A 144179-nucleotide genomic window follows, 5' to 3' on the forward strand; every position below is an offset into this window, starting at 1 on the left:
AATCAGAAATTGCCACACCTTGTGCAGCGTGATAATATATTCACCAATTATCAAGGGGTGCCCACATCTTTGTGTGGGATTCAGCAGCACACAAGGATACTTTTCAAACAACTTTTTTTTAAATATAAAGTCTTGAATAAAAGACTTGAATTTATATAGTGCTTTTCTAACACACACCAGATGTGTCAAAGTGCTTTCTAACCCATGAAATACTTACTGAAATTACCAGCAAGTGTGGTGGAGATGCTGGCTTTGGACTGGGGTGGGTACAGTAAGAAATCTCACAACACCAGGTTAAAGTCCAACAGGTTTATTTGGTAGCACGAGCTTTCGGAACATTGCTCTTCCATCAGGTGAGCAGCGCTCCGAAAGCTCGTGCTACCTGTTGGACTTTAACCTGGTGTTGAGACACTTCTTGTAAACGTGGCACAGAACTGGAACATTGAATCTCAAGCTGTCAATGGAACATTGAGATGGTACAACAGTAAACTGCGCTTGTTGAAATTTAGATTTGAAATCATAGATCAGAAGTTCATTCATTATCACAGCATGGTTCGGCAGTATATAAGCCCATTCTTCCCCATCTCAACAGTCATAAGTAGTCCCTGCACCTGAAAGGTAGTCTTGCACTCCCACAAAGATGCTGGTTTTGGCAATTCCACTGCATTTGTACCAAGTTCTTCCCAGGCACATCTTGAGTGCCAATTTCCTTGGGAATTCCAGTCGACTTTGCAGGAACTTGTCCAACCAAGACAAAATGAGGCATTTAGCCCCACATTCGCTGAGAGGAGAGTTGAGGCAGGAGATGGAGAGAGTTTTATCACTTTTCAAGAGAAGATGGGCGGAAAAAAACAGAGAAAGCCGTCACGACGCTACTCTGTCGCTCTTTCGAGTCACAGGCCACGGATCACACCACCTATGTGCAGATCTGAAGTACCTGCTGGGTTTACTGCTACTTGAAAAATGGGGAGAAATCAGTACAAAAAAATTGACGTTAAAATTTTGGCTGTGCTTAGAGAGTTCTATTAGCACCAGGGGAAGAAAGGGAGGAAATGTTTGATACGCAAATCCAGTATCCTGGTTTGAAAGTTTCTCTAAGCCATCAACAAGAACCTCATCTAAACAAGAACTTGCTCCAATTTGTCATCATTTCCTTTTATGTCCCTATTATTTTGTTGAGCAAAAGATTGAAAGAATTAATCTCTCCATTTTCTCCAAGACCTCTCCAATCATTCTTGTTCAGTTTTGTTTTGATCCTGTAATTCTACTCCAAGCTCCCTCCTGGGTAAACACATTAGTACCCAATCTGACACCACTGGAGCTACTGTACCCAAGTACCTGGGTTAGCTTTGACCATCATTAGTTAAACCCTGATTGCCCATTCTAACTGCTCCCAGTCACTCCACACATCACAAACAACAATCCACTTTTGAACAATTAAACATGTCAAGAAGCAGAAACAATGTGCTTTCTTACACGCAGCACTTCTTCATGTCTTCAGGATTTCCAAAGTGCTTTGTAACTCAGAGATCCCTTCTTAACCCCAATGTCACACAGCACAGTCTCGTAACACAGCAAGTGGACGCGTTTCTCGTGGTGTAGGCTGAGAGATGAATGCTGACTAAACAACAGGGTAAACCTCCTGCTCAAACAGTGCTTTGGCATCTTTTACACTCACATGAATAGAACCTTGGCATAGTGTCAAGGGGGAGACAGCATCCCCAACAATGCACCCTCTCAAAACTGCATCAGTCCTGATTATAATGAGCCACTTTGGAGACCTGAATTCTCAACTTTTCTGACTCAAGGCGAATGGCTTACCAACTGAGTCCAAGCTGACACTTTAAAAAGATCTTTGCAACTCTTTGTAACCAGTTCAATTTTTTCAGCGTGCTCCAGGTAGTGAGGCCGGTGGTTTGAAGCGGTTTTATACCTATAGATCTCAATTCAACCCACACCTTTTTTTGGGGAGAACTACCTCTTGGATCGACAAAATAGATGGAACAGAATTACATTAACACACCTGTATTATTCAATGATCTTTTCCTTTAGGATCAATGGTGAAAACTACCTGAACCTTGGTGTGATATTTGATCCCGGAGATCAAATACCTATGCCATGGCTAACACCAGCCATTCTTGCTTCTGGAACATTGTCTGGCTCTGCCGCTGAAACCCTTATTCACGACTTTTTGTTACCTCCAAATCTGACCACTCCAATGAACTTGCTGGCCTCCCACAACCATAAGCTTCGAAGTCATCCTAAACTACTGTCTGCCTCTTGATTCGCTCCAAGTCCTGTTTATTGTCACCCCTGGGCTCACTGACCTCCACTGGCAACCAGTTCAGCAATACTTTAAGATTCTCAACCTTGTTTTCCTAAACATCTATGGCCTTACCCGCTGTTCTGCAACCTCCTCTAGCACCACAACGCTCAGATTCTCTGTGCTTGTCCCAGTTTGATTTGAGCATCTCCAATTTGGAAATTGCTCCATAATTGATACCAAGCTACCCCAGAGCCACAACGGTTTCCTCCAAAACCTCTCAGCCATTCTTTCTTCCTTTAATATCCACCTTCAAGCTTCTCCGACCAAGCCAACTGCCCTGATACCTCAAGAGGCTCCCTGTCAAAACAAAGCGCTCGTGCGAAGGGCTTTGAGAGGTTTTAACCCAAGCACAAGTAGAAATAATTGCTTTATTAGCACCTCCTGTCCTTGGCCCTCTTAATTTTCTACTCAACGAGATTCACTGGCCACTGCTCCAAAGTAATTCTTGTTGCCCACCAGCACGGCTATGTGGCGAGTAGTCTGCAAAACCTGACCAAAGGGAATTCCAATTTTATTTCACTTTCTCCTGTCGGGCGCCAAAATATGCAGAGAGCATCCATTAAGAACAGGCAGTCTCGCTGTTGCACACAGTTTATTCAACAATATGGTAAATAAGAAAAATCAATTGTAGCAGTCTATACAGTGATCCAAAGTTCATATTTATAAGTAATTATCAATAAATTGCATGATTTACACGTTTCTGGATAGGTTTTTTCTTTTTTCTGCTTGCCCATTTTTCAAGTTTTACACAGAAGTCTGAAAGAGGAAAAACCAAGGGATGTGTTCAATAAAATCAGTCACGCAGTCTTTTTAAAGAATCCTTCGATAGTTGCACCAAAAAAAAATAAAATAGAAAGTAAAATGTTCACCATTAAATTGAAAAAAAAACCCCACAATATTCTACATCCGCAGGACGTTTTGGCAGCTGCCAGTTTGTGCAATAGTCTTTCGTTCTACCTGTACAAATTATTAATACTTCGAAATTTCTGCTCAAACCCTTGTATAGAAATGGAAAAAAAATTAAGGGAAGAAGGGGGATACACAAGGAGGTATCGCAATCCTTTGCTGTCAAAAAAACGATGTATATTGTAGCACAGGCTGCTTTTTCTCTTCTGTGAAATGCTTTGCGTTAATGAACAAATGCTTACAAGATTCTCTGAAGTTAGAAAATAAAAATATGAATTCAACTCTCCTTCGCTTAAAAAATGTGGGTATGGGCTATCTGCAATTGAAATAACAGAACAGGAAAACAAAAAAGGGGACTGGCTGTTCACCAGTCATAACAAAAAATATATTCTTTGTATAATATCATCCCTCAGTTTATTTTCTCAATAAATTGCAGTTCACTGAATTCTGGGAAAATAGTCCTCCCTAGAAATTTCAAAATTTTTTTTTCAGTACAAAAAACCCTAAGGAAAGACGAAAAATGAGAATTTGCTCCCAAAATGCTACAAGATGTCTAGTGTATTGTGATTAATGTTTGTGCCTGTTAAGTCCGGGTTGTCAGAACCCATGCCAAGGTCATTGGCAGCACCGTGTAAGCCTGCCATTCCAGGGTTAGCAAGTTGAGAAAGCATTGCACTCTGGTCCGGAGCAGCAAAGTGTCCTTGATCCATGGGATTTCCCTGGGCAGCTACCATTCCCGGATGTGGGGAGTTAGTCTGTGGCGAGACGTGATGCGGAGACGGTTGGGGTTGCATCCTGGGCGACGGGCTGGAATGAGGTGGCTGGGACTGCGGGCGCGGTGAAGGCACAGGCTGCGGCGACCGCACCTGGTTGCTGAGGGAGGATGGGTGCTGGCCCTGGAGGTGAGGTGACTGGGCCTGGCCAGGGAGCATGTGTTGCTGCGGACTCATGGAGTTGGACTGGGCTGGAGAACCCATCTGCTGCTGGAGGATTCGCTGCTGGAGAGCCTGAAGACTGGAACTTCCCTCTGCTCCCATTCCGGCTTGAGGAAGCTGGCTCATCTGCCCCATTGGTTGACCCACTTGGCCCATGGCTCCTTGCTGCATGGACATATGATGCTGCATCCTCTGTTGTTGCTGCTGTTGCTGCATTGGATAACCGGATCCTTGAGGTTGCTGAAACTGGTTAGCCATTCCAGCAGCTATACTCGGGTTTGACTGCTGCTGCTGCTGCTGTTTCTGCAAGAGCTGGCGTCGCATCAACATCTCCCTAAACTGGGTGTTCATGGCGGTGTGGCTCATGTTCATGGGCTGCCCCTGTGCATTTAACCCACCCATGCTTTGTTGCTGCTGCTGTTGTTGCTGAGGCATGTTGGGCCGTTGAACTCCAGGCTGCATGGGGCTCATGTTCTGCATGCCTGGGCTGCCGTGCATGCCCTGCTGCCCCTGAAGGCCTGGCTGAGACTGCATCCCTGGCTGCGGTTGCATTCCAGGCTGACCCTGGCCTCCTTGATACCTGGCTGCCCTTTGCTTGATGAAAGCAGCCATGAGCTGGGGGTTGGAGCGGAGGATAGCTAGCACTTGCTGCTGCTGCATAGGGGAGCTGGGAGACCTGAGTGTCCGCAATAAATCCTGCAGGGCTCCTTGGGGAATTGTACCTCTGTTGGGTTGAGGCACTCCTGATGAAACTTGGCACATGGGTGGTGGTGGTTGGGGTTGCATGTTAATTTGCAGAGCTTGCTGGTTCATCTGCATGACTGGCCTTTGCATTCCCTGTGGATGCTGCTGAGTCTGCGCCATTCCAGCTTGTCCCCACTGTGCCTGCTGCATGCCAGCTGCTCCCATTCCCTGCTCCGTGTGAGTGGGGGCTCTCTGCGACGGCTGTGGGTTCATGTTCATTCCAGGCATTTGATTCATGGGCGATATGTGAGGATTCATGACGCCAGGCCGCTGGAACGATTGCTGCTGTGCCATCAGTCGCTGGGCATCAGCTGCTCTCTGAATCTGCATGGCTATTTCCACTGCAGCTGGTGGTGGCGGCTGAGCAGGAGGTGCAGCTTGGGCAGCAGATACCACCTGTCCAGTTGGCTTGCCTTGTGGTATCGAGGCCTGTGGTTGACTTCTTGCCATATTGCTGTAAGAAGGCATGTTGGTTGGCGGTGGTGGCTGGGGCTGAGGCTGGGGCTGGGGCTGGGGTTGCGGCTGTGGTTGAGCTGGGGGTTGAGGTTGGGGAGTCTGTGGGGTGCTCGGTTGTTGCCCTGTTGGAGTAGTGGGCGCAGTACTGCTTGGAGATGGCAGGCTTTGCTGTGCTACACCACTGCGCTGCATCGTGGCCATCCTCCTGCGTATCATCTGGGCTTGTTGTAGACGGTGCTGTATCTGCTGCTGACGAAGCTTGTGCTTGATGTTGAGACAGAACGGTACAGGACACTTAGTTTCCTGGCAGTGCTTAGCATGGTAGCAACAAAGCGCAATGAGCTGCTTGCATATTGGGCAGCCACCATTGGTCTTGCGTTTGCACCCCTTGGTGTGCTGGACTACTCTCTTCATCTTCTGGCAGGAAGGCAGAGAACAGTTGGCATTGCGACACTGGCAAGCATGGACCAATGACTGAATGCAGCGCTGGATGCTGAGGCGCCGTGAATCTCCCGTGCTAGCTTCTGACCCTTGTGCGTTACTCTCATCATCCAGACCAAGGCCGAGTTTCTCCATCTTGTGCTCATGTCCCTTAGTGTTAAAGCAGTTGACACAGAGGTCATAATCCTAGGAAAAACAAAGACAGAACAAATTAGTTCCCCAACGCTTACCTCAATAAAGCGATTCATTCTCAAAATATAATCTGAACACTTTATAAATGTATACAACAGGGTTTGAAAGGGTTAAAATAGAAAAACAGGTTGCAAGAACTTGGTTTCTCTGAGATTTGAAGTGTTGGATGGTGATCTAATTAAAGTGATTCCACACTGGAGATAGAGAAACTATTTTCTGTAGAAATCTTAAACTTTAAAAATAGAGCTAGGCCACTCAGGAGTGAAATTGGGAAGCATTTTTCCACATGGAGATTGACAGATAATTAGAACATGTTATTAAGGGTATAGAGCTACGGTTCAGAACAGCCATGTTCAAATTGGCTGCAGCACAGGCTTGAGGCTTAAGTCTACCTGTGGAGTTTCTGGGCTCCTAGTTGGCTCAAGTTGGCAAATGCATAGCCAACTGAATCAATCAGATCAACCAGTTCAATCTCTAGTCTACTTGAGTTAACTAACCAAACAAGTACAATTCAGTAAATGAGGTGCTCATAGACCCCGTTATTACTCTTTCACCTATGACAAACAAGTTTGTACTCAGAGTCCTTTATATTTGAATGGAAAATGATTTAGTACATAATTGTATTGCTCTGGAATTACAAGCTTTAGACTAGCACGCACCTCACAGACAGTGCAGTGCCACCTGGTCTCCACATGATGCTTGCACTCATTGCATGTATATACAAAGCGATCCTGGCCCTGATTGTGAAGTTCCACCAGCATGCACATGGTTGACCACTTGGCCCGTCTCAGTGATGAGAATTCCATGTGTTTGTCCCTTGCCAGTGTGAGAAAGGCATCACGTCCATCCATCAGGTCACACGCAATCAGCGGGTCAGGATCCAGGATGGTTGGCAGTGAGTTCGAGTTAGGACCGGCAATCAGACGGATCACGAAAAACACCTGCAAAAACAAGATCCAAAACAATTAAAATTAAATCAAATACAATTCACAAGACTTCAAATCTGATCATTTCTCCAAACACCCAAATACAAATCTTCATTTCCCAATTCTTTCAAAATCTATCTTGTGACATTCCCCGATTAATAAAGAACAAAGAACAAAATCAGCCCGGGAAACAGGCCCTTCGGCCCAACGAGCCTGCGCCACCATCTCAACACCACCAGTCCACCTCTCTACCCATGACCCCTATCTAATGTTTTATGGCCATCCAGATTGAGGGAAACTGATTTAGGGACAATTTATTCCTGCCAATCAGCCTAACAGCACATCTGTGGGGTGTGGGAGGAAACTGGAGCACCCGGAGAAAACCCACGCAAGCACGGGGAGAATGCGCAAACTCCCACAGGCACCGGCCCAAATCCATGTGTCTGCACAGCAATCAGCGATAATCACTGAGCTGTCGTGTTGCCCAGTATCTGGTCCAGTTTAGGCACACACTAACGACATGAAGCACTAGGCCAATCTCGAATAGAACTCCCCTTCTTGTCCAAAAGATGTGCAGGTTAGATGGATTAGCCACGGTAAACTTGTGGGGTTACAGGGATAGTGCCTGGGCCTTGGGGTGCTTTACTAGAGGGTTAGTACAGACTCCATGGGCCGAATGGCCTCCCCTCCTGCACCGTAGGGACTCTACGAATTCTACTGATCAATACAGAGCAGCTACAATTTAAATTCCTGCGCAGCTGATTAAAGTCCAATGACTTAGGCAGTGATAAGTCACAAAGTACAATTCTGAATGTGCAGGCAGCACAAGGCTATTCAGCATGCACCAGCCTAAACAAGGAATGCCAGCCAAATATTAATTGCAGAGGGCATCAGCCTCATGTCTGCCCTCACCAAGCAACAAAAAAGTACACATCAACTGATCAGAGATGAAAATCCTGGGACAATTGCAAGACCTGCCCCACTGGAGGTCAGCTAACACAGTACAGATCTGAGATCAAACCTCTTCCTTCCTTGCCCATATGGCTCAGTACTGCCCCAGATCCTGCATTTACAAATTACATTCTGCTTCAATAAAACTAATAAACTTTGGATTTATTTTATGACAAAGCGTTCAAAAATATTACAAATTAATATTTGGAGGAATGAGAAACATTCTTAAACTGCTATGACTGTGACACTACATTCGGCAGCCTCTCCTTTCCTTCTCTATGAAGGATATGTTTTGTCTGTATAGTGTGCAAGAAACAATACTTTTCACTGTATACTAATACACGCGACAATAATAAATCATATCAAAAATAATGCAACACATGCCAGAGCCTCAGTCTGTGGTGGGATACTTATTTGCTCACAATTTCTCTGCTGAGTTTGAGTGTGCTGCCATGATTAGATATTTAGCAGAGCTAGGGAGGTGGGGGGGGAGCGGAGGAGAAAGGGTAGAAGAGACTCAATTCTTTACTCAATGGCTGGTTTCGAAACAGCAATTTGAGGGGGGAGGGGTGGAGTGGAATTAACAGTAATTACTCGGAACAGAAGACAGAGAGAGTTGTACCTCCTTGTGCTTTTCCATGGTGGCATAAAGTTTCTGTGAGAGGTCATTGGACACGTTGGGCATCCCCGGTTTCTTCTTGTTACCTCGGCTCAGGCTGCTCTTATTCTTACTTGTTTTCTTGTTGTTCTTTTTCTTTGCGTTTTTGCTGTCCCCCTTCTTCCCCTGAAAAGGATGTGTAAATTTAACAGTTACAACAATACTTCACGTAACTTACTCTCAAAAAGTTACATCAAACCCAGTTCCACCACGACAATACACCCCTCTACCTGAAAGGAGCTAAACACTGGGGAGCTCAGGAGGGAACTGCAACTCTTCAAACAACTGACAGATCAGCTGATTTTCCAGCTAGGCTCTTGCACTCACATCACTGTTGTTAAATTCAGGAAATCCTGGTTAAGTCAGTACATTTGAGGTGTATGCCATGAATTGCTAACAGCTGTTACTACGGCTGGATGTCGTGGGGGAGGGGGAGAAGAATGCAGCAAAGTGCTGGTGCTTTTAAAAGAAGAGGGCAATTCAATTATTTTCGCTGCACCATTACACAGTGACACCTCCATTTTGGAAAACATCATGGGAAAAGAGAGTCATCACAATTAGTGAGGCTTTAGTGAATAAACGTGTTACTTTCACATTCCCAACACAAGGGAGGGCACACCCCAAGCGTTTTGTTTCATGTTACTGTGACTTGAAGTTCATTGTTACAAGAAAAATTACAAATTAAACATTTTTATACAGATTCCTCTTATTTTACTTTAATACATCCAGGCTCAGAAATCATAAGAAAATTAGCATTTTAGATAGATATGGGGGGGGATTTCTTCCTGTTATAAATGGGCCTAATCAGTAATTGTACAATATAGCACAGTGAATTCAGGCTTAAGGTACTCAAGGCATCCTTTCTCAGTATACAAGTATCGAGTGCAAGCTGTGTTTAAGACGGATAGGCCTCTCTCCAATTTGGGCAGGAGTGTGTGGAGGAGGGGTGGGGGAGGGGACAGCTCTGAACACATCCTCTATGGGTTTAAGCACAGTAGATTCAGGGTTGGATGGAAGGCAGAGTCAGTGATTTTAATGTGTTTATCAGCTTGTTCTTAAGTTTTGATAATTGTTTGTTAGAATTTATCAGGGTGTGGGTTACATACTCCAAGTCTTGGGGGACCCAGCTGAAGGGGAGCAGGGGCTGTCTGATTCAGCAGTGCTTACAGATGAAAAGGAATGCTTCCCTAGTCCCTCAAGCAAAGACACTATGATCCCTTTTAAAAAAAAGCATTAAAACCCTCACTCTCACCTAGCATCACCATCAACATGTCCTCCTCCCCCAACCCTGTCTAATGTCCTGGGACTATTCCCAGCTGCTGCCTTGTACAACTTACCCACTGTTGCGACCCAGATGGTGGCTGGGCAGGAGCTAGGGTAAAATAATTCTACTGAAGTCCTGCTGGGCACTTGCAAGTTTCCCAGCTGCTAACTCAACACCATACACTTGGTTCACAACGTTGCCAGCAATCTTTTGTACCACAATTTAAGATTACATTCACGTAGCAGTCACAACATTTTGTTCAAAAAAATTGGTAAAACAATTCTACCCAAACATAGTTACTGAATTTGACACTAGTAATTATGTCAAAACAATAGAATATCCAAAATGATTGACATTTAGAGGAACGGAACCGTGTATACCATTCCAGTATAAAAAAGATCCACTGTGGGGAATTCTGCTTTTCAATGGCTATCCATGGAGTATTGAATGTTCTTTTATGAGCTACTGACTTTATGGTTCTCTGGTTCTAACCATCTCATGAATTCTACTGAGTTTAAAGCCTGTTCACTGCACTGCAATTACAGGATTTAGGAAAATAAATATAACATTCTTCCTCAGACTGGCACCACACACCAAGTAGGTAGAACTAGCACAATGCAAGTTAGTAGTGTAAGAGAGAAGTGGACCCATGCTGGAGATGTAACAGAGAATTCAAACCTGTGGGAGCTAAGATGATGCATCCTTGCTCTCCCTTACATTGTGCGTTTTTGGTTTCACCATCAGCCCCGGCTGAGCTAGTCTGAATTGTTTTACTCATTTTGCAGTGTAGAATGCTAATATTAAGCTGCTGCCTTCCTCCAATGTTTCCAGGTTCAACGGTTGCTCCTTACCATCAGATCGCTTTGTAAAGTGCTCATAATACTTAAAATATCTGTTAGTGATTTTAATGTATGCACAATGAGCACTTTAGAAAGTTAGCAGCCAGCCACACTGGTAACTGAGCCCAGATAGTAGAAAATGAAAAGAATGAGGAGTAGGAGAAATTGAAGAGAGAACGAGAGAGAAAAGATCAAACTGGTGAGGCAAAGGAAGGGAAAAAGAATAGGGGTGGAGGACAGAAAAAAACGGTGAGACATAGATCAGGTAGAAAAGATAACATTGTGAACATGGTTAAATGTAACTGAAAAAGCACCAACTTGATATTGTTCAATTTCTTTAATACTCTATTATCAGAGTGACTAACAGTGAAAGAAGACTGGATGGGACAGAGGGACAATGGTGACCAGCTACAGACTATGGAGATAGGAGCATATTGGGCAAAGAAGCAAGCATGAGAGAGCATAAGAATGGGAAATAGAAAAAAAGCACACAGCGATAAAAAAAACCAGCTAATGAATACCACATATCCTTCAATTCAAAATAGGCTCAAAAACTTTAAGATCTCTCGCATTTTGATTGTAGGTACAAGAGATGAAAAGAGAAAGGAGGACAGAAAAGCAGACGGAGAATCAGAACTCAATGATAAAAAGTATTTCTGAAAGTGTTAGAACTGTAGATGAGAAAAGTAGATTTTAGGGATTTTGATGTAATGGTAAATGGACCAATGTTTGGCCGATCATAAATACAGTGTTATTCACATACACGGAGCTGATACCAAACATACATACAATACGTGAATTGAAGATCTATGATCACTGAAGATCTAGGATGCACAGTCAGGACAATCACAAAGAATAAAAGTGTACTATTGGACTTTATTTAGAAGAGTGTCCAGTTTTGGTCTGCTCAAGGTGAATGTTATGGAGGGCTCATATTGGATTTAGATTTTCAAAATAATGGAAGGATTAGGTTCAATTCATGTAGATAGGTTGTTAGCTCAATAGCATTGGTAGGGCCCAATCACAAAACAGTTTGCCCTTATAACTAATGGCACAGGAGCACCAACGGAGGATTAGTAAAATAAAAAGCAGACAAAAAATTTTGACATTAACTGGCAACCTAAAAACAATAAACCAGGAGTTAAAAAACAGCCTCAAGCCCAAAATTAACAAATTGTTTGAAAAGCACGACACCTCCTTTGAGAGGGATTACTTGAATAATTATCTTGTGTAGAGAGCAGCATTGCTTTTTTTGTATAAAGCATGAACTTTAAGGAAAAGTTTGCCCCGATCAACAATCTTTTTCATTCAATTAATCCATCTACCTGCCCTTTCCCCATACGATGTAGAGATGCCGGCATTGGACTGGGGTAAACACAGTAAGAAGTCTCACAACACCACGTTAGAGTCCAACCAGCTTACCTGATAGTAATCACACAAGCTTTCGGAAACGGTGTTCCTTTGTCAGGTGTGTGGAAGGTTCTGATCAGAAAAGGGCATATAAAGTCACACACAGTTTACAGAATACTGATTAGCAAGTCAGCTGTAAAAACAAGTTTTAAAGATGCAGATAATGAGTGGATGTTGTATTAGCATAGCTTAAAGAGATGAGTATTGTCTCCAGACAGTACAGTAAGTGAGGTTTTGCAAAACCAGGCAAGTCATGGGGTTTACAGATAGTGTGACATGAACCCAAGATCCCAGTTGAGGCCGTGCTCACGTGTACGGAACTTGGCTATCAGTCTCTGCTCAGCGAACAGTTGGCAAACACTTCAGCAGTCATGGGCATTCAGTCTCTGATCTTCGGGTAAGCGTTCTCCAAGGCGCCCTTCATGACACACGACAGCGCGGAGTCACTAAGCAGAGACTGATAGCCAAGTTCCGCACACATAAGCACAGCATCAACTGGGATCTTGGGTTCATGTCGCACTATCTGTAACCCCCATGACTTGCCTGGGCTTGTAAAATCTCACTTGCTGTCCTGTCTGGAGACAATACACATCTCTTTAACCTATGCTAATGCTATCTCCACTCACATCATCTGCATCTTTAAGACTTGAACAGCAGGTTAGCTGTAAAGACTCGCATTCTAATCAGTATTCTGTAAACTGTGTGTGACTTTATATGCCCTTCTCTGATCAGAACCTTCCACACACCTGACGAAGGAAAACCATTTCCGAAAGCTTGTGTGATTACTATCAAATAAACTGGCTGGACTCTAACCTGGTGTTCAGACTTCTTACTGTCTTTCCCCATATTCACAGGCATTTCTCTTAACAGAAAGAAGTAGAATAGTCTCTTGAACTCAATTCTTCTCACTAAGTAACTAACTTAGTTTGGTCCCTTTTTGCTCTAAAACAATAAGCTAAAGGTTGGCCTTAACTCAAATGAATCACTTGATATTGCAGATCATCTTTCTTCCTTACCTCTGTGCTCTATCAAAAGATTAGGAAGTTTGGGTTAGGTCAGGCAAAGAACAAATGTATTTGAAATAAACTCCTTGGTGCCACTATTTTTTAAAAATTTATTAGTTACAAGTAGACTTACATTAACACTGCAATGAAAATTGCCTAGTCGTCACACTCTGGTGCCTATTTGGGTACACTGAGGGAGAATTTAATATAGCCAATGCACTGAACCAGCACATTTTTCGACTGTGGGAGGAAACTGGAGCACTCAGAGGAAACCCACACAGATATGGGGAGAATGTGCAAACTCTACACAGACAGTGACCCAAGGCCAGAATGGAACCTGGGTCCCTGGAGTTGAGAGTCAGCAGTGCTAACCACTGTGCCACTGCGCCATCCACCAATGCCAAATAGGAAAATAACATAAGAACATAAGAAATAGGAGCAGGAGTAGGCCATCCAGCCCTTCGAGCCTGCCCTGCCATTCAATAAGATCATGGCTGATCTGTCGTGGCTCAGTTCCACTTTCCCGCCCTCTCCCCATAACCCTTAATCCCCTCTCCTATCAAAAACCCATCAACCCGCGTCTTAAAAATATTTAGCGAGGCAGCCTCCACCACTTCAATGGGCAGAGAATTCCAGAGATTCACCACCCTTTGAGTGAAGAAGTTCCTCCTCAACTCCGTTCTAAACCGCCCCCCTTTTATCTTGAGGCTGTGCCCCCTAGTCCTATTGTCTTTTTTGAGCGGGAAGAGTCTTTCCACCTCTATCCTATCCATCCCATTCATCATCTTATACGTCTCAATGAGATCTCCTCTCATTCTTCTAAACTCTAACGAGTACAAGCCCAGTTTATTCAGCCTCTCCTCATAGCTCAACCCCCTCAACTCCGGTATCAGCCTAGTAAACCTCCTCTGCACTCCCTCCAAGGCCAAAATATCTTTGCGCAGGTGCGGCGCCCAAAAATGCACACAGTACTCCAGTTGCGGCCTCACCAATGCCCTATACACCTGCAGCAAGACCTCCCTACTTTTATATTCAATCCCCTTCGCTATGAAGGCCAGCATCCCATTCGCCTTCCTGACCACCTGCTGCACCTGCAAGCTGGGTTTTTGCGACTCATGCACAAGGACCCCGAGGTCCCTCTGCACCGTCGCCTGCAGCAGTTTTTCGCCCCGTAAGTAATAGTCCTTCCTACCATTCTTCCTACCAAAGTGGACCACCTCACACTTGCCAACATTAAATTCCATTTGCCATTTCCTGGCCCATTCGTGATGTTGACAGTGAGAGCCTAAAATAGAAAATGCTCCATTCCTCTGCATTAACATTCCTCTCCTTAGTGACAAAAAAATTCAAACCACATTAAAGCTACCTGCCATTGTGTATATATAGATATACTTTATAACCCAATTAGTGCACAGAGGAAACAAGGTGTGAAGAAAATCAAACTTGACATTACTTGAGCTCTTGATTAACAAGTATTGTTTTAGGCATGCAGGCTTGGTGCATCATTCATAAAAAAAGATTAGCAGGTAGAGGGAAGACAAATCTAACACAGCAGAAGTGCCATCACGTCTTTGAGCAAGTGAACAGGAAAAGCCAGAAGTTTCCCAAATTAATTTGGTGTCACCATATTCAGTGATTATTCTATGGTTGACTCACTCTTTAAATCCAGTGTACTAAATGGCAGACATTTCTGGATTGGAGGATAGGTGAATTCAGTCCAATTTCTAAAACGTAAAGGAATTTTCCAATTTGCAAACAGAACACTGAATCTGTAGGGGCCTCTTCATCTTGGTATTTCTGTTCTAATAGGGAGCACACAGCCCAAAGATACGGCCATATCTGATGACTTACATCAGTGCTCTCACTGGATGTGTTGTTCTCCTCCCTCTTACGCTCCTCTTCTTCCTGTTCCAGCTCTTTGATGCTTTCCTCCAACACGTTCGGCCAGAAGTCACCTTCAAAATACGGCAACTCCTTTGCGCTAGTCAGCCTATCCTCTGTTGCTTGCTTAAATATATCCTGGAAGGGAGAAGCACACATTATGGATGCAATGATCATTCAGTATACTGCTCAATAAGACTGCTAGCTATTCTGTGATGTGGATAAGGATGCAAACCATATCATAATAATGGCTAGTAAAACAGCACCATCATCACCATATACTTTGCATCTGTTCCATTTTTAAAATGTCGCAAGTCAAGCTTTGAGGAACAACATCCATTTCACCCAAAGTATCTTCAGCTACAAACAGTTCCTGTATTCAGATGAGGAAGTAATTACTTTGTAATTTAGTCTGTACAGCAAGTATCTAGTTCAATAAGCTCTTTCTTAAAAGGGTATTAATTCCATGATTAAGTGTGCCAATTGTCAAGTAAAATAGTGATGACATGTAAATATCAGAAATCCAATAAACTGAAATATTTTCTACTGTATAAATACTGGAAAATGCAGGCTGCTTAAAGGCAGAGACAGTTTGGTTGTATTAATGGAACTAGTGCTTTCAATATGATGATGAGCCGAGCAACACTGCAAACAGATGTCAACCTAAAGCAAGCAGGTAACAATGGGGAATAGTACACAAAAATGTGAATAAACTGTTAGAGGTTCAGAGGGGGAGACAAGGTTTGAACTTTGCACTTACATTATAAAAGGTAGACTTACAAAATGAAGGTAATTGAGTTTAAATTCTGTGGTTAGCTCAGGTAAGGGAAGATCAAAGGGGATAACTGTACATCAGAGCATTCAACCTACGCAAGGGTAGCTGTTTGAAATGTCAGCCAACTGTAGAAATAGCTGCTCTTAACTTCCAGAAAGCTGTGTCTGTGAAGAAAGTTTACTTTAAAAAAGCTGCTGTTTTGTTCTAGTTCAGCAGCGACCTCAAAGGGATATAACTGCCTGGTGCGGTAACTGTTACTGAATTCAGCCCATGTACATCAAGGGGTTGTTAACCATGTAGAAACCGTTGCACTGCAAGTTTGGTCTTAACTATATATAGCAAATATAACTACGATGGAGTGCAGCAGAGTATAACATGACCTACATGTAATGTGAACAGCATTCATAAAACAAAAATATTGTAGGAGTTTGTAGTGTTCTCATTACTGGACTGAAGCACTTCAGTGCATTTTGATCTCTGCAGAAAATGTGAACATTATGACAATTTGAAATTTTTAAAACTGTTATCTCAGCTACTTTAAGTATATTTTTGTAAAAATACTAATTGGATTCGTTAAACTTTTAAAAAACCTACAAGATGCTGTGCAAGATTGGGTTCACCCTTCCCTATTTCTCCTCCAGCACAACGCCCTTGGAACTATTTTGTCCTTTGACTCCAGTATCTTATGCATTGCCCAATTTCTTGCACACCAGTGTAACTGACATAAACCATCAAAGCTTCACTGTGTGGAATTGCCTCTTTGGTTTGGGCGCCGCACCTGCGCAAGGATATTTTGGCCCTGGAGGGAGTGCAGAGGAGGTTTACTAGGCTGATACCGGAGTTGAGGGGATTGAGCTATGAGGAGAGGCTGAATAAACTAGGCTTGTACTCGTTAGAGTTTAGAAGAATGAGGGGAGATCTCATTGAGACGTATAAGATGATGAATGGGATGGATAGGATAGAGGTGGAGAGACTCTTCCCGCTCAAAAAAGACAGTAGGACTAGGGGGCACAGCCTCAAGATAAAGGGGAGGCGGTTTAGAACGGAGTTGAGGAGGAACTTCTTCACTCAAAGGGTGGTGAATCTCTGGAATTCTCTGCCCGTTGAAGTGGTGGAGGCTGCCTCGCTAAATATTTTTAAGAAGCAGGTTGATGGGTTCTTGATAAGAGAGGGGATTAAGGGTTATGGGGAGAGGGCGGGAAAGTGGAACTGAGCCACGACAGATCAGCCATGATCTTATTGAATGGCGGGGCAGGCTCGAAGGGCTAGATGGCCTACTCCTGCTCCTATTTCTTATGTTCTTAATCACGGCTTTGTCCACCCCTCCTATAACTTCTGCATTGCTTTGGAGTCTATTTTCTTTCCCCTTGACTCTGTGGAATCATGGGGTATTTTTGTACTTTGAAGGAGCTCCTTTATAAATGCAAGTTATAATTGGAGTGGTATGTATTTCAATGGGACCACTGCATTTTAACATTACAATAATGAAGGCCATGCACAGTACCTTATAATCATGAATGATTCGCTCTGAAACTGCCTTGTCCAACATTTTCTTGTACCACTCCTGTAGCCTTTTGGGCTTGGGGATTTTCTGGTCCAGCGGATGGCAGTGAAAAATGTAATCATCACCTTCACTTGGTGGACAGGCCCAAATATGCCCCGCTGTGTATCTAGGATGGAAATTTAAAGTCAACTCAGTCTTTATGGCAGATGCGTACAAGAATACAAGCTGAGGTCATAGGATGGAAACTTTGCTAACAGAGATAGGCCTAAAAAGACACACGCTTCTAAAGGTGCTCTTTCAACAGTTTTAGAAATTGACCCTTGGTCACTCCCTCTTTCAGGGAAACAACCATGAGGTGCATAATTTTATCCTGCAAAATGGACCCATTAGATGTTGAGTCAAGAAAAAAGTCATTAGTTGTATTTACTCAATATATACTGTCAAAAGCTTCCTATCCCATTTCCATGCACAACACATTAGTTTGCATAACAAAAATCAGAACATAGTAAAAATGATTAAGATGCAAGGTTAGCTGTGCTTGGATCTGAAGAATGCTGCACCTAACATCACAGAGGGAGATTTTAGTACACAGATTACGGCAGTCTTTCCAAAATGCACACTTACCCTAATTTTCGTACGTATTCTAAATATCCAATCAGGATTTCATGATAGACGGATGTTCTCAGACATCGAGGGCGGAAGAAATGTACGCTGTCGAGGTATGATATGTACACACGTCTGAAAAGGAAAAGGAATTATGTTAAACGCAGCAAAAAAACATTCAACCTTAAAGTTACAGCACCCTCCCTGCCTGGGATTCACAGCTTGACATTCATAACCATAAACAAAACGAATCCCAATTTAAGTCCATGATTGATCTATAACCACACCAAGAGAAAAAACAACAGTCATTCAAAAAGCACACTACAGATTAGGTACAGACAATGGAAATATGATTCAGCTCAATGACCAACAGGTAAACATTCACTTGTACTCTAAACACCCAAAGTAATCTTGCTTCTCTGAAAAAGGCACTGACACCTTCTAACGATATAGTGTGGCTACGAATAAAAAAAATCAGAAACCATTTGAACAACACTAGGCAGCAGGGTGGCACAGTGATTTGCACTGCTGTCACACAACACCTGGGACCTGGGTTCAATTCCAGCCCAAGTCACTGTCCGTGTGGAGCCTGCACATTCTCCCCGTGTCCACGTGGGTTTCCTCTGGGTACTCAAGTTTCCTCCCACAGTTCAAAGATGTGCAGTTAGGTTGTTTGGCCATGCTGAATTGACCCGAGCCTGGTGGGATTGTGATCACTGCAGACCCAATGGGCCGAATGGCCGCCTTCTATTCTGTAGGGATTCTATGAACACAAGCAAAGCATGTCCATCTTTTTTTCAAGGATCATCCTGATCCATTGCCTCTTTCAAGGCATTGAATTTTCTCCTGAACGTATCCAAGCCCTCTGCATCAAAGGCTTCTCTCAGTAATTTAGTCTACAAATGGATTTGATTCACCCCAGCTGATTAATTTACAAACCTTTGCTTCGGTTGCTATTATGAAAAACTTGCATGCATCAATTTGCTTGAAAATCTTGAAAAACTTAGTCAAACTTCCAGAATTTCCCCCCCAAACTAAACAAACTCATTTCTTAACCTTTCCTCTAACTTAAATTCTTGATGTCTGTCAGGACTTGTACCATTGCCCAGTACCTTGGATGGGATCTGACAAGTCACTTTTCACTATACAAAGTATCTGCTGTAGACTGTGTTATATGCCAAGTAACAAATCATCGGACTCACCTCTGATTGGGCGGAGGACAATCTGAACCGTACTCCTGCACATGCATGCCGAAGAAACACACATCCACACCATCAATCTCTTCAAAGGCAAACAGAGCTTTTGTTCGATAAGGAAATGATTCGGCCATCTCTCCATTATCAACAAACCTATAAGGGTCAAGAATGATTTATTGGACTTCTCAAGCTTTTGGCATGGAATACATCCTCGCAGATGTAATACGTAACAAAGTGAACTTAGCTACATTTGGTTCAACATTTACAAATGTGACATTTGTAAGTGTTAAACCAATTTGCAAGGCAAACTTTGAGTCTATCAAAAGGCCAGAATGCCCTGTACCATCATCATGCAGTTCCCCATCTTTGTACCTGGATGTCCATCAGAACCTACATTAAGCACTATAGTTCCCAGCGATAGTTGAAACCGGTGGTAGAAGTTGTGTTAGGCATACACAAGGACAATGTAACTACATTATCTTTAAGTATTAAATCTTTCAGTAGTCTGAATATAAGTATTACTGACATGACTAAAAGGTGAGACTGGTGAAGTCCAGTTAACTCTCATCAGAAATAGGAGCAGGAGTAGGCCATCCAGCCCTTCGAGCCTGCCCCCATGCATTCAAACCAGAGTTAAGCATAACACTACCAAGTCCTGGTTTTATTCTCTCTCTCATTAAATATAAGGCATATTTATGAATATGAATAAATAGCAAACAAAAACACCCTTGTATTTTAAGAATCGTTTTTTTAAAAATCCAACAATTTGTCACTGTCAAGAAGTTCTGAATTAACGGAATTCTCCTGATATTGGAGATGGTGAATAATTTAACTAATTTTGCTTTCAGTCACAACAGTCATGTCATGGACCAGCTATAATGCACATTCGCCTTGCGTTCTATGTAGTTTATGGGTGCACTGTGATTCATAGAACTCTACTGCAGATTCTCAGACAACTATTTCAAATCTTTGACAAAAGCATTGGCAAAGGGTCATCTAGACTCGAAGCATCAGCTCTTTTCTCTCCTTATAGATGCTGCCAGACATGCTGAGATTTTCCAATGTTTTCTCTTTTAGTTTCAGATTCCAGCAGCTGCAGTAATTTGTTTTTAACCATTTCAAATCTACATGGCAAAGTACTTTCTCAGTTATTTAACCAGCTAGCAAGCAAAATAAGCAAATTAAAATGCAGTTTCAAATGTACGCCAGCATCCAGTTCTACTTCACCACCACTGCTAAATTGTTAGTATGCTTGTCCAACATCTAGTTCTAGATGAGCAGAAATCTTCTCCAAGTACTAGGAAGAATGAAGCCAATATCTTCAGTTCCAAAGCCACCCATTTCACACCTGCCCCCTCTTCCGTCAGTTTCTAAAACTAAACCAGACCATTTACAACCTTGATAAGTTTCTGACTTCATATCGGTGCCATCACTGATTGCCTCTAGCTACCTCTACAACAGTGTCCAATTTCACCTGTCTCCACTCATTCCAGCTTCCATTACATCTAGATTTGACTACTCTAACAACTTTTGGCTAGCATCTCTCATTCTACCCTCTAAAAATAAGGTCAAAGTCTACTTCTTTGGCCCGTCACAATGTTCATTCCCTCGCCATCAAGTTCTCTGTGCACTCTCTCAGAAGACTGGTTACAACTTGTGAGCTATTTAACCATCTCATTAAGGCACACAGGGACGGGGCCAAGCTTAGATGCAGTGACTGCAGGGTCAAATAGCTTCCCAATACCATGGCAAGCTCAGACATTTGCGACCTATAAGTTGCACACGATGGACCATCGCCAAGAAAAGATAATCTAATCAATGACAATCTCCTACCCTTGATATTCAACGCATTATCATTGCATCATCTGCCATCAATATCCTTGAATGAATAAAAAAACTTGATAAAATAGCTCAGCGCGGCCACCAGGATGATAAAAAACAAACTGGGATTTGTTTAGAATTATTATAAAACCCTATAGCGCAGGAGAAGGCCATCTGGCCCACCAAGAATGTACCAACAAGATTTCTGAATGAACCTTGCTAACGACACCACCGTAGTGGGTTGTATCTCAAATGATGACAAGAAGGCGTACAGGGAAGAGACAGAGAATCTGATGAACAACAAAAATATTTCTCAATATCAACAAATTGAAGATAGACAGATAGACATCAACTTCAGGAAGCATAGTGAAGAACATGCCCTTGTCTACATCAATGGAGATGAAGTAGAAATGGTTGGATTAAGTTTTTAGATGTCCACATCACCAACAACCTGCCCTGGCCCCCCCCCATGCTGACACTATAGTTAAGAAAACCCACCAACACTCCACTTTCTCAGAAGGCTAAGGAAACTTGGCACATCAGCTGTGACACACCAACTTTTACAGTATTCTTTCTGGTTGTATCACAGCTTGGTATGGCTCCTGCTGTGCCCAAGATCACAAAAAACTACAAAAGGTCGTGAACGTAGCCCAACCCATCACGCAAACCAGCCTCCCATCCATTGACTGTTTACATTTCCCGCTGCCTTGGCAAAGCAGCCAACATAATCAAAGACCTCACGCATCCAGGGCATTCTCTCCTCCACCTTCTTCCTTCAGGAAAAAGATACAAAAGTCTGAGGTCATGTACCAATCAACTCTAGAACAGCTTCTTCCCTGCTGCCATCAGGCTTTTGAATGGATCTATGTAACACTACATTCTGCACTCTCTCCTTTCCTTTTTTATGAATGGTATGCTTTGTCTGTATAGCGTGCAAGAAACAATACTAATACATGCGACATTAATAAATCAAGTGTAACTAAATCCTCTATCCACGCCACCCTCCTCTCTTCTTTAATATCCACGCTCTCTGATATCCTCTTGTATCCTTCCTTCAGATCTGCATCAATTTTCTCCTTTCTGCTTTTCTGTTAAAGTCTCCATGAACGCAAGCTGCTGTTGCTGTATGTATATATCCAACATCCACCTCCTACCTATTTTATAACTTTGGACATTCAAATTTATGTAAAAAGGAAAACAGCATTTCTCACCTAGTCTTCATCCCTGGCTTGACTTCCACAGTTTTATCTGAACTGTGCACCACCCGAACAGTGCACTCGCCAGCCTCCGGATGACTCTGTCTGCGGAGGAAGTCGTTAATACGAGTTTCCAGGTAAACACCTAGCTTAGTGGTTGGTAACCCTGGGAAAAAAGTTTTAATAAAATCAATTGCTACATTTTAATACTAGAATCATAAAATCCTACAGTGCAGAAGGAGGCCACTCATCCCTTTGAATCTGCGCCAACCACAATCCCACCCAGGCCCTATCCCCACAACCATGCATTTAACACCTAGCTAGTCCCTACAGTAGCATGGCCAATCCACCTAACCCACACATATTTGAACTGTGGGAGAAAACCTGACCACCCAGAGGAAATCCACACAGACACAGGAGAACATGCAAACTCCACAGTCACCCAAACCAGGAATTGAACCCAGGTCCCTGGAGTTGTGAAGCAGCAGTGCTAACCCACTGTGCCACCCTACATTTCCTTCAAGAAAGGCTTTCAGATATGCTTTTGTCCTACTGTGGGGTCTGTTCCACAGTAAATCAGAGGTACAATTACAAATGAGATGCAGTAAGGGTGGTCACTATTCATTCTACAATTCTTTCTAACCCTCTCTGCTCTGCTTCTGATCAGCATGTCTCACTTCTAGCAAGACGATTTCAAGAACTGTTAATAATAAGCAGCACCACAAACCTGCTATTGCTAGTGGTTTAGGAAGGAGATTAGTTTTACTAGGCCACCCTTGACTTGTTTAGCAGGTGAAATTGGTTTGCTGATGAATCACGTAGACCAACAGGAATCATGTAAAATAATTAATATGTGCAAACTGCTTACTCATCCAGGCAGCAACAGGAGCAATACAACTGACGTCAATATTCTCAAGTTTTAGAGAAGCAAAGAGGGGAGAGCAAAAAAGAAAATTACCCACTGTAACTACCTCATTGATATCCAGGGACCACAGAAGTTGCAAATGAATATAGGGGTGAGTAAACTCAGTTGCAAGAACTGTGCTCGATACCAGCTATGATAGATTCAAGCACTGGGCGATTAACCAAAGCGCTGCCGATCACCCACAGAACTACATCTCTTTTTGGAGAATTAAGATTAAAAAGTGGGATTTCTAAAGAGGAGAAATTATTAATTTACATTGAGAACACAACTCGAGTACTTACTTTTTGCACAGAATTTATTTTCTTTTCTCGTTTTCCCAGTTTTCTTCAAACAGGGATCACAAACGAAACTGCAAGAGGTAAAAGAAAACAATTACCAGTGCTTTGAAGTAGAAATGGACAGTATAATTACACGTACAGCAAATTTAATTTTTTGACTATGCTCCATGAATAATAGTTGTAAGTCATTAATTTTCACAAAGCGACATTCCATTGAAAACATGCACAATATTGGTAAATATTAAACAGGTTCTTCTGACATTTAATTTTTCATAACCTGTTAGGAACCAAATTCAGTACGAGTTTCTGTAGGTTAATTAACCGAACATAATTTGCAGTAATCCTTAATTCTGGACCTTCTTTAAAAACAGAAGGTGGGCCTGGAAATTGGATGGAAACCTGTTTTACAGGGCTTTGCAACCATCACTAAAAGCATCAAAATCTGTCAAAGGTGATTTGCTTGAGGCATCTTGCCAACAAGGCAAGGAGCAACTTCAGAGAATTGCAGAGCATCTCAACACTTGCCATTTCAGTCTGGTTTTATGAACCAAGCATTTCATTCAGCAGTTCAAAGCTCACGGGTAGTGTTCCAGCCGAGGAACTGCAATATGCTGGGCAAACTGGTCCAAGACATCCTTACAAAATGTGTTTCACAACACAAGATAACCAATTTTCAGGAATACTGCAATTATTCTGGTGTGGAGATGCCTGCGTTGGACTGGGGTGGGCACAGTAAGAAGTCTCTCAACACCAGGTTTATTTGATAGCACGAGCTTGATGATGGGGCAGCACTCTGAAAGCTCGTGCTACCAAATAAACCTGTTGGACTTTAACCTAGTGTTGTAAGACTTCTTACTGTTATTATCTAGGAACCCTAGCACCCCCACCAAAAACTCATTTCCTTCCCCTTCATCTTTTTAATCCGTATGTTCCACTAAGTATAAATAAATCATCTTTTTAAAGCAGTTTGCGAAGTCGGGCCACAATTTTGCTACTGAACCTTGATACCTTAACTGGCCTGTCAACTGACACAGTATCAGTCTATTGTCTGTGGAAGGCATCATAACTCAGGCTGAACTCATGTTCATCAGGAGACCACATGCATTATCCCTTCAGGCAAAGATTATGAATAACAACAGGTAGGAATCCTTCTGAAATTTCTCCTCCCTAACCTGGGCCACTGAAGCACCTGTGCTGCTGACCTAGTTGAGGGGGGAGTTCAGCATAACCAGGGATTCAAGCAGGTTACACAGTATCCTGCACAATTTACAGAAGAGCCCTTCACCCACAATTTCAAAGGCAATGATCTTTTTACTCACAGAATAGCTTACCTCTTAATCCCTATGCTACACGGGCAGATAATTTTGCATGTTCATATTCAACTTATTACTTCTTTGTGCAATGAGACTTACCCTGAGGGCCAAATAAGTTCGTGGTGAAGGACACAGATTTGATGCATTTTCCGACCACATTCAGTACATTCAACAAATCTACAAGGAAGAGAAAAAGTTATCAACAAGTGAAGAGGGCTACAGTGCATAGCTCTGTCATCCTGGGTTAAGTCAATGGTATTACAATTGCACAGCTTTTAAGAACATAAGAAATAGGAAATTTTCCTGCACTAGGCTTTTTCCTGCCTACTTCATGCTGGTGTATGCCATGACTACCCATTAAACACTTTAAAACAAGTTCAATTGAAGCTATTAAAAGTTAATAAAACAGAATTTCTTTAAACATTTTCTACTACAAAGAACTCACTTTGTCACGCACAGTTACCAAAGATTGTTTAGTGATTAAAAACAATTGAAGATCCGTTATGTATAATAAAAAGCCAGTCTGGAACCTGAGATCCCAATAAGAAATGGTTTTAATATTAATAACTGTAATGGTACAACTTAGTATAGCTTTTGCCTGCTACCTGGAGTTGGGTAGTCTCAGTTTTCTGTAAGATATTTTGTAAAGGCAGCAATTATCAGGAAATCATTGATAAATATTACTCCCAATCTGATGGAATTTTGAGCACCTATGATCCATCACTCTAACTCTCAGCCAAGCAATTCTAGAAATCAGGAGTAGAACAAATGGTCACTGTGGCCATCTACAGCAGTTTGGAATGCATTTGCAGCTGCCAAACTACACAAAGTTCCTTATTTTAGCTGCACTTGGCAGGGCTGACCTCCTCTAAGACTAGCTCAACAGGTGCATTAGCAGAAACAAAATTGTACGCCTGCCTTGGTCAAATAGAGGAAAGAAAGTAAAAGGGGGAAGTACAAATCATTACAGACAGAATGGCATCACAATCACAAGGATTACAGAGACCCCAGAAGGTGCTCTTGTACCATTGTCAAGGTAGTATAGAATAGCTATGTCTTTGCCAAGGTCACGTGCAGGTGTATCCCGAGAACAAATAAACTCGGAGCAGCACTTACACTTCAGGGTCCAGTGTATCATTCTTCTTCTTTGAGAACTGTTCCTTAGAAATAGTCCTAAAATAAATGACAGCACACAGTTGTAGTAAAAAGTGAGACATAGTAACCAAACGTAGATCCGTTTTGTGATCAGTGTTAAACAACAAAAAGTTAAAACTTTCAAGTCATCTACAAAAAACATGCCTAATTGTGTGACACAGTAGCTATGACAGGCAGTCATCAAGTTATGTTAGCGGAATAGATCCTTCAATTGCCATGTTCAATTATCATACAATAATTGACTGCAGAGTGGTAACCATTTTAAACTGACATTTTCTGCAAATTCTGGAATACCCTCACCCCTCCCTTAACACAATAATGGACCAAAACCCTGTTTCTTGCTATGTTAAATTCAATTCTTTTCAGTATCGTGGTTACGTTTTCTGCAATTCCACCTAACACCAACATCTAAGCCCCGGGGGTCTGCTGAATATATAATTTATTCTACCATCCCCGAAAACCTACACTTTCACAGATTAAAAATTGAACTATTGCCCATTTTAAAATCCCTGGAATAAAGTCTGATGGTGCACTCACGTTTGAGGCTGTGAAGGGTCATCACCCAGAGAGACAGTTTCTCCCTGGATTTCATTGAAACATTTCTCACAGAAGTGATACCTGTTTAAAAGAGGAAAGATATTTGAGTAAAATTTTACATCTCCAACAAGTGAGCAGAAGTCAAAAACCAGCTAGGGCAAGAGGATTAAAAAATGTTTTTCAAATGGTTATGTTTCCTTTAAAGCACTGTAACAACTCAATGAATGGAAAAGTTTGAGAAACAGCAATAGAAAACAAGGGACAGGACAGATTAAGTTTATTTATTAATGTCACAAATAGGCTTACATTAACAAGGCAATGAAGTTACGGTGAAAATCCCCTAGTCGCCACACTCTGGCACATGTCCAGGTACACTGAGGGAAAATTTAACATGGCCAATGTACCTAACCAGCACTATCTTTTGGACTGCAGGAGGAAACCAGAACACCTAGACGAAACCCACACTGACACGGGGAGAAGATGCAGACTCGGCACAGACAGTGACCCAAGCGGGGAATCAAACCTTTCCTTGGTGACGTGAGGCAGCAGCTCTAACAACTGTGCCACCAATTAACCGTCAATTCTACTGAATGAGTTTTAAAGAAAGAGCAAATATGATCAAACCAAATGGCCATAGTTTTTCATAATTGTCCATAATTGTAGGCCGATTATCCAGTTCAGGAAATGTCCATTGTATAGTCTAAAACAATCTGATTATTAATTAAAATATATAATTGATGTACGTTTGGTCAAGAAGGCACTTTGACCCATTGATCTTATCCATCCAGAAAAGTAATCTTTGTGTGTTCAGTTAAATAATTGGACAGGACTACTGCTTAACATTTCACCCAAAGGACAGCATCTCTTGACACTGCAGCACTGATCCAGAAATACATTTGTGCACCAGCCTAGATTGTCCTCATATCAAATGGGGTTTGGCCACAATATTTTATGGCATGCAGTGATCTTTATTGTTTATACAGAGAAGTGTATAAATAAACTTGGGTGTCAAACTTGCATTTATACAGTACATACTACATACATGCAAGCAACAATCCTGTTTGTTAAACAAACAGTGCAACACTGCTCCATTAATTCATACAAACCTATTTTGAAAATTCCTCAATTATCTATTCGACGTACGTCAGATTACTGGAGCCTCCTCTTGTCAAAGGCAGGTATAGAAAATAAAAAACTTATTGTTGCCACCTTCAGCTGGCTTCGGAAAAGGATATGCAAGGACCAGGATTTCATATCTGTAACTAAGGTGATGGTTTACGGAGCAGCAGTGATTCCCACGCTCCTACATGTTTCATAGATTTGGGCAACTCACAGCACTGGAGAACTACCAGTGATGCCTTCACAAAATCCTCCAAATCTGGGAACAAGAAAGGAGGTCCAACAACAGCGAGCTAACTTGCACAGCATCAAGGCGCTAATCTCTTAAATCTGTTCATTCATATGCCTGACACCAGGTTCTCAAAGCAATTCTGCTTGGAACTTAGTCACGGCAAGACAGTGTGAAAGGGGACAACAGAACCGCTTTAAAAATGTCCTCACAGAATCCACGAAGAGGTCAAATATCCATACCAATTCATGGGAGTCCCTCACTTGTGACCAGCCAAAATGGAGAAGGTTCATTCAGGAAGGAACTGAAGGCATCTCAGCACAGTGGCACTTCTGCCTCACATCACCAGGGACCCAGGTTCAGTTCTGGCCTTAAGTGACTGATGCTTTGTTTCCCCATTTCTGCGTGGGTTTCCTCTGGGTGCTCCGGTTTCCTCCCACAGTCCAAAGATTTGCTGATTAGGTGGATTGGCCAATGATAAAATTGTGCCTTAGTGTTCCAAGATGTGCAAGTTAGATGGATTAGCCATGGTAAATGTGTGGGGTTATGGGGACAGGGTGGGGGAGAGGGCCTGGGTAAGATACTTTGATAGAGTCAGTGCACTCAAATGAATCGAACGCACTGTAGGGAGTCCATGACACGGACAGACCTTGTCGAAAATGTGCAAAGATAAAAGCGAGGGATTTGACGGAGGAGCACAAACTTCCAAAGAACCCATCTACCCAACCCTTCAACACCACCTGCCCCACACCAGGCAGAGTCTGCAGATCATGCATTGGATTTACCAGCCATCTCCAAACCCACCAAACTGGAGTAGAAGCCAAGCATCCTCGATCCTGAAAGGCTGCACAAAGAGAAGATCCTGAGATGACCTGACTTGTCTAGGGATTTAATTTTTACTGAATTGCTTCAACTTTCCCTGTTAATTGTTATGATGGCATCATAGACAACCACAAAATACTCAAAAAGAAACATATGCAGTTAATTTCCTCAAATAAATAGAACTTACAACAAGCATCATAGAACCTGGAGCAACTTGATCACTAGTACAGGTTACAAAGATTAACACTGGGCCAAGTGGCTTGCTTCTACGGCATATATCCAAACAGTACATGCTGCAGACAGAACTTGCTGGTATTTATGCTCATGAGCCTCCTCCTATCTTTTCTCATCTAAAGTTACAGTTGCAACCAACCATTTCCTTCTCCCTCATATGAAGGTCTAGTTTTCCCTCAAACGCACCTATACGTTTCACTTCAAACGCTCCTTGCTATAGCAAGCTCTACATTCCTATCACTCTTTGAGCAAGGAAGTTTCTTCCAAATTCTCAATTGGATTTCTTCGTGATAATCTTTTATTCACAGCCTCTAGTTATGCCTTCAACGACAAGATGAGACATTTTCTCTGTAACAATTTCAGAATACATGAAGACACCCAGAAAATACAGTATGCTTGTGATGATTTGGTGGATAGTATAGATTCCAATAATCAGACAAAATCTTCATAGATCTATTAAACTAGACTGTTTACAAGATTTTGTATAAATAAGTACATCAAATTACTGTTACCCATTTAAAATAATGAAATACTGTTCCAGAAGTTTATCTCGAAGCCACCATCTTACCTGTTTTGATAACTGTAATAGGTAGCATCCCGAGGGATTGTACATAACTGCTTTCCATAGCAACAGAGGGTCTGCGGAGAAAATTCCAGCTACAAAGAACAAAAGAAAAACATTACAACTCATGTAACACTTTCAAACAGCTAAGAAAAGGTCATTCCTTGCTGCTGTTCAAATGCTCCTGAACTTTAAGACCCATAATTTTTTTTTCAATGTTACTTTTTAAAAACAGATTGCCAGCTGGTTATGGCAGCTTCAGAAGGAATTATGTAGTGCCTTTAACACAGAAAAGCAACCCAACAATTGCAGAGGTATTGTGGCAATGGAAGTCCAAAAGGTTAAACAATTAGGGGTTTTAGGGTACAGTCAGCAGCTACTTGGGAGAGGATTTATTCCAGAGGTTGGATGCTGAAGGAAATGGATTTGGGTGATATGGGTCACAAGGGACTACACAGGAATGTAAAGGGGCTGGGGATGACCATAAATATGGGTTTGACTGTTTATGCAAAGTTCAGAATGGCATTAGAATGCAACTGTTTAATTCCTTTGTGGTTTTGTGCTAACATCCTCAGGTGTCTGTTTAATTCCTCCCTGTGGTCCCCTAGGCCAACACACGTTTAGCATGTTCAAAGACTTTCCCAGCACCATAAGGTCAGCAGTGGGGATGTTTGCCGATGATCATACAATGTTCAGCATCATTTGCAACTCTTCAGATACTGAAACATTCTGCGTCCATATGCAGCAAGACTTGGACAACATTCAGGCTTCGGTTGATACGTGGTAGCTAAATAATGACCATTGCCAACGAGAGAAAGTATCTATCTATCATCAGTACCATCGCTGAATCCCCACTAACAACCACTGGGGATTACTGTTGACCAGAAACTGAACTGGACCAGCTATATAAATACTGTGGCTAGAAAAGAAGGCCAGAGGCTGGGAATTCTGTGGAAAGAAACTCAACTTCCCAAAGTCTGTCAGCATCTACAAGGCACAAGTCAGGAGTGCGTCGAATACTCTCCACTTGCCTGGATCAGTACAACAACACTCAAGAAGCTGAACATGATCCATAGCATAGGTGACTCTTGGCTGGCACCCTATTCATCACTTTCAACATTCATTTCTTCCACCAGCAATAGACAGTTGCAGCAGTGTGTGAAATCTACAAAGTGCACTGCAACAACTCATCAAGGCTTCTTCAACAGGAATTCCCAAACATACAACCTCTACCACCGCCACCAAGAGCAGCAGATACATGGAAACACCATCACTGCAAGTTCCCCTCCAAGCTACACATGATCCTCTCTGGGAAATTTATCACGGTTCCTTCACTGTCGATGGGTCAATGACCTCGGACTACTTTCCTAATAGCACTGTTTCTACAACACATGGACTGTAGTGGTACAAGATGGCTCACCACCACCTTCCTGAACAGCTGCTGTCTAGCAGGCTCACCATCGCCTGCTTGAGGGCAATAAATGCCAGCAATATCCTTATCCCACAAACAAATATAAAAAAATTGTTAAAGAACTATAGTCAAACATCTGACATTTTATCAGTCAACTTCAACCAACAACTAGAAATGACCTGTCCACTCCCGCAGATAACCAGCTGAAAGCATCAGTGAACTGATATGCTGCTTTAAATATTTTTTCAGGATATGACAGATAACAAAGTGAAGAGTGTAATAATAATAATAATAATAATAATAATATGACTAGGTTGGAAAGGAATCAGAACACAACATACCATAATTTAAGAGTATTGGTATATAATTTGTATTCTAATGTTTTTACTTCAGTTGGGAAGTACTAAATTCTTGCTTGTGGACTTCATTAATGGGACATGGGTTAACGTTTATTGCCCAACCCCAAATGCTTGGAAATTAGTTGTGTATTTCTATTTTTCATTCCTACAGTCCATGTGGTGAAGGTATTCTGTTATTAGGTGCAGAACGCCAGGATTTGGACCTAGCAATGATGAATGAATGGCGCTACGTTTCCAAGTTAGAAGTGTGCGTAGCTTGCAGTGGAGTGGTAATGTCCCCATATGACTGCTCTCCTTGTCTTTCTAGGTGGTAGTCATAGGTTTGGGCAGTGCATCCCAAAGAAGCCTTAGCAAATTTCTGTAGTGCAATTTTAAAAATACAGAATTAACTTTTAAGGTGATGTTTGGGGATGCTTCATCCTGGATGGTGTCAAGCTACTTGGGTTTAGACGCATCCAGACAAGTGGAGAGTATTCCAAAACACTCCCTGAGTTATACCTTGTAGATGATGGGGCTTTGAGGGGTCAGGTGGCGAATTTCTACCCACAGTATTGAAATGACTGGTGCCTCAAGATTATTTAAGTTTTATTTATTAGTGTCACAAGTAGGTTCACATTAACACTGCAATAAAGTTACTGTGAAAATCCCCTAGTTGCCACAGTCCAGCATTACTGAGGAAGAATTTAGCGTGGCCAATGCATCTAACCAGCACATCTTTCAGACTGTGTGAGGAAACCAGAGCACTTGGAGAAAACCCACGCACACACAAGGAGAATATGGAGACTCTGCACAGAGACCCAAGTTGGGAATCGAACCCAGGTTCTTAGCACTGTGAGACAGTAGTGCTAACCATTGTGTCATCAAGCGTAGCTGTTGGGTGAGGATCGAGTCTCATTTAGTTCCAATACTGCCATTGCCCCTCAGCCCCACAGTCAAATACTCCGCTGACATTTTGACAGGTTCCAAAACACATATTAGGCTAGTGGCATTAAAACCATCTTGGAAATGTGGGAAACAAAAGGAGATAAATAGAATACAATAGAAAATAGTTAAAGAAAAACTGTCAGTTACCTTTCTACCACAGCAATATCCCAGATTCTGCATGACAGGGTCAATCTCCAGCTCAAAGACCTCTGCCAGCTTCGTACAGTACTTATACACACGTGACGTCTTGCGGTTGTACAGCCAGGCATTGTTGAACATCAACCAAATGTCATCAACATACTGCCATGGCTCCTGGTACTGGCCAGTATCTAACTTGCGCTTGATCGTAGACAAATCCATAGGTGTCTTTACGATATCAAAGTAGTCCTTCAAGAGAAGAAATAAAGCTTCAGTTTGCTAGTAAGCCACATATATTGTTACAACAAGCAAGCATCATTATTGCTTTAAAATGCTTCCTAAAAGCTACACAGCAGGTTGTAGCTTTCCCACCCCAGCAGAAACATCCGTAAGAGATTAGTGTACATCTGAAAAAGGGGAAAGGCCAATACTGGACATATGAAATAGGAACAGAAATGGGAGGAAATGAACAGCAGGTCACTCTGTATCTGCAAAGTAACTCTGCATTTCTAATTGATTAACCTGCTGTACATTAGTGTTTCCTGCTTTTGTCTTGTCCTACGTAGGTGAGCGGATTGTCCCTTTAAGGATCACTTGGCAGAGTAAAGGTTACATGACCTGGGGAGCCAGTGGAACATCAGGGTGGGGATTCAGCCCAATAAGCAGGGGTTGTTGTTCTAGAACCTTCTTGGAGGTTGGCAGCTGACACAGGTCTCTGTATAGCCTACACCTGTAAAACAAGTGTGTTGTTTTTCCCTTAACTAGCGAACAAGAATTATTGCACTGGCAACAAGGGTAAAAGCAAGCTCTGAACTGAGTATACAGTTGAAGTTGATACAGAGTAGTAAAGTACAAAAATACCCCTATCTGGGCGGATAGATCCTCTTGATAAGTTTGGGGGCGTTTAAGAGATCTCTGGATAGGTTTATGGACGAAAAGGGATTGGTATAGGCTAGTGGGTCATTGTTTTTGTAACTGGTCGGCGCAACATCGTGGGCCGAAGGGCCTGTTCTGCGCTGTAATGTTCTATGATAACTCCATGGAAGACTGGCTATTACTTTGAGGTCAACAAAATAATAGGCAGTGGGGTGGTGGTGGTGGCCGGGGGGGGGGGGCAATCCTTTTTAAAGTTCATTTATTAGTGTCACAAGTAGGCTTCCATCAACACTGCAATGAAGTTACTGTGAAATTCCCCTAGTCGCCACACTCCAGCAATTCTGAGTTCGTGTGGAACCCAGGCTTACAATCTAATTCAGTCTCACAACCTCAAGCACACCCCAAGCACCCAACTCCAAAACATTCAGAGAGACTGTTGAATTGGTAAAGTCACATTTCTATCCTAAATTGTCTGTCATGTTGCAGAGATTTAATTTTAATTGAAAGGGGAAAGTCCCAGGGGAAACTATTGCAACTTGTATCACCAAATTGAAGCAAATCCTGGAGCCATTTTGAATGGCATGCTGCAGAACAGATTAATCTGCAGGGTGAATAATGCAGCAATTCAAGGGAAGTTATTGGCAGAGGCAGATAGAAATTTTAAGCGAGGGTTGGAGACCGCGCTGGCAATGCAGTGTGCTGAAAAGGAGGTACAAGAGTTACAAAGAACACAAAACGGTGCTGTTCGGTGGTGCCATAAACGAAGATGTCGTCGTGAAACAGGAAGCAAATTCAACACAACTAAAAGAAGTTTCAGAAGAGGACATCAATCGGCAAAGATTGAAGCAGAATGTGACCATTGTGGAGGTAACCACTCCCCTGAATCCTGCAGCTATAAAGAGGCTGAATGTTTCTGTCACAGGATGGGCCATTTAAGGCATCGGTGCAAAGGCAAGTCAAGTTCACAGTGCCAATTAAGTCGAGTATACAACGTGGAAGAAGCTAGCACCAGCACTGGATTTGGAAGACACCCCAGAAAGAAACTCTTAACACACTAAAGCAATTGCTGCATTTTTGAATTTCTTACTGCATTTCGACCCATCTAAGAAATTGGTGTTAACCTGTGATGCCAGTCCATATCGCATTGGTGCGCTGTTGTCCTATGACATGGACGATGGATCTGAAAGGCCAATAGGGTATGTCTCGAGAACCCCCTCAGAAGACGAAAAGGGCTACTCAAATTGAGAAAGAAGGATTATCAACAAATTTTGTTGTCAGAAAATTCCACTAGTATTTGTATAGTCCACACTTCACCACTGCTCCTGATCACAAATCGGTTTGGGATCCTTTTAAAGACAAGGTCGGCAATTGCATTGGCAAGAATTCAGTGTTAGGTGATAATCCCCTCCACCTATGAATATACCTTCAAGCAGCGGCCTGGAACAAACATAGTGAATGGGGATGCACTTAGTTGCCTACCTTTGCAAGAGAGTATTGCACCTCCCCAGTACCACAGGAAATTGCTACGGTGTTGAGTATCTTAGACAAGTTGCCAGTCACAACTAAGGTTGCCTGCTGGCACCCCACTGCACCCTTGGAAGTAGCCTGGCTGGCCATGGACATGAATCCATGTTGATTGGGTTGGTCCATTCATGGGCACAACATCTTTGCTGCTTGTCGATGCACAAAGGGGATGGAAGTGCTTGAGGTAAACTATCCAACGTCATAGGCTACAGCTGAGAAATCACGCAATGCTTTTTCACCCACAGAACATATGGAAGTTACAGGGTGGATTTTACACCCTCACTCATCCTAAGACTATAAAATCCTGTCCATGGTCAATGGAACTTTCCACGTCCCTCGCTCGCTCAGATTTCCGTGGTGAGTGGGATGGTAGAATTGCGGTGATAGTATCTGAGTTGAGTTCCTGGAGTCGTTGTATCCAAAACTGGACCCTTGCTTTTATCAAGTGGACACAGAAGGGATCTCAGAATTACTGTCGTACACAAAGAGGCCATCCAACCATCGAGTCTGCACTGACTCTCCGAAAGACCACGCCACCTAGGCTCTTCCCTCCATTCTATCCCTATAACTCAACGCATTTTGCCACTGCTAATCCACCTAACCTACACATTTTGGATACCAAGGGACAATTCAGCATGACCAATCCACCTAACCTGCACACCTCTGAGATGAAACCAGAGCACCCAGAGGAAGCCCACACAGACACAGGGAGAACATGCAAACTCCATACAGTCACCCAAGGCCGGAATCGAACGGGGTTCTCTGGCGCGATGAAGCAAACGTGCTAAACACTGCAATCCTTAGGGATAGGAAGGCTCGTCCAGAAATATGCAGACCATCCAAGAGCGCGAGCATCGTCCCAGCAGCCAATGCTGCCATCAGGAGCTATACTGCGATTTGCGAAAGTTGTCGATTACCCAAGCATTGAAGTACCAGGTCATCCTGTTTTAGGTGTAATTGACATCCCCATGGAAACAAATGAAAGTGAGACGCACGTGCCTGAAGAGGCATCTGTCATTGTGGATTCCACTGACGGCGCTCCAGTGGAAGCAGCCCACAGAAGTTACACCATTCCACTAGAAATCAGCAACAATCTGAAAGACTTAATTTATAATGGACTGGATTCATTTTTAAATGTATCGGGTTGTATGAATTAGTATTGACGTTTGTATAAAGGGACTTAGTGGAGGAGTGATTTGGTGACTGTCCCTTTAAGGATGGCTCTGCAGAGTAAAGGGTCTCATGACCCATAGAACCAATTAGGTGGGACATCTCGGAAGCTGGTTGCAAACCTCCATATAGCCTTTACCTATAAATAAACTCAATGTTTTTCCCTTAACTGGTAAACAAAAATCACAATAGGTTAAAGCAAGTTTCGATAACATGTGCATTATAAGTTTACTGAAAACTTTACTGTAAACCTCAGCGCACATTTCGAAAGAAATACTATTAGCAAGACTACAGGTCTACAACTGCAAGAAAAACAGAGGCTATTACCAAATGTTACGCTTATAACACTGAAAAATCCCAGAATCTGAGGCAATCACAACAGAATTGGGCTTATTCAGTCACCATAAAGCACATCTATATGTCAGGCTAGTCCAACAGATTTACATTTTTCAGGAGAACAGATCGAAATGGTAATAAACATCATTGTAATAAACAGTAACCTGGCTGTTAATGCCCAGTATTAAGTAACAATGGGATTGAGATTTGTTTTATAATTGTTTGTTTTTATTTTTGTCAACAGCATGGAGAGGTGAGGTTATAAAATCTCCGAATAGGAAAATCAACATGACTTTTCACATACACCTCCACAAAACTTTTAGCGCATGACACACTTTATCCCAGCTGAATAAACTAAGCTGGGAGGTCAAATAAAATATTGCAACACTTACAAAAGTGGTAGGAAAATGATATGTATACCAAAAAAAATCTACACACCGTACTTACAGGAATACCCAGCTGCTGAGGGTCCACAGGTTGCCGGAAAGGAAGTGACTCAGGGTCCTGACGGTAAAGTGCTTCCAGTGTCGGCATCAGAGCCTGCCGTAACTCTTCTGGCTTGAAAACTAAACAAACAGAATGAAGGCAAAAGGTCCTTAACACTAAAGATAATAGAGACCTGCAACTTAAGATTCAACACTGATGCACCAAAAAATTTATAGGGATGTTAATATTTTGATGCTTCCATTTGTCTCTCCCTCATACATAAGCAACCTTCAAAATTAAATTCTCCATAATGGGATTTTATCAACGCTCTTATTTAAAATTCAACTATCAAAATCTATTTCAGCCCATTTGACAGACTCCTAACAAGTGCACGGGTGACTTGATGCAGTTCTGCTAGGTAAACCGCGATGATATAGGGATAATGTTCTCCATTCTCCCACCCCCAATTTTTGACATTGCTGGGTGGAACACAGCCAAATTCAGACACTATAGGCAAGTGAACGTGTTTGAAAGGAGTTAAAATCTCTTCCCTAGTCTCTACCTGGTAAAACTGGCACAAGAACCAGATTGATATTACTCCAGTTCAACAGGACCAGCTTTCCTCTTCACTTTCTCAATTTTTGTATCCACTATAACATTTACCAACTTACAACAGAAGAAAACATTCTCTTTACATTGCAGTGTTAATGTAAGCCTTACTTGCGACTAATGAATAAACTTTTAAAAAAAGACTAATTCCTTCTGCATTTGCTGAGGAAAGCTGTTGTGTTTTAGGAATATAGGAATAGGCCATTCAGCCTAGATCATGGACAATCACTCAACATCAAAGCCATCATCTTGCACTATCCTGGTATCCCTTGATGTCACTGCTACCTGGAAATTTATTGACATCCACTATAAACATACTCGGACTGATCCTGGAGAATTCGAAAGATTCATCACTGAGTGAAGAAACTCTTCTTCACCTCAGATCTAACTGACCTATCCCTTATCCTGAGACTGAGAGCTCTGGTTTTATACACCCCAACCTGGAAAACATCCTTCCTGCATTTAGCCATCAAGTCCTATATAAATTTTATATATTCGTCTAAACTACTTGTATACAGGGCCAGTTACCTCAATCTCTCCTCAGTGGGCAAGCCCATCACCCCAGGAGTTAGACTAACAAACCTTTGTTGAATTCCCTTTATGGCTATTATATCGCTCCTTGGGTAAAGAGACCAAAACATACCAGGCGTGGTATCACCAAAGCACTATACACATCAAGATTTCCTTATTCCTATACTCAGATCAGCTCAAAATAAAGATTAATTTATCATTTGCTCTCCTAATTGCTTGTTGCACACGGCATGTTAGCTTTCAGATACTTAAGTAAAACACTCTTGGACCCTTGGTCTCTTTGGACATCAACACTTCCCAATCTCTCATTATTTAGACATACCCTGCATTTCTGCTTCCCTACCAAAGTGGATAACTTCACATTTTCCCCACATTATATTCCATCCACCATGTCTTTGCCCATTCACTTGGCCTCTTTGTATCTTTCTCTCAACTTCCATTCACATCTATATTTGTGTCAGCAAAATTGGAAATATTATATTTGATTCTCACGTCCAAATCATTGATACAGAATGCGCACAGTAAGGAGTCTCACAACACCAGGTTAAAGTCCAACAGGTTTATTTGGAATCACAAGCTTTTCGGAGCGCTGCTCTTTCATCAGGTGTTGGGACTTTAACCTTGTGTTGAGACTTCTTACTGTGCACACCCCAGTCCAAAGCTGACATCTCGCTTCATACAGAATGTGAATAGCTGTACCCCACAGTAACAGACTGACAACACAAAAATGATCCATTTATTCTACTGTACATACTTTTCTTACGTGACTGTCCACTCGCAGGGGATGATTGAGTCGCCAAGCTTGTACTATCATCTTCCTCCTTAGCTTCACATTTCACCTCTGGTTTCTTCTCATCAGCCTCCATTGGCTCCTGTTTACACTCTTCTGCTGCAGGTTCTTCTTTTATCTATAAATAATATTCACAAAAAAGGAGTTTTACTTTCATTTCATCTACACAAACATAGCACGGTGTTGGGAATTAACTCCCCTCCTGCTACTGCGCACCAATCCTGACACGTCCACACTCAGGACGACGCAACATTCCAAAGGGCACAGCTCTTGCACTTACTCCAACAACATGTCTTAATGCTAATCTCAAAGGAAAAAAATCAAGGGTAGATTTGTAATGTGCTAACTGGCAATCTGAGCCATATACCTAGCTCTGTAAACTAGACTGCTCATTGAATTACTAAATAAATGTTTCATATGTATCATAAAGCAAATGTTCAAACATACTATACTAAGCTGCCCCTCTAAGTTTAGAAAATTTTAAAACCAGACAGCAGATTCTTCTTCCACTCTCAAGTGAGCAGTGACCATAGAAAAACCAACATATAACAAATAAAAGGAAATCTAGACTGTTCGTCATTTGCAAAATATTTAAAATTAAGAAATGTATGCTATGATCCAAATATTTCTACATTTGATAAATTAAAAGAACATTAAATTTGTAAATTACAATACAGCGATGCCTCTGAATGTTCAACTTCCACTTTCTTTGCAAAAAGGATGCCAGGTAAGGAAAAAGCAAAATGGTGATCAATGGCTCAGAACAGAATTTTAAAGTCACCTGAAGCAAGTATTTTTGCTGCTTTCATAACCATCATAAATTAATTAAGAATCATAGAATCCTTACAGAGCAGAAGAGGCCATTCAGCCCATCGAGTCTGCGCTCACTCTCAGAGTATCTTACTCAGGCCCTCTCCCCCACCCTATCCCCATGGCTAATACATCTAACCTACTCATTTTGGGACACTTAAGGGAAAATTTAGCATGGCCAATCCACCTAACCAACACATCTTTGTATTATGGGAGAAAACCAGAAACCCAAATAAACACAGGAAAAACGTGCAAACGTCACACAAACACAAGGCAAAAAAATTATGGTCAAGTAGGAAATCACGCGGCCAAATCTCTAAGATTGACGAGGATAGGATTTGGGGGGCGGGGACCAGGTGTCGTCAGAGAGTAATGCCAACTGCATTTCTATAGATCAAAATAAAATAAAACAACCAGCGATCTAGCAATCCATCCACCAGTGGAATTCGTGTTGTGTAGATTAAGATGCAAATAGAAGAGGAAGTCCAATCTGATGCTGAAAATGTGCCAGTTAACTAACAAAGCTTTCAGATTCCCACATTCTAAGATTCAGCTCCATTCAAAGATAGATTTCTGTTAACATTTACATGGAAAATTTGATACACATATTCTCTTTCAGTAATAATATTGGAAGAAGGTGTAGCTTCACAAAGGATTCTCTGACAATTCAAGTCTTCACTGAACTACTCTGGATTAGTTTCGTGAACACAACGTCACACGCTTTAGAACTTTGTGGAGTTATATAGAAACAATTTTGTCTTTCAAAGCAAAACTGAAAATTAGATGTTTTTGTACGAATAAACATCCACCAACTACGGCAGTAGTTTTTTTTTCTAAACAAACAAGTGCCACCTCACATAATCTGCCGACTGTAGTTTCTTGCATCTCCTTATGCCAGCAAGAAAGAAGAAAATACACAAACTTTCCGAACACACAATGTGATTTTAAAACTAGGACTAACACAAGATCAAGATTTGCCATGGCAAACAACAAGAGAAAGTGACACCCACATTCCAGGGATGAAGGGAAAAAGAAGGACATCAGGGTGTTTTGCACAGGGGCAAAAAAACCCCAAAGAAATTTCTTGTATTAGGAGAGTTACTGTGCACCTCAAGTTGAGCTTTGGCATTTTGGAGGCCTCCTGTCACAGCTACAGTTGGTGCATGGTTCTGAATCAGCAGGAAATTGGAACAGGCAAGGAAAATCATTTGGGGAAAGGACGGTTCTTACCCTCAGTGCAAAAGAAGACATGCAGTTCAATGAATTAAGGATTATATGCCTCTTCTTACCTCTTGTTTTATTTCCTGCTTTGGTTCCACAGTTTCTGGCTCAGTTTCTTCCTCTTCCTGCTTCTCTTCCATCTTCATGTCAGACACTGGTGCCTCAGGAGCTGGCTGCTGAGAATTTGTGTCTGTGCTGCTTACTGATGCTGGGGTCGATACTCGGCCATCTGCACTTACTGCAGATTGAGAAAGCTAAGGCAACCCAAACAAGGCCAGTCAGGTCGAGTAGTAAAAATACAACAGAATAGCATCAGATGTAAAAACACAGCAGAGCAGTTCAGATTGAAGTGCGTAAGTCGTAATTATTTAAATCAAATCGTTTCCTAGTAGATGATAAGAAACTTGGCAAAGTAGAAAGTAGTGACTATGACGCGAAACAGAGGTTTAGTAAATTGAGCGCAATGCACAGAAGCGTGAAATCATGTGCTTTGTGAGGACTAATACGGATGAACTATGAATGAGATAGACTTTGAAAAGTGTGGAGGAGCAATGTTTATACACACAAATCCTTGGGTGGCAGAGTAAATTGATAAGGTACTTAAGATATCAGGGATGAGGGACTTCAGTTACGAGAGGTTGGAAAAGTTAGGATTGTTTTCCTTAGAACAGAAAATATACAATGAGAGGTTGGAGGGGGGTGGGGTGGTCGTCATAGATGCATGAATCACTGACAAAAGATCTAGTAGGGAGAAGGAGAGATTTTTTTCACTTGGGAGTTATCTGGATTACTTTACCGTAGAACTTGACGGAAGCTACTTCTATAAAAATACTAAAATGAAGCAGGACAGGTCTAAGAGGATAAGGAACTTGGCAGGGTTACAAAAGGGTGGCACAGTGGTTAACACAGAGCCAGGGACCTGCGTAACTGTGTGGAGTTTGCACCTTCTCCCCATTTGCGTGGGTTTCCTCCAACATCCGAAGGTATGCAAGTTAGGTAGATTGGCCGTGGTAAGTGCACAGATTATGGCGATAGGGTGGGAGACACTTGAATTGGAAAGTCAGTACAGACCCTTGCTGCACAATACAAATTTTATGAATTCTAGATAGAGATGCGGCACTGAACATAAGAACCAGCAGACACAACGGGGAGAACTGCCTCCCTCCTTCTACGCTGTTAAGTTTCTACAACACATTAAAAGCAATTCCTTACTGCAAGCCATTTACAACAAGTTGAATTCTATTACGAAGTTATCCTACAAAAAGTACCAAAAAGGCTAACGGAATATTGGCCTATATGTCATGAGAGTGGAATTTAAAAAGGTAAGAAAGTTATGCAGCATTGATAAGGCACCACTTGAACCTCAATGATATAAGGTCCTTGGAGGGAGTACAGTGCAGATTCAAGGACTATGAAAGCTGGTTGCATAAACTCAGTCTGATCTAGTCAAGGTCTTCTAAACAAATCAGGGTTTTAACAGGGTAAGGCCATAAAGAAAAAGAACAGGAGTAGGCTATTCAACCCATCGAGCCCTTTCAATCATTTAGTAAAATCATGGTTAGATTGAGGGGAATCTGGAACAAGATGGCATAATCTTAAGATTAGACTAAACCCATTTGAGTGAAAATAGTAATCACTTTCTCACAAAAAGGTATGGAAATCTGGAACCCTCTTCACCAGGTTATGGATGCTGAGTGATCGGTAATGTTCAAGTCTGAGATTAATACAACTTCTGTTGGGAACCAAATAATACGGAGCAAAGGTGAGCAAATGGAGCTGAGATACAGGTCAGCCATGATCAAACTGAATGGAATAGCAGAATCAGACAAAATGGCCTACTGCTATGTAGGGAGCTGGCTTTTCAAACATGCACAACAGAACAAGCTTCCACAGTGGCCTTAATTATAAAACTGCTGAAAATTACAGTTTTGCATTGAACTTCTAAATATTACAGGATTGTAGTTTGCAACTGAATATTTGAATGATTAGAATTCATCCTTCATTCTAAAATGATGACAAACTTATTTTCTACAGTGAGTCTAAGAACTTAGCCAGAAAAGTTAAAACTTCAGCAATGCAAAGTGATTTTACTCAAAGTTAGCCAATTTACGAAACAATCACCAAACAAAATACACATCCCCTTGGGCATTGTTTGGGTAGGCAATGAGTTCCTGGGTCTAATTAATATGTTGCAATTGGATGCTGTTCTTTTTGGGAGGCAGAGTGGAACAGCCATAGTTTATAGTTACATGCTAATACCTACCCCTCAAACTTAATGCCTTTGCTATGTCAAGAATCAGGAACATAAACTGGCCTATTGCCACCTTGGGGCATACACAACTACTTAAAGTTGGGCACGAGCATTGGCTAAAATAGGCACAATATCCAGCATGAAGCAAATTTATAGGAACACTTAGCTAAAATACACTCCATTGAATCCCTACAGTGGAGGAGGAGGCTATTCGGCCCATTGAGTGTGCATCGACTCTCCGAAAGAGCATCTTTACTGGGGCACTTGGAGGAAACCCAAACAGACAGGGTGAATATGCTCCGCCTTTCAATCATGGCTGTTTAGTTTCTCAGTCCTATTCTACACACACACCTACACACAAACACACTGCAACTCCATTTTCCCCTTCAAAGTAAAAACTATCAAGGCTGGAGAATAGAAAGGAATAGAATAGATACTCAGCATCAAACACACACTCTATCATAGAATCCCTACAGGAGGTGGCCATTCGACTCATCAAGTCTGCACCACCACAAGCCCCTACCCCCATACATTTACCCTAGCTAGGAAATTTAGTTAATGCACTGCAAAGCTCCAGTTCTTTGCTTCAACCATTTGCCTCATATCTGAGTGCAGAAAAGCATGTCCTACTACATTAGTGTAAAATAACCATAGCCCATTTTGGCTGATCCTTCTGCCCTTCCACTCAGATCGCCGATTAGTGTCAATGTGGTAAAATTGTGCGCTGTGGACCCACTGTGCAAAACCTTAGTCCATTTATTAGATCTTAAAGAATGATCAGATCCTGCATTTTGAAGGAGGAATATCAGATTGACTGAAATCCAACCTAGAAAAGCAAGGTCTCAAAGATAAAAAGGCCAAGTGTTAACTCAAGCTGTTAACCCAGTTCCCCAAGGTGTGCATCTCTTATCTACCAGTCAGCCTAAGACCTGTCAACACTTTCAAGAGAGAGCATGCTATTGAACAAGGTAAATTAATTCACAGAATATTGCGAGGAGAATCAAGAAAAATAGAAAATAGAAACTTGAAAGATATTAAACAGAACGTCATTATCAAATAAATCTGTGTACACAATTAAAAACATTTTTCAATATACTCACCGGGGTACTAGGATGTTGAGGCTGTATTGGTGCTGTTGGTGTAGGGGTCGTAGGGGTTGTAGATTGCTGCTGTGTTGATGGCGGTGGTGGCTGCTGCTGCTCCCGCTCTCGCTGCTGCTTCTGCCCAGCTGTCACCTGAGGCTGTGGAGGAACTGGTGGGGGAGGAGGAAGCTGCTGCATTTGCGGTGGGGTCTGGACTTGAGAAGGGGGTGGCATTGTCTGGGACTGAGAGTTAGGTGATGGTGTCTGCTGCCGCTGTTGAGGAGGAATGCTTGGTGGCGTCTGATGAGGAGTGGGTGTGAGGCTTCTTGGCCCAGGGGATGGGGAATTCTGATGAAGTGGAGGCTGAGAAAGAGGTGGCGGGCAGTTGAACTGGGCACTCTGGGCTCCTGGCTGCATCGATGCAGAACTGTTTACAGGTAATGAGGAGTTTTGAGCCTAATAAGAGAAACATAAAATAGAACCATTAATACAGTACTCCTTTTTAAAACTAGTCAAGTTGAATACATTGGAGAACCATATAATCCATCCATGTTACTGTAACATATATTGGATGTAACTACACAATAGCATTCGGTTTTGTAGATTGCCGAAGTCAGTAGAAAGTAAGCTGAGACATATTTATGATCACTGTAACAAATAATGTAAATTCAAGTTGCAGATCAATGTCCACTAACAGAAAAAAGGTGCAGCTTTTGGAAAAACTACATTCACTTCAGTTCATAAGTGAAACTGCAGTCACTTGACAGGAAACGTGGCACTCGGGACTCGTAACAAAAAGTAAAAGAATGATCTAAAAATAAGCATACTATAAATTAGCTTTGCAAAAACAGCCTTTTTGACAGGTTGTATTTTTTAAAATTGACAGAACTGTAAAATTCTGAAGCCTGTGTGATTGGTCCCTCTATCCCATTAAGACTTTCCAATGCCTCTACCGTTTTATCAGGTACATGATCCAATCACCCTACCATAGTGAGTTAACAGTGGGGTCAATTAATATTAATTTCTTCAGTTCTTTTGTTGACAATCCATCCTTTGAGAATAAAGTTCAACAAAATAGTGACTTCTGATGCACCTGACTAGTACACCAGTCAGCTTCACTGGCCCATGTTGTGCACTAACAGTGGGAGAGAACACACAGCAGGCAGCACAGTGGCTCAGTGGTTAGCACTGCTGCCTCACAGTGCTAGGGGACCCAGGTTCAATTCCCAGCTTGGGTTGCTGTCTGTGTGGAGTTTGCATGTTCTCCCCATGTCTGCATGGGTTTCCTCCGGGTGCGTCGGTTTCCTCCCTCAGTTGGAAAGAGGTACTGGTTATGTGCATTAACCCAAACAGGTGCCATAGTGTGTCGACTAGGGGAATTTCATAGTAACTTCATTGCGGTGTTAATGTAAGCCTTACTTGTGATCAATAAATAATTGAACTTTATGAACATCCGGAGTAAGACACAGAGTGTGGGTTTCAGGAATTTGGAGCTGAGTGGGAATCTGGTGCAGAGGGGAAAGGATATTTTGGTGGGAGGGGGGAAAAAAGAGAAGGACGAGGACGAGGCAAGAGCAGGCTATTGAGCTGGATGATCAGCCATGCTCATAATGAATGGCGGAGCAGACTTTAACAGCTGCTTTTGTGACATGATCTTCCGCCTTATTTCTTTTTAGGTCCCCATCAATAAATTCTTAGTCTATTAGTGGGATTCAAGGTTTGGTTTGCGTGATGAACAGAGTATGCATCTGCCCCAATCTTCTGTCAGCCGCTGAATAAAACTAAACTACTTCAAAATAATTAAGCCATAAAATGTTGATTTTTATGGACTAGTACCCATTTGGTAAAATGGCTGCAATGGATGGTGTGCTGTAGCAAAATATAGACATTATACATGTTTATGAAATGGATTTGCCTTGATTTCTGACTGACAAGTTTACAGAACAATTAGACTTTAACCAGAGCAGTACTCATACTATCCTGGCATGAGTAATTCAATTTAGAATCATAGAATCCCTACAGTGCAGGAGGTCATTTGACCCATTGAGTCTGCACCAACACGATCCATCCCACCGAGGCCCCAGTCCCATAACCCCACATTTACCCTGCTACTCCCCCTGACACTAAGGGACAATGTAGCATGGCCAATCAACCTAACCAACTCATCTTTGGACCATGGGAGGAAACCAGAGCACCCAGAGGAAACCCACACAGACACAATGTTCAAACTCCAGATAGCTCTTTTCTTTATGTAAGAGCTTAAGATTCTGTTATTTGGAATCCTATTAGTGGCACGGTCTCAAATGTTTTGATACAGTACACAATATCTTGGATTCAGGCAAAGTTAAAAATTAACTCAGGCTGGACACAAAGGAGTTAGAAGAAAAAGACAAGTAAATACCGGAGACATGACTGGCTGGTTGCTGGCCTGCGTCATGGTGGTGCTGCCAGTGTTCATTCCAGGAGAGGATACAGGAAACTGATTCGGAGACAGGAATTGATTCTGGGCAGGATGCTGCACAGCCATAGGCTGCGCCATTCGGGAAGTTGCTAATCCCATCTATGTACGAAGAGAACACGTTGTAAGAAAGTGTACTACAAAAGTGTCACTATTTCTGAAAGTCTCTGGGTGCCTTTATAGGTTTAGAAATGATACAAAACGATGCTAATGATTAAAGATAGTACAGTGAAACTCTCTGCTAGGGCACTGCTGAGCAGCAGATCCACCATGCTCAGCCACTCGTTTCAGCCATACAGGAACCATTCTCCTCCACCATGCTTTCAGTTTCAAAGCATGGATTGGTAAAAGCCCGAAAGTAGATCACGACTTTGCCCTCTTCATTGGCTTAGAGCCAAACATGGGGAACATGAAAAGTTCTTTCAAAAACTTGTCTAATCCTCAAAATAAGCATTTTGTTCAACTGCTTACCACTGCAGTCACAGAATGAGGGAATTAAACATTTTTCCCAACTTGCAATTAATTTCGATAGGCAGTTTTTAATTTTGAGGCTAACAATGGCCAGCTTGAAGTCCCAATTATATATCTTACATATGAGATTAATGAATGAATAGTCAGTGTCAAGATTTATTCCTCTAAAAGGTGTGACCACAACATTGTGACATGAAAGAGAGATTGTGAGGATGTCAGGAGTGCCACCATTCCATCAAACACTATTTAAAATCAGAATCCAGTTTCTATTCAGACATTGTTCCTGGCATAGCATACACCCAAAGTTTAGTTTAAAAACTAGATCTGTGTAAAACCAGTTCAATCTAGCCAAGAACGGATTGGAAACACAACCTCAAATATCAAATAATTATCTGGTCCTTCACTGTTTGTGAGCAGTATGATACTCATGGCGTGCATTATTTGTGACAAAACCAGGTTGCTTATGAAACTGCTTCAATTTTGATGCTTTACTGGGAGTTGTGCTTATTGAGAAAGCATAAATTGTACCTGGTTCATAGGTCCTGTTTGGGTCAGCTGTCCAGGATGGGGTAGTGGAGGGTTTAAGCGTTGTCCCAGACCAGTTATCTGCATGCTACCCATCTGTGAAAACTGGTTCATTCCTGGATTGAGCAGAGTTGGGGAGGAAAAAAAAAAATCATTTAGTAGAAAATATCAAAACAGCTTTTCAAATCATCTAAAACCAACAGAAATGAAGTGTCTCTTTTATTAGCAGCCACTGAGATGCTTAGTTTCCAATTGGGGTTTCGAAACTCACACCGGGTGACATTCATACCCTAATTTTCAACATAGATGCATTAATCCGATACAGCACTTACAGTAGCTGCACCCAAAAGTAATATCTTACAATAGTTGACTATTCATTAACGTACTAAAAACAAAATATCTTCATAAAATATATATTTCAACGAGTCAGTGTGCTTTTGGTTTAATTCTCTGTCCGTAATTTCACATTTCTCATATTGCCATCACCATCCAATCACAATCAGTATTGCACCTGAATATCAGAACTCAATCTAGCCCAAATTACTCAAGTTTGAAAGCAGACGTTCATAGAATCCCTACAGTACAGAAGGAGGTCATTTGAGTTTGTACCTATCACAATCCCACCCAGGCCTGAATGCTGTAACCCTCATTTACCCTACTGATCCCCCCCTGACACTAGCGTCAATTTAGCATGGCCAAGCAACTTAACCTGCACATCTTTGGACTGTGGGAGGAAACAGGAGCATCCAAAGGAAACACAGGTTAGAACGTGCAAACTCCACAAATACAGTGAGCTGAGGCTGGAATTGAACCTGGGACCCTGGTGCTGAGAGGCAGCAGTGCTAACCAATGTGCCACTGTGCCGAATTCTATATTACCAAGGGCTTTTCCCAGCAACTCATAAGTCAGAATCATAAATCTGGTCATTTGTGTCTGGCACCAGAAAATGACCATGACAACTGCCAGATTCTCATAAGATGACTTAATATTAATGTTCTTTAAAGAGAACCTGTCAATGTGACTTTAGTCCCACACCATGTGGTTCCCCAAAGCAATAAATATAGCTCAAAGAATAAATATAAATGGCACATTACACTCCACTGAGATTCTAGTGCCCATAATACATTATGAACATCTCAGATTTACTGCGATAGTAGCTCATTTACCCAATAGTTCAGCACGTCAGAAAGTTGTGATTTATTTGTGTCCGGATTCTTGATGTGCACTGCATTTGATATTCACTAACAATTAGCTAATAAAGTAACTACTCAGACCCTCCTCCCTGGTGCTAATGCAAAAGTTGTTCTGCTCTATTACTCTGAACCCTAATACTGATGCCCACAACTCAAAGGTTTACAGAAGTTCTGGTCAGAACATAAAGAATTGGTGCCAAAGAGCCACCTCCATGGCCTTTTATAATGATTAAAGGCAACTAGTGCACCATTAGTAATGCCAATATCCAATCATACACCAGCCTGTTCAGGTTAACGGTTTTGCAAATCAGGTAACTGTATTCCAACTGCAGAAATGGGGACAGCAGCTGGAGGCATGAGTATCAGCAGAATATACTGATCACTGTACAATTAGTATGTTATTGGAGAGTGGCTGTTAGTTAGAAAACAGTTTGTGATTGGTAAAAGCAATGATTAATATAACTGGATTAGAATGTATATTTGTATAAGAATTTAAGAGTTGGATTTTACCACTTGGGTTCTGCATCCGGTTCATGATCTGGCTTGGCACATTTGGCCGCATAAGGGTTGGGTCAGAAAGCGGGCCATCTGAAATGCAACAAGACCAGGCTTAAACAAAACGCACATGCAGTATTTCAGAAAAGCAGGCAATTTCCTCTGCACCATCAAGGGACAGAGAATTATTGAAGCAAATCAACTAATCATTACTTCCCCAATTTTCATCTTTATTTCATAATTCTGAATATTGCAATACAGTAACTCTGAACATGCGTTCTCCAGGCTGCATTTTAACCAATTTCAACCTAGTTTTTCACAACTATGCAACAGGCGAAAATCATAGAATCCCTACAGTGCAGAAGGAGACCATTTGGCCCATCAAGTCTGCACTGACGACAATCCCACCCAGGCCATATCCCCTCAACCTCGTGTATTTACCTTGCTAGTCCCCCTAACACTAAGGGGCAATTTAGCATGGCCAATCAACATGACCAGCACATGTTTGGACTGTGGGAGGAAACCAGAGCACCTGGATGAAACCACGCTTTCTGTGTGCGAGTTGAGGATGTAAATGCTGACTAATTATTTAACTTTGGGGCTAACACATGAACACCACGTCCAGCTGTCACCTGACATTCAAACAAGCTCACTTTTTAGATGGGATCATTAGATAGCTTAGCCAACTGATTGTTTTTCCCTCTTAGCCTAGGGTGCCAAGGTCAAATGCAAAGTTCTAAATGCTACTGCAGCTGACACTAGCTTATCAATTCAGTGTTGGAATTAAACTTCGATGCCATCACCATTAGATTTTGCAAATTTAAGATAATTTTGTTAACTTATTGAACCTGTTACACACGTACCTAAATAAGTAAAAATATCCTGATGGGTATACTTGTAGCAAGTTGCAATGTGAATTATCAGTATATGTAGATACAAATTTAATATGCTCTCTGGGTCATCAAGGCTCTATAAGTCAGCTGATTCATTACTGTTCCTCAGTTAAGTTGTAGTACTTGAATAAAGAAAGGAAAACTCCACATTAAAGCCCTTGGTGCACTTGCTGAAGACAACACGTACAAATGTTTCGTTATTCATGACTGTTACCCATGCCCCCGTTCACATCAAGCTTCTAGGTGTCCAGATCACCAAAAACCTTCCCTGGTTCCCCCATGCTAATGCTATAGTTAAGAAAGCCCACCAACTTCTCTACTTTCTCAGGAGGCTAAGGAAATTTGGCATGTCCGCTACAACTCTCACCAACTTTTATAGATGCACCATTTCTAGTTGTATCACAGCTTTGGTATGGCTCCTGTTCTGTCCAAGACTGCAAGAAACTACAAAGGATTGTGAACGAAGCCCAGTCCCTCACAAAAACTGCCACCCATCCATTCACTCTATCTACATTTCCCATTGCCTCGGAGAAGCAGCCAGAATCATCAAGGACTCAATGCATCGCAGACATACTCTCTTCCATCTTCTTCCGTCAGGAAAAAGATACAAAAGTCTCAGGTCATGTACCAACAGACTCAAGAACAGCTTCTTCCCTGCTGCCATCAGACTTCTGAATGGATCTACTTTGTGTTAAGTTGACCTTTCTCTGCATGAGCTATGTCTGTAACACTAGGTTCTGCACCTTCTCCTTTCCTTCTCTATGAACAATATGCTTTGTCTGTATAGCATGCAGGAAACAATACTTTTCACTATATGCTAATACATGTGACAATAATAAATCAAATTAAAAACTATATTACTTCACTAAATCAGGCTAGACGTAACAGTAATGGCGTTATGAATGCACCAAGGAGTATGGAGCAGACAAAGCACCTTGGTTACAATTAAAATTTGTCTTCTGAAAGTCCTTGTGTGGCCAGTGACAATGTATGGCTGTGAAAGCTGGACCATCAAGAAGAGTGATGAGGCTCGAATAAGAATATTTGAAATGAAACGACATACATGATATAGTGTATGTGTTACGGACAGCCAAGCGGACAAATTACTGCATGCTCAAGAAAGCTGGTGTTAACAGGAACTTTCTTGAAGCACTGATATCAAAGGAGGTCATGTATTTTGGACAACTGAAGTGAACTGGAGGGGAATGTTTGGAAAAAGTAGTAATGCAAAGTAAAATACCTAGAAAATATGCACAAGACAGACCCAAGATGGCATGAATGTATAATGTCAGAATATAGCCTAGCCTCTGTGGAACAGGCAGTGAAGGCAGCAAGAGACAGAAATCAGCAGATAAGGCTTGGTTAGTGTGATCAACCCTCGGAATGAAGACAGATGAAAGATGACACTTAGAAATTTTAAAACGTTAAGTACTAACAAGTACAACAACCAAAAAAAGTTTCTTACTTGGAGGGAGTCCACCCTGCAGTTGAGCCAAGTTTGGGGGTTGGGTTGCTCCTGTAGGTAACATACCACTTTGGTTTGGCATCACACCCTGCTTCTGAAGCCTGGTGCGACGCTTCTCCTCCAGTTCCTTCTGAATCTTGTAGATCTTCTCAGCCAGCAGATGGTAGTACTCTGCCTGTATTTTGAAAAAAAATTGAGAAAGTTGATTTAAAAAAAATGATGCAAGGTGACAAGATCTGATGAAAACAAGTGAAAGCCCAGTGATGCAAGGTGGAAGAGGTTGTCATTCTGTGCAAAAAAATCCAACCGATAGCAAATAAACATGCAAATGAGCAATTCCTTGCTTGCTAGTAATGGAACCTAATTCTAGGTGGCCCAAACTGTTTCCATTATTTCTTCAACAACTCCCATTTAAACTGTCCTGTAAATATTGTCATAGCATTGCTACCAATTTGACACTCAATTGGGCTGTCATGTGGTTGAATCAAATGAGTATTCAGCTTGGCTGTGCAATTTTGATAGAATTCTGAAAGGATGAGAGTATCTATTGGTAGTTACTGTGTTATTTAACCTACTTCACCAAACTATGCAGATCATTTTTGATGAATAATTATGCAGCAAGCACATCTCTTCTTACATCTATCTGGTCTCAGTGAAAAGCAAATCAATCCCAACTTATCCCAAGGTCAAATTGTGCCATGACTGAAACATTAAATTTGAACTTGCCCTGCTGTTGGCAGACTCATACATGTCTCCTTCCACCTTTCGTGCGTAAGCCACCAGGTTTTCCATCCGCCTGTCTTTTAATGCTGCTGGGTCAGGTGTTGGGAATATGGCTTGAACTCTGTATAGAGGGAACCAAACGTTACAAAATATTCAATTGTGCAAGAAGCTGAAATAATAAAATGATCTTTGAACTGAACAATTAAAATCACAGCACAAATCTTCAACTCAAAATGGCAGGCACCTTAAAATGGCAGTTCCAAAATCAAATAGCCCAACATTTACAATTTATTTTATTAAGTTAAGCCTATAATCTTTTTGGTCAGATGAATTTATCAAAGTCAATCAGTAGTCATTGAAACATGCAGCAGCATTGCACGTGTTAATCATAAAGCACGGTGCTACATTCAGAGTACATAAATCTATGGCATTGCGTATATTCAGCTCAACACAAGAAAATTTGTTTTTTTAAACTTTATTCATTAGTGTCACAAGTAATCTTACATTCACACTGCAATAAAATTACTGTGAAAATCCCCTAGTTGCCACATTCCGGCATCCATTTGGGTACACAGAGAATTTAGCACGGCCAACACATCTAATCAGTATGACCTTCAGACTACATTCTATCACTTACTTTTGTGACAAGTGTATTTAGTGAAACTAGTATCGACATGCTGTGCTTGAAGTCATTAGGTTACATTTTAGCTTCATTTAAAGCAATTTTTAAAAGCGACATCGCGGCCTTTTGGCTAAGAGGCAAATGAGATCAAGCCTTGGAAGAGGAGCCATGCCTACTCCAATCAGCTTGGATCATGTAGATCAAGCCCAAGACAGGTGGTGAGAGCCCTGTCTTGTCAGCTTGGATTGGGAATTGAGACTCTGAATTGGACTTGATTTGAATGGATTAGAACGAAAACAAAAAAAATTAAAAACTTGTACTATAAATCTTAGTGTCAATATTTTCCTCAAAGGAGTACTATATTTCGATCATGTATATCAATGAGTAGCAGCAATCTGGCAGAAACAAAACAACTGGCACCAATAAAAATGTTTCTTTAATAACAACCTAATATTTGCCTATGAAGAATAAATGTTTTGTCATTGATTGCTCAGAACTTTTAATACAAGATGATAGTATTTAGGAAGCAGGATGTACAGCAGTAATTGTAGACAATTTAGGAAATCTGTTAAGGGACAATGCATGATGCCAATCAATTAAGAGGAGGACATTCAGCTCATCGTGCCATTTCTGATTTTTCGGTAGAGTTATCCCATTAGCCCCACTCTCCTGTTCTTGCTGCACAGCTGTGTATAATTTTTCCCTTCCGGTGTTTTTTTTGAAAGCTACTAGTGAATCTGTTTCCACCACCCTTTCAGGCAGCGCATTCCAGATCACCATAACTCTCTGTACCATTTTTCAAAAATGCTACCTTCTTCATTTGCAAATCAACTTAAATCTGTCCCTTCTGCTAAAGGCATTACTCCCACAGGAAACAGTCATTCTTTCCTACCAAATCACACACAAATTTGAACACCTTTATTAAATTTCCTCTGAACTGTCTCTGCTCCAAGGAAAACAACCTTCCTTTTTCTAGTGTTTCATGTAATTGAAAGCCCTCTGCCTTAGTATGATTCTACTAAGTCTCTTCTACATCCTTCCTGAGACTGTAACATTGTTCTGAACGCATGTTCAGAACGGAACACAACACTGCAGCCGAGTTTGAACCATTATTTTGCGAAAAGTTTAATTAGAGAGCACCAATAGAAGATAGTCACCAAGTCGTCCAATAAGGAATTCAGAAGAAACTTCCTTACCCAAAGAGTGGCGAGGTGTGTGGAACTCTAATACAGGGACAGACTGAAGAAAATAGTAAGAAGGAAAATAGGGAGAAGTTGATTATGAAGATAGATTTAAATGAGGAAAGAGAGGAAGCTCGAGTGGAACATAAATGCTAACATGGCATGCTTAGACCAAATGGCCTGTTTTGCTGTCATATATCCAATATCATAATCTTCTTGCTTTAGTACTTTAATTAAAATATAATAATAAAAGAACCATAGTCCCAGATGACCATAGATTGGTGGTGATTTAACCCAAGGATCACCAAATCTCAGGCAAGGAGAAAAGATGAAGGATGCAGGGCTTTTATGAATAACCTCAACCAGTATGGGAATTGAACGCATGCTATTGACATCGTTCTGCATCACAAACCAGCCATGAAGCCAACACTTCTCTCTATTCCTTTAATAATGAAATATATGGAATCCTTGGCTTTAACAGCATTGTTGATTCATCCTGCCATTTTGTGTACATGGAGCCCAAAATCTCTCTGCCATTGTGTGTACGTGGACCCCAAAATCTCTCCGCCATTGTGTGTACGTGGACCCCAAAATCTCTCCATATGCATCACTTCACACTCCTACATCTCAGTCTGCTGCAATCCTCTTTAATGTTCACTGCTCTTCTGACTAGTATTTATCACTTGCGCTATTTTTAAAGAACCCTAGTGACTGAACAGTTTGTCATTATGCTGCCGAGGAAAAAGCTGGAGGCTAATATTGGGAGGTGCGTGAAAATTATTTAAGTGTGGAATGCACACAATGGAGACAAGGCACAGTACATATTACTGATGTTGGTGTGCAACAATTGAGGTTGTAAATGGGGTAAGATGCCTCATCTAGTTATTCACAAGTTTAAAAACTGAATATTTACATGCAATAAATTTGTCATCCTAACAATGTTGTACTAGGCTGCGCATAATGCAAAATTTCACTCAGATTAAGTTATTTAGTTGTTATAAGTTATAAAATTGATTAAACTGGTAGGAGCAAAAGGAAATTCAAGTCCAAGGATTATACCTTGTGAATAGCTTTTGAGATTCCTGAGGTCTAAAAAGTATCACTTGCATGTAAGTGTTACCACTATAGCAATAACTACTGGAAATAGTGAAGACTCCCTCAACTAGCTAAAGCAGTGTGCAGTGGAGTTCGATGAAACCTGTCTGTGATATTAGATAATCTCTGGGTGTTTGGCCCAAATATTGGAAAAGTAAGCCAGAATTATGATCCTGATCATTTTCATAAGGCTTCAGCTGGAGTTATGCGTATCTGGGTGCTGGCTGAACACAGGGTTGGGGCTCGGCTGGAATACTCTTCACAATCAGAGAGGTTGCTATGCTGTGGAAGCAAGATACAAAAAGCTGACCTAATTTGAAACTCATCAGGAGGAGAAAACTGGAAATAAAGAAAATAAATGGCTATTTAAGAGAATAATAAAATTGTATACATTAGGTCACAAAAACATCCCAATCACCCCGAGACTAGCATGAACAAATCTAGGACCTCTATCACAAATGCACATACAACCGATCACTCACAGTTTGTGAACAAGGTGATTGCGTAGGTCCTGAGTGACGTCTTCATGCCATGATTTTCGAATGCCAGTACTTGAGGGGGGCGTTGCTGTTGGCACTGCATTGATATTACTGACACTCGTGCCATCACTTAGCATTGGGCTGAAATAATTAGAAGATGGTGTGAGTAACATCATTTGTTGGAAATGTAAATGAGCAAAGCTGCAAAGAACCATCTCTTGGCCCTCATTATTTCCCACTTAAGGTTTGGAATCATTTTGTATTTAACGAGGGAGCACAGATGTGACCACACACTTTTGTAAAATACTTTTGTATTTCGCTGTCAGGCTATACTAGATGCCTGAACTCCAGCAGAACTACTCAGCTTGGTCACAGGGAAAAAAAGATAATTCACCGTCTGGTTGGCCAGCCACCCTGGCATCCACATTTAGGCTTATATTTTTATGATACTCAGAAAATGGCACAAGAAAAACATGAAACTGGAAATGATAAGGGAGAATGAATCCCAGACTTACTTAGCCAAGGTCATGGATGATATCATAGCATCATGTAGTAAGCTGGACTGCTGGTTGGGGGCCTGCACGCCAACATTACTTCCATTTACACCCATTTGGCTGGAACCTGTAAAGCCAAACAGAATCGTTAGAATTCTTAAAACATTCTCAGCTGGTGAATATCTGATTGGATCACAACCACATACTAATCCCCAGCAAAATGGTCATTAACAATCAGCTAACAGGATGTTCAAATGAAAAATGCTAAGTTGTTGTGGGCTTTTGATAAGGCTATTATTGAAAGGAGGGGGTAAAAATTTTGCTTATTTGATACAAAAATACCTGTAACTAGATGGGTGCTAATTTAACTATACATCTACAAACAGGATGAGAATTGAGAATTGCACAACCACGCTGAGAATGGGTAAGCTCTATTTATCTTGCCTGCCGTTTTTACTTACCCATAGCATTCATAGGCCGCAGAGATTGATGCCCCTGTGAAGACTGAGACGATTGCTGGTTCTGCATCTGAGGTTGAGGCTGCATCTGGTTACCCTGATACGTGAGTCCAAGTGCTGCATAGGCTCTCTCTATAGAACTCGGGTCTATCTGACTGGTAGTGTTTAAACTTGGCGTGTTCTGTTGTCCAACTCCTACTGACCCTAACGAGTTTCCTAATCCTACAGCTGCTCCAGCTAGTAATGCTGTGGAAAGGTGAAACAAACATTACAAGTCAGTTCAATTCTGCATTCAAAAACAATATCCTTTCCCTAGAAATGGCCAAGTTCTTAGTGCCAAATGAATTTAAATTAGGGCTGAGGGGAAGAGGAGAAGCAGTAGGATGGTATTAATGTGAAGACAAGCAAGGGTAGGACCTTGTGGAACAGTGTTAATGTTTAGTAGCTACCCTGGCTGGTAATTTTAAAGCCAGCACTTCCTGTAATTGAAGCTGTTTTCAAAAAGGCAGAAACGAATTAACGTTCAGTAAATTTCAGTATGACCAGCATTTGTTTATTTTATAGACTTGATATGGTCTGGTTAAAATGCATTCATAGGCTGCAGAGATTGATGCCCCTGTGAAAACTGAGACGATTGCCGGTTCTGCATCTAAGGTTGAGGCTGCATCTGGTTATCCTGATACGTGAATCCAAGTGCTGCATAGGCTCTCTGACTGGTAGTGTTTAAACTTGGCTGTTCTGTTGTCCAACCCCTATATAGAGATTATAGAGGGTTCTACTCAGAGAGGAGGAGATTATACAGGGATTTGCTCAGAGAGAGGTGAGCTTATCGAGGGGTTTGCGCAGAGAGAGAGACGGGAGATTATAGAGGGGTTTCCTTTCAAAGCAAAAGGCATGAAATCAAGAAATTTGGAATTACATAAAGTCTTACTTATGAATGAACTGTCTGTTTAGTCACCTGTTTATTAATTCTGTTGCTGATATCGCTAACGTTAACGATAAAATTTTTGTCTGCTAGTAAGTAGTCCCAGGTCAGTGTCTAAAGCCAACACAGTCACAATGGGCTGAACAGCCACTTTCTGTGAGTTTTATGATAACATCTGTTTCTAAATCAGGTGTTGCTGATCTTCATAAAGCCACCTTGCAGAAACTGATCAACAAGAGTTTAAAAGGTTATGGGGGGCTGGGGGGACAGCAGGAGGATGGGGTTGATCAGCCACAATTTTATTGAACGGTAGAGCAGGCTCGAGGGACCGAGTGGCCTGCTTTTGCTTTAACTCATATTTGTATACTGGCTCCACCTTGCTACCTTTCTTAACAACACACGTCACCCTGACCTGATCCAAGCCTGAAGTAGTTCCCTCTAGCTTACCTCAGTTTTTGGACACATCGTGCTCACATGCCACAAAGTCTCCACCCCAGGATTATCTGCTCCAACCTGGCTTCATGGAGTCTTTCAGTCTCCTCTAATTGCGCACATGCTTTTCCCTTCCTTCACGACACCTGGCCAGTACCTCAAAGACTCTAGCCAGAGTTGAATTATAAAATGACCGTGTAACACTTCCACTGTTTTCTCAGGATTTGCAGGAAATGTCTATTACTTAAGTCAAATACCAGCATAATTAAGGACCCCACATGTCCCGGACATTCTCTCATCCTCCTTTTCGTTGGGAAAAAGATACAAAAAGTCAGGTCACGTACCAACCAACTTGAGAATAGCTTCTTCCTTGCTGTCATACTTTTGAATAGATCTACCTCGCACAAAGTTGATCTTTCTCTACACTCAAGCTGTGACTGTAACACTACATTCTGCACTTTCCTTTCCTTCTCTATAAACAGTCCGTTTAGCACATAAGAAACAATACTTTTCACTGTATGCTTATAGATGTGACAATAATAAATCAAATTAATGAGAGGTTATCCGCTTTGGTAGCAACAACAGCAAGATAGATTATTACTTGAATGAGGGTAAATTGAGAGAGGTGGATACTCAACGAGACCCTGGTGTCCCTGTGCATCAGTCGCTGCAAGTAAGCATACAGGTAAAGCAGGCAGTAAAGAAGGAAAATGGTTATGTTGACCTTCATAGCGAGAGGATTCGAGTATAAGGATAGGGATGTTTTGCTGCAATTGTACAGGGTGTTGGTGAGGCCACACCTGGAGTATTGTGTGCAGTTTTGGTGTCCTTATCTGAGGAAGAACATCCTTGCTATAGAGGGAGTACAGCAAAGGTTTACCAGATGGCAGATCTGTCATATAAAGACAGCCTAAAGTGGTTAGTATTATATTCACTGCAGTTTAGAAGAGTGAGAGGGGATCTCATAGAAACTAATAAAATTCTAACCTTTCAGAACTGAGGTGAGGGGAAATTTCTTCAAGCAGAGTGCTGAATGTGTGGAATGCACTACCACAGAATGCCGCTGAAGCCAAAACATGGTCTGATTTCAAGATGAAATTAGATATAGCTCTTGTGGCTAAAGGGATTTAGGACTGTGGCAGGAAGCTGGCAGGAGAATCAGGATATTGAATTTGATGATCAGCCATGATCAAGATGAATGGCCGGGCAAGCTGGAAAGGCTGAATGGTCTACTCCTGCTTCTACTTTCTATGCAAGTCACAACGCTCACCAATAAAATTGTTGAAAGTTCCTTTTATTAAGCTGAGGAAAGAACTAAAGACATAATCTGCATGGCATCTTTGCCCACCCTGATACATTCCCCTTTAACTTGCAGCATCCTTTTACTGCTGCGACCATCACACCAGGTATTGAAACTTTCCTGATCTCACCACCATTTCTCTTGCTCCTTTTTCCCAACTACTCAGTAACAACTCCATTTCTAACTATGATCCAGAAACAAATTTTATGCTAAGACACTGACTTCAGAACTCTTAAAAATGGTAAACACTAAACACTTAGTTTCTAAAGCCACAACCATGCTGCATCACTCTAAGCAGTACTTTAACCTTCTCCTACGGTACAACCCATCACTGTCACCTCCCAGGATTGCCACATTCAATAACCCACCTTACACAGTGCCACCAGATTCCAGCTTATCGACACATCAAGGTGACCCTCCCACCACTTTCATAGTCCCAATCTTCTACCCTGACACCTGGACATCCATCTGCCCTTCCTTCACACCAATATCCACTGCACATTACTGTTTTACTCCTGAGACCATCCTTGACACAGTTTTAGACCTGCATCCACACATCCTCCTCTTTGACAGCTCTTGAGTACCTCAAACCTAAAGCATCTCATTTCTCTGGATTTCAAAAAAAAGACAGACTAGAATTAAATACAACTTTACAATTTCCAACATAATACAGACACAACCACATTACCTGACCCTTAAAATATCAGTAATACCCCGTAAGATCTGTAATATTTATGCCACAGTGGTTAGCATAGCTGCCCCTCCGCACCAGGAGCCCAGGCTTGATTCCCGACTTAAGTCACATGTGAAATATGCACATTCCTCCTGTGTCTGCCTGGATTTTCTCTCGATGCTCCAGTTTCCTCCCACAGTCCGAAAGACATGTTAGTTACGTGCATTCGCTATGCTAAATTCTCCCCCAATGTACCCGAACAGGCACCGGAGTGTGGCAACTGGGGGATTTTCACAGTAACTTCATTGTAGTGTTAATGTATGCCTACTTGTGACACTAAGATATAAACTTCTAATATTTCAAACTGATCATAAATTATACACAGCACACCATAAAATGAAATTTTTTTTGACTGTACTGAGGAACACACAAATCTATCGTAATACTGATAGACTGCATTGATGATACAAGTCAAGTAATATAAACAGTTTATTTCTTGTTAAATGGAACTGTTTAAAATTTCAGGTTTAGTCTGCCAGCAGCAGGTGTGCCTGGAAAACATTTAGCTCCAGGCCGTGAAAGCAAGTTAACTCGTTTTCAACTTGGAATGTGTTACTTAGACAGAGCTAATGGACGTGTGTGTACAAGTTGTTCCCCTGGGATTTCTGATTGAAGCTGATTGACAGTGTCATGTGATTGATTGTGTGCAGAAAGCTTTTGCAGTCTGAGGTTGCGGCTCTGAAGTCAGAAGCACATGCAGGTGTTTCCTGAAAATTCACTCTCTCCACAAAATCTCTCTGAAAGCTTCAAGATTGTTAACACAATTTATGGCAAGTTAATGCATGGCTGCTGACCTTATTTAAAGTAGCATTTAAGTCTGTAAGAGGAATGTTGCTTATTTGGAACCGAAACAGTGAGAAACTAAGTAGTAAAGTTTAATCCTTCCAATTTTAAAAACTGTTCAACCATTAATAGTTAAGCTGCTTCATTGGTTTGTTACTTTTAAATCTTGTTATTAAATGAAGTTTGCTTTACTATAAAAGATCCTTAATTTGTCAGTGGAACCACTCCTGGAAAATAGTATCATTTCCTCACATTTATACTTAACAGACTGATTGTTGGGGTCTAGTCTGGCATCGTAATATACCTTGGGGTTATGATCCAGCACCCCAACAATGCAATCTTATCAGCAAATCATCTACTGTACATGAATTGAACCAGCTGTGGAAACAACAAAATAAGAAATGAAACTAAATCTGTAAAAGGCTGGTTACTCCTAAACTAAAGCCCAAGACAAGTATTTTTCAATCTGTACTGTTCCATCACCACCAATTGACAGAGATCCATTTATTTAAAAATTGAGACTGTGGCCTTGAAGTAACAAGGTTCACTTTAGCATAATATTACGCACACTCCACGGTAACGTACACCTGCCTTTACAAAATAGATCTGGCTTACTGAGCATATTGGCACGCGAAATCCACTTTTTACTCGCCCTGCCCTGCAGTTTGTACCAAGTTTCCCAGAAACAAAGTTTAATGAAGCGTTCCTCCAAAGTCATGAAAAATCACATTTTTTTTCAGAATTATTCTTCATTATTTACTGAAAAGCAATCTAAAGCATAACGGTCATTTTCTGACTGTGAAGCCATAAAAACAAAATCAAACTGTCAGCAGTTTGTCATTTGGCATGTCAGCTACGACCCTCACCAACTTTTACAGATACATCAGAGTATTCTTTCTGGTTGTATCACAGCTTGGTATAGCTCCTGCTCTGCCTAAGACCGCAAGAAACTACAAATTGTTGTCAATGTAGCCCAATCCATCACGCAAACCAGCCTCCCATCCACTGGCTCTGTCTACACTTCCCGCTGCCTCAGCAAAGCAGCCAGCATAATCAAGCACCCATGCAACCCGGACATTCTCTCTTCCACCTTCTTTTGTCGGGGAAAAGATACAAAGTCTGAGGTCACATACCAACTGACTCGAGAACAACAACTTCTCCGCTGCTGTCTGACTTTTGAATGGACCTACCTCGCATTAAGGTGACTTTTCTCTGTACCCTAGCTATGCCTGTAACACTACATTCTGCACTCTCTCGTGTCCTCCTCTATGAACGGTAGATTTTTGTCCGAATAGCGCGCAAGAAACAGTACTTTTCAGTGTATGTTAATACATGCGACAATAACAAAGCAAATCAGATCTATATTTAAGAAATAAAGCAGGCTTTGAAGGTAGGAATACTTACATTGCTGGTTACGCTTGTCCCCAGCATTTTTTAAAGGGAGACAGACAGGACAGTCATGCCTTGTGCAATTCTTCCAGTGGGAGATGATCTGACGCGATGAAGCACAGTGTGCAACTGTAAAGAATCAACGACAAAAAAGTGAAGACAAAAAACAAAGCCATCAGAAAATACAACCAAGTCAGAACTCCACATTGAGAAATAAATTAAAAGTTCAGAGCTCTAATTTTAGCACCACAGCCTAAATCATCACAGGAGTTCCACTTTCTTTTGCATTAGATGGTATTGACAAGATGTAACCGGGTCTAACAGGTCAAATGCAATAGCAGCTTTTTTTAAAAACAAATTTGACCCTGGAAACTTCCATAAGCACATAACTTTCTCCCATTGATACATGATGATGATGGCAACAGAAATGCTTTAAAGCGTATTCCATTTTACTGTGAAATTAAATGTCAAAGGAATTCAAGACTCTTTCAAATCACTGAGTATAAGAAATCCTATGCAACTCAAATGCTTGTATCAAATACTGATGATACTAGTTCAGTCCATACTCACCCTGACAGGATTTGCCAGCCTGACAGTGAGTCATATGATTCAGGACATTCTTCATGGTTCGGCAGTGTGGCAAGTTGCAGGGTCGTACCTCACCATTTGCTTGCTCCCGACGCTGGCATTTGTGTGCATGCAGGAGCAGAACTAGTTGTTGCTGGATGAGTTTTCGTTTTTCTGGATCTGCTGTGGGGGCAGAACCCATTCCTTGCCCTGGGGGCTGCCCTATTCCTCCCTGCTGCACCGGAGAAGACTGCTGTGGCTTCGGAAGAGAAAGAACCGGTATTTATATAACACCATCATCATCAGAACGCCCAGAGTGTTTTACAACCAATGCAGTCAATGTTGCATTATAGAACATGGCAGCCAAACTGCGCACACTAAGGTGCCACAAACAGCAATGAAATCACCATCAGGTAATCTATATTTAGCAATGTGGACAGAGGATTAAGCATTCTTCATACCATGCTCTTCATCAAGCCATGGCATGTTTTATGTCCAACTAAGAGGACAACTGAGGTCTCAGATTAGCTTCTCATTTGATAGCACCTCCAATAATGCAGCACCCCTGCATCACTGTTACTAGCACTGCTGCTTCATAGTGCCAGGGACGGAGGTTCGATTCCCAGCTTGGGTGACTGACTGTGCAGAGTCTGCACATTCTCCCGATATCTGTGTGGGTTTCCTCCAGTTTCTTCGCACAGTCCAAAAGACATGCTGGTTAGATGCATTGGCCATCCTAAATTCACCCTCAGTGTACCTGAACAGGCGTCAGAGTGTGGTGACTAGAGGATTTTCACAGTCACTTCATTCTGTTAATGTAAGCCTGCCTGACACAATAAATAAACTTAAACACGGCACTGAAATGACAACCTATTATGGGATCACATCTCTAGAACGATCCAAGTGAAAAATCTACCATGGAGTCAAAACTACCACCTAAAAAGAAATGGGCACAATTCAGCACATCAAATCAAATAGGGACATTTATAAATTACATATTTTCTTCAGTGCTTCTGTTGAAGCCCTGGTGGTGGGTTTCCCTCATTATTTTAACAGTAACCACTGGTTATCATCTCTTACAAACATCCCTTTCCTTTTAAATATTTGTCCTCTTTCAAGGTTCCTGTTAATGTTCAACACGTGTAGATAGGTGGAGTATGCTCTATAACCAGCATAACTCTGGAACTGGCCTGATGGTGGCATGTGAAGATTTAACACAAGGTAATATGTGAAGCTGGACAACTTTTGATTATTCTTCAAACTTCTGTTGGTATTCACTAAACACGAATATAGGAAACATAGGCACAACCTGTCCCTTAACAATGGACAATCTTGAAAGTTACTGTTTTGGCATTCACTTCCTTCCAAGTTTTAATGTTATAGCCTGAGATTAACATCGAGTTCAACAAGGCAGGAAATTAGGAAGTGTGATATTCGAGTTAGGTGAAGCTCGTACTTACCAGGTTTGGCATTCCAGCACCACCTGCAGGTTTCTTGTCCATTGTAAACGGAGGCAGACTGTTCCCTAAGCCACCCTTGTTTTGCATCTGCTGCCCAAGTCCGCTGGTGCCCAGTGTCTGACCAGTGTTCTGTCCATAGGGCTGTCCGTAAGGATTCGGGGTTCCCATCATTCCCATCTATTAGTTTAAAAAAAATTAACAACTTTTGACACTCAACAAGACAATTGAGAAATTTACCTTGATCTCTTCGCTCTATATTCAACTTAGGTAGAGGGAAGCCAATACATTTAGAAGAGAGACTACTTTAAGTAAAAATGTTTTCAAAACCATAACCCCTAAAAAGTTACCATTACAAAATGTTTGGGAAACCAAGAAAGGAGATGGTTGTCTGACCAACAGTAATTTTAAAGTAATAAATAGTAACAGGTGTAATGCTGTAAACTTCAAGGACAGGATTGTTTTATGTGGTGATCAAGGTGTGCAGAAAATGTCAGTTCAAATTGGTTTAGGACATTAGGAGTAAAATTAAAGCAATACTATAAGTGTTTTTCCTCATGAAATGAAGATCAACCATGGTTCATAAGGGCCTCCAGTGGCAGAAATCAAATACTACATTATAATGCAACACAAATCCTTGTATTCTACAATGAATAGTCCAAGGCTTGAACATTGAGAAAGCCTGTCTTGGTTAGCAACCCTACGGATGAATTTTCCAACCTTGTTTCATCTCACTGTTTTCAGTTTCAAAACACAATTAGTTCTGGGGAACAAAGCTTGTTTACTAATCTGAGGAACTACATCAAACATGTTACCCAAAATATTCTTATGGTTAGAAGTAGAGAAAAATCTCATTCTAAATTTGACTCAACAATATGCTTTAACATCAATAAAGAACACCCTTCTTGCTGCAGATTCACTCAGTTTCTTCTCAAGCAGCATCTTGGTAAGAGTTAATAAAACAGTAAGCTTGTTTTATTATAGGTGGGACGTGTGTCTGCTGCAATTCCATGTTCGATGGATCACTGAGCTGAAGCTAGCCAAAATTTCACATAATACTCCTACAGTAACAGCCAAAATAAAATGGAGAGCCTGGCAGAAAGAATTGCTAGCAGCAGCGATTTACCTTTACCACTGGAAGCATTTCACCTCAGAAGACAGTGTAGAACTGGCAGGTGGGGAAAAAACAAATTGCTGCAGTTACTGCACCTACCTACTTTGCTAACTCTAGGCACCACACAGTGCTGCAACATAAATGAGTTATCAGTGCATCCCAAGCATCACTGTGTCTCATTAAAGCATGCAGGGATCATATTTAAGTGTATAACTCAAATACAATGAACAAGTGTTAGCCACACTTGTGGATCTCAGTTTTAAAAATTGTTTGTAATCTATGCTGACCTCCCAGATTCAATATGTAACCCAAGGCACAGCACATATGACACCAAATTAAATCACCCCACCTTGCAAACAGTACTAGCTCAATGCTTTCAGGAATATATACATTTATTGAGCACAGTAAGTAGTGTCACAACACCAGGTTAAAGTCCAACAAGCTCATTTGGTAGCACGAGCTTTCAGAGTGTTGCTCATTCCTCAGGTGAGGAGCAACGCTCTGAAAGCTCATGCTACCAAATAAACCTGTTGGACTTTAACCTGGTGTTGTGAAACTACTTACTGTGCCCACCCTAGTCCAATGCCAGAAACTCCACATCATACATTTATTGAGGTTTGTGCTGTTCATTAAAGACACAACTCCTGCAAAATTTGCTCAAGTTAAATTCGAAGGCAGCTCCCAAAACAAAACTATAATTATGGCCACCTGCAAGGGTCTTTTGGCTAACCACATAAAATTTACACAACTCAAAATATTCTCATTTGGCAGAAGTAGAATCACGTGTGCCGGCTACTTTTTTTTTAAATAAAAATTAAATTAATCCAGACAGCAAAGCTAGCTTTAGTCCAAGATTTTGCTTGGCAACATGCTAGTTGATTAACTTACAAATCGAGAAATTTGAAAACCGCATAAAGCGTTGCTAAAAATTAATCCACAAAAATACTGACAACAAAGCATCTTCAAATAGGCATATTGTAATGGAGTTGAGGTAGAGCAGCCATGGTCATACTAAATGGTAGAGCAAGTTCGCAGACCCAAATGGCGTTTTTCCGCTCTTATTTTTTCATGTTCTTGTAGTATCTATTGTGGTATTACATAAACTGTAATAAATTAAACTGCTGAGCATCACTTTGTGCGGTATTCTGAATTCATTACCTTAAATCATTCTCACCTTTTCCATTACCAGTGACAGATGAATATAGAACATAGAACACTACAGCACAAACAGGCCCTTTGGCCCACAATTTGCACCTATCCACTGGTATTTCACCTTACTGTTGTACACTGTACATTAGAATGTTCTCTTCACAAGTAAAGTTGAAAACGAAACCTGAGTTTGCATTTATGAATGTTTTATCCAGTTCAAATTGATTTTCTATAGTATAATTTCCATCTTTTGGATTAAAGTCTTTTAAAAACACAAAGTAGCGAATGCTCCCTAAATTATGGATGTTTCGCACACACACTTGCTGAGAATTAACACGGAACAAAAAATGTTCACTCTACAGAATTTCACTTAAATAAGGAAGGGACACAGTATAATAGAGTTCCCAATTTTAACATACTGTTGGGAGATGCAAAAACTGGAGAGTAAGTTGTCTGGATCGTCATGTGCTACCTAGCAACAGCCTAATTATAGGGGTGGATGTCAGAGCATCACTTCACCTCTTGCCAGCTGGTGTATGATGCAAGAAAACAAGAAGAAAGGGGAAATTAATAAGTGAAATCTGAAGCTTTAAACTGTGAACAGAAAATTGTAAGTAAGCATCTGTAAATGAACATGCATGGATGTTTACAGTCACTCAATTCCTCCACTTCAAAATGGACACATTCTAATGTTTCTCTTCTGACTACTAAATGCTAGACATTCAGCAGGTTGGGGTGTATCTGTGATCGGGGCGGGGGCGGTGTGGGGGAGGAAGGTGAGGTGGTGGGCAGGGTTCTCAGACAGTGAGCAGAGCTAACATTGCATTTCTGAGATCTTTTGTCAGTAAGAAAGTGTTAATGCTGAAAAGTTTTAAGCACAGCGAGAAGTCTGACAACACCAGGTTGAAGTCCAACAGGTTTATCTCGAATCACAAGCTTTCAGAGCGCTGCTCCTTCATCAGGAGCAGTGCTCCGAAAACTCCTGATTTGAGATAAACCTGGTGGACTTTAACCTGGTGTTGTCAGACTTCTTACTGTGCCCACCCCAGTTCAATGCCAATATCTCCACCTCAGATTTTAAGCAGGCAGGGAGATGGAAAAGGGATGCAAGAATGAACAAAAAGGGAATGCCTGTGATAAATCAGAAGTGATGGTGCAAGGCTAAAGAGATAAAGGGACAAGTACAGAAACAAAAGATGGTTCTAGAAGAGCTGTTAAGTGGCAAAAAAGGGCCCCAATCTGTAACTGCTAATGATGAGATTTGTTCCTCAAGCTTCTGCTGAGCTTCACTGGAGATAGAGAGCAGGGAGGTTTGAGGCAAAGAATCCAAACTGGAAATAACTTGAAGGTTTGGGTCAGTTTTGCAGACTGAATGCTGATGTTGATCAAAATAATCATCTAATCATGTTTGATCTCCCCAATGCTAAGACTACTGTCAGCAATAAACAGTAAAGTTCAAATTAATTAAGCTGAAGAATTTAAGACAAATGTAGCATTTGCATGCAGCAAAGTCCACAGGCTGCAATGATATAACAATTGGTTAATTTGTTTTTTGTGGTGATGGTAGAGGGAAGACTACTAACCAACACTCTGATCTTCAAATTGTGCCATGTAGAGGTCAGATATCACAGGGAAGAAAGGTCCTTGACCTGAAACATTATCTTGTTTCCTTCTCCACAAATGTTTTAAAGGTGCTGAGTATTTGAAGCATTTTCTGTTTATATTTCAGAGACAGCACTCCTTCAGTCTGTCATTTAGTTTTCATTATGTTCAAGTCCTGGAGTGGATTTTGAACTCTCAACCTTTGACACAGACAACATACTATTGACTTGGCTGAACTGGTGAAGAATACAGCAAATTGATATTTAATATAACACTTACATCTCTAATACTTCAGATTTTTCTCATTTAGGGACCACACTTTCACTATTTACGCAGATAGACATGAAGAATGAAAATGGGTAGCATGGGGAGAAGCTTATTAAACAAACAAAATGTCCAGCAAACCAAATAAATTAATACACAGCACAAAGTTGGCACCCTTTACTACAGTTTCTTTCCCCCTTGACACCTGAATGTACCCCATTCCAGCTGGGATATGAACATCAACTGTCTTCCAGTGCTATGACCAAGTGAATATCCAGTGAGTTCTTACGACAACTGATACAACAGCACCTTGAACACAGGAAAGTACGCAAAGACGAGGAAAACTGACACGCAAAAGGAAGAAGGATTGAGGGAAATCAGAAGTTAGGTCATGGGGAGTGAAAGCATGGTGGGTTTAGGCAGGCAATTGTATTTAGTAAGCAGTGGAGAACTGCACTCATGCCATCCTGTGTATAGCAGAAGAGCTCTTAGCTCAAAAAGCATGATGGGATGTAGTCAAGTAAAAAGAACCACATTCACTAGAATGCAGTTATTAAGCGAAGAGAAAAGCAATTCTTGTCAGGGTCTCTAGACAGTTTTAATGAATAGAATATTCACTAACCAAGAACAACACCAAAGATCTCAGACAGTTCTAATGAATAGAGCGTACATTACACCAGATATGGAAGTCTGGAGGGAGGGGGTCAGGTGACACAAGAAAGACTTTCAAGTCCATGAATTTACGTATTCCCATGCTATCCAAATGAAAGCATTATTGGCCAAGGTAACTAACCTATACTAATAATGATTGGCTCATACCTGGCTGGGGTGCGCAGGGGATGGGAAAATTACTTTCAAAAACTGTACAATTGTAATACCGAGAGTAATGTAAACTTTAGGAGTAATTTGGGACTACCCCAAATATCTCTCTTTCGCACGTTGACCAGGCCCAGAAAATATACGTCTTTAACCAGAATACTTGTCTCTGCGAATCTGTGTGTTTGCTGAGCTGGCTTAATTCAGTCTCTGAAAAAAAAGTTCCTTCAATGTGGATCTGGAGTCATGTAGGCTACGCCAGGTAGCAGTGAACCACGTTAGCTTCCATGACAATGATTCTGTAGTTTTACGGTCACCATTACTGAGGCTAGCTTTCAATTCCAGATATTAATTAACTGAAATTAAATTTTACCAGCTATAATGGGATTTGAACATGCTTGTTCGGAAAGCACAAGTCTTTGCCTACTGATTACTAGTCCAGTGATAATGCCACTATGCCACTTGCATGCACTCTCTTAACTTGAGTCTCCACCTTCCAAAAACAGAGCGGACATTCTGATGTTTCTTCTAAAAATAAATGTACCATAAAGTTTCAGGTTCAACCCCACTCTGTGCTGAATTAGCTGACCTCAGTGGTATGGATGTTACAATTGGCCTCAGCTATTCAGGGATGCTGCTTGCTGCTGTTCAATGATCCCAATTTAGCTCAAATAGCCATTTACACGTTTAGACCAACCTATTGGACAAGGTTTAGAGAGTAGCTGGTTTTTGAGTAATTGTACACAAGTCAACTCTTCACCTCTCAAGAAACTGCTGAGGAGAAGGAGGAGGAGGAGGAGGGTGGGGGAGGGAGAGAGAGAGAGGCAGAGAGAGAAAGAGAAAAAACGTTGAGAGAAACAAGTGTCCACTCTGAGGGCAGCATGTTGGCACAGTGGTTAGCAGTACTGCCTCACAGCATCAGGGGCCTAGCTTCGAACAGGGCTTTGGGTGATTGCGTGGAGTTTGCACATTCTCCCTGTGAACGTGTGGTTTTTCTCTAGGTGCTCTGGCTTCCTCCCACAGTACAAGGATGTGTAGCTTAGGTGGAATGGCCATGATAAATGCGCAGGGATACGGGGATAGGGCAGAGGGGAGGGCCTGGGTGGGATGCCCTTTTGGAGGGTTGGCACAGACTCTGTGGGCCCGATGGCCTCTTGCTGCACTATAGGGATTCTATGGTTGGGCAAGATGGCACAGTACTGAAGGGTATGTAAAATTATACTTCCACAATCAGTGCCTTCAGAAAGGTAAAAAGGAAAAATTATTTCATTCATGAAATTTAAGTTACTATAACTAAAAAGTTGGCAACAACAGTCAGAAATGTGTAGTCACAGGCTCCAGTTGATCAGTTTAAAGATGCGTTATATTATTTGGGAGAGGTGAGAAAATAGGAGTACTATTCTGTCATGTATCATACCTGCATCAAATACCTATGTCTGGAATAGCTAAGAAAAACTGCAAGTAGTTGAACAACTTTTTATGAAGAATTTTTCATTGGTACTTATTGTTACTCATGATATGCTGTGCTACGCTAACTGAGCACATCCAACTATTAGTATTTCAATATTAATTTGGAAGTTATCATGGCAATGAAACTTTCTAATCTATAACTAGGAACAACAGTATTGAATATTTCAAAAGTAGTGTGTTGTTGATTCAATATGTTGTACATCTCCTAGTACACAAACAGAATTTGTGCAGCAGACAGATCACAAAATGCTTACAAACTACTCTTATTTATTTTAACATACTTTTTATTGATAATAAAATCTGCATGTTTACTGGGGGAGCAATGAGAAGAGGGGGAGAAAAAGACAAGATTTCCTTGGGCTACACGGACAACAGATGGTACCTGCACCTCTGCATAAGAACAAAGGAGGCAAAGCACCCCCTCACTGAGCTAAGCAGCCAACAGCATGCTAATCCCAGCGCCAGTTTCATGCTTAGCCACTCAACTGAAAGAGAAACTGCTCCGCCCAGGGCACACTTTCATTGTTTGAAAGGAGATCTGTCCCTTAGGAACCAACAACCGGAGCAACAGCTATATTTTCTTCATTTTACACCATAGCTGTTACAAATTCACTCAAATTGAATGCACACAAGCAGCCCTCATTCCCTTTGTGGCCTTCAAAAGCACACAGTCAGAGAAACATACGAAAGCCAAGACTTCCCTTTTATTTAAAGATGATTAGCATCCTATTATTACTCACTTAGGTAGAATTTCAATATTTGACACAGTTCAGCTAAAAAAGCTAGAAAATATTTAGAAAGAAACTTCCACACCATTGAATTAAGTTAAGGTCATGCTGTAATTTTAAACTGTAATTCTTAGCCTGACATTTTCAGAAAGCAGAATGCCGGGATTACATCATACAAATGCAATCATCTTAAACAAGTTTCAATACTCAAGTTTTAAAAATGGTTAAATTAGTGGTTGCTTGATGGAAGTTAACATCAGAAATCTAAAACATACTTCCATTCTGCGTGGCACAGTTGTTAGCACTGCTGGCTCACATCACCAGGAACCCAGTTCGATTTCCAGTTTGGGCGACTGTGCAAAGTCTGCATGTTCGCCCCATGCCTGCATGGGTTTCCTCTGATTTCCTTCCACAGTCCGAAAAACGTGGTTTAGGTGCATCGGCCATGCTAACTTCTCTCTGCATACCCGATCAGGGGATGGGGTGTGGCGACTAGGGGATTTTCACAGTAATTTCATTGCAGTGTTAACGTAAGCCTACTTGTGACAATAATAAATAAGCTTTAAACAATCAAAGACATTTATCAATACTAGAGTGGCACGTAGACTGATTCAACTAAAGCCAGACCTGCACCTTACGGCCTGTGCTGTTCAAGTTAAAATCAGTACTAATGACACCCAAGTTTAACATATCTCACTATCCAACAAGTGGGCGTATCAGAGGCAGAGTAACTTCTGTAGCTTTCATTTTGTCTTTTAATCTCCACAAAGGTAATATGAAAATTCAGCACTATTTACTTAAATAAGTTCATAAAAATTTTACCCATCACTAACCTATCCCCAGTTTCCCTGCTCCCACGGTGCTAGAATGTTGTTTCACAGTCCAAGTCTACACAAAGTATCAGACAAGCTCTCTGCCTTACTCGCAGTCAGTCTACTGAAGCTTCGGGTATGGATTTTCACATGAAAGGTTATTGTATCACAACACAAAAACATTACTTTCAATAATAAGGATTTAGCGTACTGAAATAACATCTTTTGTCAGTTTCCTGTGCTACTTTCTCTTCCACCATCTTAAGTGAAATAGACTGCTCATTTTCATAACTGCCCAATTAATATATATCCAACCTCAAAGAAGAGAAACTCATTCTACCTCCGGGATCCCAGTTTTTTTGTTTTAAAGAGCGTCAGATTTTTAGACCGCCCATTCGGATAGATTTCATTGTAATTTCTAAAAACCTCGTTTTTATTTTCATTCTTTCCAATTTCCTTCACATTTGACTTTTTTGTCACACTAGTTCCTATTAATCTTCAATTTCTACATGGCAACTATTTCATATACACCTTGATATTGTATGAGAAAGTCAATTTTCAATAATTTCACTGGCTAATAGTCACCATGCAATATTTCAATTTTTATGTCTCATTTTCTAAGTCTCAGCGGCTGTGAGTAAGCAACCCACCTAACCTGAAATCCCCCCTCCCCCACAAGATTAGCTGCTATGACTCTCGATCAATAGGAGTAAATGGAGGCTAGGTGGGGCAAGAATTTAGTTCTATATTAACAGTTCACAATCTGTGCCACAAAATTAACTAGAATGCCTTTAAAACAATGTTATTTCCCACTGGCACTTTTCCTCAACTTATCATCTTTAGGGTCTTAAATCAATTTCCAATAATTAATTTTGGTGATTTTTGCTTTTATTTTCCATTGTCTAAGGCTCAACTTTAGCAATAAGATGCTGTGACAAGAAAATCCTCAAAATGAGCACAACATACCTGGAATGGGAGTTCACTGATAGCTAATAAAAAGAATATTGCTCGTCTTTTGTAGCTCTTCCCAACACTTCATATTTAAATCTCAAAAAGCAGTTGACCACATGACTCTCTCTATCTGCTCCAAAGACAATCTCAGAGCAGAAAACAAGCATCCTCACAAGTAAATTCTGCCATCTCTGGATCAATAACAGGCTGGGTTAGGATAAGAATGTTCCAACTCAGTACCCAGTCAGCTTTCTTAAATTACTTCTGGCACTTTTTGAAAATGTTTGTCAATTTTAAGATGGAATGTTTGGATTGGAAGTTCAAAGCATATGTGACAAGGAGCTGAATCACTAATTAAAGAAACACAATTTGAGCAATTTCAATGTCCCTATGCAATACAGAATGAACCATCCATTGAAGCTATAAGTAGGGGGAGTAGTCATCCTCTCCTCTAATTTCTAACAACTAAAAATCTATCGCTTGTATACAAGACATTGATCTTAATCAAGAGATGAAAGATCGGGATTTTTAAATTATTGAGTAATGTTTTCAAAAGTTTCAATAAAAGTGCCATTAAAACCAGAGTGATTAGATACAAAAACCAAGAGTGCACAGTTGAAAAAACTCGTGGAAAAAACTAGAATATTGGCAGAATACATATCAATAATTGTAGAATGTATAATGCAAATATAGACTGAGAAGTAATCGCTGAGTGTGCTATTTTGTTTCTTCAGATACTTTCTTTTAAAATCCAATAGTTCTCAATTTTCCCATCTCTCAAAAGCCAATTGTTAGAGTCATACTCTGGTGTCTCAATCAAGTAGACATCCTCCTGCATAAGCAAAGATGGTAACTTTTAGCAGATTACACTTGAGGTAAATTAGGACCATGCCCAATCTTGTTGCTCAGACCAGCTGCCATGAAATAGTTATCAGAAAAGTGGTCCTAGGCTGATTTTTCCCATACCTACCCAGCCAAATGAGGTCAAATGGTGCACTCTTGTTGTCCAGCTGGGGTCAGTTAACTTAGCATGGACTGAACCTAGGATCTTCTGGTCTATGACTTAGTTTAACAGTGGACAACGCTTACAGCTGTTTGGTCATTTGTGCAGTACAATTCTCAATTTGTAATAGAGAAAATCAGAAGCTGAAAATATGAATTTATACTTATAGGAAACTGAAGAGTAGACTTTAGTTGCTCTATTTAGTACTGAAAGTTCCAAATATTGTCTGTACAGAACAGAGTTAAGCATGTCACATTTCATTAGTGTTAACTTATGACTTCAACATATATGCTTCAAAGAGGTAAAGTGCTCAGTTCTTACCTTGCTCATTGCCCCAGGTTGGGGTCCTTTGAGACCTGCTGCCATCTGAGGTGATCCCTGGGATAATGTTTCTGCAAGTAGGTTGTTTGTGTTGGACATTCCTGGGCTTGAGTACTGTACATTAGGTCTGCCCCTTCCAGCACCAAGAGAACCGTTCATTACTTGTCCCTGCATCATGCCCTGAGCATTGCCACTGTTCATCAGGGCTGGATTCATATTAGCATTCATGCTCATGCCAGCCTGGTTAGTGGGACTGTTTACACCAGGCATCAGACCCGTTGCTGACGTATGAAGCTGATCGTGTTTCTGTGGGTTCACAGACTGCGGTGTTGGAGGTCTCTGGTTTGCTCCACCTGCTCCCATTCCCAGATTAGGAGGGGATGTAAGACCACCTTGAGTTAGGGGGCTCTTCACCATACTACTTAAGCTTCCTATACTGGGACTGTTCTGTTGACTTTGACTGCCTACTGATTGCACTGGACTATCCATTGAGCGTGAGGAGGCACCACCAGAGCTGACTGTCCCATGTCCCATATTGATACTGGAACCACTGCCTCTCAGAAGCTCTGACAATTGTTTGTGCTTTGAGGCAGCATCCTGCACCATGCCAACCCCAGTAAGCTGAGCCAGGTCACCACCATTGGTCAGTCCTAATGGATCTGAACGTATCAGTTCATCTGGTAGGTTATCCTCGAGATCAAATAAGGATCCAAAATCTGAAAAGAAAACAAAGATAAGTTACAATGACTTCATTTTCAAAGTGCTACAATTGCAAGTTCTCATTTTCTACACTGAAGGAAGAACCTGACCATGCACTGCTTGGAACAAGAGGAAAGCATGGGGATTGGCAGGGGAAGAGGAGGACAAATTGGGCTGTTCCTAGACTTCTAAAAAGGTATAATTAGAAGGTGGTATGGGAATGCCAACTAGTGCAAATGCCACATCCAATCTTTGCCTCCATCCCCCAATCTTGGAGAACTGGTTTCTACTTTGCACTTACGCAAGTACTGCTGGCCCAGACTGAGAATTCATAGCAGACCTTAAGTTGCATACCTCAATTATGCAGAAATGGGCATAGTGTTTTAATATAGAGCACGACTGAGCCACCAATTAATTATATATACACTTGTTAACATTACATCATACACATGCTTTTCTTGAATATTAGAAATTTACATAGCGTAGCATGAAACAGTGCAATAAAAACATTTACTTCAGTGAGTTAAAAATCCACCAATTTATTTTTAATAGCACAAATCCTCTTTTCAGTATGTTAGATTCTCATGTATTTCTTTCCTCTTAATCTTTTCAAGAATTATGGGGTGAAGACAGGTTTCTTGCACCCAAAGCTGCAGAGTTAATGCAAGCCTACTTGTTACACTAATAAAATAAACTTTAAACTACTTTTCTGTTAGGTACTTTTTGAGTTTGTTGCCCAACACCAAAAGATTAAATACAGAAAGAGAACAAGACTTGGCATTAAACTCTGGGGCATACTGCTTCTCGGCCTTCCCAACCGTAGCAACATCAGTTACCTTAATTCTATTTCCTGCTCTTTAGCCAGCACATTATCCACGTTACTACATTTCCTCTTTTTTCACAGGCTGGAATTTTTCAAACAAACAATCATTCCGCACCATATTGAATATTTTTTGAAAATCCATTTACCTGCACATATCTGCCCTATTCCCTGCACCTCTTTTTTCAAAAACTTTTAAATTCACCAAACAGTACTTGCTTTCAAGAGCCAGTTAGCTAGATGGTGCAAAACAACAGCAAAAACATGGGCTCAATTCTGGTTTTGGCCAAGATAGACCTGGGACCTGCCTCCATACTTGCCCGATGTTTGACGTGGAGTGATGCCCTCGATGCTATATAACTAATTGCCTATTTGGTAGAGATATCTACGGTCCCTCGGGGACAATAGCAAATCCTACCTGTCTTCAACAAAGCTGTCCACAACACTCGTGTATTTTAAAAGTGCTTGTTAATTTGAGTTCAAACTATGGACTCCAAAAATTTGTCAAATGACACTGAACTAGCTTCAATAATCAATCCTCAAGGAGGGAGAGAAAGATGTCAAACTGGCAACCTGCCAGTTCAGCAACTTAATTTGCATATTTAAAGTGGACTGAAAAGTCACACCACAGCCCCGAGTATCCCTTCTCTAACCTTTTCATCAATCAACACTGTACGCTAATCAGCAGTCAGTAACTTACCTACATTCAGCTTTTACTTGTTCTCAGAACCAATTTCTTTAGACAGTTATCTCTAACAATTATTTTATATTGCTGGAAAAAAAAAGACATTGTCAAAGCCTTTCACCTTGCACCTTCAGGAGAGAATTCATGAAAGTCTATGTCCACGCATTGCACCTTTCTCCAAGTAAAAAACTTGGAGGCAGCTATTCACTGGTTCATTCACCATAGCAATATTTTGACCACAGTCAACCTGTCTAGCTTGAATTTAAACAAGCATAGTACTTAACTACTCCCTGGTGCGTTTGCCATGGCAACATCTCTACCCATCATAGTCCACCTGCCAACCAACCAGCAGCAAGCCTTGCAGTTGCACCTCCACCTTTTCATACTTTTTTCTTGGGATGTGACCATCTCTGGAAACGTCAGCATTTATTGCTCATCCCTAACTGCCCTCCCAAAGGTGATGGTGAGCTGCCTTTTCGAATGGCTGCCGTTCATCTGATGTAGATACACCCACCATGCTGTTAGAAAGGGAGTTTCACATTTTAACTCAGCAACAGTGAAGGGACATCAATGTAGTTCCAAGTCAGGATAGCGCGCAGTTTGGAGGGAACTTGCAGGTGCAAGTGTTCTCAAACCCAATGCCCCAGGTCCTCTGAGGTAGTGAAGGTTCTGAATGTGGAACATGCTGTCGAAGGAGCCTTAGGCGAGTCGTTACAGTGCATCTTGTAGAAGGTACAGTGTTATCACTCTGCTTCGGAGGTGGGGGCGTGAATATTTTAAATTGGGTGCCGATCAAATGGCTTTCTTGATGGATGGCGTCAAGTTTAAGTGTTGCAGCAGCTGCGTTCGTCCAGGCAAGTGGAGAGTATTCCATCACATTCTTGAGTTGTGCCTTGTAGATGGTGGACAGGATCCACAAGATGAGTTATTTGCCACACAAATTCTAGCTTCTGACCTATGCTTGTAATCACAGTATTTATATAGCTGGTCTAATTCAGTTTCTAGACAACAGTAAACCCATCAAGATGTTGATGGTGGAGGATCAGTGATGCTATTCGGATTGGCGGTTGGTGACTAGTGGAGTGCCCCAGGGGTCGGTGCTGGGGCCTCAGCTATTTACCATTTATATAGATGATCTGGAGGAGGGAACCGAGTGTAGGGTGTCGAAATTTGCTGATGACACCAAGATTGGGGGAAAGGCAAATTGTGCGGAGGGTCTGGAGAGTCTGCAGAAGGATCTAGATAGGCTGGGCGAATGGGCCAGGAAATGGCAAATGGAATTTAATGTTGGCAAGTGTGAGGTGGTCCACTTTGGTAGGAAGAATGGTAGGAAGGACTATTACTTACGTGGCGAAAAACTGCAGCAGGCGACGGTGCAGAGGGACCTCGGGGTCCTTGTGCATGAGTCGCAAAAACTCAGCCTGCAGGTGCAGCAGGTGGTCAGGAAGGCGAATGGGATGCTGGCCTTCATAGCGAGGGGGATTGAATATAAAAGTAGGGAGGTCTTGCTGCAGCTGTATAGGGCATTGGTGAGGCCGCAGCTGGAGTACTGTGTGCAGTTTTGGGCGCCGCACCTGCGCAAGGATATTTTGGCCTTGGAGGGAGTGCAGAGGAGGTTTACTAGGCTGATACCGGAGTTGAGGGGGTTGAGCTATGAGGAGAGGCTGAATAAACTAGGCTTGTACTCGTTAGAGTTTAGAAGAATGAGGGGAGATCTCATTGAGACGTATAAGATGATGAATGGGATGGATAGGATAGAGGTGGAAAGACTCTTCCCGCTCAAAAAAGGCAGTAGGACTAGGGGGCACAGCCTCAAGATAAAGGGGGGGCAGTTCAGAACGGAGTTGAGGAGGAACTTCTTCACTCAAAGGGTGGTGAATCTCTGGAATTCTCTGCCCGTTGAAGTGGTGGAGGCTGCCTCGCTAAATATTTTTAAGAAGCGGGTTGATGGGTTTTTGATAAGAGAGGGGATTAAGGGTTATGGGGAGAGGTCGGGAAAGTGGAACTGAGCCACGACAGATCAGCCATGATCTTATTGAATGGCGGGGCAGGCTCGAAGGGCCAGATGGCCTACTCCTGCTCCTATTTCTTATGTTCTTATGTTCTTAATGCTGTTGAATGTCCAGGTGAAATGGTTAGATTCTCTTTTTGAAGTTGGACATTGTCTCATATTTGTATGGCTTGGATGTCACTTACTACTTGTCGGTCCAGGCCTAAACATCGTCCAGCTCTTGTAGCATACAGACATTGACTTCTTCAATATTACTTGCAAAACTTGTAGACTAACACTCCCCAAAACCTGTCTACCATCTACAAGGCACCATCAGGAATATGATAGAATACTCTCCATTTGCCTAGATGAGTGCAACACCAACAGCACGTAAGTTTGACAGCCACTCGATTGGCATTTCACCTATCACCTTCAACATTCACTCCCTCCACCACCAACATGCAGTAACAGCTTGTATACCATTTACAAGATGCACTGCAGCATCTTACGAAAGTTTGCTCAAAAGCACCTTTCAGACCCACAATCTCTATCACCTAGAAGGACAAGGGCAGCAGATGCAGGGGAACACCACCACCTGCAAGTACCCACAAGTCACAGACCATCCTGATTGCTAAACGACCATATGAATGAGGAGGAATAGGCCAGTTGAGCTTTCTCTGCCATTCAGTAAGTTCATAGCCGATCTGAATGTAACCTCAACCCACATTTCACCTTTTATTAAGAATCTATCTCTCAAAAATATTAAAAGACTCCTTTCACCACCTTTTGGAGGAACAGTCCTAAGACGCACAACCCTCAAGAAAACAAGTTTCTGCCCTAAACAAATGACTCATTTTTAAAACATTGGCCTCCACCACTAGATTCTCCTACAAGAGGAAACACGATCTTCACATAAACCCTGTCAAGACTCTTCAGGATCTTCTAGGTTTCATTAAAGTTTCCTCTTACTCTCCTAAGCTCCAGCAAAAGCAAGCCTAGCCTGTCCAATCTTTTCCCACATGACATGGAACTATAATCGTTGAACTTTCCATTTTAAATTATATTGCTGTTCCTTCACTGCTGCTGGGTTAAAGTCCTGGAACTCCCTTTCTAACAGCACTGCATGTGAAACTACACCACATGTACTGAAATGTTTCAAGGAGGTACTCACCAGCAACTTCAAGGGCTATTAGGGATAAGCAATAAATGCTGGTCTAGCCAGTAAAATCATTTTAAAAATTAAAAATGTTTATCGAAATCACATTAGACATAGCTGGATAGCTCTACACTTTCCCATTATTCTTTTGCATCTTGTCATAGAATCATAGAAACCCTAGAGTGCAGAAAGAGGCCACCTGGCCCATCGAGTCTACACTGACTACAATCCCACTCAGGCCCTACCCCTATATCCCTACATATTTACCCGCTAATCCCTGTAATCTATGCATCTCAGGACACCAAGGGGCAATTTTAGCATGGCCAAATCAACCTAACCGGCACATCTTTAGACTGTGGGAGGAAACCAGAGCACCCGGAGGAAACCCATGTAGACACAAGGAGGATGTGCAAACTCCACACAGACAGTGACCCAAGCCGGGAATCGAAACCAGGTCCCTAGAGCTGTGAAGCAGCAGTGCTAACCACTGCACTACATTAATGCCCTACCTATATGTTCATAAATCCTTTAATTGCATCTGTCACGCACCATTATTTTACAGCAGCCAACAATTATGTTAACTTGCACTTGCTGGTTATTTCACTTTTTTGGAAGAGATGGAAGACAAGAGGGAAATTAACAGGGTGGCAAAGCGTGCAGTTTCCCATTACAATATCATTCCATCAGCTATTCTTAAGGCAAAATCTAATTCAGTCACAAAAAAGCCCCAGATACACAAACACACCTTTTCACTGTCCTGCTTGAAGAAACAGTGTTGGAATTGACACGCTTATGAGAAAGTGTTATGGTACTCTTCAGTATAATAATGTTGCTACTACTTAAGTTTTTAATGTTGCATAGAACTTTACATAACTTTCTCACAAAGCAAAACAGAATATTGCATACATTAGCTCAAGAGAAAGTCTAAATACATATAGAGATTTAGCAAACCAAGCACATGATGAGAGCTCCCATTTATTACTTTAGAAGTGTTACACAAGCAGAAACGTTAAATACAGTAGTCAGTTAGGAAGCAAGCAGGTGCATGGGAACACCACCAACTCTCAAAGTCACACTTCATCCTGACTTGGAAATGTATCCCTTTTCCTTCAACGTTGTTCAGTCAAAATCCTGGAACTTCCCATCAAACAGCAGGGAAGTAATTTCACTACACAGCTATGATTCAAGAACGTGACTCACCACCACCTTCTCAAGGTCAATCAGAGATGGGAAATAAATACTAGCCTTGCCAGCAAGATCCCAAGAATGAATAAATTAAAAAATATATTCAAATAAAGATTAAAATATGAAAATGTTTAATTCAATCAACATTTTTCTATTAGGATATTCAGTCTGTTTTACTGAAGAAGGGACAACTTACAAAGCATGGTGCACCTCTCTCTCAGTTCCATCAAGATATTCTTCCATGTTAAATGGGATTGTGAGAAATATCTTCTGAAGTGCACAAACTGTAGACTTTGTGAATTCCAGTCACAGATATCTAGCCGTCTTTTTGGTAAGAAGACTACAGAAGCAATATACTATTGGGAAACTAAGTGTTCAAGAGTGATAGAGGAGCAAAGGAATTTTAAGAGTACAATTATTAGAAGTAGCAACAGGTTAAAAGGCCAAGAAAAAAATCAAAATGACTAGGGTTCATTTGGAGAGGACAAGAATTGAAAAACGGAGATGTTAAACTGGGATAGAACTTTATTTAGGCCATCTTTGGAGAATTGTGAACAGTTCTGGGCTCAATATTGTAAAAACAGAGGAACTGGAGAGAGGGCAAGAAGATTTACAAGGATTTCACCAGAACAGAGAGGTTATCTATCAGGAAAAGTCAAACTGATTGTCTACTCTTTCCTGGAGAAAAACGGCCCCAGAGTAGTGATCTCTGAGATTAAGTAAGAAGTCTCACAACACCAGGTTTAAGTCACTTGTGACACTCCGAGATTAAGACAGACATTGAGGGGCTGTTTCCAATTGTGAGGGAGATTAAACTAAGTCATTTAAAAAAAAGATTTTTACCAAGACATCCAATAGACAATTCAGAAGAAACCTTTCTTTTGAATTCGTAGGTTTTCATAAACGTGAAACTCACTTCCACAATAGTTCAGGGAAATCACATCAAATGGATTTAAGGACACAAGAATATGAGCAGGAACAGGCAGTAAATGACCCTGCAGAATTGATTGTAATTTTCTTGCAAGATAAAAAAAACTTAAGGAAATTATCCCCATGTAAGATTCGAAACAATGCCTCTGGGATTAAGAGCCCAATAATCATCCATCTAAGCTACCTGAGTTGAGGGATTCCCTGCAGAAAGCTGTAACATACTATGGGAAAAATAGCATACAAATAAATCTTGGCTATCCTATCAAGTTAGTTTAACATTTTAAATATCCTGATTAGATCACTTCACTATTTTCTACAGTTGGGAGAAATACAATCAGAGTTTAGGAAATCTGTTAAGCATAATTTAGCACAGTAGCACAATGGTTATCACTGCTGCCTCACAGCACCAGGGACCTGGGTTCGATTCCCTGCTTGAATCACTGTGTGTGCACGCGCGTGTGGAGTTTGCACATTCTCCCAGAGTCTGTGTGGGTTTCCTCCCCAAGTCTAAAAGACGTATTGGTTAGATATATTGACCATTCTAAATTCTTCCTCAGTGTAATCGAACTGGTGCCGGAGCGCGGTGACTAGGGGATTTTTCAGTAACTTCGTTGCAGTGTTGGTGTAAGCCCACTTGTGACAATAGTAAACAAACTAACCCTCTGTTTCTGGTGAATCAGTTCTGCATCCCTAGCCCCACTCTCACCCAACAAAGGCCATACGCATCATGCTGAAATGCATCAACAAAATTAAATATAGTATGTCAAATTGTTTAACAACGCTTCTGTACTTTTCTAACCTCTCTAGTCTATGTTAGCAGAGAATTCACAAAATGGCAAGAAATCAGGGATCAAGCGGAGGACTGGGAGGTCTCTCTGTAGCAGGACTTAACTGAATTCATGATTAAAATGCAGATAATTATTATACTTTAAGAACACAATTTTAAATAAGTGTGATGAACTTAAACGTCATTCAACAACTTTTAAGCCTCAGAACCAGCTCCAGAGATCACCGCCAAAAACTATCACAATTAGTGGAACTGTACCTACGCAATAATGCAACGGTTACATTTGAGTTTGGCAATAAAAATGATATCTTCCGGACTATGTATCCCAACAATGCACAATACAGCAAATAGTGTTGCCTAACGCACAATGAAATGTATAATCTACACGCTAAAATTTAGTATCCATTTCAGCCAAATTTTATTTTGCATTTCTGAGGGAGGACCTTGCTAATCACTGATTATCAGACCTAACAAAATTATAAGACATTGATGAGTTGGCAGAGACAGGACAGGAAAGGGAATTGTTTGATGGTGTCAAGCATTGTACTGTAAGCAGACAACCAAACAAGAGAACCACCTGTAGTATCTGCTGGACTTGGAAATGAGCAGTGATGGGGATTTCTAAAGATATCTGTTGCAAGAAGTCATTGAAGTTGGGGGGAGTTGTGGCACTGCAAAATAATGTGCTTTCCTCAGGTTTAGAAATCGGAGATTTCTTTGCCTCCCCAGCAAATGCAGCCCATGAAATAGTAACTTTCCTAAATTCATGTGACAAGCAGGAAAAATAATGAGCTAAAGGAAGTGGCAAAAGGGCTTTGAACAGATATTGCGGTGCAGCACTGATGTTTAAAATGTCATGCTAAAACATGACACCTGGCTTAAGCTGCCAGATTGCGTCCCTATGGTAACTAAACCAATGAATAGATTTCACCACAATTAGTAAATTATTTCTTTTCTGGAGCACAATTTTCTAAAATATTATGAACAATTAAACTTTTAATTCAGAGCAGTTGCCAGACACAAGAATACAGGTCTTACTACTTTTACAGATGCTTGTAAGAGGCACAATTTCTAGAATACAATGATAGGAGAAAGGAAAAAAAATCATTACAGTGAATACTAGATTCAGAAAAAATATATACAAAATGGCCAAGCTGAACATGAAAGCCATTAAAAAAAACTGTTTCCTCATTCACAACTCCAAGCAAAAAAGGGGCTTTGCAGGAACTTGGACCCATTTCAAATTTCAAGCATTCTAATTTTATGGTTAAATCCAATTATCAGAAACATTTAAGCCCAAAATACTGCACATATTAACTCTCCATACTGACAGAGTAGACCTTCAAACCTGCAAACTGTTCCGATTGTTATGGCATTAGTCAAGAACTTTAAGTTAAAGTCTAAAACACCAGTTATTATAATAGAAAGAATGAAGTCACAGGGTTCTACAGTTTAAAATAAAAGATATTCTGCCATACAACAGTCAAACAAAGCAAACATTAAATACTTTCTTGGGTAACCATCTACACTCAGAACATAAGTTAAATATGAATTAACAGGCAAATTGTGGCCAATAAACTACAAATTATAGATTAAATGACAGATACAACAAATCAGATCTTATAAATTGGCATGCAACAGCCGGCACAGCATACAAGTCATCAACCTACGTCACCAAGTCCCTTAAAACTGTCTTCTCCATGAAGAATTTGAGCTCACGTTTCAGAGATTTATCCTGATCCTTAGACAACAGCACTGTACAATCAACCAGAGTTCCATGGTACCAAAAATGGCACACGCCTGCAGAACCTCTTCAATTATGACAGTCTATATGGTATAGACCCAATGTTATCTCAAGTAACAAACTGTTGCATCAACTACAGATTTATCTATTCTCAGTTTCTGGATCAAGCCTCTTTTCTTTAGGCTGCCTGTACTGCACCACTGGTGTCATCATCTGAACTCCAATGGCTGTGTTCATTTAATATGCTTCTAATTAGTTTCAGCCTCCCAGAAAGCCGGGTTTCCAATTTCAGTTTTAGTCTTAGTTTCCTTAGAAATTAGTTTCCCTTTTCAGTTTCAGATATAAGCTTTGAAATTACGGATTCTATCACAAGATTTCTGAATGAATCTACATGAAGGGGGAGGGGGTGCCAAAAGTCGAAACTAACGATGAACATTATGATATTTAATATTAAACTGAGTTAAAGGCAAATTTCTTCAAAAATTAATGTTATCAAGTTCTTCTCAAACTTGCCAAAACACATCTGTTTAGGGACACTTTCATACAAACATATATACAGCCTACTGCTGGTTCAGAGTATCATTCACTTAAAGAAATGAGCATCAAACATCAAGTATTGCTGTACAGAATTTGTATAAACTGTAAGGCCAGTTACGTAATGGAACAGGTAGAATGCAAAACTATAAAACGTACCCATGCTTTCATATTTTTTGTTCACGCTCAGGTCGCAGGCTTTGTTGACAAAGAGAGCATTAATTGCCCATTCCTAGCTGCCCATGAGAAAAACTTTGCTTCAGTTGGCGGTGGGAATATCATGTAGGAAAATATAAAGTTATGCACTTTGGTAGGACGGGTAAATGATCAAAACATTATTTAAATGGAGAAGTACTGCAGCTTTCTACAGCCTAGATGGACTCGGAGGTCCTCGTGCATAAATTACAAAAAGCTAGCAAGTTCAGCAGCTGTTAGGGAAGGCTAATGGAATGTTGGCCTTTATTTCAAATGTGAGTATAAAAATAGGGCAATCTTGCTAAAACTGGACAAGGCACTAGTTAGGCAACACCTGGAATACCCGAACAATTCTGGCCCCCTTATCTAGGGAAATATACACTGGCATTGGAGGCAGTCCAAAGAAGGTTCACTAGGTAGATCCTGGGTATGGATGGATTTCCTTATGAGGCGAGCTTGAGTAGGTTGTGGCTGAACTCGTTGGATTTAAGAAGAATGAGAGCTGACTTTATTGTGCATATAGGATTCTCAGAGGCTTGACAAGGTAGAAACTAAGAGATTGTTTCCTTTTGTGGAAGAGTGCAGGATCAGAGGGCACAAGGGATCACCCATTTTCTGAGATGAGGAATTTCTTCTCTTACAGGGCTGTGAATCTCTGGAATGCTTTATTATAGAGGCTGTTATTAAGTAGACGCACGACTAAGATAGACAAGATTTTTAATCACTAGGGGAGTAGTGATTGGAGGGAGTGCAAAGGAGGTTCACTAGGGGAGTAGTTGGCCTTGGAGGGAGTGCAGAGGAGGTTCACTAGGCTGATACTGGAGATGAGGGGGTTGGACTACGAAGAGAGACTGAATAGACTGGGTCTGTACTCGCTGGAGTTTAGAAGGATGAGGGGGGTATCTTATAGAGACGTATAAGATAATGAAGGTGATGGATAGGGTGGAGGTAGAGAGATTCTTCCCGCTCAGAAAGGACAGCAGGACTAGAGGGCACAGCCTCAAGATAAGGGGGGAGCAGTTTAGATCGGAGTTGAGGAGGAACTTCTTCACTCAAAGGGTGGTGAATCTCTGGAATTCTCTGCCCGTTGAAGTGGTGGAGGCTACCTCGCTAAATATATTTAAGTCACAGGTAGATAGGTTTTTGGTAGGCAAGGGAATTAAGGGTTATGGGGAGAAAGCAGGAAAGTGGAACTGAGCCACTTCAGATCAGCCATGATCTTATTGAATGGCGGGGCAGGCTCGAAGGGCTAGATGACCTACTCCTGCTCCTACTTCTTATGTTCTTATGAGTAAGGCAGGAAAACGGAGTTGAGGGTTTTCATATCAGATCAACCATGATCTCATTGAATAGTGGAGCAGACTCAGAGCCAATGGCTTACTTCTGCTCTCAGGTCTCATGGTTCATTTGCAAGGCCACTTCAGAGGGCAGTCAATGCACCTGATGTGGGTTTGGTGGCACATATAGGCTAGACTGAGTATAGACAGCAAGTTTTTTCTTTAAGGAGAACAAACAAACCAGCTGGTGTTTTCATGCAATCTGACAGCTTTCAGATTGGTGACAGCAGTCAACTTTACAGTTAATTGACATTCTCTGGTTGGTCACCGGTATAGTGCCAGAAGATTGGAGGTTAGCGAATGTTGTCCCATTGTTTAAGAAGGGGAACAGAGACTTCCCCGGGAATTATAGACCGGTGAGTCTTACTTCTGTTGTGGGCATGGTTTTAGAAAAAATTATTAGGGATAGGATTTATAGTTATTTGGAGAGTAATGAATTGATTAGAGATAGTCAGCATGGTTTTGTGGAGGGTAGGTCATGCCTTACTAACCTTATTGAGTTTTTTGAGAAAGTGACTAAAGAGGTGGATGGGGGTAAGGCAGTTGACGTGGTATATATGGACTTTAGTAAGGCGTTTGATTAGGTTCACCATGGAAGGCTTCTGCAGAAATTGCAGATGTATGGGATTGAGGGTGATCTAGGAAATTGGATTAGGAATTGGCTGGCGGATAGGAGACAGAGGGTGGTGGTTGATGGTAAGTATTCGACATGGAGTTCAGTTACGAGTGGTGCGCCTCAGGGATCTGTTTTGGGGCCACTGCTGTTTGTAATTTTTATAAATGATCTGGATGAGGGTATAGTTGGGTGGATTAGTAAATTTGCTGATGACACCAAAGTCGGAGGTGTGGTAGATAGTGAGGAAGGGTGTCTTAGTCTACAGGGAGACTTGGACAAGTTGCAGAGCTGGGCCGAGAGGTGGAGGATGGAGTTTAATGCGGAAAAGTGTGAGGTAATTCACTTTGGCAGGAATAATGGATGTGTAGAGTATAGGGCTAACGGTAGGACTCTGAATAGTGTGGATGAACAGAGGGATCTAGGTGTATGTGTACATAGATCCCTGAAAGTTGGGAATCAAGTAGATAGGGTTGTTAGGAAGGCATACGGTGTCTTGGCGTTTATTGGTAGGGGGATTGAATTTAGGAGCCACAGCGTCACGTTGCAACTGTACAAAACTCTGGTGCAGCCGCACTTGGAGTATTGTGTGCAGTTCTGGTCCCCACATTATAGGAAGGATGTGGAGGCTTTGGAGAGGGTGCAGAGGAGGTTTACCAGGATGTTGCCTGGTATGGAGGGGAGGTCCTATGAGGAGAGACTGAGGGATTTGAGGTTGTTTTCATTAGAAAGAAGGCAGCTACGAGGGGACCTTATTGAAACATATAAGATGATTAGAGGTTTAGATAGGGTGGACAGTGATAGCCTTTTTCCTCGGATGGAGAAAGCTAGCACGAGGGGGCATAGCTTTAAATTAAGGGGTGGTAGTTATAGGACGGATGTCAGGGGTAGGTTCTTTACCCAGAGGGTGGAAGGGGATTGGAATGCCCTGGCTGCTGCAGTTGTAAATGCGCCTAGTTTGGGGGCGTTTAAGAGATCCGTGGATAGGTTTATGGATGGTAAGGGTTTGGTTTAGGTTAGAGGGTCATTGTTTTTTAACTGGTCGGCGCAACATCGTGGGCCGAAGGGCCTGTTCTGCGCTGTAATGTTCTATGTTCTACTAGTCCACTGGCACAACCACAACATTACATACCTTTAGCCCTGACAAGTAAAATACATTTGTGCATAAACACCTTTAACTCTACATACACAGATTTACATAGAAACACACCATTTGGCCCAACAAGTCCATGCCAGCATTTGTATAGAGCATAAGCTTCCTCTCTCACCTCTTCATCTAACCCTTATTAGCATAACCTAAAACAAGCTGCACAAGATGACATGAATTTTGTTCTACACCATTAATGTTTATAATGACAGCATACATTGAAACTATCCCTTTATAAACAACAACGAATCCTGGAAATACCCTCATCAAGTCGAACACTATCCATGTAGAACCGATTAGAAATACGGTTTTACAGTAAATCCAAGCATTAAGATTTGGAAGCAATAAAAAATGATAGACATACTGGAAACCTAGCAGGAATAGAAGAAATGAGTTATGAGAAAATATGATCCTATAAATATATAAGTATTTAAAAAGGTAGGTTCATAAATAGTTCAAGTTCAACTTTGGATCTACTTTTCAACTTTGCAAAACAAAGCCACAGAGCTGTTATCAACATAGAAAAGTCTTGAGATTTATACAAGTCTTTAATAACACTTCCTGGGCCACCTGAATCTCAATACCAGTATCACCAGGGTCATTCCCAAGTTTACACACTGCCAATACATCTCACGACTCTCAACTCAAGGTAGTGTGCTATATCATTCAAAATGCTCTCTCCAGCTGCTACCCAGATATGAAAGATCAAAAAATCTAGTTTTCCAGATCATTTTCACAGAATAAATGGAAATTATATAAAAATTTCAAATACACATTAAGTTTGACTGAAATCCTGGTGACTGTATTGGTACATCCTTACAAACTAAATCCAACTGTTGGAAATTTCCCAAACACTAGGATATCAATATAGTGACGTGAAAGGAAGATTTAGATATTAAGCTATTTCTGTTGACTCATAATTGCAAATAAGTAACAAAGTGTAAAACGGAAAATAAAACGCTATTAAAACTTCAGCAGATTACAACATAAAACCCTTATTGCAAATATTTGCAATTACAAAATTACATTCAACCAGAAAGAAAAACGCAAAGTATCCTAATCTTTTCATGAATTGAATGATAGGGAACATGCAACTAACTATGCAAGAAGAGACGCAAAATTACTCAAGGGTCAGGATTTTTGGGAAAGATTTTAAATAAGGATAGCCAAAAAGGGAAGAAATCCCAGAGACTGCTGTTACGATGATCATCTCCACCATGAGCAACTGCCTTCAAAAGGAGGGGCGAAATCAAATCGAGAAGGTTATGGAGATAAGGCGAGGTAGAGCTCCAAGGGGACCAGAGGAGTTCTTCATTTAATAAGCTGGAAATAGGGTGGGATGGAAATGGAAATTAAGCAAGTGGAGTAACTGGAAGTAGTGCAGTTACGTGACAGGAAAACATCATATGAAATAGAAAGGAGGAATATACAACTTGGCTGTGAGGGCAGCCCTATTAAACCTGTGCAGACACCATACTTAAAAAAGCCCACAAATAATTCTACTTTCTCAGAAGACTAAGGAAATTTGTCAAGTCAACTACAATTCTCACTATCTTTTACAGATGCACCACAGAAAGCATTCTTTCTGGTTGTATCACAGCTTTGTATGGCTCCTGCTCTGCCCAAGACCGCAAGAAACTACAAAAGGTCATGAATGAAGCTCACAAAAGCCAGTCTACCATCCACTGACTCTCTCTATACTTCCCGCTGCCTTGGGGAAAGCAGCCAGCATAATTAAGGACCCTATGCACCCTGGTTATACTCGCTTCCACCTTTTTCCGTTGGGAAAAAGACACAAAAGTCTGAGGTCACGTATCAAACGACTCAAGAACAGCAGCAGGGAAGAAGCTATCAGGCTTTTGAATGGACTTACCTTGCATTAAGTTGATCTTTCTGTATACCCTAACTATGATTGTAACACAACGTTCTGCACTCTCTTGTTTCGTCTATGGAAGGTATGCTTTGTCTGGGTAGCACAGAAGAAATAATACTTTTCACTGTATGCTAATACGTGTGACAATAATAAATCAAAAATTCCCTTTGAAATCTGTATTTCAATCTGCCTGTACTACCTTCTCCTCAATGTAGAAGGCCCTCATTCCAGGAGGTATTTCATAAGTCTTTTGTACACCCTCTCTAATGTGTACAATTTTAGTTGAAGTGGGACCAATGTTTACAAAGGCTCATTATAACTTACTCACTTTTGTACTCTGTATCTTTATTAATAAAAACCAGGATTCCTTAAGACTTTTACACCACCTTAACCTGCCCTATCTTCAACAATTTGTACACATATATTTCTATGTCATTGTTCATGCACCCCTTTTAGTTTGTCTTGCCCTTCTAGTTCTCCCTGCCAAAACACATCATTTCACACATCTCTGCAAAACATTTCAGCTGCTTTGTTCGTCAATCCGCCAGTCTATTGTCCTCTTGAAGCCTATGCTTCTCAGATCTCAAGTTTTGCCAACTGTAATTTTTTTACATTGTACATCTCACACCCAGGTTCCAGGCATTCATTATATCACATAAAACAGTGATTTTAGCACCAACCTTTGAAAACGTCACCATATGCACTCCTTCACCAAAGCAAAACTTCACACCTCTCCCCACCTTAAATTCCTACACGTGAACGTTGGTGGCTGCAGAGACAGCCTTGTAGGGCACTGGTGTTGAGGTTAATCTTGGAGGAGGTGCCGTTGCCTAACCTGACTGATTGCAGTCGGTGGGTTGGGAAGGCTAGGATCCAGTCATAGAGGGGGGAGCCAAGCCCTAGGCCACAGAGTTTGGAGGTGAGTTTTGTAGGAATAAAGGTGTTGAAGGTTGAGCTGTAGTTAATAAATAGGAGTTTGACACAAGTGTCTTTATTATCCAGGTGTTCCAGGGTTGAATGTAGAGTCAGGGAGATGGCGTCTGCTATGGAACTGCTGCGGTGATTAGCAAAGTGTAGTGGATCCGGGCAATTTGGGAGGCGGGCTTCATCCATGCCTTGACTAACCCATCGAATGACTTCATAATGATGGATGTAAGAACAACCAGTGACTGTCATTAAAGCACGCAGCCTGACTTTTCTTTAGCTCGGGGAGAATAGTTGTCTTCTTGAAGCAGGTAGGGGCCTCAGGTCAGTGTAAGGAGTAGGAAATGAGCAGCAAAATTTAGATGACTTGCAATGTGACAGATCTAGAAGGCCAACCAGAACACTTGAGCATAGAGGTAAAAAGGGCACGGATGAAGGGTTTCAGTAGCAGAGACGAGGCAAGGGCAGTCTGGTGATCTTACGAGGTGGAAACTGATGTTAGCGATGCTATAGATACATGGCAAGAAATACATCATGAACAAATACTTGTGAATAGTCTGATAGGTGGCAGGGAAGGTGATGGGAATCAGCGGTAAGGGAATGCAATTTGTGACAGGTAAAAGATAATTAATTACAGCAGCTTCTGTCTTTTAAAATTTAAACAAAGAAAATTTCTGCTTAGGTAGCACTGAGCAAGCAGCCTGACAATTTACAGACAGAAGGAGGAGGAAGAGAAATGGAGGTGGGGCAGAGCTCAGCAATATCAGGATACATGTGGAACTGACATTACGTTGGGTAATGTCATCAAGGAGCAGCACGTTAGATGGAGAAATAGGAAGGGGCCAAGGATAGGTCCTGAGGGGACAGGAGATAATGATGCATCAATGGAAAGAGAAACCATTGCAGATAAATCTTTGGCTGCCTCTGGAGAGATAAAAATGGAAGCAGGTGAGTGCAACAATGATAGTGGAGAAGTGTTAAGGGAGGATGGCATGATCAACCTGATCAAGGAGGAACAGGAGAGATAGCTGGCATTGTACAGTCAGCAAGGATTTAATTTGTGACAATTAAAAGGGGCGGAAACCCAATTGGAAGGATTCAAACATGGAGTTTTGAGAAAGATGGGTGCAAATTTAGCAGGCAACAGCACATTCAAGGAATTAGGTTAGGAAAAGGAGATTGGAAAAAAAGAGAGGGCAACAGTACACCAGGTTTAGAAACCATTTTTAATCAGCAAGCAAAGGAGCAAGTCCAGAAGTTGGGTTGTCAACAGTTTATTCGGAAAATAGTCTAGTGAGTAAAAGGTGAGTCAAATGAACATCATTTCCAAGAGAAAGCTGGAAAGAACATCTAGTATCATGAAGAATTCATCAATGTGACTACCAGTATCACTAACAACAGTGTACTTGAGTGCAGAATATAAAGAGCTTCATGTTATTTACTTTTAATCCCATCTCTCTATGGATCTTTAAGTGATGTTATTAATTGAATTCGCAGTTTTCTACATTTATTACAGTTGTAACTGAATGGTTGTACTGATCAGGAAAGATAGAACAAGCTGAAGTTCCTTTAAGTTTATGGACTTGGAAGATATTTCCACTGGCAGTGGGGGGACCAGATCCAGTGGTCATAGATATAGTGGCCGCTAATGAAGTCAACTGGGATTTCAGGAAAAGCTACTTCAACCACAGAATGGTCAGAATGTAGAACTCTCTACCACATGGGAGTACATGAAGCAAAAAGCATAAATACGTTTAAGGGAAAGTAGATAAATGCCTAAGTACTGGAAGAAGCTTGTTTGCAGCATGAACACTGCATGGACCTGTTGGACCAAATGGCCAGTTTCTGTGTAACAATGGAAAATCCCTAATCACATTAACCTCCAATGAGCAACGCAGGTACATGTTACTACGTAAAATTCAATGAACGCACAGTCGAGATTTATAATACAACTTACTAACTCAAACATTGATAATAGGCAAGAAACCAATGTGCAATATTGCTTACATGAAAAGTGTAGCTTAATCTATGTTATTCAATCCAAATACATGGCTGGAACTAATGAACAATTACGAAAGACAGCCGATAATTTAATCTATTAGATTAATCTTCAAAATCTCAATTTTTTTAAACCCATATCAAAAATTTCTCACTCCAATATCCTGCCATGGCTCAGTTGGTAGCACTCTTGCTACAAGACAGAGGTTGCAAGTTCAAATCTCACTCCAGGACCTGAGCACAAAAAGCAAAGCTGATACTCCAAAGCAGTGCTGAGGAAGCCCTGCACTTCGGAGATGCTTTCTTTCAGTTAAGAACCCATCTGCCATCCTAGGTGGACACAATAATCTAACAGCACTAATTTGAAAAGTAGTAAGGGAGAACTCTCCACCTGCCAATGGTCAATATTTGTTCCCCAAATCAACATTACAAGAATAGATTTACTAGGCATTATCACATTGCTCTTTGTGGGGTCCACAATTTAGCTGCCGCGTTTACTATACTACAGTGATTACATTTTAAAAATATTCATTGATTATAAAGCGTTTAGGGACAGCCTGTGGTCAAGATAGTCACTATATAGGGGATGGCAGAGTGGTTAGCACTGCTGCCTCTCAGCTCCAGGGACCCGAGTTCGAATTCCACCTTGAATTACTGTCTGTGGTGTTTGCGCATTCTCCCCATTATCTGTGTGGATTTCCTCCAGGTGCTCCAGCTTCCTCCCAAAGACGTGCAGGTTAGGTTGACTGGACATGCTATATTAACCCTTAATGTCCCGGGATGTGATAGTTAGAATCCCTCTAACTTAAGGCAAGGATAACTAAGCGGGGGTATGCTACACCCTGAGTGGGATTGTTGTTGGTGCAATCTTGATGGCTGAGTGGCCTCCTTCTGTACTGTAGGGTTTTTATGATTCTATGATATAAATGTAAGTTCAGGAAGATGTTCTGAGTATAGATTTAAACAGCTTTTTAACTGTGTTCGGTATAACCAAAAACAGCTTTCTGACAAATTCAGTTCACAGCAAATATTTTTAACTGACACACAGCTCTAACAGTTGAAGTTTCAGCATTAAGATTTTGCACAGACATGTTGTAAAACTGAGTTCACCTCAACCCCATGTTCCTAATACAAAATCTTAGATCTTTTCATTTTTCCTCTGTTTAAATATTCTTGCACTCTATTTAAAAAAAACATTTAACAAGCAAGTAATGCTATGCTAGTGAAACTGTTGCTTCCAATTATAACCAAAAGTTGTTTAATTACATTTTGGTTCTATAAATAGTATATCCAATTAGTTACTATCTGCAATATTTCACAATTTTCATGCAAATTCAACAAATAAAAAGCATTTTTTGATTAACTTTAATACCTTTAAATTTGACGTCTTAGATGTTATTGTGCAATATGCTTACATTTTAATTCATTTGTTTTAATGTGTCCTGCAACAAATTAAAAATGCTTGCAAAATGATTTCACAGTTGAGAACATAACTGGAATAGCACAACTCCAACTAGTGAGGAAATAATGCTCAATAATCACCTATTTTTCAAACAGTTTTTCCACATCTCAAAACATTATACAGCAACTGGACTTTCAGTCAGAGGAACATTAGGCAATATTTTGAAATTAGTCACATTCTGAATTTGCAACAGTAAACAGCTTTTTCTAATGCAAGTAAACTTAAGATTACCAGCACCTTCCCTGTAATTTTATGTAACAATACCACATATGCCTAAAAGCCAAGTAATTACTTTTCTTACTTTATGCAGATTAAAGAATAAAAAAATGCATTCAACATACATAAGGTAGCAAAATCAGCCACAGTCCATAGAGGATCATTAGCTTCTCTCTCCATTAGAGACACAATTGGTTATATAAAGCTTATGGGAGGAAGCATTCCCAAGCATGGGACAGGGACAAGGCAGGCCTCCATGAACTACTTCAGCTGGTTTAGGGATTGAACCTGCACTGTTGGTTCATTCTGCATCACGCTCTAGCCATTGAACCAATGAGATAACTGATTCCCATGCTCCCCATTCCCATACATGGCTTTGCATCATTTTCTGACCACCAAATGCATGACTGAATACCACAGTAAGACTCCACAATCAATGTAACTTAACTATCACATATTGACATTCTTATCACTCCCTCCGACATCAATACTCAGATTTGATTGATGCATTTGAGAAAGTTTAAACATTTAAAGCTCTGGGTTCAGTTAACTCAGTTTGTCTGATGGCCAGAATGTGACACGGAATTACATCAATGGCACGGATTCAAACTCTGTACAGGTTGTTCACTGAGACCTATTTACTCACCTTGCCACAAACTTGTGCCCTTTAAACTATACATAAAACCAATGGAGAGAATTGTCTATAATCCTCGGTGGGCTCCTTTATGACTTGATTCTTTAAAAATTGAATTGTGCTTAAATATACATACTTAGCTCAAACAACAAAAATCAGCTATTCAATTACACAATTTATCATACATTTCTATTTGGCTCAAACTTTTCCCATTAATAAAGATGAATTAACAGCACACTGGTTCTGTTTGTCAAAAAGTGTTTGTCAAAGTCCAAGTTTTAGATATTGCAAGGATATCGAAAATTATTCAGATGGAATACAAGTCGGCCCTTATCACTGGCAATAATTTGATAGAGCTCAATTTCCAATTATAAAGAATAAACTTTGAAAACGTCTCCATAATTAGGCTGTGAATTCCTTCCAAGTTGACTGATTTGGCCAAGACATGCATGAAATAATAACTGCCAAAGGATCAAGGTCCCTACAAAGTTTTCTCTGCGCAATTCATCCTTCATGAATGTTTACTCTGAAAATTGCAACAGCTAAACACATTGTGTTTTGAAACACATTAAGGAATTTGATCTTTGAAGTTCTCATTTCAATACTAATTTAATTAACACTGAAGTTTCAGCATGGACCAGCCATTGCGAATTTATTGGAATTTTATGCATTCCCCACCATATTTGTAAGACTACTTTTCAACAAGGTGCCTTTACAAACTCAAGCTAATTTCTCAAATTTGAGACAACTATAATCCAGGATTTCAAAATGTACTTGGACAAAATTATCCAGCAAGTCATTAAATAATGTAAAGTTTCCTTGGTGTCAATTTTTATCAATAAGTTAACTCAAAAAAAAATAGAAAAAACATTTTCGCACTGAAATCCTATTCTCCTGTATATGCCAGAGCATTACTTTATAAAGAGTTGTCGGCTTGTATCGGTTAGATAGAAATTTCCTCCAATATTGGGGAGATGAAAGCAATTGTCTTTGTCCCCATCGTAAATCAGTTTCTATCCCTCTCCATGGAAACTGTCTAAAACAGCTTAGTGCTATATTTGTTACAGGGATGAGCTTCCAACCACTGTCAGTCCATCACCAAGACTTCCTACTTCCATTTCAGTAACACCATCTCATTGGAACTTGTACACCAATTCCCAACCATATCTGTTATCACAAGACTTGATTATTCCAATACTCTTATGGCCAGTCCTCGTTCCTGCTATTGTTAATAAACTTGTGCTCATCTCTGCTGCCCATATATTAACACACAGACTTTAGTTCGTCCATCACCCCTGTACTTGTTGGCCTAGTAAAAAGTCTGACAACACCAGGTTTTAGTCCAACCTATTTATTTGATAATATACTCACAAGCTTTCGAGGGGACTGCCTCTTCGTCAGGTGAATGAAGAGTTCTGGCCTCAGACAGAGCATATAAAGCAGACAGTTTAGAGATTACTGATTAGAATGCGAATCCTTACACCTAACCTGCTGTTCAAGACCTGTAAGGATTCGCATTCTAATCAGTAATCTCTAAACTGTCTGTGCTTTATATGCTCTGTCTGAGGCCAGAACTCTCCATTCACCTGACGAAGAGGCAGTCCCCTCGAAAGCTTGTGAGTATATTATCAAATAAATAGGTTGGACTAAAACCTGGTGTTGTCAGACTTTTTACTGTGTTTACGCCAGTCCAACGCCGGCATACCCACATCTTGTTGGCCTAAACATCATCTGGGCCTGACAATGGTTAAATTTCAAAATTCACACCCTCATTTTCAATTCCCTCCATGGATTCTTCCCTCTCTCTCTGTAACCTCCTCCAATCCCTCAAATTCAATGCACTCCTTAAACTCTGATAGCGTGTATCCTCAATTTTACTGCCCCATCAGAAGAGGCCATGTCTTCAGTTACCTGGATGCTTCTTCCCTAAAATTTTCCACTTTTCCAACTCTCTCTTCCCCACGTAAGATAAGTGAGTCTCCGCACACGAGGATGTTCTCAACCAGGATCTTGGGTTCATATCACACTACATGTAACCCCCCCCCCCCACCATTTGACCTGGGCTTGCGAAATCCTACCAACTTCCTGCAACAGTAGCGGACTCATCAACATTAAGGGCATTTAAAGGGTCACTGGATAAGAATACGAATGATACTGGAATAGTGTAGGTTAGACAGGCTTTAAATTCGTTTCACAGATTGATGCAACATCGAGGGCCGAAGGGCATGTACTGCGCTGTGGTGTTCTATGATATTAACTGCTTAAGACACTGACACGTCTTTAACCTGTGATTATCCCTTTCCCCACTTGCACTGTGTGTACCTGTAAAGATTTGATTACCTGAAAAGATTGCATTCTAACTATTATCTTGCAATTGTGTCTTGTTTTATATGCCGTATTTGTGAAACCCACCTCTCCATTCACCTGATGAAGGAGCAGTGCTCCGAATGCCCGTGATTCCAAATAAACCTCAGACTTTAACCTGGTGTTGAGACTTCTTACTGAGCCCACCCTAGTCCAATGCCCATATCCCCACACCACTTAAGATACTCCTTTAAAACTAGCACACTGGTGCTTATTCTGATAGCCCGTGTCAAAACTTTTATTAATACACTCAATTTCCTTGGTATTTTGCCATGTAAAATGCACTCTATGAATGAAAGTTGTAACTCTAACCATAATAAAAAGAATACATAACCGTCCAAATAAAGCACCCTGCTTTTCTAATCGTCTGATTGTTTAAGATAAAGTTCTGAGCCATTCATACTAGGGATATCCTAGATTTGCAAAGTGCGCCCCCATCACTTCCAAGCCGAATCACGTACTGTTAAACAATCCCAGATGAGATGGAAAAGATGCCACGACTAAAATCTTAAAGCCACTATTAATACAAAAAAACTTGAAAATGTTCATCTTTTTTCATTAGAATACATGGGTGTGGTAATAGAACTTAATTTTTTTTAAAAAAAACGGGAGCAGGAGGCCCCCTGAAACCACGAAATCAAAGCTGATTGTCAACCTAAACTTTTCCTTATCTTTCCCTTATCTCTTCATTCCCTTAATTTCAAAATTCTATCACTATCTTGAATATATTCAAATGACAGAGCATCCATAACTCTCTGGGAAAAAGAATTCCAAAGATTCACAATTATTTGAATAAGAAATTTGTCATTCAGTCCTAAATGGCTGACTCCTAATCCTGAGACATTGATCCCTAGTTCAAACCACCCCAACCAGGAAAAACATAGTGCTGAGCCCCTTAAACATTTTATAGATTTCAATGAGATCACCTCTTTCTTTTAGGGGGTTGGTGGGGGGGGTTACATGTAGTGTGACGTGAACCCATTGAACTTCAGTTGCATCCCCTTGAAGATAAGTACATCCTCATAATAAGACCAAAACTGTATACAGTATTCATGTGTGGTTCCATCAAAGTCCTATATAATGGACTTCCTCAATTATATACGCCAGTCCCCATGTAATAAAGGCTAGCATGACCATTTGCTTTCCTAATAGATTGCTGCACCTTGCATGTTGACTTTGTAACTTGTGTTAAAGGCACCCAGATTCCTGTGAACACCAGTATTTCCCAGTCTCTCACCACTTAAAAAGTACTGCTTTCTAAATGTGGATAAATTCACACTTCTCCATATTAAGTTCCATTTGCCATTCTCTTAGCCCATCTGTATCCCTCCACAGCCTGTGTCCTCCTCACAGCTTACCTTCCCAACTAACTTTGTAATGTCAGCAAACTTGAAACATGTTATAGCTGGTCACTTTACCCAAGTCATTGATATAGATTGCAAGTGGCTGAAGCCCAGCACTGATACCTTGTGGCACCCCACTAGTTACACACAGCTGCCATGCAAAAATGAACCATTAATTGTCCTTTAGCATACCCTCCATCCAAGCGAATATATTTTCCTAATTCAAGAAACCCTAATTTTGTGTTATAACCTCCTGAATGGCAACTTATCAAATCCAAATACACAACAAGCTCATTCTCATTTTTTTCTCTCATTAAAATTTTGAAAGGATGGGACAAGGTAAATAGGACTAGACTGTTTTAACAATTATGGGATTAGGGCAGAAGCAACTTCCTTTCAACACTGAGCCTGTAGAATTCACTTTAAAGGTTTGTGTTAAGTCACCATTCAAGATTGGGAGGAGGGAAAAATCAGTGAAAAGGGGTTGTTGAAGAGATACAAACAGTGTGTGTGAGAGAATGAGAAAGGTGATTAGCTCTACGTTCTCACATGCTGGCTGGGCAGAACGGCCAGTTTCTATGTTCTAATTCCAACGTCACTATGGGAGGTGGGAGCAGAAGAGAAGAGTTTGAGAAGACTTTGCTGTGTAGTCTTTGATGTAAATGGATAAAATGCAAAATTAGACAGAAACGTCACCATAACAATTGTACACAATGTTAGTTCACAAAAATGTATGATGTTTTAGACATTTTATTACAGAAAGAACATTACAGCATGGATTCATATAGGCAATCGCAAGAATAGAAAAATTACATCCAAAATGAGGGGCATAAGACATTGGGGCTATTCCACTGAATCAGGGAAGGCCAAGAAGAGTTAACATAGCTTCTTTTTTAAAGTACAGACAGAGAGAAATTATTTCCATTATATATACATTATTTCCTCTGGCTAGGGAATCAGTGATAATAAGATCAAGTCATCTCAATGAATACCAGAAAGTGGGGGCAATGAAGAGTGTCTCTATGCAGAGTTGCTGGATCATCGAATGCTTTGCCACCGAGAGTAGCTTGAAGCATCAACCACTGCATCCTTTAAGAGAAAGATTCAAGGCTATGGAGAGAGGAGCATTGGGATCATTCTGATTTCTGTAGCAAACAGCTGGCGTAGACATAATGGACCAAATGGCTTCCTTCCGAGTTATAAACGTCTTCTGTTCTATGGTTTATTGAACACATAACTTGTTGCAGCCATTTCTCATCCAAGTTATATAGAGAATACGCACTGGGAGACTTGTGACATATGGGAAATAAACTGCAAATACGCTGACTATAACTCATAAGCACCATAGGCATGAGTTAATTTACAGTAGCCACAGCATATTCCAATCAAGCAAGAGAATTTGAAAAAGTTACACAAGTCCAATTAACTCTGTGGCACTCTAGTGAACATAGATTTAGAAACCAGCATGTGATTTACATAAAGATTAATAAACCCAAAATGATGAAAGTTTGCTGTATAAACCTTTTTATTTGATTCAATTGCTCTCAGTTCTGATGTAAAAACAAAGGTTTATGGGCATCTGTGGAGCGAGAGACTGAATTATTTCTTTAAAATTATCACAATAGTTATAACAATATTGCAATACCTTTTGCTGTTGGTTGATTACCAGGAAATAACCTGTACACAAACACACAAAATATTGTGCAATGTACTGGATTATGCAAATACAACATACTACTTTTTCTGACATGACGATAAATAGTTTTAACATTTTAAAGCTTGATAGGCAGCAAATCCACTATATAACACCACCCGCATTGGATATGCTGAGAAATCATTCATGTGCCACTAATAGTGAGCTATGTCAAACTGAAGTTTCCATCCTCTCCATTTTAAGACTTTTGCTGTTAATTTGGGCATTCAAGTGAGGGCTGTCAGTATTAGCGAATGGAACATTCTCCATTCCAGCTACTACAGCATCAAGAACTCAAGTTAGATGCAGGATTTGGAAAACAAAGTTCTTTTGCAACGATAAACCTCAGCCCATCTCCATCACCCCTTCTGTTTCACATGCACTAAACAGTCATTCCACTGCTTGTATGAGAAGACTTGTACGCTGAATTTAAATTTTTACAAGTCTTAATTTAATTTAAAAAGTTAGATTGTAGCATTGGAACACAATCAACCTCAAATACAAATTGTAACATTTAACAGTAAAGCTGCATCACACAACTGATTAATTACCCAAATCAGAAAGTCACTTTAAATCGCATATTCCATATCATTAATAGAAATTTGTATCACTGCAGAATTACTTGTTTAAGATTCTGCAATTCAGACACCAATACACGGCACTAAAAGGAATTACATTCAGTGTTGCTTTAACATAGTAAGAAACTGGCTAAATTAAAACATTATGGTCACATGAAATGTTAAGTACCAACATTTTAACTTAATCCGAATATGCAACCCGAAGAAAAATTAACTGAATCTTATACAATATTTTATGATTCTTTGCCATTAACTTACTCAAAAACATATTCAGCGCCAATTAATGGTATATCACTGCGCAAAAAAATAAGCACACTCAAAATGTGGGGACAGGGATATATTATACATATTTATAAAATTAGGATAATCACTGATACTTTTACACAAACAGAATACCTCTGCAAGCAAGAAACTAATATCAAGAGAGTAGGCACTTTCCAGTGGAATTGAAAAAGGGGCCAAATTAATCGAAGGGGTTGGGCAAGGGATATAAAGACTACTCAGAAATAATTATGGTCTTTGATAGCTAAGTTGGGCTTGCAACAAAATTCAATCCTAAAGGATTAATATCAATGTAAAAATGATTCCTTTGCCATCTTTTCTCAACTTTTCTTGCTAATATCAGTAGATGATGTGGGGAACCAGTGCCAAAGTTCAAATCCAATCTTTGCTTGTTAAGGACATCCTTTAGATGTGGGAAATTAGTATAATGTCCACACAATGATATATTCATGCAGTACTGGAATTATAGGCATTTATCTCAAAATGTATGAGATGACACCTTTGTTTTGTCCAGGTCAAACTAATGACAACTTTAAGACACTGATTAACGCTCTAAAACAAAAAATTATCACAATAACAGTTCAACATACATAGTAAACTTATTTAAGTAATCAATTGCTACTGACAACACAACTATCAGGGTTTAAAACACAGGCTTCTGACAAGTCATTTCTTCACCCAAGAAGCAGTTTGATTAGGCACCATATACAATAGTTTTCATCATGAACCACATATTTTTTCCATTAAATTGCTTTAACTAACTCAAGTTTGTTGTAAAGATGCTGGCTCAATCATCTTTGCTGGAGTTCAAGACTTTTCTTGTTATGAAAATAGAAAGCATGGGCACAGCCTCAAGATAAAGGGGAGGCGGTTTAGAACGGAGTTGAGGAGGAACTTCTTCACTCAAAGGGTGGTGAATCTCTGGAATTCTCTGCCCGTTGAAGTGGTGGAGGCTGCCTCGCTAAATATTTTTAAGAAGCGGGTTGATGGGTTCTTGATAAGAGAGGGGATTAAGGGTTATGGGGAGAGGGCGGGAAAGTGGAACTGAGCCACAACAGATCAGCCATGATCTTATTGAATGGCGGGGCAGGCTCGAAGGGCTAGATGGCCTACTCCTGCTCCTATTTCTTATGTTCTTATGTTCTTATAAGCTCTCCAATAGCTTTACACTCTTCCCAATGGTCAATCCATTTGGTATTAGTGTCCTTTTTGAAAGTCTTAGCTAAGAAATGGGGATATTTAAAATGTATTTTAAAAAGCACAAAAACAGCTGTTGATCCAAGCACTGCGTGCAGAAAGAATTCAGAGCCAGTTTTTTAACAATTTGGTCATTTTTGAAGCCTAACAGCAACCAGTAGGAACTTAGAACAATACTAAGAAAAACTTTGAATTCAACTCCCATATCAAAGACGACCCAATGATTGGTCCTTTGTTTACACTCTTGAATGGAAGAGGCGTCCAGCATATGGAAAAATTTATTTATTAGTGTCACAAGTAGGTTTACATTAACACCGCAATGAAGTTACTGTAAAAATCCCCTAGTCGCCACACTCCGACACCTGTTTGGATACGCCGAGGGAGAATTTAACATTTCCAATGCACCTAACCAGTCTTTTGGACCGTGGGAGGAAACCCACACAGACAGGGAGAATGTGCAGACTCCACAAAGACAGTGACCCAAGTATAAATTGAACCCAGACACCGTGGTGCAGCAGTGCTGACCACTGTGCCATCGTGCAAAAGTACAGAACTAAAAAGAGAAATTCTAGAAGTGACGATAAGAAAGATTTTGCATTTATATGGCATCTTTCAGGAACAGAGGATGCAGCAAGTGTTTTACTGGCAATTAAGTGCTTTTGAAATATGGTGACTGTTGTAATGTAGGAATTATAGTAGTCAATTTCCACATTCAAGGCCCCCACAAACAGTAATGAGATAATGATCAAATAACCTGTTCTTAACGCTGTTGGTTGAGGGATAAATATTGGCCAGGACACCAAATTATTAAGTCAACTGTCAGCAACCTAACATGACAATCAGATGCATCAGACTGGAAATTAAATTAACTACACTAAATCGACACCAAAAGGCTGCAAAAGAACAAAGAGGCAGATAATTTTAAGAATGTGTATGTATGTTTGTACACATGCATCTCAGAATTGCAAAAATCAAACGCAATGTATAGCAGATCTGCACCATTTTGACCATAGTTTGCCACAAGTCATGCTGTTACATTTAAGTACGAGCTGCATCTTCAATTTTAAATACCTGAAAAAATAACGATTACATGCTGGTGGTTTTGATATCATGGAGAAGTTGATTAAAATGGAAGGCAGTACATTAAGTAAATACATGCAATGAAATAAAATGCTCAGATGATATATTGCACACAATTTTGTTCCCCAATGTCAATATCTTATTAAACACAGCCATTTATAGTCAGGTACTAAGTTTCTATATAGCATACTCATTTTTGCTTGGATTATCGTGGACCAATATGGAAAATCAGAAACACTGATGTAAGAAGGGTACATTGAAAGATAAATGCTGTTAGGTAGCATGTAACATGTCTTGGAATCTCCCATTTGGGAGAAAACAATTAGCTGGAATTCACAAATTGAATTACATTTCTATGTTAAAACCCCTTGATCAAGCTCAGTACATTCTGGATGCCAGATTTAGTTACAAATCCTGTTTCTGTAGAGGTTAAATGTTTTACATTATTTTTCTGAGCGGTTTATATACATATTTTGATGAGCTCATGATATTGTATTTCAACAGTTTGTAGTGTCCAGAATAAATCATGTAGTATTGATGGGGTGATGCCAAGCTGATATACACCTCTTTCAAGAGAAAATTTGAGATGAGAATGATTCAAAGTGGGTGGAGCACCCATTCTTGGTACTGTAGTACAGCAAACAGGGAATGGATTACTCCTATTCTACAACTGACAGTGCACCATGAAGCAGGTCAAGGATCCAACACCTTCACAAGTAAGTTAACTAAATAACATGCCAGTTTTCTCATTTGTTTCCTCCAATAAACTATATAGAGAGCTATGGAGTGCAATTTTCATTTAATTTGATGAGGCTGAGCATAATTCATCTGCAACTGCCTGAGTTGTCAAATAACTCGAGGAAATATCTGTTAAAGTGTCCTCTATTTTTAGTAAGCTTAAAAGTCAGTTCCAATTGGCTAGGCATCATGAAAGAACTAAGGGGTGAAGATTGACTCACCACAAAGCATTGGTGCTACTGCTGCAAAGTGAAAGATCAGAAACAGAACCATATAAAAGATGTGATCCAAAGTATTAAATTTATATAAACAAAGGTCTTAAAGAAAACTAGCAAACCTGGGCAAGCACCTAAGATGTAACATACCAATTATTTGGTCAGAGCACCTGCCAAAGACCGACCTGGATTTTGCCAAATTCAGTTTTTCATGCACACCTGTGCTTTTCTGTTGGCCTTTTCGTTCAATTTTAATAGAGATGTTTGCAGTATCACTAAAAGCAGCATGCAAGTGAACCATTCATAAGCGAAATGATCTCTGTCTGAACTGCAGAGTATAAACTTATTTACAAGTTTGAATTCTATGAGGTATGAAACCAGCAATATGAACCCGAACTTTCCACACATGAAATTGAAGTAATTTCATGACAGACTAAATACGGTAAGTTCAATTTTTCAAAACAATTACACTTTACTACGAAAGAACAACATAATTAATCCAATCTAAGTGTATTTGCTTAAATACAAGTACATAGCAGAAACCAACCAGAGCAATGTCACATTTCCTAAAGACAAAATAACCACACCAGATTTTTAAAAAGTTCCAATGCCATGTATATTCTTTTGGATGTACAATTAAGACTTCAATTCAAATAAAAGCTTATTTAAACATAAACACACCGAACAAACACATTTCAAACAGAAGTGTGTTTTCTGCTTATAAAATCTAAAAACCCAAGATTCCTCATTTCTGGACAAATCTTTGACTTTAAAAAAATCAAAGCAAAGTTAAGGAAATCCTCTGAGCACCAAGGAGCATCCTTCATACTACTTACCACACTATAACAGCATGGCGTCATTAAATTTTACCTCTCAGCTAATGCACAATATATCAAAAATTAAAAACGGCATACTTTTAATCCCAAATGAAACCATTTTAAAAACACACCAAGCAAACCCCTGCTTCATACGTGAGCCATTAAATACACACCTACTCAACCAAGTCAAGGCACTGTGGTACAGTACTCCCATTTCATCACCTTCCACAATAAACTAGCTGAAGCAAAGAAACAAGAACCTCAAACACTCCAATAAGCCATTCCTCCATTTCCCTGCAGGTAACACAAGCAAATGCACATCAGAAAGGTTGGGGGGAATAAAAACTGCAACGGATGAAGGAAAACAACGAGATATCTCCATCCTCCACAACAATACCCTGGTACAAGAACATCACCCCTGTCCAGAAGGGAAGGAAAACACCCTCCCTCCCCACTCCCCTCCTTTCCAAAAAGGCCTTCCAGCAGAACATTAACACACAAAACCTTCCCCCCCCACCCACAAAAAAAATGTTCATTCACATAACATGGGGGGGGGGGGGGGCGAATAATTTCACCAGAGTCGGTGTGCATTTGCAAAGCAGCAGTTTGGGCCACAGCCTGCAATTTGGGTTTCAAGTTCTGGGGAGGGAAGGAGAAAAAGAGCAGCGTAAAAACACATCCATTAAATGCAAACAATAAAAAAAAAACACTATAGGGGTTTTTCTTTTCTTAAAAAAAGATAGAATAAACCAGGAGGAGGAGGAAGGGTTGGTTTACAGTACCTGTGCCATCGCTGGCTGAGAGAGCCGGGGAGGAGATTTTAGGCCGCTTGGCTGAAGGCGGTCCGTCCAGGAGATTCTCTGCCATTTCTTCCCCCAAATCGAGAGAGAGAAAAGATTACACCTTACAACTTTTTTTTGGGGGGGGGAGGAGGAGGAGGAGGAGGAATAATTCAACCACCCCAAAAAATAATACACACACACACACACACCAAAGAGAGCGAGGAAAAAAAAATCTTCGAATCAATCGAGGGATTCAGTCTCCCCCTTTAACCATTCGCGGTATTTTTTTGTGTGGGGGGAGAAAAGGGGGGAATAAAAAGCTACCTCCTTTTTTAATATATTAAAAAAAAAGCTAGGCAATTATTAATCTCTCTTTCCCCCCCTTCCCCCTCTCCTATCCCTCAGGAGCCTAAGGCCTAATGCTAAGGCCCAGGCCTTTTCGGTCGATCGTCCATGGGCAATAAGAACCAACCTTTCCTTTCTCTCTCTCTCTCTCTTCCCCCCCCCCCCTTCCACCTCCTCTCCCCTCCCCTCTCTCTCCTCCCCCTTTTCCCTCCACCACCCAAAAAAAAAGATTGAGAAAGGAAGAAGGGGATAGAGAGAGAGAGAGAGAGGAGAAGGGGGAGGATGGTGAGAGGAAAGGAGTGAGAGGAGAGGGGGGGTTAAACAAAAAAGAAGAGGGGGGTAAAAAAAAATAAAAAGAGATTTAAAGTTTAGGACGGCTTCTCCGAGGAAAACCACATCACACCTTTTCTCTCTCTCTCCCCCCCCCCCCGCCTCCCCACCACCACCACCACCAAAAACAAAATCACTTCAGAAACCGTCTCCCCTTCCACATTCTGACATACATGTTAAATAATTTTTTTTTAAAAAAAAGAAATAATTTAAACAAAAAGGACCCCCACCTCCCCCTACACACACACACACACAGAGCGAGGAGGAGGAGGAGGGGGGAAAGAAACCTCTCTATTTTAAAAACAGATTCGATGGAGACAAGATTCCTCTCTCTCTCCCTGAAGAGAAAAGCTTTCCTTCACAAGAGGGAGAAATTTTTTTCTCTCTCTGGTTGAGGAACCGTTTTTTTTAAAAAAAAATGTTTTTTTTTGGAGGGTTTTTTTTCCTCTCTCTCTTTTCCTTTTAAATAACGGCGTTAAAAATTTAAGTTCCCCCCCCTCCTCCCTCCACTACTTTTTTCCCCCTTTCCCCCCCCCCCCTCCCGCTGATATATTCCTCCCCCCCGCTTCTCTCTCTCCCCTTTCCTGTCCTTTTCTTCAATCGCTCCTCAATCCTCACCGGCCAAGGATTTCTTTTCTTTTATCCTCACTCCCTCTCTTCTCTTCTCTCTCTCTCTCTTTTTCCTTTTTTTTCCCCACCCTCTCTCTCTCTCTTCCTCTGTCTGTCTGTCTATCGCTCCCCTCTCTCTCTCTCTCAGTCTCCGTCTCCCTCTCCTCTCCTCATAACAAAATGGCGGCTTGTTGTTCTCTGGACGAGAGCGCAGCGACGTGAGGGAGGGAGAAGGCCCCGGAGCTCGCCACCCCCTCCCCCACCTCTCTCTCTCTCGGCCGCTTCGGCTCCGCTCGGCCCCGGCCGCCGGAAACTGCCGAACGCCCGCCCCCACGTGACCTGCCGCCGCCGCTCTCCCATTGGCCGCCGGGACTCCCGCATTACGTCATTTAACCCGCTCTTCCCCAGACTGCTGCCACACCAGAGAGAGAGAGAAAGGTGGTGGGGTTTGCACTGACTGGGAGAGGGGAGAGGTGGTGGGTTTGCATTGACTGAGAGAGGGGGGAGATGGTGGGGTTTGCACTGACTGGGGGAGGGGGGAAGATGGTGGGGTTTGCACTGACTGGGGGAGGGGGGAAGATGGTGGGGTTTGCACTGACTGGGGGAGGGGGGAAGATGGTGGGGTTTGCACTGACTGGGGGAGGGGGGAAGATGGTGGGGTTTGCACTGACTGGGGGAGGGGGGAAGATGGTGGGGTTTGCACTGACTGGGGGAGGGGGGAAGATGGTGGGGTTTGTACTGACTGGGGGAGGGGGGAAGATGGTGGGGTTTGCACTGACTGGGGGAGGGGGGAGGTGGTGGGGTTTGCACTGACTGGGGGACGGGGGGAGATGGTGGGGTTTGTACTGACTGGGGGACGGGGGGAGGTGGTGGGGTTTGTACTGACTGGGGGACGGGGGGAGGTGGTGGGGTTTGCACTGACTGGGGGACGGGGGGAGGTGGTGGGGTTTGCATTGACTGGGGGAGGGGGGAGGTGGTGGGGTTTGCACTGACTGAGAGAGGGGAGGTGGTGGGGTTTGCACTGACTGGGGGACGGAGGGAGGTGGTGGGGTTTGCACTGACTGGGGGACGGGGGGAGGTGGTGGGGTTTGCACTGACTGGGGGACGGGGGGAGATGGTGGGGTTTGCACTGACTGGGGGACGGGGGGAGGTGGTGGGTTTGCACTGACTGGGGGACGGGGGGAGGTGGTGGGGTTTGCATTGACTGGGGGAGGGGGGAGATGGTGGGGTTTGCACTGACTGGGGGAGGTGGTGGGTTTGCATTGACTGGGAGAGGAGGGAGATGGGGTTTGCATTGACTGGGAGAGGAGGGAGATGGGGTTTGCATTGACTGGGGGAGGGGGGAGATGGTGGGGTTTGTACTGACTGGGGGACGGGGGGAGGTGGTGGGGTTTGCACTGACTGGGGGACGGGGGGAGGTGGTGGGGTTTGTACTGACTGGGGGACGGGGGGAGGTGGTGGGGTTTGCATTGACTGGGGGACGGGGGGAGGTGGTGGGGTTTGTACTGACTGGGGGACGGGGGGAGGTGGTGGGGTTTGTACTGACTGGGGGACGGGGGGAGGTGGTGGGGTTTGTACTGACTGGGGGACGGGGGGAGGTGGTGGGGTTTGTACTGACTGGGGGACGGGGGGAGGTGGTGGGGTTTGCACTGACTGGGGGACGGGGGGAGGTGGTGGGGTTTGCACTGACTGGGGGACGGGGGGAGGTGGTGGGGTTTGCACTGACTGGGGGACGGGGGGAGGTGGTGGGGTTTGCACTGACTGGGGGACGGGGGAGGTGGTGGGGTTTGCACTGACTGGGGGACGGGGGGAGGTGGTGGGGTTTGCACTGACTGGGGGACGGGGGGAGGTGGTGGGGTTTGCACTGACTGGGGGACGGGGGGAGGTGGTGGGGTTTGCACTGACTGGGGGACGGGGGGAGGTGGTGGGGTTTGCACTGACTGGGGGAGGGGAGGTGAGGGGTTTGCACTGACTGAGAGAGGGGAGGTGAGGGGTTTGCACATTGACTGAGAGAGGGGAGGTTGAGGGGTTTGCACATTGACAGAGGGGAGGTGAGGGGTTTGCACTGACTGGGAGAGGGGAGGTGAGGGGTTTGCACATTGACTGAGAGAGGGGAGGTGAGGGGTTTGCACATTGACTGAGAGAGGGGAGGTTGAGGGGTTTGCACATTGACAGAGGGGAGGTGAGGGGTTTGCACTGACTGAGAGAGGGGAGGTGAGGGGTTTGCACTGACTGAGAGAGGGGAGGTGAGGGGTTTGCACATTGACTGAGAGAGGGGAGGTGAGGGGTTTGCACATTGACTGAGAGAGGGGAGGTTGAGGGGTTTGCACATTGACAGAGGGGAGATGAGGGGTTTGCACTGACTGAGAGAGGGGAGGTGAGGGGTTTGCACTGACTGGGAGAGGGGAGGTGAGGGGTTTGCACATTGACTGAGAGAGGGGAGGTGAGGGGTTTGCACATTGACTGAGAGAGGGGAGGTTGAGGGGTTTGCACATTGACAGAGGGGAGGTGAGGGGTTTGCACTGACAGAGAGGGGAGGTGAGGGGTTTGCACTGACTGGGAGAGGGGAGGTGAGGGGTTTGCACATTGACAGAGAGGGGAGGTGAGGGGTTTGCACTGACTGAGAGAGGGGAGGTGAGGGGTTTGCACATTGACTGAGAGAGGGGAGGTGAGGGGTTTGCACATTGACTGAGAGAGGGGAGGTGAGGGGTTTGCACTGACTGAGAGAGGGGAGGTGAGGGGTTTGCACATTGACTGAGAGAGGGGAGGTGAGGGGTTTGCACTGACTGAGAGAGGGGAGGTGAGGGGTTTGCATTGACTGAGAGAGGGGAGGTGAGGGGTTTGCACTGACTGAGAGAGGGGAGGTGAGGGGTTTGCACTGACTGAGAGAGGGGAGGTGAGGGGTTTGCATTGACTGAGAGAGGGGAGGTGAGGGGTTTGCATTGACTGAGAGAGGGGAGGTGAGGGGTTTGCATTGACTGAGAGAGGGGAGGTGAGGGGTTTGCATTGACTGAGAGAGGGGAGGTGAGGGGTTTGCATTGACTGAGAGAGGGGAGGTGAGGGGTTTGCACATTGACAGAGAGGGGAGGTGAGGGGTTTGCACTGTCTGGGAGAGGGGAGGGTTTGATTTATTATTGTCACATGTATTAACATACAGTGGAAAGTATTGTTTCTTGCATGCTGTACAGACAAGGAAATGAGAGAGTGCAGAATGTAGTGTTACAGTCATAGTTAGAATGTAGAGAAAGATCAACTTAGTGCAACATAAGTCCATTCAGGGAAGAAGCTGTTCTTGATTTGGTTGGTACGTGATCTCTGACTTTATATCTTTTTACTGACGGAAAAAGGTGGAAGAGAGAATGTCGGGGTGTGTGGGGTGCTTAATTATACTGGCTGCTTTGCCAAGACAGCGGTAAGTGTAGACAGAGTCAGTGGATGGGAGGCTGGTTTGCGTGATGAATTGGGCTACATTCGCGACCTTTTGTAGTTCCTTGTTGTCTTGGTCAGAGCAGGAGCCCATACCAAGCTGTGATACAACCAGAAAGAATGCTTTCTATGGTGCATCTGTAAAAGTTTGTGAGAGTTTTGCTGGCATACCAAATTTCCTTAGTCTTCTGAGAGAGTAGAGGCATTGGTGGTTTGCATTGACTGAGAGAGGGGAGGTGGGTTGCATAGACAACTTTTTTGGATTTATTTCTGATGCAAGTGTTCTGGAAATAAATATCTACCTTCCCTTCCTCTTTCATCTTGAGTTTGCAATAAATTGTTTATTTATTAATGTCACAACCATGCCTCCAATGACATGCAGGTTAGGTGGATTGTCCATATTGAGTTGCCCCTTGGTGTCCCAAAATGTGTAGGTTAGGGGGATTAGTGGGGTAAATATTTGGGATCACGGGGAACAGATCTGGGTGGGATTTCCCCTTCGTGTCAGGGGATTATGTGGGATTACAAGGATAGGACCTGGGAGGGATTGTTGTTGGTGCAGACTCGATGGGCCCAATGGCCTCCTTCTGTACAGTAGGGATTCTATGTCTAAGTAGACTTACATTAACACAGCAATGAAGTTACTGTGAAAATCCCCCCCCCCCCCCCATGTTACCACACTCTGGCAGCTGTTGGGGCGCAGTGAGGGTGGCCTGGCCATCCAAATGACTGTGGAGGGAAACTGCAGCACCCTGAGGAAACCCACCCGGACAATGTGCAGAGTCCGCGCACGTAGGGACCCAAGCCAGGAATCAAACCTGGGTCACTGGCTCTGTGAGGCAGCACGGCTAACCACTGTGCTGCCCAGCTATGAGTAAGAGAGGGGTGGTGATTTGCATTGACTGAGAGAAGGGAGGTAGTTTGCTTTCATTCTTTTTGGGCTTTTTTCTAGTGCAAGATATTTATTTCCAAAACACTATCTTCTCCCCCCCCCCTTTCATGTTATATTTACACAAACAATTGTGCAGAAATTCCCTTCTTTCACTCTCTCTGTACGCACAGAATCAAAATTCATTTTAAGGTTTATTCATTCATGTCACAAGTAGGCTTACATTAACACTGCAATAAAGTTACTGTGAAAATCCCCTAGTGGCTACACTCTGGTGCCTGCTTGGGTACACTGAGACAATGCACTGAACCAGTGCGTCTTTCAGACTGTGAAAGGAAACTGGAGTACCTGGTGGAAATGTACACAGACACAGGGAGAACCCTGACTGAGAGAGGGGAGGTGGTTTGGATTTGACTTATCATTGACACATGTATTAGCTTGCAGTGAAAAGTATTGTTTCTTGTGTGCAATACCTTTTAGACCTGAGATGAGGAGATACTTCCTCACCCAGAGAGTAGTGAATACACTAACACAGAAAGTAGTTGAGGCCAAAAACATTTGTGTGATTTCAAGAAGTAATTAGGTGTTGCTCTTAGGGCTAAAGGGATATGGGTATCCCACATGGGGGGGAATCAGGGTAATGATTTGATTTATTATTGCCACATGTATTGGTATACAGTGAAAAGTATTGTTTCTTGTGCGTTATACAGACAAAGCATACCGTACATATGGAAGGAAAGGAAGTGGAAAATGTAGTGTGGCAGTCATAGCTAGGATGTAGAGAAAGATCAACTTAATGAGAGGCAGGTCCATTCAAAAGTCTGATGGCAGCAGGGAAGAAGTTGTTTTTGAGTCGGTTGGGTCGTGATCTCAGATTTTTTTATCTTTTTCTCAACGGAAGAAGGGAGAATGTCCGGGGTGCATGGGGTCCTTGATTACGCTGGCTGCTTTTCTGAGGCAATGGGAAGTGTAGACAGAGTCAATGGATGGGAGGCTGATTTGCGTGATGGATCGGGCTTTGTTCACTACTCTTTGTAGTTTATTGAGGTATTGGATTGAGCAGGAGCCCATCCCAAGCTGTGATACACTCAGAGAGAATGCTTCCTATGGTGCATCTGTAAACGTTGGTGAGAGTTGTAGTGGACATACCAAATTTCCTTAGAAGAAGGTAGAAGCACCGGTGGGCTTTCTTAATTCTAGTGTCAGCATTGGGAGGAGGGGGGGAAACCAGGACAGGTTATTGGTGATCTGGACACCTAAAAACTTGCAGGCCTTGTCAATTTCTACTTCATACTCGTTGACGTAGACAGATGCGTGTCCTCAAGTATGCTTCCTGAAGTCACTGACGATCTGTTTCGTTTTGATGACGTGGAGGGAGAGATTATTATCGTCGCTTCAGTTCACCAGATTCTCTGTCCCAACGTTGTTTGAGATCTGTCCCATTTATGTTGATGTTATCAACAAACTTGGAAATCGAGTTGGAGGGGAATTTGGCCGCACAGTCATTGGTGTCTAAGGAGCACAGGAAGGGGCTGAGGACACAGCCCCTGTGGGGCACCGGTGTTGAGGATGGGATGGTTTCCATTGACTGAGAAAGGGGAGGTGGTTTGTATTGATTGAAACTTTTTTGGGACACTTTTTTTTATTTCCAAAATATGATCTCCTCCCCTTTCATTTTGGGTTTGCCCAAGTAATATATTCATTCATTAATGTCACAAGTATATTAAAAATGCAATGAATTTATTGTGAAAATCCCCTAGTTGCCACATTCCGGTGCCTGTTCGGGTACGCTGAGGGTGAATTTAGCACGGCCTATGCACCTAACCAGCACGTCTTATTGGAATGTGGGATATTTATTTCCAAATTACTATATTTCCCTCCTCTTTTGACTTGGGTTTACACAAACAATTGTGCAGGAATTCCCTTCTTTCTCTCTCTCTCTCCCCACGTGTACAGAATCATAAATCATGCCTCTATACGCACGCACGTGGCATATTTCAGAACTTTTTAAATGGGCAAAAAATGAAAAGCGGACATCTCCCCATGCATAAAGCAATATTTATTATACAGCATATGGACGGCACCCTGGCACAGTGGTTAGTACTACTGCCTCCCAGTGCTAGGGAGAGTTCGATTCTGGCCTCAGAAGCCCATCTGTGCAGACTCCACACATTTTCCCTGTGTCTGCATGGGTTTCCTCCAGTTTCCTCCCACACTCCAAAGATGTGCAAGTTAGGTGGATTGGCCGTGCTAAATTATCCATGGGTTGGCATCCCCACATCATGTCAGGGGGATTAGCCGGGTCAGTATATGGGGTTATGGAATAGGGCCTGGGTGCGAATGTTGTTGGCGCAGGTTCGATGGGCCGAATGGCCTCCTTCTGCGCTGTGGGGACTCGATGAGCACAGAACCATGATTCACACCTCTTGTATGCACACAAAATAAATGGCACGTTTGTCAACTTTTTTTTTGAAGAGGCACAAATGAAAAGCAGAAATCTCTCCATGCATAAAATACATCACACACAGCCTAAAGGGCCAGATTATGCAGGTTTGTCAACTTTTAATATTTCATCCCTATATCACCATTTTATATATGTCTATATATAACTTCCTGATTAGTGTAGAGGTGAGTGTCACCGCCTCAAAGGTTATGGGAAGAAAGCAGGAATAGGCTACTGAGTTGGATGATCAGCCATGATCGTAAGGAATGGCCTCCTCCTGCTCCTATCTTCTATGTTTCTGCACACACACACACACCTGGAACTTTCTCCAAAAAGGGGAAATAAGAACATAAAAAATAGGAGCAGGAGTAGGCCAACTAGCCCTTCGAGCCTGCCCCGCCATTCACTAAGATCTGTCGTGGCTCAGTTCCACCTTCCCGCCCTCTCCCCATAACCCTTAATCCCCTTGCCTATCAAAAACCTATCAACCTGCGTCTTAAATATATTTAGCGAGGTAGCCTCCACCACTTCAACGGGCAGAGAATTCCAGAGATTCACCACCCTTTGAGTGAAGAAGTTCCTCCTCAACTCCGTTCTAAACCGCCCCCCCCTTTATCTTGAGGCTGTGCCCTCTAGTCCTACTATCCTTTCTGAGCGGGAAGAGCCTCTCCACCTCTACCCTATCCATCCCATTCATCATCTTATATGTCTCAATGAGATCTCCCCTCATTCTTCTAAACTCTAAGAAAGGAAAAGCTGAGGTAGAAGAAAATCGATGTGCGATACTTGTATACAGAAACAATTCTTCGAATAAAAGTTTATTTATTAGTCACAAGTTGTGTGATGGAAGGGTCCTTGGAGCAGTACTTAACTAGCCCAACTAGGGAGGGGGCTGTACTGGATTTAGTGTTGGGTAATGAGCCGGGTCAGGTGGTTGAGGTAGCAGTAGGCGAACATGTGGCTAACAGTGACCACAAGTCTGTCTACTTTAGGATAAAAATGGAAAAGGATGAGTGCCGTCCAAAGGGGAGGGTGCTGAACTGGGGGAAGGTGAGCTATAGCCGGATTAGGAAGGAGCTGAAGAACACTGATTGGGAGAGGCTGTTAGCGGGCAAGTCCCCAGTTGGCAAGTGGGAGGCTTTCAAGGGCAAACTGAAAATGTTGCAGGAAAGAAATGTGCCGGTAAAGAGGAAGGATGGGAAAGGCAGGATGAGAGAGCCGTGGATTACAGGATATATTGAGGACTTGGTCAGGAAGAAGACAGAGGCATATGTTAGGCCTAAGCAACTGGGAACGGAGAGAGCACTGGAGGAATATAGAGAGAGCAGGAGGGAGCTCAAAAGGGGAGTAAGAAGGGTGAAAAGGGGGCATGAAATGGCTTTGGCTGGTAGGATTAAGGAAAATCCAAAGGCATTTTACTCTTATATTAGGAACAAGAGGGTGGTTAGAGGGGAAATAGGTCCTCTTAGGGACAAAGGAGGGGAGCTATGCATCGAGTCTGAGGGAATGGGGGAGATCCTGAATGAATACTTTGCGTCGCTATTCACGAAGGAGAGGGGCTTGGTGTCTTGTAATGTCTTGGAGGGAGCTGTAGACCAGTTGAAGGAAATATCCATTACGAGGGAGGAAGTGTTAGGGTTTTTAGGCAGCATAAAAACTGATAAAGCTCCAGGGCCTGATGGCATTTATCCCAGGCTGCTTAGGGAGGTGAGAGATGAAATTGCTGGGCCTCTGACGCAAATCTTTGTCTCTTCTTTGGACACAGGTGAGGCCCCAGAGGACTGGAGGGTAGCTAATGTGGTACCGCTGTTTAAAAAGGGCAGTAGGGATAACCCTGGTAATTATAGGCCGGTGAGTTTGACATCGGTGGTAGGAAAATTGTTGGAAAAAATCCTTAGGGATAGGATGTGTAAGCATTTGGAGCGTTGCGATCTGATTAGGGATACGCAGCATGGCTTTGTTCAGGGGAGGTCTTGCCTTACGAATCTGGTAGAATTTTTTGAGGAGGTGACAAAAACGGTTGACGATGGGCGAGCCGTTGATGTCGTCTATATGGATTTCAGTAAGGCGTTTGACAAAGTCCCTCACGGTAGGCTGGTAGAAAAGGTTATGGCACATGGGATACAGGGACAGGTAGCTAGATGGATTGAAAACTGGCTGGGCAACAGGAGACAGAGAGTAGGAGTGGAAGGGTCCTTTTCTAGCTGGAGGTCTGTCACCAGTGGTGTGCCACAGGGCTCAGTACTGGGACCTCTTCTCTTCGTAATATATATAAACGACTTGGAAGAGGGCATACGTGGTGTGATCAGCAAGTTTGCAGATGACACAAAGATGGCAGGATTGGCAGGTAGTGAGGAGGATTGTCAGGTGACACAGCAGGAGATAGATAGGCTGGTATATTGGGCAGATAGATGGCAGATGGAATTTAATCCTGACAAATGCGAGGTGATGCATTTTGGAAGGAATAATGCAGGGAGGAGTTACATGATAAAAGGTAGACCAATTAAGAGTATAGAAATGCAGAGGGACCTGGGAGTGCAAGTGCACAAGTCTCTGAAGGTGGCAACTCAGGTGGAGAAGGTTGCGAAGAAAACTTATGGAATGCTAGCCTTTATAGGAAGGGGTATAGAGTATAAGAGCTGGCGTCTAATGCTTCAGTTGTATAGAACGTTGGTTAGACTGCATTTGGATTACTGCGTCCAGTTCTGGTCACCTTACTACTGGAAGGACGTGGAGACCCTGGAGAGAGTGCAGAGGAGGTTTACCAGGATGCTGCCTGGTATGGAAGGACTGGGTTATGAGGAAAGATTGGACCAGCCTGCAGGTGCAGCAGGTGGTCAGGAAGGCGAATGGGATGCTGGCGTTCATAGCGAGGGGGATTGAATATAAAAGTAGGGAGGTCTTGCTGCAGCTGTATAGGGCACTGGTGAGGCCGCAGCTGGAGTACTGTGTGCAGTTTTGGTCGCCGCACTTACACAAGGATATTTTGGCCTTGGAGGGAGTGCAGAGGAGGTTTCCTAGGCTGATACCGGAGTTGAGGGGGTTGAACTATGAGGAGAGGCTGAATAAACTAGGCTTGTACTCGTTAGAGTTTAGAAGAATGAGGGGGGATCTCATTGAGACGTATAAGATGATGAATGGGATGGATAGGATAGAGGTGGAGAGACTCTTCCTGCTCAGAAAGGACAGTAGGACTAGGGGGCACAGCCTCAAGATAAAGGGGGTGCGGTTTAGAACGGAGTTGAGGAGGAACTTCTTCACCCAAAGGGTGGTGAATCTCTGGAATTCTCTACCCGTTGAAGTGGTGGAGGCTGCCTCGCTAAATATATTTAAGACGCGGGTTGATAGGTTTTTGATAGGCAAGGGGATTAAGGGTTATGGGGAGAGGGCGGGAATGTGGAACTGAGCCACGACAGATCAGCCATGATCTTATTGAATGGCGGGGCAAGCTCGAAGGGCCAGATGGCCCACTCCTGCTCCTATTTCTTATGTTCTTATGTAAACTGGGGTCTTCTCCTTAGAAAGACAGAGATTAAGGGGGGATCTGATAGAGGTGTATGAAATAATGAAGGGTATAGGTAGAGTAAACAGTGGCAGGCTTTTTCCTAGATTGGAGACAAATATCACGAGGGGGTCACGAGCTAAGGGTGAGGGGGGAGAAGTATAATTTGGATACTAGAGGAAGGTTTTTCACACAGAGGGTCGTGGGGGTATGGAATGCACTACCAAGTAAGGTGGGGGAGGCAGGCACGCTGGACTTGTTTAAGTTTTACTTAGATAGGCACATGAGTGAAACAGGGATGGAGGGTTATAGGAGACGGTTTTAAAAAGGGTCAGAGCCTCGGGACGATACTGGAAATGTAATGCTACATGTTAATGTCTTGTCACTTTTAATCCGCAGGTGTGTTGGTCCACCTTGTTGTCTAATGAGGGACATGCACTTGGGGGTCGTGTGTGGGCTGCTCTTGGATGTTTCGAGAGTGGCCTAGTACTTCACGTTGATGTGTGTGCTTAAAACTGGACCAGCAGATGGGCACCACAACAGCTCAGTGACTATCACTGCTAGCTGTGCAGATACATGGATTTGGGCCGGTGTCTGTGGGAGTTTGCACATTCTCCCTGTGGTTGCGTGGGTTTCCTCCGGGCGCTCTGGTTTCCTCCCACACCCCAAAGATGTGCTCTTAGGCTGATTGGTGTAACAAATTGTCCCTAAACTATTCTCCCCTGAATCTGGTTTCCAATGGGGGTACCATACACATACACACGGGTCTAGGTAGGTGTAGGAAAATGCTTTGTTAAGATGGCGGCGTGGGCTCGTTGGGCCGAAGGGCCTGTTTCCCGTGCTGGGTTGTTCTTTGTTCTTTGTTGTTCTTTGTTAGGGTTTACACTAACGCTGCAATGAAGTTACTGTGAAATTTGCCACACTCCAGCGCCTGTTCGGGGACACTAAGTGTCAATTTAGCACGGCCAGTCCACCTAACCCAGACATTTTTGGACTGTGGGAGGAAACTGGAGGAAACCCATGTAGACACGGGGAGAACGTGCAACTCCGCACACACAGTGACCTAAGCCAAGACTAAAACCACTGTCCCTGGCACTGTGAGGCAGCAGTGCTAACCACTGTGCTACCCTACGAATCACATTGACTGTGAAAGGGGAAGTGGTTTGCATCGATTGTGACTTTGTTTTTGAACATTTTCTTTGATGGAAGATATTTGTTTGCAAATTACTATCTTCCCCGACCCTTTCATCTTGGGTTTACACAAATAATTGTGCAGGAATTCCCTTCGTTCCCCCTCTCCACATGTACGGAATCATAATTCGTGCCTCTATCAACACACTCAGGGCCAACTTGTCAACTTTTTCCAAGCATGTAAAACAGACATCACTCTTATGTATAAAATACAGTGTATGGGCGGCACAGTGGTTAGCACCACTGCCTCACAGCGCCGGGGACTCGGGTTCGCATCTGGCCTCAGGAGGCCATCTGTGTGGAGTCTGCATATTCTCCCCGTGTCTGCGTGGGTTTTCTTCCAGGTGCTCCGGTTTCCTCCCATAGTCTAAAGATGTGCAAGTGCGATGGATTGCCCTGTGCTAAATTGTCCCTGGATGTCGGGGGAATTAGCAGGGTAAATATGTGAGGTTACAAAACAGGGTCTGGGTGGGATTGTTATTGGTGCAGGGTCAAATGGCCTTCTGCACTGTCGGGTTTCTGTATTTGGTTTATTGTCACTTGTATTGGCATACAGTGGAAAAGTATTGTTTCTTGTGTGCTAGACAGGCAAAAGCATACATTTCATAGAGTACATAGGGGAAATGGAAAGCATAGGGTGCAAAATATAGTGTTACTGTCATAGCTCGGGTGTAGAGAAAGATCAGCTTAATATATGATAGGTCTATTCAAAAGTCTGATGGCAGCAGGGAAGAAGCTGTTCTTAAGTTGGTTGGCACACGATCTCAGACTTTGACGGGAGAAGGTGGAAGAGAGAATGTCCGGGGTGCGTGGGATTCTTGGTTATGCTGGCTGCTTTTCCGAGACAGCGGGAAGTATAGGTGGAGCCTAACGATAGGTGGGTTGGGTGGATTGGCAATGCTAAATTGGCCCTTAGTGTCAGGGGGATTAGCAGTGTAGATATGTGGGGTTTACGGGCATAGGGCCTGGGTGGTGTTGCTGTCGATGCAGACTCGATGGGCTGAATGGTCTCCTTCTGCATTGTAGGGATTCGATAAGCACAGAACTATAATTCATGCCACTATGCTCACACAAGGGAATAAATGGCATGTTAGTCTCCTTTTTCAATGGGCAAAAATGAAGAGCGTAAAATAACCTATATCACACACTGTTTAGTTATACATACAACATAAAGGACCAGATTATGCAGGTTTGTCAACTTTTAATATTCCATTCCTATGTCACAATTTTATATATGTCTATATATAACTTCCTCGTTAGTGTAGAGGTTAATATCCCAGGTTATGGGGAGAAAGCAGGATTAGGCTACTGAGCTGGGCAATCAGCCCTAATCGTAATTAATGCCAGAGCAGGCTTGAAGGCCTGAATGGCCTCCTGCTGCTCCTGTCTTCTATGTTTCTACACACACGCGCACACGCACACACACACACACAAAATAAAGGCCTGAAACCTTTCGAAAAGGAAAAACAGTTTTGAAGAAAATCGATGTGTAATAATTGAATATTGAAACAATTCTTTGAATAGGAATCACTGGCGTAGTCTGCAGTAGTTTAGGTTACAGCAAATAAATCTACTGCAATGTCATGTTTAAAAAAAGGATTTTTATTTCATTTATTCCAAATGCACTGCGGTAATTAAAAAGCATAGGGAATTCACAGCAATGAACTGATCCAGTTTATGCTTAAGTTTGTTCATTAGTGTCACAAGTAGGCTTACATTCACACCGCAGTGAAGTTCCTGTGGAAATCCCCTCATTGCCACACTCCGGTGCCTGTTCGGCTACGCTGAGGCAGAACTTAGCACGGCCAATGCACCCTAACCAGGGTGCCTTTGGACTATGGGAGGAACCCGGTGGAAACCCGAGCAGAGATGGGGACAACACTGACTGAGAGAGGGGAGGTGGGTTTGCATTGACTGAGAGGAGAGATGGTTTGCATTTGATTTATCATTGTCACACGTATTAGCTTGCAGTGAAAAGTATTGTTTCTTGCACGGTATACCTTTTTATACCTAAGATGAGGAGATATTTCCTCACCCAGAGAGTAATGGATTCATTACTACAGAAAGTAGTTGAGGCCAAAACATTTAGGTTAGCTCTTGGAGTTAAAGGGATATAGGTGGGGAGGGGGAATCAGGATAGTGATTTGATTTACTATTGTCACATGTATTAGTACACAGTGAAAAGTATTGTTTCTTGTGCGCTTATACAGACAAAGCATATGGTACATATTGAAGGAAAGGAGAGAGTATAGAATGTAGTGTTACAGTCGTAGCTCAGATGCAGAGAAAGACCAACTTAATGAGAGGTAGGTCCATTCGAAAGTCTGATGGCAGCAGGGAAGAAGCTGTTTTTAAGTTGGTTGGAACATGGTCTCAGACTTTTGTATCTTTTTCCTGATGGAAGAAGGTGGAAGAGAGAATGTCCAGGGTGTGTGGGGTCCTTAATTATGCTGGTTGCTTTTCCGAGGCAGCGGGAAGTGTAGGCAGAGTCAATGAATGGGAGGCTGGTTTGCGTGATGGATTGGGCCTTGTTCACTGCTCTTTGTAGTTTATTGAAATCCGGGGCAAAGCAGGAGCCATACCAAGCTGTGATACAATCAGAAAGAATGCTTTCCATGGTGCATCTGTAGAAGATGTTGAGAGTCGTAGTTGACATGCCAAATTTCCTTAGTGTCCTGTGAAAGTAGAGGCGTTGATGGGCTTTCTTAACTTTACACTTGGCATAGAGAGACCAGGGCAGGTCTCATTAACGTAGACAGGGGCATGGCCTCCAGTATGCTTCCTGAGGTTTAGTTGAGATTGAGGGAGAGATTGTAATCGTTGCACCAGTTCACCAAATTCTCTATCTCTTTCCTGTTCTCTGTCTCGTCATTGTTTGAGATCCGACCCACAACGATGATGTCACCAGCAAACTTGAAAATTGAATTGGAGGGGAATTTGGCCGCACAGTCATAGGTGTTCAAGGAGTATAGTCGGGGGTTGAGAACACAGCCTTGTGATGGGAGGGAAGATGGTTTGCACTGATTGAAGTTTTTTTGGGACACTTTTATATTAATATTATCTCATCTCCCCCTTTCACCTTGGGTTGGCACAAATAATTCATTCAGTTATTCATTCATTAGTGTCATAAGTAGGCTTACATTGATAACGCAGTGAAGTTAGTGTGAAAATCCTCTAGTCGCCACACTCCGGCGAATGTTCAGGCACACTGAGGGAGAATTTAGCACGACCAACCAGCTTGTCTTATTGGAATGTGGGAGGAAACAGGAGCATAAAAGATATTTCCCTTTCATCTTGGGTTTACACAAATAATTATGCAGGAATTCCCTTCTTTCTCTTTCTCCACTTGTACAGAATCATAATTCATGTCTCTATCTATACACACACACACACACACACACACGGCATACTTGTCAACTTTATAACTGGGCAAAAAAATGAAAAGCAAACATCTCTCCATGCATAAAGCAATATTTATTATACAGCATATGGGTGGCACCGTGGTTAGTACTGCTGCCTCACAGCGCCAGGGACAGGGGTTCGATTCTGGCCTTAGGTCACTGCCTGCGCGGAGTTTGCACGTTCTCCCCATGTCTGCGTGGGTTTCCTCCAGGTGCTCCGGTTTCCTCCCACAGTCCAAAGACGAGCAAGTTAGGTGGATCGGCCTATGTTAAATTGTCCCTGGGTGTCAGGGCAATTAGCAGGGTAAATATGTGAGGTTACAAAATAGGGCCTGGGTGGGATTGTTATCAGTGCAGGCTCGATGGGTCGAATGGCCTCCTTTCTGTAGAGATTCTCTATTTGATTTATTGTCACGTATTGGAATACAGTGAAAAGTATTATTTCTTGTGCGGTATACAAACAGAAATATACTGTTCATAGAGTACTTAGGGGAAATGGAAAAGATAGGGTGCAGAATATAGTGTTACAGTTATCGCTCGGGTGTAGAGAAAGATCAGCTTAACATATGATAGGTCTATTCAAAAGTCTGATGGCAGCAGGGAAGAAGCTGTTCTTGAGTCGGTTGATTCCTGATATCAGATCTTGGTATCCTTTTCCCCGACAGATGAAGGTGGAAGAGAGAATGTCCGGGGCGCGTGGAGTCCTTGATTATACCGGCTGCTTTTCCGAGGCAGCAGGAAGTGTAGATGAAGTCTAGAAATATGCGGGTTGGGTGGGTTGGCTGTGCTAAATTGGCCCTTAGCGTCAGGGGAATTAGCAGGGTAGACATGTGCGGTTATGGGGATAGGGCCTGGGTGGGATTGTTGTTGGTGCAGGCTTGATGGGCTGAATGGCCTCCTTCTGTACTGCAGGGATTCGATAAGCACAGAACCATAATTCACTCCTCTATACACACAAGAAAATAAATGGCATGTTTGTTAACTTTCTTTTCGAATAGGCATACATGAAAAGCAGAGATCTCTCCATGCATAAAATAACCTATATCACACACAGCATAAAGATTATGCAGATTGTCAACTTTTAATATTTAATTCCTATGTTGCAATTTTATATATGTGTGTATATATAACCTCCTCAGTAAGAAGTCTCACAGCAACTGGTTAAAGTCCTATAGGTTTATTATTTGGTAGTAGGAGCTTTAGGAGCACTGCCCCTTCATCAGGTGAGTGAAGAGCTCAGTTCACAAACACAGCATAGAAAGATACAAACTCAATTACAAGATAATGGTTGGAATGCGAGTGTTCACAGGTAATCAAGTCTTTACAGGTACAGACAATGTGAGTGGAGAGAGGGTTAAGCACAGGTTAGAGAGATGTGTATTGTCTCCAGACAAGACAGTTAGTGAGATTTTACAATCCCAGGCAAGTCACGGGGGTTACAGATAGTGCGACGTGAACCCAAGGTCCTGGTTGAGGCTGTCCTCATGTGTGCGGAACTTGGCTATCAGTCTCTGCTCAGCGACTCTGTGCTGTTGTGAAGGCTGCCTTGGAGAACGCTTACCCGAAGATCAGAGGCTGAATGCCCGTGACTGCTGAAGTAAAGAGGCCACTCCTGCCTGATTATTGTTGAGTGGTGTTCATTCATCTGTCGTCGTAGCGTCTGCATTGCCAATGTACCAAGGGCTGAAAAGCCTCCTCCTGCTCCTATCTTCTATGTCTCTATACACACAACACAAAATAAATGGCCTGGAGCTTTTCCGAAAAGTCACCATGCACTATGCAGACAAAGCATACCGTTCGTAGAGAAGGAAAGGAGAGAATGCAGAATGTAATGTTACAGTCATAGCGAGGGTGTAGAGAAAGATCAATTTAATGCGAGGTAGGTCCATTCAAAAGTCTGATGGCAGCAGGGAAGAAGCTGTTCTTGTGTTGGTCGGGAGTGACTTCAGATTTTTGTATTGTTTTCCCGACAGAAGAAGGTGGAAGAGAGAATGTCCAGGGTGTGTGGGGATCCTTAATTATACTGGCTGCTTTGCTGAGACAGCGGGAAGCGTAGATAGAGTCAATGGATGGGAGGTTGGTTTGCATGATGGATTGGGCTACGTTCATGACCCTTTGTAGTTTCTTGCGGTCTTGGGCAGAGCAGGAGCCCATACCGAGTTATAGAACATAGAACAGTACAGGCCCTTCGGCCCTCAATGTTGTGCCGAGCTTTGTCCAAACCCAAGATCAAGCTATCCCACTCCCTATCATTCCGGTGTGCTCCATGTGCCTATCCAATAACCGCTTGAAAGTTCCTAAAGTGTCCGACTCCACTATCACAGCAGGCAGTGCATTCCACACCCCAACCACTCTCTGAGTGAAGAATCTACCTCGGACATCCCTCCTATATCTCCCACTGTGAACCTTATAGTTATGCCCCCTGGTAACAGCTACATCCACCCGAGGATCCTTGTGATACAACCAGAAAGAATGCTTTCTATGGTGCATCTGTAAAAGTTGGTGAGAGTTGTAGTGGACATGTCAAATTACATAAGAACATAAGAAATAGGAGCAGGAGTCGGCCATCTAGCCCCTCGAGCCTGCCCCGCCATTCAATAAGATCATGGCTGATCTGAAGTGGATCAGTTCCACTTTCCCGCTTTCTCCCCATAACCCTTAATTCCCCTGTCTATCAGAAACCTATCTACCCGTGACTTAAATATATTTAGCGAGGCAGCCTCCACCACTTCAACGGGCAGAGAATTCCAGAGATTCACCACCCTTTGAGTGAAGAAGTTCCTCTTCAACTCCGATCTAAACTGCCCCCCCTTACATGAGGCTGTCCTCTCTAGTCCTGCTATCCTTAGTCTTCTTGCCTTAGACTAAATTTCCTTAGTCTTCTGAGAAAATGGAACAAATGGGCACTTGGCGAAGTTGAAACTGTAACTATAGTTTATAATCTTATATACCTCCTCAAGAAGGCAAGCCAAAGGAGACTTGGGAAATAGGTTAAAGAAATTGTCAATTATTGTACAGTCTCATGTATTCATTTTAATTAAGAAATATTACAGTTCATAAATGACACAGTAATTGAGATACGAATAGATATGAGTATAGTGAAAGTAACAAAATAAATAGATCTGGAGATCTAATTAGTGTTATAAACAGCAACATCTCAAATGTAACTGCAGTTCTTATGGTCACCACCCAACATGTTGTCATCAGAATTTGGGAAAAGTCTATAATTTAAACATTGAATATGAAACTCCCTCATTACTGACAGTGAAAGAAATTGGAGAATAGAATCCAGCTGGGATAGGTGGACACTGAGGAACGGCGCATCATCCCTGTCCAAAAACATCTCAATCAGGACAGTGACAAAACCACCAATGCTCCCAGCAGCGATCACTGTCAGCCCTGGTCCTGATAGAAAATCATACGGACGGTGCAGAAGGGGCTCCTCGGCCCATCGCGTTTGCACCAACACAGACAGGAGAGATCCAAAACAGTTCATCATTAACTTCAGAAGTGGAGGAGAGCCCTGTCCTGTCATTATCAACGCACACCTCATATATCAAACCAGATCATTTGACACAACACCCAGTGCCAACTCCATCAGGCATCAAGATTACTGAAACAACTTACTCCAGCATCCAGGGGAACGTTACGTAGGAATTGCGTGTGTGTGAGTTGAGATCCCAGTGAGCTGTTTGGCCCAATTGATATTCTAGACCCCAATAAACCTGAGTTCATAGGTAGGCTTTATTAGTAGTAAGTGGCGCAGGGGTTAGCACTGCTGCCTCTCAGTGCCAGGGACCTGGGTTCAATTCCTGGCTTGGATCACTGTCTGTGCAGAGTCTATAAATATATGGAGTTATGGGAATAGGGTCTGGTTGGGAGTGTGGTTGGTGCAGACTCGATGGGCTGAATGGCCTCTTTCTGCACTGTAGAGATTCGATGAAATGTGAATTTCAGTTTTGTTTGAGTAGCTGCTGGGGTTTTCTTTCTTTCTCTTTTGCAAAATGAAGGAAAGCGATAGAGGTTCCAGGCACTTCCCACTTCTGAACTGGATAGTGTTACAAGTATATAGTTCATGAGTCAAGTTAATACTATTTTTCGTTGTGGGAAAATTCTTGTTGTGAATGTAAGATAATAAAACGCTGAGCTTTGGAGCTTGTCAGAACACCTAAAAGGAAAAAGGCAGTTCGGAAGGTCACCCCTCTTTGTTTAATAGAGTCAAAAGCGAACAGACCCATCAAATAACTGGTAGTTTACTTAGTTAGAAAGCTGGGGACCTGATGCTCGCAAAGAAGTGCAGCCCACAGAGATGTGAAGTTCCTAAAGTTTAAAGTTTCTTTATTGGTGTCACAAGTGTTAGAATGTAACCGGTGACAACTTTGTATTGGATGTAATGTGACCAATGATAACAAGCAAGAGTCAGCTGACCCAGTAAACCACAGAACCAATTACAGAATGATGTGATGGTCAGCTGACTCGCGATAAATAAGAACCTGTTGGGAATTGCTGGGATTGGCCCAGGGTGAGGCCCCAGGTTTGGAGTAATGAAGTTTCTTTATTAAACCCTTTCTTTGATTTATAAGTTGGAGTAAGTTTTGTTAAATTTTTATTGGCTACATTCGATGAGTTCCTTCTGGAGAAATAACAAGTAGGTTTACATGGAGTTACTGTGAAAATCCCCTAGTCGCCACACTCCGGTGCCTGTTTGGGTAACACCGAGGGAGAATTTAGCACCTAACCAGTACGTCTTTCGGACTGTGGGAGGAAACCGGAGCACCCGGAGGAAACCCACGCAGACACGAGGAGAACGTGCAAACTCTACACAGACAGTGACCCAAACCAGGAATCGAACACGGGTCCCTGGTGCTGTGAGGTAGCAGTGCTAACCCACTGTGCCACCGTGCCACCCGCCAAGGGAATTCAAAGACTGGGGGGCAAATTATCCCATTCTGCCCACCATGAGCGGGCGAGCAGCGCAGACCTTGGAAAGCTCTGTCGGCCTCAGAGGGGATTTTCCAGTTCTGGGATGAGTACGTCCGGAAAATCTCACCCTAGACCTTTGAAAGTGAGGAGTAGAAACCCCTCGTGAGAAAGTTGTAGCGAGATTTTGTGACTCAGAGCGGTCACTGACGTCTGGGTAGCGTGCTGAGAAATGCCCGCACTTGGTCACATCTCCATTGTACAATGCGGTGCGTTTGACCACAGTTCTCCTGTAATTAACAATAATCTCATATTAATTCTCAATGGTAGAGGGTAAGATTAGTATAGTAAATCATTTTACTTTTCTGACTTTGTAAAGTTCACTTTGCTCGTTTAAAACCCTGGATCTTGATGGTATTTTTCCCCTGTGGATAATTAGGATGGCAAACCTTATCTGCTATAGACAAAAAGATTGTTACAAGAGGCAGATTTTTAGCTATCTGAATTCTCTTACTTATTTTAAAATATATGCTGTTTTCCTCTCTCTGTATCTCAGCGGTGTCTCAGCTAATAATATTCTTATCGCAGAATCAGATGGTCGTGGGTTCAATGATCACTCCGGAGACTGGAGCACAAAATACAGGCTGACACCCCAGTGCGGTACCGAGGGAGTGCTGCGCTGTCAAAAAGCTTATTTATTATTTTCACAAGTAAGGCTTACATTAACACTGCAATGAGGTTACTGTGAAAATCCCCCAGTGGCCACACTGGGTTCGGGTACACTGAGGGAGAATTTATCCCTTTCGTGTCCTTTTCGATGGAAAGCTTTACCCTCTGGCTCATTGGGCTGAGTCAGCCGGACTAGGAAAGGTTCCCGGTTCGGTTCCCTGCCTGCGCGGAGTCAAGTTGCCTCGGACAGCGATTTCGGTTTTGCACCCTTGGTTTCAGGATTGAAGTTTATCTATTCACGTCACAAGTAGGCTTACGTTAACACTGCAATGAAGTAACTGTGTAAATCTCCTAGCCGCCACCCTCCAGCACCTGTTCGGGTACACTAAGGGAGAACTTAGCACGGCCAACGCACCTAACCAGCACGTCTTTCGCACTGTGTGAGCACCTGGAGGAAACCCACGCAGACACGGGGAGAACATGCAAACTCCACACAGATACTGACCCGAGCTGGGAATCGAACCCGGGTCCCTGACGCTGTGGGAGAGCTGTTTGATTTTGATTTGATTTGATTTATTATTATCACATGTATTAGTATAGAGAAAAGAGATTATTGTGCAAGATTAAAGCACATGGGATTGGGGGGAGTGTATTGAGATGGATAGAAAACTGGTTGGCAGGGAGATGACAAAGAGTAGGAATTAACGGGTGCTTTCCAAATTGGCAGGCAGTAACTAGTGGGGGTGCCACAGGGATCGGTGCTGGGACCCCAGCTATTCACAATATATATTAATGATTTGGATGAGGGAACAATATTTAACGTCTCGAAGTTTGCAGATGATACCAAGTTGGGTGGGAGGGTGAACTGTGATGAGGATGTAGAGATCCTTCAGAATGATGTGGACAGGTTGGGTGAGTGGGTAAATCAGTGGCAGATGCAGTATAATTTGGGTAAATGTAAGGTTATTCACTTTGGAAGCAAAAACAAGGTGGCAAACCTGAATGGCTGTAAATTGGGAGAGGGGAGTGTGCAGAGGGATCTGGGTGTCCTTGTGCACCAGTCACTGAAGGTAAGCGTGCAGGTGCAGCGGGGGTAAAGAAGGTAAATGGTATGTTGGCCTTCATTGTGAGAGGTTTCGAGTACAGGAGCAGGGATGTGTTGTCGCAATTATACAGGGGTCTTGGTGAGGCCACACCTAGAGTATTGTGGGCAGTTTTGGTTTCCTTTTCTGGGGAAGGATGTTCTTGCTCTCAAGGGAGCGAAGGTTTACCAGGCTGATTCCGGGGATGGTGGGACTGATATATGAGAAGAGATTGACTAGGTTAGGATTGTTTTTGCTGGAATTCAGACGAATGAGGGGGGAATCTCGTAGAGATTTATAAAATTCTAACAGGACTAGACAGGGTGGATGCAGGGGGGCTGTTCCCGATGGTGGGGGGAGCCCAGAACCAGGGGTGAGGATTCAGGGTAGACCATTTAGGATGGAGATGAGGAGACATTTCTTCACCCGGTGAGTCTGTGGAATTCATTCCCACAGGAAGGAGTTGAGGCCAAAACATTGAATGTATTCAAGAGGCAGCTGGATATAGCACTTGGGGTGCATGGGGTCAAAGGTTATGGGGAGAAAGCAGGATTAGGCTGTTGAGTTTGTGTCGAATGGTGGAGCAGGCTCGAAGGGCTGTATTTTCCAGCTCTTTTCCCCATCTCCCTGAATGTTATGATGTTTCAAGAACTCCTCCAATGGTTTCCGGTCTCCACTACCTTCCCAGGCAGCACATTCCAGATTTCTACCACCCTCCGAGTGAAAAAATATTTTCTCAAATCCCCTCTGAATCTCCTGCCCCCTCACCCCTAAAACTCTGCCCCCTTGAGATTGCCCCCTCAACCAAGGGGAACAGCTGTTTCCTACTCTAAAACACCAGATCCGCCCCCTCCCCCCTCAGCCATCTCCGCTCTAGAGAAAACAGTCCAAGCCTATCCAGCCTCTCCTTATCGCTCAAACGCTCCATCCCAGGCAGCATCCTGGTGAACTTCCTCTGTACCCCCTCCTGTGCAATCACATCCTTCCTATAATGAGGTGACCAGAACTGCACACAGTACTCCAGATATGGCCTAACCAATACACTGTACAACTCCAACATCACCTCCACGCTCTCATACTCTGTACTGGCCTTCATCAATCGAGGGATTGAGTTTAGGAGTCGGGAGGTAATGCTGCAACTTTATAAGACCCTTGTCAGACCCCACTTGGAGTACTGTGCGCAGTTCTGGTCACCTCACTATAGGAAGGACGTAGAAGCTATTGAAAGGGTTCAGAGGAGATTTACAAGGATGTTGCCTGGATTGGGAGGCATGCCTTATGAGGATAGGTTGAGGGAGCTGGGACTCTTCTCCCTGGAGAGACGAAGGTCGAGAGGTGACCTGATAGAGGTTTATAAAATGTTGAGAGGAATAGATAGGGTGGATTCTCGGAGGCTATTTCCCAGGGCTGAAATGGTCACTACGAGAGGACACAGGTTTAAGGTGCTGGGGAGTAGGTACAGAGGAGATGTCAGGGGTAAGTTTTTCACTCAGAGGGTGGTGAGTGAGTGGAATCGGCTGCCGTCGGTGGTGGTGGAGGCGAACTCAAAGAACAACACAGCCCGGGAAACAGGCCCTTCAGCCCAACGAGCCCGCACCGCCATTTTAACATTGTGAGTCCCCTCTTCCACCCGTGACCCTTGTCTACACTTATGGCACTCCACATTGGAAACCAGATTGAGGGGAGACTAATTTAGGGACAATTTGTTACACCAATCAGCCTAAGAGCACATCTTTGGGGTGTGGGAGGAAACTGGAGCACCCAGAGAAAACCCACGCAAGCACAGGGAGAATGCGCAAACTCCCACAGACACCGGCCCAAATCCATGTATCTGCACAGCAAACAGTGATAATCACTGAGCTGTCGTGTTGCCCAGCATCTGGTCCAGTTTAAGCGTACACTAATGATGTGAAATACTAGGCTACTCTCAAAACATCCAAGAGCAGCCCTGGTACGACCCACCGCGTGTATGCCCCTCGTTAGACAACAAGGCGGACTCGTTGGGGTCTTTTGAGAGACTTCTGGATGAGTACATGGTATTTAATGGGATTGAGGGTTATAGATAGGCCTGGTAGGTAGGGATATGATCAATTTGTGGGTCGAAGGGCCTGTTTGTGCTGTAGTGTTCTATGTTCTATACCACGACTGATGAAAGTGAGTGTCTTTTTAACTACCCTATTCGCATGCTCTCCCATCTTCAGGGATCTGTGAATGCCCCCAATATCCCTCTGAGCTTCCCAGTCTCCCTCCATTCATTAAATACCCCCTCATCTCGTTACTTCTTCCGCTCGCACTTATCAGGGTTCGATACCCTCCGCCACTGCTCTGCCCATCTAACCAACCCTTCCTGCAACCCTGAATGGTCATTCCTGCAACTCGGAGCAAAGGAGCTTCCGTCTGATCTCTCTCTTCCGTAGACGCACAAACCCTTAGCCCCTCGCAAGCGCAGGTCGCCACAAGTCCGCAGACACCTCGAGAACGGCAGGCGGGCGGGGAAGAGACTGGAGTGAGCAAGGAGAATTTCGGAGGGGGAGGAGAGGTGTGGCGAGGCCACGCAGATCCATCAGGCCCGAGCACAAGAGATGTGGAAATTCTGAAATGGAAGTGCAGAGCGGCTAAGATTCAGATCATAGCTTGTTTTACAAGATAAGAGTGATGGCCAATCCTGGTCTATTGAAGCACTTGTAGCTTGTTAGAGTTTATAGAGAGAGACTGACGTTGCTTAGTGAGATTGGAGGTGAATGATTGAGTTTACAAACACACATGACAGATACGCTGGAGTCATACTGTACGGATGTTTGATCGCAAAGATATACAGATGCCGACAAACACTTCTTAAAAAATATTTGTCCATGGGACGTGGGCCATCTTGGCTTGGCCTGCATTTGTTAGTCACTGCCCTTGTTGAGAGGGTATTTGAGAGTCAACCAACGCTGCCATGGCTCTGGCATCACACATAGGCCAGACCGGGTAAGGACAGCAGATTTCATAGAATTGTGTAATTGAATATAGAATCCCTGCACCGCAGGAGTAGACCATTCGGCCCATCGAGTCTGAACCCTCAACGATCCCATCCAGGCCCTATCCTCGTAATCCCATATATTTACCCTGCTTATAGATCAGAGTTGAGGAGGAACTTCTTCACTCAAAGGGTGGTGAATCTCTGGAATTCTCTGCCCGTTGATGTGGTGGAGGCTGCCTCGCTAAATATATTTAAGTCACGGGTTGATAGGTTTCTGGTAGGCAAGGGGATTAAGGGTTATGGGGAGAAAGCGGGAAAGTGGAACTGATCCACTTCAGATCAGCCATGATCTTATTGAATGGCGGGGCAGGCTCGAAGGGCTAGATGGCCGACTCCTGCTCCTATTTCTTATGTTATCCCCCCCTGACAATTTAGCCTGCACGTCTTTCGGACCGTGGGAGGAAATCGGAGCGCCCGGAGGAAACGCACACAGACACGGGGAGAGTGTTCAGACGCCACGCAGACCCCAGGCTGGAATCGAACCCGGCTGCTGAGAGGCACCATGTGCTACTGTGCTGCCAAAAATTTTCTGCCCTAAAGGTTGTTAGTGAACCAGATGCATCAACAATGGTTTCAAGGTTAACTTTTAACTCTAGATTTTTTGTGAATTCAAATTTTGCCATCTGCTGTGGCGGGATTCGAACTCAGGTTTTACTGTGTAAGTATAATGAACTGCTTATTTGATTGGAGCTCCTGGCCACGATGGCGCACTTACAAACTGCTGTGAATTCCAGATCAAAGGTTTCCATAGAGTGCAGAAGGAGGCCATTCAGCCCATCGAGTCTATACCAACCACAATCCCACCCAGGCCCTATTCCCGTAACCCCACATGTTAACCCTGGTAATCCTCCTGACTCAGTGGTCAGTTTAGCACGGCCAATCCACCTAACCTTTGGACTGTGGGAGGAAATCGGAGCACCCGGAGGAAACCCACGCAGACACTGGGAGAACGTGCAGACTCCACACAGACAGTGACCCGAGGCCGGGAATCGAACCTGGGTCCCCTGGCGCTGTGAGGCCACTCCTTTAGTTAGACCCAGCGAACCATAACTTGCCTTTAACACTAAGCAGTCTGCCAACGCCAGGTTAAAGTCCAACAGGGTTTATTTGGTAGCCCCAAATATTTATTCGCTACCAAATAAACCTGTTGGAGTTTGGCCTGGTGTTGGCAGACTGCTTACGGTGCCCACCCCAGTCCAACGCTGGCATCTCCACGTCTTGCCTTTAACATTAACCGAGACGAAATTGGTCATCTCTCGCGGGGAGAGAGAGGGGATGTGGCGAGGCCAGTGATGGAGGTGTGACTGCCAAGAGGAGGAAGACCAGATGGTGAGAGATGTGAACAGATAGGAGGGTGGGTGGCAGGAGGGGACGAGGGAGGAACCAGCGTTGTGACAACTCCCACATAAGACAGGAGAAACCTAAAGTGGAAGTCGATGATTTATGGCCATGTTGCCCAAGTGTTGGCTTGTGCCGCCGAAGGTCCCTATACCTTTTGTTTAACCTCATCTACTTATGATAAGCGATAGAACATTGGGTGTAGCCACGGATCAAGTCGGGACAGGTTTATATCGCACGGCACTTGCACAGTAACCACTTCTTTTTAACAGGTTTTACACAAGGGATTTAGTTTTTACAAACTGGTGTGTGGAATGAGAGGCTAAAGTACAACCAAAAGTGGCAATTGGGACTAGCTTAGGGGTTCTAACAGAAAGGGGCAGCATGGACAAGTTGGGCCAAAGGGCCTGCTGTAAACCTCTATGATTCCTGAAGTAATAAGAAGTATAGAACTGAAGTTATTCAGTTACCCTGAAGTGCTGATCTTATCCACAGGTATTTCTAGGATGAGGTATGGTGGGCATGCCAACTCTTTGAGATTTTGTAGGCTGGCATTACGACCCAATTAATGTTACTGGGTTCAAAAAGGACACATCCCCCACAGGCTCGTCCCTACGCGTTATTTACCCGGTGAAAAACAACATAATGGGAACCCGGCGTAACTTTGAGATTTTGACCCGGTTTTCACAGGGTAGTCACAGGAACTCTCTGCCCCAGACACAACGATTCAAATATAAAATCTCTACAGCACAGGAAGAGGCCATTCGGCCCATCGAGCCTCCACTGACAACAAGCCCACCCACCCCTATCCCCGTAACCCCATGTATTTACCCTACTAATCCCCCTGACACAAAGGGGCAATTTAGCATGGCCAATGCACTTAACATAAGAGCATAAGAAATAGGAGCAGGAGTAGGCCAACTAGCCCTTCGAGCCTGCCCCGCCATTCAATAAGATCATGGCTGATCTGTCGTGGCTCAGTTCCACCTTCCTGCCCTCTCCCCATAACCCTTAATCCCCTCTCTCATCAAAAACCCATCAACCCGCGTCTTAAAAATATTTAGCGAGGCAGCCTCCACCACTTCAACGGGCAGAGAATTCCAGAGATTCACCACCCTTTGAGTGAAGAAATTCTTCCTCAACTCCGTTCTAAACCGCCCCCCCTTTATCTTGAGGCTGTGCCCCCTAGTCCTACTGTCCTTTCTGAGCGGGAAGAGTCTCTCCACCTCTATCCTATCCATCCCATTCATCATCTTATACGTCTCAATGAGATCTCCCCTCATTCTTCTAAACTCTAACGAGTACAAGCCTAGTTTATTCAGCCTCTCCTCATAGCTCAACCCCCTCAACTCCGGTATCAGCCTAGTAAACCTCCTCTGCACTCCCTCCAAGGCTAAAATATCCTTGCGTAAGTACGGCGCCCAAAACTGCACACAGTACTCCAGCTGCGGCCTCACCAATGCCCTATACAGCCGCAGCAAGACCTCCCTACTTTTATATTCAATCCCCCTCGCTATGAAGGCCAGCATCCCATTCGCCTTCCTGACCACCTGCTGCACCTGCAGGCTGGGTTTTTGCGACTCATGCACAAGGACCCCGAGGTCCCTCTGCACCGTCGCCTGCTGCAGTTTTTCGCCCCGTAAGTAATAATCCTTCCTACCATTCTTCCTACCAAAGTGGACCACCTCACACTTGCCAACATTAAATTCCATTTGCCAGTTCCTGGCCCATTCGCCCAGCCTATCTAGATCCTTCTGTAGACTCTCCACACCCTCCGCACAATTTGCCTTTCCCCCAATCTTGGTGTCATCAGTAAATTTCGACACCCTACACTCGGTTCCCTCCTCCAGATCATCTATATAAATGGTAAATAGCTGAGGCCCCAGCACCGACCCCTGGGGCACCCCACTAGTCACCATCCGCCAATCCGAATAGCACCCGTTGACCCCCACTCTCTGCCTCCTATTTGACAACCAGTCCTCTATCCACGCTAACACCCTACCCCCAACTCCATGTCCCCTGACCTTCTGCAATAACCTCTTGTGAGGTACCTTGTCAAACGCCTTCTGAAAATCAAGAAAGACCACATCTACCGGCTCTCCTCTATCCACCGCCCTAGACACATTCTCATAGAACTCCAGTAAATTTGTCAGACACGACTTCCCTTTAACGAAACCGTGCTGCGTCTGCTCTATCAAGCAATTCCCCTCAAGATGCCTCGCTAGTTCCTCCTTGATGACGGATTCTAACATTTTACCTACAACAGACGTTAAACTAACCGGCCTATAATTCCCCGCCTTCGAGCCTCCACTGACAACAAGCCCACCCACCCCTATCCCCGTAACCCCATGTATTTACCCTACTAATCCCCCTGACAGAAAGGGGCAATTTAACTTGTCCAACCCACTTAACCCACACATCTTTGGACACTAAGGGGCAATTTAGCATGGCCAATCCACCTAACCTACACATCTTTGGACACTAAGGGACAATTTAGCATGGCCAATCCACCTAACCTGCACATCTTTGGACACTAAGGGACAATTTAGCATGGCCAATCCACCTAACCCACACAGCTTTGGACACTAAGGGGCAATTTAGCATGGCCAATCCACCTGACCTGCACATCTTTGGACACTAAGTGGTAATTTATCGTGGCCAATCCACCTAACCTCCACATCTTTGGATACTAAGGGGCAATTTGGCATGGTCAATCCACCTAACCTCCACATCTTTGGACACTAAGGGGCAATTTAGCATGGCCAATCCACCTAACCTGCACATCTTTGGACACTAAGGGGCAATTTAGCATGGCCAATCCACCTAACCTACACATCTTTGGACACTAAGGGGCAATTTAGCACGGCCAATCCACCTAACCTCCACATCTTTGGATACTAAGGGGCAATTTGGCACGGTCAATCCACCTAAGCTAAACATCTTTGGACACTAAGGGTCAATTTAGCATGGCCAACCTACCTACCATGCACATCTTTGGATAATAAGGGGCAATTTAGCATAACTAATCCACCTAACCCATACATCTTTGGACACTAAGGGGCAATTTAACATAGCCAATCCACCTAACCTACACATCTTTGGACTGTGGGAGGAAATCGGAGCACCCGGAGGAAACCCACGCAGACACAACGAGAATGTGCAAACTCCACACAGACAGTGACCCGAGCCGGGAATCGAACCTGTGTCCCTGGCGCTGTGAAGCAGCGGTGTTAACCCACTGTGCCGCGCCCTGAATTTTTCAAAGTTTGGTGAGGGGTGAGTGAAATTGCTGATCACTGGATGACACTCGCTGTTTTTACATAGAGGTGGGGCGCGATGGTGAACGAACGTGCGCACGGTAATGTGGGTCACAGGACGGGAAAGTGGAGAGGATTGCCCACTGGGAACGGATAGAGGCTTCAACATGAGTTGCGCCCCCCCTCCTCCTCCCCTCCGCCACCACCCCGCAGCCCCCCCAATTCCCGCACGGCCTCCAGCTATTAATTGGCCAACAAATCCATTCTCGTGACGTACGGCCTTCCTGCACCAATCAGAGGGCGAGATAAGATGCTGTTCGATTGGTAACAAAACAGCCCTTTTTATCCCCCATTTTCAATACTTTATATCGGGTAAAGGGAAACATTCAAAGAGAGCGCTCAGACTTTTAGCATCCCGATGACTCCCTCCGGGATCACTCACAGCAGCATCCCGGCCAATCCCGAAGAGTTCATGATTAGTGGATGGTGTTGGTTGTGTTGCTTGGGCTGTCTCGCAGCTTCTGTAGGGTCAATAGTGAACCGGCAGACACAGGGGTCTTTCTTACCGTTCCGCCAGGTTGCGGATTATATGCAAAAAAAGGCACATGCTGCCAAAGCTTTTTGCCTTGCACTCATCAGGACAAGTCACAAGAATACCAAACTGTAAAGGGTACCAAACCACAATTGATACTGCATGGGAGGAGAGGGATTGGTTGGCAAGTCAGCTGTCAGTTAACTGGTGCATTCTCCCTGGCAGAGCCCACTTAGAAATCATAGAGTCCCTACAGTACAGAAAGAGGCCATTCGGCCCATCGAGTCTACACCAATCCCAATCCCACCCCCAAAATCCTTACATATTTACCCACTGTTCCCTCTCAGGACACTATTTTTTTTTTTGAGCATGGCCAATCAACCTAACCCGCACATCTTTGGACTGTGGGAGGAAACCGGAGCACCCGGACAAAACCCATGCAGACACGGGGAGAATGTGCAAACTCCACACAGACAGTGACCTGAGCCAGGAATCGAACCCAGGACCCCAGAGCTGTGGAGCAGCAGTGCTAACCACTGTGCTACCGTGCCGCCCAAGAGACTTACCATCTCTTCTCGTGCAGTGTAAATTGCTGTTGCCATGACAATTTGTGAATTGACCTGATGAGTGCAAGATGAAAAGCTTTGATGGCATGTGTCTGCATTCATCAATACTCGAGCTCTGTACAACACTATTCCTACAAAACTCATCCCCAAGTTCCTAGGCCTTGGCTCCTCTGTCTGCGATTGGATCCTGAACTTTCTAACCCAGAGACCACAATCAGTAAAGATAGGCAGCAACACCTCCTCCAGGATCATCCTCAACACTGGTGTCCCCCAAGGCTGTGTTCTCAGCCCCCTACTGTACTCCTTATACACTACCTATAGATCATAGAAACCCTACTGTGCAGAAAGAGGCCCTTCGGCCCATCGAGTCTGCACTGAACACTATCCCACCCAGGCCCTACCCCCATATCCCTACATATTATACCCACTAATCCCTCTAACCTACACATCCCTGGACACTAAGGGGCAATTTCTTAGCACGACCAATCAACCTAACCCGCACATCTTTGGACTGTGGGAGGAAACCGGAGCACCCGGAGGAAACCCACGCAGACACGGGGAGAACATGCAGTCTGCACACAGACAGCGACCCGAGCCGGGAATAGAACCCGGGTCCCTGTGAGGCGGCAGCGCTAACCCACTGTGCTACCCGAACAGGCGCCGGAGTGTGGCGACTAGGGGACGTTCACAGTGACTTCACTGCAGTGTTAATGTAAGCCTAATCGTGATGCTAAATAAACGTAAAACTTGGGGGGAAAAAAAGAGGCCAGATGTGGAACAATCACAACCTAATGGAGTGATAGAACCAGCCCAAGGGGCTGAATGGCCTCCACTCCCCACTCCTATGTTGCTCTGCAGTTTTCCTCGCTGGGTGCACTTCAGAGGAACAGTTAGTTTATGCCAACTCCCGCAGTAACTATAGCTACATGTAACATGAGGAATCTGTATAAGTGAGTGCAGCTGGTACTGCCTGGGCTGCTATCTCATTATGTGAATATTTCTCATACATTATCCCCAAAAACTTTTGAAGTACCTACACCAAGTGTTTAGTATTTTGTCTGCAGATCTCCGCACTCAGTCTGCGCTCCTCGAGAACCTTTGTATTTCACACCCAACCTTCCACAGTCTAAAATATTTTGCAGGGAAATCAGCAGGGAGACTAAACATCACCAGCTTTTTAAAAGGGCATTGTGCCCCCCGAGGGTGGGGCAGGATTGGGTATAGGGCACTGGAGTCAAAGAACTGATAGTTTTTTTTAATAACTCTTTCCGTGGGCATTCATTGGCCCTGCCATCCTAGGGTAAGGGTGGCAGCTTTCCCTTCCTAAATTTAATTTTAGTTTATCTATTAGTGTCACAAGTAGGCTTGCATTAACACTGCAATGAAGTTACTGTGAAAATCCCCCTAGTGGCCACACTCCGGCACCTGTTGGGGTACACTGAGGGAGAATGTAGCACGGCCAGTGCACCCTAACCAGCACGTCTTTCGGACCATGGGAGGAAACCCATGCAGACATGGGGAGAATGTGTAGTCTCCGCATCAGACAATGATCCACGCTGGGAATCGAACCCGGGTCCCTGGAGCCGTGAGGCAGCAGCGCTAACCCACTGTGCCAACATGCTGCCCCTATGGGATAAACTGTTCTTTGTTGGTCAGTGGGGACATGATGGGCTGAATGGCCTCCCGTGCTGTGATGATGTGGATGTGTCGGTGTTGGACTGGGGTAAACACAGTGAGAAGTCTCACAAACACCAGGTTAAAAGTCCAACAGGTTTATTTGGTAGCAAAAGCCACGAGCTTTCGGAGCGCTGACCCTTCATCAGGTGAGTTCACAAACAGGGTATATAAAGACACAAACTCAATTTATAAAATAATGATTGGAATGTGAGTCTTTTCAGGTAATCAAATCTTTACAGGTACAGACAATGTGAGTGGAGAGAGGGTTAAGCACAGGTTAAAGAGATGTGTATTGTCTCCAGACAGGACAGTAAGTGAGATTTTGCAAACCCAGGCAAGCCGTAGGGGTTACAGATAGTGCGACATGAACCCAAGGTCCTGGTTGAGGCCGTCCTCATGTGTGCGGAACTCGGCTATCAGTCTCTGCTCAGTGACTCTGCGCTGTTGTGAAGGCCGCCTTGGAGAACCTGTTACGACTGTCATTCCAACCATTATCTTATAATTGTGTCTGTATAATGCCCTGTTTGTGAACCAAACACTTCACTCACCTGGTGAAGGGACAGAGCTCTGAAAGCTCGTGCTACCAAATAAACCTGGTGTTGTGAGACTTCTTACAATGTCTGTGAAACTATGGTCACCATCACCAGGACTTATACTCCAGATTTATTAATTGAATTGGGACAGTGGTTAGCACGGCTGTCTCACAGAGCCAGGGACCCGGGTTCGATTCCCAGCTCGGGTCACTGTCTGTGTGGAGTCTGCACATTCTCCCCATGTCTGCATGGGTTTTCTCCTGGTGCTCTGGTTTCCACTCATAGTCCAAACGTGTGTAGGTTGGGTGCTAAATTGCCCCCTAGCATCCCAAGGTACATAGGTTAGGAGTTTAGCGGGATAAATGTGTGCGGGTACAGGGATGGGAGAGGGATAGAACTGGGTAAGATGCTCTTACACAGAGTTGGTGCAGATTCCATGAACCAAACTGTGAATCTAAAACCCACCAGCTCCCCTGGTGGGATTTGAACCCGTGTCCCCAGAGCATTAGACGGGGCCCCTGGATTACTAGCTGAGTAATATCATCACTGTCTCACCTTGGGTAAGAAAATAAGGTTGCCCAGGAGACGATGAAAGGATCTGGAGGTGAGGACTTGAAATCGTATCCACTGAGAGCTGTGAGTGAGTGTAGACCAGCAGAGACGGGGAGAATGGGGAGAGGGGGTGAGCGGAGGGATAAGGTGCAGCTGAAGCTGGTATTGGGTGGGTGATGGAAGGGTCCGTAAGGAGAGTCTTAGCTAAGGGAACCTGTCGGTGAAACAGGTTTACACAAAAGTACCCGGACAGTCTCTCTTCCACCTTCTTCTGTCAGGAAAAAGGTACAAAAGTCTGAGGTCACATACTGACCGACTCAAGAACAACTTCTTCCCTGCTGCTGTCAGAGTTTTGAATGGACCTACCTCGCATGAAGCTGATCTTTCTCTACACCCTCGCTGTGACTGTAACACTACATTCTGCGCTCTCTCCTTTCCTTCTCTATGAACAGTATGCTTTGTCTGTATAGCGCGCAAAAAACAATACTTTTCATTGTACGCATGTGACAATAATAAAGCAAATCAAAAAAGGAGTTCATTGCAACAAAGGTATTAGTGATTTACCAAAACTGTACGACCTTAAATGATTAAAGTTTATTTATTAGTGTCACAGGTAGGCTTACATTAACACTGCAATGAAGCTGCCCTAGTCACCACACTCCGGCACCTGTTCGGGTAACACTGAGGGAGAATTTAGCACGGCCAATGCAGCCTAACCAGCACGTCTTTCAGACTGTGGGAGGAAACCCACGCAGACACTGGGAGAACGTACAGATTCCGCACAGACAGTGACCCAAGCCGGGAATCGAACCCGGGTCCCTGGTGTATGAGGCCGCAGTGCTAACCCCCGTGCCATCCTGGTCAAACAGACGTGCCGCTCACAGGGCCCAATACCAGCAAAGTATTCAACTGGGAACCTGAACGGGAACCCAATGAGTTTGCTGGGAGCAGGAGAGATTGAATAGACTGGGTCTGTACTCGTTGGAGTTTAGAAGGATGAGGGGGGATCTTATAGAGATGTATAAGATAATGAAGGGGATGGATAGGGTAGAGGCAGAGAGATTCTTCCCGCTCAGAAAGGATAGCAGGACTAGAGGGCACAGCCTCAAGATAAAGGGGGGGGCAGTTTAGTTCAGAGTTGAGGAGGAACTTCTTCACTCAAAGGGTGGTGAATCTCTGGAATTCTCTGCCTGTTGAAGTGGTGGAGGCTGCCTCGCTAAATATATTTAAGTCACGGGTAGATAGGTTTCTGATAGACAAGGGAATTAAGGATTATGAGGAGAAAGCGGGAAAGTGGAACTGATCCACTTCAGATCAGCCATGATCTTATTGAATGGCGGGGCAGGCTCGAAGGGCTAGATGGCCGACTCCTGCTCCTATTTCTTATGTTCTTAGGAGCAGGAAGCAGAGGGGTAGATGGAGAATGCTGGACACCTCGCAGTACAAACAAAGTGAGAGGGTGATGCCAGTAACCAGAGAAGTGAACTGAACCAAATCAGATTCATTGTCACATTTTGTACACTGAAGATTGCCTTGAAATTTACTAAACACCAGTTATTGTGCTGCTTCAGAGACTGAAATCTTCTATTTTGAGTTGTTACGATGTCACATTTCTGTTTGGCCGATGCAAGTATTATTATGGATTAATGGTGCTGTTAATATTACAGCTTAGAGTTCCAAGCACAAAAGATTCAAAGTGTAGGAATGGTCTATTTCAGTCAGGAGTGGCATGTCTGGGTGGGACATAGAGTACAAAAGTTGGCGTATGATGTTGCAATTATTTAGAGTGTTGGTTCGGCCACATCTGGAATACTGCATCCAGTTCTGGTCGCCACACTACCAGAAGGACGTGGAGGCTTTGGAAAGACTACAGAGAAGGTTTACCAGGATGTTGCCTGGTACGGATGGTCTTAGCTATGAACATAGAACAGTACAGCCCAGTACAGGCCCTTCGGCCTTCAATGTTGTACCAAGCTATGTCCAAACCCAAGACCAAGCTATCCCACTCCCTATCATTCCGGTGTGCTCCATGTGCCTATCCAATAACCGCTTGAAAGTTCCTAAAGTGTCCGACTCCCCTATCACAGCAGGCAGTGCATCCTACACCCCAACCACTCTCTGAGTGGAGAATCTACCTCGGACATCCCTCCTATATCTCCCACCGTGAACCTTATAGTTATGCCCCCGGTAACAGCTACATCCACCCTAGGAAATAATCTCTACACGTCCACTCTATCTATCCCCCTCATCATCTTATAAACCTCTCATCCTCCTCCTCCTTCTCAGCCCCAGCTCCCTCAACCTTTCCTCATAAGACCTACCCTCCAACCCAGGCAGAGTCCTGGTAAATCTCCCCTGCACTCTCTCTCCAATACTTCCACATCTCACATGAGGTGAGATTGAGTAAATTAGGGTTGTTCCCCCTGGGAAGATGGAGGTTGAGGGGCGATCTGATAGAGGTGTATAAAATTATGAAGGGTATAGATAGGGCGAACAGTTGGAAACTTTTTCCCAGGTTGGAAATGACCAACACGAGGGGTCACAGGTAAGGGTGTGGGGAGGGGTGCAAGGTTCAATACAGATATGCGGGGGACGTTTATTACACAGAGGGTGGTGGGGGCCTGGAATGCACGGCCAAGTAGAGTGGTGGAGGCGGACATGCTAGGATTGTTTAAGACTTATCTGGATAGTCACATGGACAGACTGGGAATGGAGAGATACAAACGAATGGTCTAGCTAGGAACACATGGTCGGTGTAGGCTTGGAGGGCTGAAGGGCCTGTTCCTGCGCTGTGTTGTCCTTTGAGGGTGCAGACCAGGGGGTCTCCTGTTAAATCCTGCACGGGGGTTTCTGTGGAGAGTTAGTGGAATTATCTTCCCCAATAGGCAGAGAAAGCATGGCGGAATTCTCCCATCCGGGACTAAGTCCCACGGCAAAGGCAGGGACAGGGTCAGGGTCAGGGTCAGGGTCAGGGTCAGGGACAGGGTCAGGGTCAGGGTCAGGGACAGGGTCAGGGTCAGGGTCAGGGACAGGGTCAGGGTCAGGGTCAGGGTCAGGGAGCGTTCCCTGCTGCAGGGGTTGATGGTGAATCGCACCGTATCTCCGGCCACATTAATTATGCGTCAGGGTGTTTAGCGCCACACTCCAGGCCAGGGCCAGCTGGGTCGCGCGCGTCCCGCCATCTTCCCCAGGCGCCATATTGAAAAGGCGGCCAACGTCATTGACCCACCATCATAGAAAGAAGATGGATTTCCAGGAATGCTGTGAGGCCGGAAAATCGATCTCCAGGAATACTGCGGGGCTGGAAGATGGATTTCCAGGAATGCTACGGGGCTGGAAAATGGATTTGTAGGGACACTGCGAGACTGGAAGATGGATTTCCCGGGACACTGCGAAACTGGAAGATGGATTTCCAGAGATACTGCGGGACTGGAAGATGGATTTCCAGAGACACTGAGAGGCTGGAAGGTGGATTTCCAGGAACGCTGTGGGGCTGGGAGATGGATTTCCAGGAATGCTGTGAGGCCGGAAAATCGATCTCCAGGAATACTGTGGGGCTGGAAGATAGATTTCCAGGGACACTGCGGGGCTGGAAGATGGATTTCCAGGGACACTGCGAGGTTGGAAGATCGATTCCCAGGAATGCTGCGGGGCTGGAAGATTGATTTCCAGGGACAGTGTGAGGCTGGAAGATTAATCTCCAGGGACACTGCGAGACTGGAAGATGGATTTCCAGGGACACTGCAAGACTGGAAGTGGATTTCCAGAGACACTGAGAGGCTGGAAGATGGATTTCCAGGGACACTGCGAGACTGGAAGATGGATTTCCAGAGACACTGAGAGGCTGG

At 42.9% G+C, this 144179-nt stretch overlaps 1 protein-coding gene across 2 annotated transcripts; it reads right to left on the reverse strand.

The window, feature by feature from the left end:
• Positions 1 to 2901: 2901 nt before the first annotated feature.
• On the reverse strand, positions 2902 to 106544 carry LOC145361738 (histone acetyltransferase p300-like). Of its 2 annotated transcripts, none has more exons than XM_080217667.1 (31): positions 106048 to 106544; positions 74029 to 74744; positions 63802 to 63978; positions 62345 to 62600; positions 61790 to 61903; positions 56216 to 56458; positions 55776 to 55881; positions 55264 to 55401; positions 51883 to 52004; positions 51161 to 51331; positions 48818 to 48895; positions 47118 to 47230; positions 46062 to 46220; positions 43679 to 44116; positions 40396 to 40581; positions 38261 to 38414; positions 36388 to 36506; positions 32044 to 32283; positions 29209 to 29297; positions 26237 to 26317; positions 25661 to 25717; positions 24644 to 24721; positions 23235 to 23302; positions 22044 to 22194; positions 19018 to 19164; positions 17837 to 17950; positions 17213 to 17378; positions 14904 to 15071; positions 8500 to 8661; positions 6660 to 6941; positions 2902 to 5994 (listed from the first exon to the last, which is right to left on the reverse strand). In XM_080217667.1, the coding sequence occupies exons 1-31, from the start codon at positions 106130 to 106132 to the stop codon at positions 3775 to 3777; spliced, it is 7398 nt and encodes a 2465-aa protein (XP_080073793.1). In that variant the 5' UTR covers positions 106133 to 106544; the 3' UTR covers positions 2902 to 3774. The 2 variants fall into 2 exon arrangements, with proteins under 2 accessions (XP_080073793.1, XP_080073792.1); XM_080217666.1 differs by having other exon boundaries at positions 36379 to 36506.
• Between the last annotated feature and the right edge of the window lie 37635 nt (positions 106545 to 144179).

Source organism: Carcharhinus amblyrhynchos, chromosome 35 (assembly GCF_965287045.1).
Source record: "Carcharhinus amblyrhynchos chromosome 35, sCarAmb.v2.hapA, whole genome shotgun sequence".
NCBI lineage: Eukaryota > Metazoa > Chordata > Chondrichthyes > Carcharhiniformes > Carcharhinidae > Carcharhinus > Carcharhinus amblyrhynchos.

Excerpts from the sequence above, each read along its gene's own strand:
- LOC145361738 (XM_080217666.1), bottom strand. The coding sequence starts at position 106,132 with ATGGCAGAGAATCTCCTGGACGGACCGCCTTCAGCCAAGCGGCCTAAA. Across the intron at positions 62,601-63,801 it reads GTGCTGGAATGCCAAACCTG|CCACAGCAGTCTTCTCCGGT; the intron begins GTAAGTACGAGC and ends TCTCTTCCGAAG. Across the intron at positions 22,195-23,234 it reads AAATAAATTCTGTGCAAAAA|GGTTACCAACCACTAAGCTA; the intron begins GTAAGTACTCGA and ends CTTTTTTCCCAG.